A 141,085-nucleotide genomic window follows, 5' to 3' on the forward strand; every position below is an offset into this window, starting at 1 on the left:
AACGCCCACATGGTGGTGTCTAAGGCAGAAGGGACCCTTATAGGATTAGAACAGGACACGTTCTCAAGCAGCATGTTTCTTACTTTGCCCATCTGTCAATTTTGATTATTATTGATGGAAATATTTTGCCATTGGGTCGTGTGTTTCCACAGAAATTGACATTTACCAACAAACACGTAATTCTTCCAGTCCTGCCGAGTCTGCCCTTGGTGAGTTTAGAGGGACACACTCACTCTTCCCACTCCCCATGCCAGGCCTGGACTCTCCATGCTGCCCACTTCCCACACTGCTGGGATCCTTCCCTGATCTCCCCTCAGAGCTCTGCCCCCCACTCCCACTTCTGGGATCCCCGCCCAACACTGTCTAATGCCCTGTTTCCAGGATCCCTCCTCATTCCCTTCCTCCCCTCTGAGCAAAAACTCTGCATTATTCCCACACTGGGAATTAAACCCAGGCTGCCTGGGTGAAAACCAGGAATCCTGACCACTAGACCCTATGGGACTGGGCTTGTGATATTTGTCTGGTAAGACAACCCCTCAGAAGAGCAGCAGCGCCACCCAGTGGGGGTTGCACACAGGGCTGCATTAACCCTTCAGGTGCTGAGGTTTCCCTCTCTCCATTCCCAGTGCCTGTGATCAGGAAACAGACATCAGGGCTCCCAGGTGCTGCACAGACCATGACTGAGATCGGGACCCCATATTGCGCTAGGTGCTGTACAAATCCTGGCCAACACTGGGACACCCAGGGGGTTCCCCTCAATTTCTCTGAGCCTCTGCTGCCCAACTTCTTCTGACTCCCCCCCCCCTCCCAAAAACCCACCTTTCCAAACAGTCCTTCTTTCCCTGCCCCCTAATTTTGCTTTCACACCCTGGGACCATCTCCTCTCTTTGTCCCTCCCCCCTCAGGTAAAGCAGAGATGGAGGCAACTTCAGCCACTGGAGACAGCCCCAGCGAGCGCTGCAGCCCGCCCCAGGGGAGGGGGGGTGTTTGCAGACACAGGAAGGGAGCAGCTGGGAGCTGGGGGTACTGGGAAGAAGGAGGCAGGAGAACAAAGCCCAGAGATGGGACATTGGGCAGCTCCTGGGGACGGTCCAGCTCCTGGGGGGCGGGGCTCTGGCACAGCCCAGGGGCGGGGCAGCCCCTGGGGGCGGGGCTCTGGCACAGACCGGGGGCGGGGCAGCTCCTGGGGGCGGGGCTCTGGCACAGCCCGGGGGCGGGGCAGCTCCTGGGGGCGGGGCTCTGGCACAGCCCGGGGGCGGGGCAGCTCCTGGGGGCGGGGCTCTGGCACAGCCCGGGGGCGGGGCAGCTCCTGGGGGCGGGGCTCTGGCACAGCCCGGGGGCGGGGCAGCGCCGGAGGGGGGGGCTCTGGCACAGCCCGGGGGCGGGGCAGCTCCTGGGGGCGGGGCTCTGGCACAGCCCGGGGGCGGGGCAGCTCCTGGGGGCGGGGCTCTGGCACAGCCCGGGCGGTGCAGCTGGTCTCTGGTGGCCACATGCTGCCGGCAGCGCTGGAGCCGCCCGAGCTGCAGCAGGATCTGCCCCCGGCCCCGCGGGGATCCAAGTGGGGCCAGAGCCTGGGGCCCGGGGGTTCCCCGTTGTGTGGCTGGCGGGGGCGGGAGGGGAGGGAGAAGCCGGAGCTGCAGGCGGGGGTGGGGCAGTGGGGCAGGCGGGGGTTGAACGGTCTCTGGGCAGCCGGGAAAGTCCAGGGGGAGAGTGTGTGTGAGTCGGGGGGTGGAGATACCTGCATCCTTCTCCTGCCTGTGCCACTTCCCTCCCCAGTACTGGTAACAAGTCTCTGTAGTTCTCCCCTTTTTCTCTCCCGTCACCACACAGGACTGTCAAACCCAAGGAGATTCCCTCGTTTTTCCTAAAATTATTGACTCTCTAGTCTCTTATTTTTCCCAATTTTTGCCATAATTCTCAAATGTCAATTTAATTTCTCCTCATATTTGGGGGGCTTCGCCCCACCCCCCATTTCATCAGCAGCAATTCGTCTTTGTTTGGGTGGGAAATTGTTGCCCTGAGTCATTCCCCAAAAGGGATGGGGGTTCCTGGGTGCTGTTTGGGGGAGCCCTGAGACACAGCTCCCTCTGGGGTGGAGATGGGGTGGCCGTTCTCTGCCAGCCACAGGGCATGGCTGGGGCACCGGTGGGGAAGGAGGAACCAGTGTCCCCTATGGAGCCTGCCCAGCCCCTTTGGTTCTGCTCCTTTCTAGCATTTTGTTCAGAGACTTTATTACTGCAGAGGCTGAAAAACGTCTGTGGATTTACCCCTGGCAGGAGGGGTCAGGTCTACACTGTAATAAAGAGATCAAGCATTTCCCAGCATGGCAGAGTCTCGGATGTCTGTCTGCAGGGAAAGGGCCTGGGGGAATTGTGATGTGAAATGAACTAAAGCCAGTTCTGAAACATCCACAACTGCCCTTCTCATCCTGCCAGGCTGCAGAATGACGCCCACGTCTCGCCCGGTTCATCCCATCCTCCCATGGGACAGGGAAGGGAAATGGCTGCAGAGGATCCTGTTCAGGTAGGGATTATTGGGGGTTACTGGTGAGTTCCTGCTGGAGGGAGAGGGACAGCAAATACACAGGAGGTGGGAGGCTTGGGCAGTCTGGTTTGGAGGTTGGAGTGGGGCATGAAATTCACAGGGTGGAGAATGGGAGGAAGCCAGGGTGTAGCAAACCTGTTGGGATCTGGTTAATATGTGGCTTCCCTTCTAGGAACAGACCCATGAGGTTAGAAGGTGGAACTGCTCTGATTTGTGGAAGAGCAAAGAACACAGCTAGGTGGGGCTAGGTAAAGGGAGCAGAATCCCAGGGCTGGAGCCTCACCCGACTAACCAGCGGCTGCTGTGAGATGTAGAGGGGGCACCCACCAGTGAGGCCTAGTCAGGGGTTCTCAACTGTTTTCTTTCTGAGGCCCCTCGACATGTTATAAACCCCCCACTGCCCTGCATACGCCTGGTTCTCTGCACAGAAAAGCCAGGGCTGGTGTTTGGGGGTAGCAAACAGGGGTATTGCCTGGGGCCCCATGTGACAGGGCCCCCCACAGAGCTAATTGCTCCAGCTTTGGCTTCAGCCCCTGGTGGCAGGGCTCATGGCCCCAGGCAGGGAGGTTTGGGCTTTCTGCCCTGGGCCCAAGCGAGTCTAACACTGGCCCTGCTTGGAGGAGCCCCTGAAACCAGCTCGCAGCCCCCCAGAAGTCCAGGGACCCCTGCTTGAGAACCACGGCCTTAGGGGATATGCCCCTCCCCCATACCCAGCTCCAGGGCTGGCCTTAGAGAAAATGGCACCCTGGGTGAACTTGTATTTTGGTGCCCCCCATCACCCCTGGCCCTCACGGGCTCCCCACCATCACGTCCAGGCCCCGGTGCCTCCCTCTATTGCTTAATTTGTATTGAAAGAGGTGCCAGAGCTCAGCCATGGCACAAATTAAGCACTGGCAGGGCGGCCTGATAGCGGCGGCTGCTGGCCGAGCGCCAGCTCTGAAGGCAATGCCACCGCCAGCAGCAGCAGCGCAGAAGTGAGGGTGGCCTGGTGTGTGGTGTATTGTGCAGCCTTTTATTTAAAGTGCAGTTTGTAATGTGGTATTACACCGCCGCGGGGTCGGCTCTGGTGGCGACAGTTTCAAGCTTAACAGAGTGAAAGTCGCCTCTGCTACTTGCTTCAAATGTACAGTCTCTAGGAACACACACAGACCAAGGGTAGTGACCACACAGACATTCACAGGTACAAGGTCTAGTCGGGTTTACAAGTTTTATTGAAGTTACAGTTAAGGTTATGAATACCCAAGCTGCAGCATATAGACATTCTATAAAGGCCTGTGCAAAAGTTACAACTCTAGTTCTACTCACATCCTGTTCAATAGTATTAGGGTTTGAGGTGTCTCTCATGGATTGATCATCAGTAGAGGGATGGTTCCTGCTGGAATTTCCCACAGGGAGCTCAATTTTCCTGCTCTGGGCACCCCCTTTTTATAATGTGATTCTGATTATAGCTCATTAGCATTGACACACAACCTGTATCCTGTGGTTAAGGCACATTTGGAAACAGGTGCCTTTACAAAAAAATTTTTATTTAAAATTAATCTTCCTGCTAATTGTTCACCCTGTTACCACTTGGTACCTCTTTTCCCATAATCTTAATACAGCCACATATTAAATTTAAAAGTAAATTTAGAACAATCAGGAGACAATACAGCAAGATATTCCCTATCCCAAGCCTTGAGGTATCAGTTCTGGAGCTTTAATGCAGGTATCAGAAACACAAGGTTGATACTTTTTACCCCATCTTTAGTAGAGATAAATAAAAATAAATAAAATCTGCTTACTTTCTCTAACAGACATGCTCCATGTTACTGCCATTATCTCCTCTATTTTAGTCAATTGTTTTTCATTCCACTGAAAACATATTTACTTAGTTTACATAGGGGATTAAAGTTTTTTTTCTCTGTTTTATGAATGGGAATTTATTTCTCTAGTTATTTCGGCATTTGTGTTAACTAGTCACTATCATGTAGGTGACTCACTAACATTTCACTCCATCATTGCTATTAGTATCATACTTGGAACTGTATTTATTTTCATAGACATTGTAAGTTACTTTACAGACAGATTTAAAAATACAATCTGAAGATAAGTGATCTTCATCTGCACAGTGTCTAAAGTTTTGAGTTTAGCTAATTTTTTTTTAAATGAGCCCTGCTAAGGTAAGTACATGCAAAATGTAGAGTCTGTTATTTGACTGTACCATTTTAAATAATGAATGACAAAGCACAATATGGTAATAACAGTAATAATGATAATTACTCCAGCCAGGACAGGTGAGGCATTTTAGAACTCATTACTCAAAGAATTGAATTTAAGCATAAGACAGAAATAAAATTTTGAAATGCACAGACCAGTTAGAAAGCTAAAATACCAGCACTGTCATCCTGACCAAATGTGAAAGAATAAAATTACAGAGACTATGTGCACTTTGCACATTTTGACAGGAAGTAAAAAGAAGTAATAACAGTAATTGAAGTGTCTATTGTGGGGTGAGTGTGTGGGGGTGGGGGGTGAGTCACAGCCCGCTGTCGCTTCCAGCCCAGCGGCACTCACTAGTCCGAAGGCTCGTTCACACGGCAGCAGGGGCCAGCAGCTCCCACTCCTGACCCAGAGGCAGCAGCACAGAATCATGTCCCCCCCCGCTCTGCTCAGCAGAGACTGGGCACAGAGGCAGGAGGGTGGGGCCACCCTGACATCAGCAACTCCCCCCCCCGCCGCACGGCACACAGGAGGCTCCTGGGAGCAGCTTGGCAGGGGCAGCTCCCAGTGAGGGAGGGGGCAGGGCTGCAGGAAGAGCTGCAGGGGCAGACAGCTGAAGAGAAGTGGGGGGAGGAGAGACAGGACACCCCTCAGCAAGGCCCCCCTGGACCGTCATGTCGTCTGCCCCCCACTAAGTCTGGTCCTGTCCTGCTCTTCACAATGAGAACAGCGTTGGGCTCTCTGCCAGCGAGCTCTCCCTGCACCCTGCTAGGGGCTCCATCTCCTGTGCCCGTCTGCGGCTAGTTGCGGGGTGATGGATCTGCTGGGAGAGACAAGGGGCTCTCACTTCATCCCCTCCCCCTGGCGTTTCCTGGCTGCTCTGAGCAGGGTGGGGGTGGGACTCCTGACCGTGAGCCACCCAGAGTTTCCCTTTGATTGGCTCCTCTCCCCCGTGAGTGGTGGGGTTGTGACGGGGGCAGCAGGTACTGAGTGTGGGACTCTCACTCTTTCAGGGGCCGGTAACCTTCGAGGAGGTGGCTGTGTATTTCACCAGGGAAGAGGGGGCTCTGCTGGACCCCGCTCAGAGAGCCCTCTACAGGGATGTCATGCAGGAGAACTATGAGATGGTGGTCTTGCTGGGTGAGGAGTCCTGTCCCCTGGGTTATTAGAAGCTGTGGGGGCTCTAAAAAACCCGAGTAGTAATAACTTTATACCTTTATTTGTCATACAAGTTTTGACAAGTTCCCTTGCCCCACTTTTTTTGCCTTATCTCCCACCCACTAGAATAATTTTTTGGACATTTGCCTTTTTGGTGCTGTCAGTCATTTTAAAATTGCATTTAATGTATCCTTATAGGATACCTTAATAACTACATTAATAACTCAAGTATCAGAGGGGTAGCCGTGTTAGTCTGGATCTGCAAAAGCAACAAAGAATCCTGTGGCACCTTATAGACTAACAGACGTTTTGCAGCATGAGCTTTCGTGGGTGAATATCCGAAGAAGTGGGTATTCACCCACGAAAGCTCATGCTGCAAAACGTCTGTTAGTCTATAAGGTGCCACAGGATTCTTTGTTGCTTTTACATTAATAACTGTAGCTTTCATGCCGTTTCCTCATTTTAGGAGGAAAATATGCCTCCTGTAGAATTCTAAATTGAGTTAATAGGTGTATGACTCATGCATGGCTTGTGTGACAGTCAGGTGAGCTCCTCTTTTGATACGAGAGTGTATAAAGTTGCCATTCTGGAGCCCACGGGTGAAGGGAGAACAGAGCTATGGGAGAGGAGGAGAAGGGAGGAGTAGATAATTCTGGGGTGCCAGGACATGGGGACGGCGTGTGCAGGGTTAGAGCTAAGAAGCAGCAGGGAGGGAGGAGGTTGTGAGAGACGAGGAGGGAACACAGGAAGTTCCCAAGGTGGCCGGAGGTGGTGCCGGCTGAGAGTAGTGGGAAGAAGGGGAGGGGAGTGTGGAAGAAGGGCACCCGGGAAGAGGGCTGGGTGGGTCAGTGGGAGGGAGGAGAGGTTTGGGGATCCAGAGCTCTGGGGGATCCCAGACCTTTTACCCCAAATCCCTACCCAAACCTTGTTGCTTTAGAGCCTCCACTCCAGTTTTCTTTCTGTTCAGTTTCACTTCATTATACACCCCCCCCAATATTATTATTATTATAACTCTTGACCTCCCTCTCCCACTCATTACCCCCCTCCCCATATGACCTCCCCATCTCAATGCACAGTGACCCCGGCCTCCGACCCTGAGTCCTTGCTGCATCCTCCCTCCCACACCAGGGCCACTTCCCTGGCACCAATGGGCGCTTGGCTGATGATGTCACAGGGCGGTGGTGTAGCCTGGACAGTTTCTACACTTATAAGATTACAGGTTGGGGTACGACTTGCCCTTGTACAGGGCTACTCAGAGTTAATTGAGAAGATGGAATTTGGTGAAACGCAGAAACATGATTTAATCCAGACAGTTATAACTGAAATCATAGGCAAGGATCAATACACGTAACGATTAAACTAAGATAAGTACAGTAAAGAGGGTTTTGCACTGTGCATACTTACAAGATACCGACACCATTGGAAAGAATGATCGACGGGCAAAGGAGACCATCAGAAGGGAGCCCTGCTTCAGTTTACACTGTCTCAGGGACCTGACAAAATGAAAACCTGGTAACTAGGAGGTTATTTTATCCACTTCCTTATGGTAATAGGATGGCTATATACCATATCTGCTACTTTTCTCTGATTACAAGAATGTCAATAGCTGCCCCAACCCATACGTGGCCTTTGGGAAGTCCATAAGCATCAAGCATTAATACTCATGATTTACATCACTTATTAATTAATAATTCCAATCTATGAATGTGGTGCAACCTAATTGCTAAAGCCCACCCCAAACTTCCTTCTTTTCAGAAGAATTAGGGGCTGTTGCTCCTGAATTTTAGTGTTTAATTCCCCAGCCTTCTCCACACACTGGGGAGTTTAATTCTCCCTCCCATTACACCTGAGTCACTAGATTTCCTAATTCCCCAAAATGTGCTTTTGCGATGCCACAGTTCTGGGGTAGCGAAGCCTTTGACCTGCCTCCATGGTCTGCTCAAGCAATGGCCTCTCGGGTATCAGGCCTCTAGCCAGCCCCTCTGTATGGGTGGGGACCCACATGCCTCTCCTGTTTGACCAGGGTGTGAGGATTGCAGCTTGTCCTCCACTGTGTTCACTGGACTAACATCCAGTTCCCGTGCTTTGCTTTCTCTCCAAGGGCTGTGAGCAGTGTGTGTGTGTGATAGAGGCGGGAATTTTGGTGATGCCAATACACACCTCAGTTTCCCTCTGTGGTTGGTATTGCCATGATTATAAAGAGGAGGAGACATGAGGTGTTTTGTCACGGAGCTGTCATGGGGTGATATGAATGGGTCATTAAGGACAGGCTGGGACCAACCTACATCAGTGGAATACCCGACAGAGACAAGGGAATAATTGTCACCTGTCCATGGGAGGATCTCAGCTTGGCTGAGTGAAGCATACATGGACTCATGATGTGCTTGGGAGCAGGAAGAACTGGGTTTGCAGATGCAGGGAGCTCTACTGGAGCAAAGACAAATGGACACGCTCAGTGAAAGGAAACCAAACTGTTCTTTACAGCAGCCTGGCTCAAGGGCATTGGCCAGTATGGACTATATCGTCGTTTTTGCTTCTCTGTGCTAATCTAAAGATGTTCAGTGCTGTATTTCAGTTGACTAATGAACCCTGCTATGTTTTAAAAGTCTGCCCAGTGTCACAGCACAAACTTGCTCTGTGCATTGAATGAGGAACAGTCACTGAACAGGAGTGTAGTTCGGCTGGATCTGCTGGCAGAGCTCACAGGTTGAAATAGGAGTGTTGAAGCCAGAGGCTCAGTCTCAGGTGCTGAAGCTACATGGCTTGTCCTTGTGGAAGAGTGGGAGTCCTTGGGGGTGTAGTGCACTCAAGGGACACCTCCCAAGGACAGTTTAAAAGCCAGGGCATTGCACAGATCCTGTGCATCCATGACAGTGGCATTGTGCCTTATGGGGAAAAGATATAAAGCAAGAAAAGCATCAAAATGTATATTTACCATCAGTCCTCTTGGGAATCCCCGATCATTCCAAAGTGTATTAAAAACCTTCTTTAAAAGCTTACGTCTGGGTTATCAGGTCATGTCAGTTTGTAGCCCAAAAAGGCCCTTCTCAGTCAGCTCAAACTCAACTGTTTCTCTCCAAAAAGTCTGTCATATTCAGTCTCCCGAAAGAAGTAAAATCAGTCACTGCCCCTTTCTGTGCGGGGCAAAGCTTCAGAAGATGGAGTTCTGCATAACCAGCCTTGAGATCCAGCCTTAGTGACACCAGATTGCACAGGAAACCCATCCCCCCATCCCTCAGCCTCCCCGGTATCATCTGGCCCATCTCAGCACCACAGTCTGTGAAGTATTCGTGCTTTCAAGGGCTGGCTCAAAGATACAGATAACAGTCATAAGTAGGGCCAGTGTTTGTTGGCAGCGAAAACAGAGTAATTGACAAGCATGAGCAATATATAATCCTTTACAGCCGGAAAGTGCATTGGGGGGAGGGGACAGGAGCCAGCTGTGTGGGGAAGGTGGGGCCCAGACACTGGGCATTGAGAGCCTGGAGCCGGCTGTGTGCTGGGGAGACGGGACATGAACCAGCTGTGTGCAGGGGAGATGAGCAGGGGAGAGCTGCTGTGGACGCAGCCGAGAGCAGGTGCGAGGGCCATCCGCTCTGCAGCCTGATGAGGGAGCCCGACGTCCCACTGCCAAGTGCCCCATCTCCCAAGGGGAAGCTCCAGTGTTTTTTCTGAGCCCAGACTTGTATGAGGAGGGAAGAAATTGGCAGCAAGTCTCAAAAGCAGCCAGCCCCCAGCCTCTGCCCCGTGCCCTGGGGAGGAGTCAGGGGTCTCCAGGCAGAAATGTGGGGTTTGTGACCCTGCATCCCCAACCACCTTCTGTTCAGCTATTCTGGATACGAAGGGTGATTCCAGAAATGAAGAGTAATTTCAGGGGGAAATGCAGTAATAGCAGCAATTTCCGGAAAACACTGGCCCTAGTCATAACATTAAATACAATAGTCTCAAGTTCTATACCTGTGTTCATCAGATCTGTCCCTCTGCCTTCACATAGTTCACTCTACTGGCGGGTTCCACCTCTTCCCTCATCTGTGTCTGTCTTGTCTATTTAGACTGTAAATTCTTCAGGGCATGGGCCATCTTCTATTCTGGGTTTGTGCTGTGCCTAGCACAACGGGCCCACGGTTCATTGGCTCTTAGGCACTAAGGTCATGAATATGAGTTATAATAATAACTCTTCTGCCACTTTGAGCCAAGGAAGCCGGCCTTGGGGTGTTACGTCTTAAAAATGAGCTGGGGTTAAAACCATGGAATATTCCTTGTGACAAGTATCCCACAAATTCCATGGACCTTCCTTGTTTTCTTTCCCTTCCCAGGGTTTCCAGTTTCCAAACCTGATGTGATCTCGCAGCTGGAATGAGGGGAACAGCCGTGGGTCTCAGACCTCTATGGCTCTAGAAAAAAGTGCTCCCGAGAGCTGTCTGCACAGGTGAGGAATTGGGTGAACCATCTCAACAACTGTCTGTGAATACAGGAAACCTTTGGGATGCCCTACAAAGACTCTCCAAGTTGTAAGTGCTCCAAGTTCAGAACTGTTCCCTGCAGATGTGACCTCCAGACTCACAGCTCTGCTGGTGCTGCTCACTCACGACCCGCAGCCCCCTGCGCTCCCTCCAGCTCTGACGGTGCTCCTCACTCCCAACCCGCAGCCCCTGCCATCCCAGTCCTGACCTCCAGACTCACAGCTCTGCTGGTGCCCCTCACTCCCGACCCACAGCCCCCTGGACTCCCTGCTGAGTTCCTCAGTCACTGTGCTGCTGGTGCCCCTCACTGCCGACCCGCAGCCCCTGCGCTCCCTCCAGTTCTAACGGTGCCCCTCACTCCCGACCCGCAGCCCCTGCCATCCCAGTCCTGACCTCCATACTCACAGTTCTGCTGGTGCCCCTCACTCCCGACCCGCAGCCCCCTGCACTCCCTCCAGCTCTGACGGTGCCCCTCACTCCCGACCCGCAGCCCCTGCTATCCCAGTCCTGACCTCCAGACTCACAGTTCTGCTGGTGCCCCTCACTCCCGACCCGCAGCCCCTGCCATCCCAGTCCTGACCTCCAGACTCACAGCTCTGCTGGTGCCCCTCACTCCCGACCTGCAGCCCCCTGGGTTCCCCCCAGCTCTAGTGGTGCCCCTCACTCCTGACCCGCAGCCCCTGCTATCCCAGTCCTGACCTCCAGACTCACAGCTCTCCTGGTGCCCCTCACTCCCGACCCGCAGCCCCCTGCGCTCCCTCCAGCTCTGCAGGTGCCTCTCACTCCCGACCTGCAGCCCCTGCTATCCCAGTCCTGACCTCCAGACTCACAGCTCTGCTGGTGCCCCTCACTCCCGACCCGCAGCCCCCTGCGCTCCCTCCAGTTCTAACGGTGTCCCTCACTCCCGACCCGCAGCCCTTGCCATCCCAGTCCTGACCTCCAGACTCACAGCTCTGCTGGTGCCCCTCACTCCTGACCTGTAGCCCCCTGGGTTCCCCCCAGCTCTAGTGGTGCCCCTCACTCCCGACCCGCAGCCCCTGCTATCCCAGTCCTGACCTCCAGACTCACAGCTCTCCTGGTGCCCCTCACTCCCGACCCGCAGCCCCCTGCGCTCCCTCCAGCTCTGCAGGTGCCTCTCACTCCTGACCTGTAGCCCCTGCTATCCCAGTCCTGACCTCCAGACTCACAGTTCTGCTGGTGCCCCTCACTCCTGACCCGCAGCCCCTGCTATCCCAGTCCTGACCTCCAGACTCACAGTTCTGCTGGTGCCCCTCACTCCTGACCCGCAGCCCCTGCCATCCCAGCCCTGACCTCCAGACTCACAGTTCTGCTGGTGCCCCTCACTCCCGACCCACAGCCCTCTGGGCTTCCCCCAGCTCTACCAGTGCCCCTCACTCCCGACCCGCAGCCCTTGCTATCCCATTCCTGACCTCCTGTGACGTTATGAGTGTAATATATTTCATTGAAAGGTGACAGGGCCAGAAAGAGTTAATTAACTCACCTCACCCACTGACCTGACCCATGGGTGAACCTTGAGGGCTGGTTAGGAAGATCTGTAAATGAACAGAGCTTTGAAATGCAAGTCTGCATTGTTAGAGGTAGAAGGGGAGATGTTTGCTCAGGTCTTGTGATGTAAGCAAACAAGGCTTGTCTATTGCTGTAGTTTTCATTCAAAGATCAAAAAAGGAATATTAACATTTATGATGATACTTGAGTGAAATAGTATTATTGTCTCTGTGTCTCTTTGAAGGTCGTGCTAACCTGTATCTGAAGTGTTTAATGGGTAAATTACCCTCTGCTAATTGCCAAGATGTTTGGGGTAAAGAGTTAAGCCTATTGTTTTCTCAGGCTGAAAGGCTGCTGGAAATATATAAGAACCCTGGGACATGATCCTGCTTCATCTCAGATCTGCGTTCAGTTTCAAGAGAGGGAACTCTTAAGCCATAAGGATTGAGATCCCGAGTCACTGACTGGAGTCACCCTGAATATGGACATTGGACTGTAACCTCTGGACTATTTCTAAAAGGACTTTTGGCAACTACAAGCTCATCTCTGCTATGCATCTGAACCTCAAGAATTGAATTCAAATCTGTCTGTATATTGATCTTTTAACCAACACTCTCCCTCTCTCTTTTCTTATTTAATAAATTTTAGCTTAGTTAATAACAATTGGCTATAGCGTGTATTTTGGGTAAGATCTAAGTTATAATTGAACCTGGGTATGTGGCTGATCCTTTGGGATTGGAAGAACCTTTTCTTTGATGTGATGAGATCAGATTTTCAGGAATCATCATCATATCTGACGTGTGTGTCTGGACGGAGGCCTGAGGCTGGGCACTTTAAGGGAACTGCGTTGTTTGGACTTCTGAGTAACCAGTGAGGTGCTACAGAAGCTGTTTTGTGCTGGTTGGTAAATCTAAGTATTAGAATAACCACCAGCGCTTGGGGTTTGTCTGCCCCGTTCTGTTTGCAGTTCACCCTGATTGAGTGACCTCAGCTGGCTCCCACGGGCAGCACTGTCATACTGCTCCTTTCTAGTCACACTTTCTACACATCTAACATTAGTGTATAATGTAATACAGATCTATCCCAACACCTGCCGGAGGTCCTCTGGTAAGGCGGATTCGGCGGCATGCCTGTGGCAGGTCCGCCGGTCCTGTGCCTTCAGCGTACCACCACCGAATTGCTGCTGCAGCTGGGGCACTGGCAGAGCTCCCGCAGGCATGCCGCCTAATCCGCATCACCAGGGGACCTCCTGCCACCCTCACAGCGATCGGCAGGCCACCCCCCGCAGCTTGCTGCACTGGTGCCTGGAGCCGCCCCGTCCCTGGCCCAGGGCAGAGGATAGTGAAGCTGAACATCCAGAGCTTGCAAGATAAAGGAGCAGGGGGGCGAGGCCTGGCGGTGTTGGCAGAACGGGAAAGCATCAGAGGGTTCTGTGGCAACCAGGGGGATTGGTGGGAGTCGGTGAGGGAGGAGTTGGCGGTTTTGTTCTGGCAGTCGTGCAAACACCACAACATTAAAGAAACCAACAGTGCCAAGTCCTGCAGTGTCGCCTGTGGGCTTTCCACAAGAGCATCCAGGCTGGGGAGCCAGTCAGTGTGTGACTGTACGACCGGATCAAGCGACAGCTGCCTGAGTTCCAGGAGATGAGGCTGCAGCTGGCTGATATGAGCGGGAGCACCGAGTGAAGGGAGGAGCAGACTCCCCTGACATTTTTGCAGCCTGCAGGGAATGGAGACAAAGCAGGGGGATGCAGGGACTCAGGGCAGGACCCACGGATCCGGTAGTGCAGGACCACAGTCACTGGAGGAGGAGAGAGAGTCCCGCGAGAGGAAGCCGCTGGTGGGAAGCAATAAGTGCAGAGTGCAAACCAGCCAAGAGTCACAGGGGTCTAGAAAGCAAAACAGCAGCAGGTCCTATGGTGTAATGGGCAGCACTCAGGACTCTGAATCCTGGAATCTGAGTTCAAATCTCAGTGGGACCTCTGGCAGGTACAGTGGTTTGCTGCAAAGCTTTGGAGTGCCATGTGCTTTGTTACTCTCTCCCTGGCTGAACTAGAGTGGATGCTTTTTCCTCCTCCTCCTGGGTCACTGGTGCCCATTGGAGATAGGTCTCTGGTCCAGCTGGGCGGCTAGAGGGTGGGGTCCTAGAACTTAACCGTCTGGCTAGAGATTCCTGCGGGTTGACCTGATGGTTGGGTTTCTTGCTGCTTCACCTGATGTCCACAACTTTGGTCCCTGTAGCTGCAGCTCTTCCTCTTGCCCACATGGCATTTAAAGGAAGCAGGGCCAGGGCCAGGCTTCCCAGGCTGGAGCCCAGCCCCTCTCCTCCTCTGGGCACCTGGAGCAGAGGCGGCTGGTGCTGACGGCTCCAAGGGAAGGCTTAAAAGCCACAGAGCAACCAAGGGCAGGGCTAGAGGAGGGCAGGACCATGCCTATGTGTGGCCAGCAGACAGGCACAAAAACACCCAGCCAGGCTGCTCCCTGCCAGGCCAAACCCCCACTGAAGGTCACCAGCATGCAGGGCGGCTGCTGATGCTCTGTGGCCAACATCACAAGATGGTAGGAAAGCAGGGCCAGCCCCCATAGTGGGGCCTCTGACCATTCGTACTCCAGGTGCTCACTTTGGCAATGGGGCAGGAGATTTTACCCCAAGAGGCTTTTCCCCAGCTGGCGAGAAGAAGAGAAACACCCAGGCTCCATGTAGCAACCCCCTCACGCACAGGGACAGAGGGAAACTGCTCCACACTCTAGCCTGGGCAGCCGCCCATTTTCTTTGGCAAGTCAGGAAGGGCAAAGGCGAGACTGGAAGCACCTGGGGCTCATGCACCAGCCTTTGTGACACCCACCCCCCAACTCCTTCCCGGGGCTCTAGCTGAAGCCGGAGCATTGGCCTGAGCGGCCAAGAAGAGGTTCCAGCTGTGAAGGGAGCAGGACTTTCAGCCCAAAGGTAAAACTGCACAAGTACAACCACGAAGGGACTCGAACCCTCAATCTCCTGATCCGAAGTCAGGCGCCTTATCCATTAGGCCACGTGGTCACACAGAAAAAGGCCCTCCAGGCACTTCTTTGGAAAAGGCAGACACTGACGCATCCGACGAAGTGGGGATTCACCCACGAAAGCTCATGCTCCAATACGTCTGTTAGTCTATAAGGTGCCACACGACTCTTTGCTGCTTTTGCAGACACTGTGTTTCTCAGGTCAGCTACTGAGGGGGGCCAAGACTCTCTGGGCACAAGAAGTCGAGTTCCCAGTGAGATGTGAGACTTAATTATCTGGAGCCAGGTGCAGGGCTTTGGCAGGGAGGCTCAGGCATGGGGGACTGGGGTGCAGCGGACGGACCGGCTGTCTAGGTGCAGAGATTTAGTCGCACTGAGGAGGAGGAGGAGGAGGAATCCTGCTGACAGGCAGTGGCCAGGGCTGGTGCAACCACTAGGCGAACTAGTCAGCCGCCCAGGGTGCCAAGTGGTTGGGGCACCATAAAGTGCACTCAGGGGAGGCGGGGGAGTGGAGGTGAGCTGTGGCAGGGGCTGGGGGAGGTGCGGGGGGAGGGCTGCCTGCAGCAAGTAATGGGGGGCGGGAGTGTGTGTGCAGGGGAACCACTCCCTGTCCCAGCTCACCTCTGCTCTGTCTTCTCCCCTGAGCACGCCGCCCCCGCTCTAATTCTCCTCCCCTCCCAGGCTTGCTGCACTAAACAGCTGATTGGCACCGCAAGCCTGGGAGGCGGGAGAAGTGGAGCGGCGCCGGTGTGCTCAGGGGAGAAGGCGGAGCAGAGGTGAGCTGGGGTGGGGAGCTGCTGCAGGGGGGGCAGCCTGGCTCTTCCCCATGGCCCCCGCCCCTCCTCTGCCCCAGCCCCGCCCCCCCCCTCCGCCCCTGCACTCACTGCCTGGTAAGTGGAGTGACACAGCCCCAGCCTGGTCCACTCCCCTGGCTCCCAGCCACGCTGCCGGCGAGTGCTGTGGGGCGGTTCCCCCCCCCCAAGCTTGGGAGCCAGGGGAGCAGAGCAGGCTGGGGCCCCAGGCCTCCATGGGGGGAAGCAGAGGGGGGCTGGTCCCAGGCCATCGTGAGACATGGGGGGCTGGCTACTTCCTGCAGGAAGTGGAGTGACCTGGCCCCAGCCTGCTCTGCTCCTCTGGCTCCCAGGCTTGTGTTGGTGTTGGCTGGATTTGTGCGGGTGTTTGTGTATATTAGCAATTGTGTGTGTGTGGCTGGATTCATGCATGTGTTTGTGTATGTTTGCAATTGTGTGTGTGTGTGTACGTGTGTGCGAATGCTCTGCTGCCTTCTGCCGGCGCGACAACTGTTTCTCTGTATGTCACAGCCCCCATACCGTCGACCTCGATGGTGATTTCCCCATCTTACAACGGCTGGCTGGCCTAACACGTCTCCCCTCTGTGGAGTGTGGCGGGGCTGCAGCTCACCCCCTGTGGGGCAGTAGGGCCAAGGTGCGGGGTGCTGGGCTCCAATGCACCTGGAGAGCAGCTCAGGTGAGGCGGGCAGGGTGTGTGGTGTCCGTTCTGCATTGTCTGGTGCTGGGCCATTGCACAAGCCCCAGCCACGCCGCACAGCGCGCCCCGAGATGGGGCAGAGGGCCAAGAAGATGATCCAGTATGAGGGGATCATTCTCATTGGTAGCTGTCCAGTGGCAGTGAGTTCCACAGGCCTTGGCACATGCTGTGTGGGGCAGGAGGTCCTTGTGTTGGGAGCAGTGGGAGTGAACTGTGTGCAGTTGTGTCTCTGAGCACGATTGCAAATATTATGGTGTGAGGGGGTGATTGTGAGTGCGGCTGGGGATGTGATTGTTGCTCTCTTTGGGGTTGGGCTAGCATGTCCCTCTGGGTGTGTTGTGTGTGAGTGTTCTTGGGATTGTGTGAGCCCCCTTGTGCGTCAGTGTGCGTGTGCGTGTCAGTCAGTCACTCACTTGCTGCAGGATACAAAATCCTGCAAAGCCATTTCCTACTGGTTAGCCCAGCAACACACTGATACAAACAGTGTCACAGTCTCTTTCTCTCTCTCACCCCCCCCCCCAGAGCGGGGCTCAGCCACACCAGCAGGGGGCAGCAGGGACACACACGTCTCTCCTGGGCCAGCTTGGACAATTTCCCATCACGACCCAGCACAGTGCTGGTGCCCCCGCACAGGGCGGGGCTCTGGGGGCGGGCACAGCAGGGGGCGGGGCTTTGGGGGAAGGGGCGGGGCAGGGCAGGGCTCTGGGGGGGGCACAGCGGGGGGCTCGGGGAAGGCCGGGGCGGGTCTGTCTGCGGGTGTTTGGAGCCGGGCTCACCCGGGGAGGGGGACGGGGCTGGGGGCAGCGGGAGTCGGGGGGTGACACGTAGGGGCACCGGGAACACGTGGATCCAGCCCCCGGACAGAGCCAGACCCGCCCCCGCCCCCGCTGCTTTGTGCAGGGAGGGAGGGGTGAAGCGGCGCAGCACGTTCCTGCGCGGGGCAGCATCACACCCTGCACGGGGGGGGCGGGGGCGGGGCGGGGATGAGGCGTTGCGCTGGGGGGGCGGTGTCAGGTGACCCAGGGACCCGCCCTCACCTGGGCTGGAGAGGACGGAGGCGCCCCGGGGCAGGCTGGGAGTTGTAGTTCCTGGCTCGTCTCAGAGCGGAAGTGACGGGCGGTTGCTCAGGCAACGCGCCCCCTCCCGGTGCACACTGGGAAGCGTAGTTCTCTCTCTCTCTCCAACGGGCAGAAGCAGCGCGGAGTGAAAGGGCTTCACCCCTCCCCCCCCCGCTGTGACCCTCCCGCCAGCCCCGCCCCCAGCGTCCCCTCCCCCACCCTGTCCGCTCTGCCCGGCCTTTCCCTTCGCCCCCCCCGCCACCCTGCCCCCTTCCTCCTCCTCTCACCCCACCCCCCTTCCTCCTCCTCCTCCCTCTCCCCCCTCAGCGCCCCGCCCCTAATTGCCTCCAGCCCATTTCTCCATTGCTGGGCCCCACTTTCCCATCCCCCCACTGCCCCAGTCCATCCCCAGGGTGGGGGTTTCCTCATCTCCAATCTCTGCTGCCCCCCAACCTGCCGGGTTCCCCTTTTCAGCCACTGTGGGGTCCTCCAACCCGCCCCCACCCATCCACTCTGGGCTCTCTAAATCCCACATTCCCACAACCCCACCCTCCTCTATCCCTAATCCCCCTAGTCCCTTCCCTTGGGTCCTCCTGGACACCTCAACCCACAGTCCGGCCCCCACATACACCCCAGTCCCTCATTCACACGCTGAGCTAGTCCTTCAGGGGCCCCCACAGCCCCCCAAACTCCTCCATCCATGAGCCCTGTCGGCCTGTGGCCGGGAAGTGGGGGAAGCTCCCACTCTGGCTGGGCTGGGTGTGGGTGTTAATCTTTTCCTGGCTTGTGTGTGCTGTGCTCACAAAGGCTTTTTGCTTCCTCTGTCCTCCCCTTATGCAGCCCAGGTGGGGAAGGTGACCTGGAGGCAGGGAGCCCTGATGTCGCTCCTTGCTCCCCCTCACAGCCCCCTAGGGGGGCACAGAGGAACATTGGGGGGAGCAGTATCCGCTCATCACCGCTCTCTCCCCCTTCTCTTCCCCTCCCTCCCCCCATGTTCCTATGCCGGGAGGGAGCAGGGAGAAATCTGGGCACCACCCCAAGCAGCCCTCCCCTGCCAGCCGGGAGCAGTTTCTGACTTTACACCAGCAGCACACACCTCTCTGCCACCGTACAGCACCGCCCTTGACCACGGTACCCCTGGGCAATTCCCTGGTGGCCCCCACCCCTAAGGCTGGCCCTGGCTATGGGCTTCAGAGGGAGTGACCAGACCAGGCGGCCATGGAGAGCTCCAGCCCCTGTTCTCCCCTCCCAGCTTCTAGCAATCAGAGGCCAGGGACATGCTTCCATGCTGATGACAGGTACTGCTCGATAACGAGCCAAAGTACCTTCATATTCCTCATCTGAGTCAGATGCCACCCACCGAAGATTGATTGTCCTGTCTAGTGGTTCAGGTTCTGCAGTGTCTGCATCAGAGTGTTGCTCTTTGAGGACTTCTGACAACATGTTTCACATCTCATCCCTCTTGGGTTTTGGAAGGCTCTTCAGATTCTTAAACCTTGGCTCGAGCGCTGTAGCTGTCTCTAGAAATCTCACATTATACCTTCTTTGTGTTTTTGGTCAAATTTGCAGTGAAAGTGTTCTTAAAGTGAACAACATGTGCTGGGGCATCACCCAAGACTGCCATAAAACGAAATATATGGCAGAATGCGGATAAAACCATGGAGCAGGGGACATACAGTTCTTCATCAAGGTCTTCAGTCACAAATTAACACATTATTTTCGTAACGAGCGTTATCAGCATGGAAGCATGTCCTCTGGAATGGTGGTTGAAGTATGAAGGCATATGGATGTTAGCATATCTGGCACGTTAATACCTTGCAACGCTGGCTACAAAAGTGCCATGAGAGAGCCTGTTCTCACTTTTAGGTGACGTATACAAGACACGGGCAGCATTATCTCCAGTAAATGTAAATAAACTTGTTTGTCTCAGCAATTGGCTGAACAAGAAGTAGGACTGACTGGACTCTAAAGTTTTACATTGTTTTCTTTTTGAGTGCACTTATGCAACAACAACAAAAATCTACATATGCAAGTTGTACTTTAATGATAAAGAGATTGCACTACAGTACTTTATATTTTACAGTGTAAATATTTGTAATAAAACTATATATAGTGAGCACTGTACACTTCGTATTCTGTGTTGTAATTGAAATCAATATATTTGAAAATGTAGAAAAACAAAAAAAATTAAATTTCAATTGGTATTCTATTAACGGTGCGATTAAAACAGATTAATCATGATTTTTTTAAAGTTAATTGTGTAAGTTAACTGCGATTAATTGACAGCCCTAGATTTGAATGTTTCTGTCCCATGCAGGACGAGCTGGAATATCCGTGTGCAGGGAAAGAGCCTGGGGGGAATTGTGCTGGGAAATTATTTCCTGTTCTGACATGTCCCCAGTTGCCCTTTTTGCCCTAACAGGCTGCAGCGCAACATCCATGTTTTGCTCCAGCTCATTTGGTCCTCCCAGGGGCCGGGGAAGGGAAATGGCTGCAGTGGAGCCAGTTGAGGTAGGGATGATCAGGGAGTTGCTGGCGGGTTCCCTTGGCGGGGAGAAAGGGCAGTAAATACACAGGGGGTGGGAACTGGGTGGTCTGTGTGGGAGAGGGCAGGAAATCCCCAGGGTGGGGGACAGGGTGTGACAAACCTGCTGGGATTTGTTTACTGTGAGGCTCCAGCATTTCTCAAATGTGGCCACCAGGGGCTTTAATTGTGGCCACAGCGTCCTGGGCTGTAATTGAGGGAGAGTCGGGGGCAGCAAAGCAGCGGCTCTTCCCCCGGGCTGCCTGCAGGGGCTGGTCCCTACCCCCTTCTGGAGTCACAAACACTGCAGGAGCCGGCAACCGGTGGGAGTTCCCCACCTTGCCACGTGCGGTGGGGCTCAGGCTTCAGGCTTCTGCTCTGGGATGGTGGGCGGCAGGCTCAGTCAAGATACATGGAACGTAGGCTGGATGGGGAGAAGTCTGTGTAACTCATCCAGTTATTGATATACATGTGACCTCAAATATTACCAATCTGTGTTCCCCCCCACACACACAACCCCCCCCCCAACCAACCATCTCCCAAACAGACCCTCAGTCTGGAAAGCTTTCGTCCCTCATATTGTTGAAAAAACTCACAGCAAACAGAAGAATCTCAGCTTTTAAAACAATTTTCCAGCAAGACAAAGAAACACACAGCTGTAGACTCAGAAAACACTCCCAAGGAATTTTAACAATATGTTGTTATGAAGAACCTAAGTGCTAAAGAGACCTGATTTTCCAACTACTTTAAAAAAAATCTTCTCAAATCAGCATCTTTAGAGTGAATCTTATTCTGCTTTTTTAACCACACAATTCTCCTCTGAAGGAGAGGCACTGGTCCTGGAGACACTGCAATACCAGGTCAATGCATGGGGTGGACAGAGCACGCTCCTATTCCATCCCCTTGTTTCAAAAATCAATTTAACATACAGTCCTTAAATAAAGGACTTATCAGATATTAAACTGATAAGAACAGATTTAAATTTTATTAGAGAATATTTAGAATAAACGATACAAAGTGTTTAAAGCGTCAGTTATTATGTCATTGGGGCTAACACACAGGTTGTGGATGGATGTTAGCATTTTGGTGTTAGGCAGCATATACATATACACAGTCTGTCATGTCCCCAATGCAGGGTATATGGTGGGTGAATTCAAGATACAGTCAGTAAACACTGAGGGTACACCACTCATACAAACAGGTTACAGATAGTCATGGGCATGAATAAGTAGGCTGAGTAATGGGGTTGGGATGACCCTCACATGGTAGAGTGCAGTTTGGTGGGTTCAGGGCTTAGGAGATAGAGTCCAACGGGGGGGGAGCTCTAAGGAGCAGAGAAGCAATGCTGTGAGTCTCGGATGTTAGGCAGCCGCTATTCCCCCACTGCTTTCTACTTCAGCACGAGGAGCTCCCAGACAGGCACCAAACACCATTCACGAGGCTTTGATAACTAGGTAACTCAAAGTGATGATCACTTCCCCGAAATGACTCCACTGGAAGAATTCAAAGCAAGAGCCCTTAACACACAATTCTGTTCAAAGACAGAGAAGTCTTTCAGCCTCCTTCCTCTTGCTGGTTTCCCTGTACACGCCTAATTTGCATAAACCCACCCACTGACATGTGACTAACAATCTCTCACTGTTAACTCTTACAGCAAAACAGGCCAAAGAAAGCCTATGCAAGCGCTATACCGCAGCCCCAATGCTCTTTTCTGCTCCTTCTCAAACGTACAGTCATCAGGCAGACATAAGATAGTTTTGCTCCATACCAGTCCAGTTCCTTGTCTAACCCCTGCACACACATGGTATAACCCTACCCTGAGCCGATTCCTGACTTTTGCTCTCAATCCAGGAAAACGAGAATTGAGAGAAAAGCTGTTCAGGGAAGTCTTCCTCAACTTGCACTCCACTCCCCAAGGGCCTTTCGGGCTCTTCTGTGGACTTCAGGTTACATTTGATTGCCAAGGTTTATGGTCTTATTAATTAGCCATCTCCTAATGCAAGGATGCTGCATGTCAGACTAAAGATCGATTTTCCAAAAGAGCTGAGAAACAGAACTAACGCTGAGCATGAGGTGTTACATTTACATGAGCATCCAGAATCTGACTGTGCCCTGGCAAGTTCAATGCTTCCGAAAGAAATCAGAAAATAAGGAGCCCGTCAGGTCCCTCTGCTAGCACCCAGATCTAGTCAATCTGCTGGGAAATAAGGAAAAGGCCATGAATAAAGAAGTCAGGAAATAACAAGGAAATGAAGAGGTTTCTGTCCAATTTACCATCTTCTCAGCTACCAATCAAAGTTAAAGACCTAAAGTCGACCTATCGGCATAAGTACAGATGGTTGGATGGAAGTTAAAAGGAGCTGCTGTGGCAAGTGTTAGGAGCCCACAAGCAGCATGCAGACCGTTTAAAAACGCCGCAATTAGAGGCTGCGACAAAGTTCCTCCTCTACCTTGGTGGGTCCTGCACTTATTGGCAGACTTGCTCACCTCAGTGATCTTCCCCTCTGGTAGAACCCACAGTCTGGGTCAACAACTCCTGTGTCTGATCAGGAGTTGGGAGGTTTGGGGGGAACCCAGGCCTGCCCTCTACTCCGGGTTCCAGCCCAGTGCCCTGTGGATTGCAGCTGTCTATAGTGCCTCCTGTAACAGCTGCATGACAGCTACAACTCCCTGGGCTACTTCCCCCCCGGCCTCCTCCAAACACCTTCTTTATCCTCACCACAGGACCTTCCTCCTGGTGTCTGATAATGCTTGTACTCCTCAGTTCTCCAGCAGCTACACCCTCTCACTCTCAGCTCCTGGGGCCTCTTGCTCCCAGCTCCTCACACGCACACCACAAACTGAAGTGACTCCTTTTTAAACCCAGGTGCCCTGAGTAGCTCTGCCTTGATTGGCTGCAGGTGTCTAATCAGCCTGTCAGGGGTGCGGAAAGCCCCAGGGCAGGTGCAAGGAAGTTTTGGGCCCTAGGTGAAACTTCCACCTTGCACCCTCCCACCCAGCTAACCCTGTCCCCCCACGGCAGCTAACTCAGCCCCCCACCTGGGGAGCCCCCCAGCAGCAGCTACCCCCCCATTGTGACAGCTAACCCCTCTCCCCCCCATCCCATCCCGTGGCAGCTAACCCTGCCTGGGGAGACTTCCTCCCCCTCCCCCTCCCCCTCACCCATAGCAGCTAACCCTGCCTGGGGAGCCCGCCCCAGCTCACCTCGGCTCCTCCACTGAGCAGGCTGGAGGTCGCTCTAATTCTCCTCCCCCCCCGCAGGCTTGCGACGCTGACTGGAGGAGAATTAGAGCTGGGCTGTGTGCTCGGCAGAGGAGGCAGAGCGGAGGTGAGCTGGGGTGGGGAGCGGTTCCCCTGTGCACCCCCTTCCCCCATTACTGCAGGCAGCCCTCCCCGCGCGCCCCCCACCCAGCTCACCTCGGCTCCACCTCCTCGCCTGAGGGGGCTATTAGGTGCCTCCAACCACTAGGTGCCCTAGGTGGCCACCTAGTTTGCCTAAATGGTTGCACGGGCCCTGGTGTTCACAAGCATTGTGAAAACGTGCAATTCCCGCTCACACTCCACAGGGGCAGCACAGCTCCGGGGTTCTCTGGAATCACACAATAATGCTGGCTTTGTTCCCACAGCACCTGGAGCTTTGCACAGTGAGACATGGGGGTGCTGCAGCACCCGCCACAGCCCTCGGTCCCGCACCTCTGCTTCTCTGCAGGGAACTTGTTATGCCATGAGGGGGTGCAGGGAGACTGTGCAGGAGACCCAGGCCCACGCGCTGAGCACTGCAGCTCCGGTGCTGTGTGCGGGATTCATTTCTGCTCTCTGATAAACTGCCCCAGGCTCCTCTGCCCAACTAATATTCGTCCAGGCTCCCCGGCGCTGTTAGTATCTGTCCAGAGCTCTCGTCAGCTCTGCCCCAGGAGAGCTGGGCGCTCGCCCTGCTCTAGGAGAGCCAGGCAGGCCCTGAGCGGGGCGGCAAAGGGCACTAGACGGTGACCCTAGGCCAGTGGTGCCAGAACAATCTGTATAGTGGGGGGTGCTGAGCCACTGAACCAACTGTAACCCCTGGGTGTGATGGAAACCATGTCAAGCCAGGGGCTGCTGCAGCCCCCCCAGTTCCAGCCCCTCTGCCCAGGCAGCTCCCCCAGCCTGACACACACACCCAGCCCCTGCACCTGCCCACCCCAGGGCTCCTCAGCCCAGAGGGGAGCCCCCCGGCTGAGTGGGGAATCAGAACCCCCCGAAATTACCCTGGGACCAGCATGATCTGCCTCCGCCCTGCCCTGCTCTGCATGTATTCGGAGTGAGTCAGTTTCTCTGTCCCAACATGTGTCCTGCCCTGTGTCTCTTCTCCTCCCCAGTTCCTTCCAAACCAGCCCATTTCCCTGCACCCCGGGCTGGGTCTCTGCCAACCCCCCTTCTCCCCTCCTGCCCCCAATATCTCCCTGTCCCTACAGGTCTATAGGGCTGGATCCCTCCCTCCCCTCATTTCCTGCCTCTGGAGATGAGTGTCTTCTCTGCCATCCCCTCTCCTACCCCCCCCCATATCCCGCTGCCTCTAGGGGTTTATGGGGCTGGGTCTCTCCTCCCTCCCCTGCCCCCAATATCCCTCTGGGGATCTGTGGGGCTGGGGCTCTCTCCCTGCCCCTGTGCTCCCCCCTGCACACAATGTCCTGGGAGTGACTCAGTTTCCCTGGACCAACATTTCACACACCCCACCCCCACCCCCACCCGACATGTCTCCCTCCACCCCACCCCATTTCTCCTGCACCCCAGGCTGGGTCTCTGCCAATCCCCCTTCTCCCCTCCTGACCCCAAGATCCCCTGCCCCAGTCTGTCTATGGGGCTGGGTCTCTCCCTGAAGCCCCGCCCCCAGCGCGAGGCTCACAGACGATCCCCGCCCGGCGGCTGTGACGTGCGCTGGGGCTGTGACGTGTGGTGACGTCTTCACTCTCTACAGGCGACTCATTCACTGGAGACCAAAACGACAGGAGGTGTCACGTGTCCATGGGCGGGGTTATGCAGATGAGCAGTGTCTGGCGGCAGGACGGAGAGCAGCGAGAGGAACCGAAGGAGCCCGGCGGAGAGAATTCTCTGCGTGTGGACAGAATCCGGTGTGGGGAGTTCATGCTGTGGGTTCCTGCACCGGAGTCACTTTGGGGCAGTGATTGCCACTGAGCTGCGTATTGACCAAAGGCGTGTGAATGGGGTATGGTTCCTGGTGGGGAGCAGTTCATGGTGATAAGGAAAGCAGTGGGAGCAGCAGATCCTGTCCTAGCAGTGGTTTGTGGGGGTTTCTTTGCAACCATGAGTGGGATTGTTGTTGGTGTAACTAGACCCCCCCCTTCTCTGGGGGGGCGGGGCTTCTGCTGTCTGCCTTGGGGAGGGGGAGGTCCATGATGTCACAGCCCATGGTGGAGGGGGGTTGAATCATGTTTCTGAAGTGGGAGAGCAACTTCCCCGGCTCCCACTCACTCTCCACTAGGGGGCTGGGCTGGGATCTCTAGGGAGGGGAGCACAGGAAAAAACAGTCTCCCCTATGGAACCCAGGAGTCCTGGCTCCCAGTCCCCCTGCTCTAGACCCCCTCCACTCCCAGGACCAGGGATAGAACCCAGGGGTCCTGGTGCCCAGCCCCCTCCTGCTCTGACCACTCGACCCCACTCCCCTCCCAGGGTGGTGCAGGGGTCACTGGGTCTGTGTCTCAGCTCTGCTAAGGGCCTTGACTGATTTTCCCAAAGTGCTTCCTTCTGAATCCAGCACATCTGCCCCCCCCCGGCCCGGTCGCTGCCCACCCCCGTGTGGGGGCACCAGCACTGTGCCGGGTCATGATGGGAAATTGTCCAAACTGGCCCAGGAGAGACGTGTGTGTCCCTGCTGCCCCCTGCTGGTGGGGCTGAGCCCCGCTCTGTGTGTGTGGTGGCTTTGCAGGATTTTGTATCCTGCAGCAAGTGACACACACACAGACACATTGACGCACAAAGGGACTCTCAGTCCGAAGAACACTCACACACAACACACCCAGAGGGGCATGCTAGCCCAACCCCCAAAGAGAGAAACAATCACACCCCCAGCCACACTCACAATCTCACACACACACACACCAGAATATTCGCAATTGTGCTCAGAGACACAACCGCACACAGTTCACTCCCACTGCTCCCAACACAAGGACCTCCTGCCCCACACAGCCTGTGCCGAGGCCTGTGGAACTCACTGCCACTGGACAGCTACCCATGAGAATGGACCTTTCCAGGAGACCAATAGACATGACCATGGCGACAGAGGGGGCTGGGCTCCTAGGGTCTGACCCGGGCTGAGACTGGTTCTGACCTAGAGGGGGGTCTATCCAGCAGGGGGCAGCGTGACCCACACACAAACCCACCAGAAGCGCCTTTCTTAGCGGGTCTCCCAGGCCATCCCCCACCCTGCCCCAGTTGGGTAACAAAGGGGCAGTATGGGACTCTGGGCTGTGTCACAACCCGGCCCCAGCCCCTCGCTCCCACATGCTGGTGAGTTGGGTAACTGCCGAGGGATTGCACAAGAGAGTCAGAGCCAGGGAGAGAACCCAGGAGTCCTGGCTCTCCCCCCTGACACACACCCTAACCACTGGCTCCAGGGCCGGCTTTAGGCCGATTCGCCCGATTCCTGGGAATCGGGCCCCGCGCCTAAGAGGGCCCCGCACCTTTGGCGCCTTTTTAATTTTTTTTTTACTTACTCCGGCTGCCGTCTCCCTGCTCCGGGGTCTTCTGTGGCCCTGCTCCCCTGACCAAAGCGCAGGCGGGAGCGCGGCTGCCCCACAGCCTCGCTCTCCCAGCTGGAGCTCCGGCCGGAGCATGGCAAGCCCCACGGCCCCGGCTGGAGCTTCGGCTGTAGTGCGGCAAGCCCTACCCTGCAGCCCCGCTCTCCCAGTTGGCGCCCTGGGGTAGTGGGGGGCTCCGGGGACTATTTAAAGGGCTGGGGCTCCAGCTGCCTCTGCCACCCTGGTCCTTTAAATAGCCGCCAGAGCCCCGTTGCCCCTATGCATTCATCAGGGCTCCCGCGGCTATTTAAAAGGTCTGAGGCGGGGTAGAAGCAGGGGAGCCCCGGGCCCTTTAAATAGCCCCCAGAGCCCTGGGATAACGGGGGTCTTGGGGGCTATTTAAAGGGCCAGGGCTCCAGCTGCCTTTGCTGCAGCCCTTGCCTTGCCCTGCCTGCACCAGCTCTGCCCCCGCCATGCCTGCAGCCAGCTCTGCACCCCGTGCCCACAGCTAGCCCCTGCCAAACCCCCTGCCCTGTCTCCAGCCAACCCCTGCCACACACCCCTGTGGCCCTGCCCAAAGCCAGCCAGCCCTACACACACCCCTGCCCGCACCCAGCCCTGCACCCCCTGCTCTGTCTCCAGCCAACCCCTGTTGCACCCTCCCTGCCTGAAGCCAGCCAGTCCCACAATCCTCTGTCTCCAGCCCTGCCAACCCCTGCTGCACTCCCCTGCGGCCCTGCCTGAAGCCAGCCAGCCCGTCCCACACCCCCGTCTCCAGCCAGCCCCGCACCCCTTGCCTTGCCTGCAGCCAGACCCTACCTCCAGTCAGCCCCTGCCCTGCCTCCAACCAGCCCCATGTCCACTTGTGCCCTGCAATTCCCAGGGCAGTAACCCTGCACACCTGCTTCAATGAGGGAGGGCAGGGAGCAGCTGGGACCCACACATGTGCACGCCCCCAGGGATTGGCGGTGACCCACACATGTGAAACGGCGTTCATTAATAACCAATCAACAGCATATATGGATCAATGTACATAATATATAATTTTATTATTTATATAGTTATGGAAAGTAAATAATACAAGGAAGAAATGAAAGGCTTTTTTTTTTAGTCATCCCTGCCAGGGCCCCGCCAAAAATGTTCGAATTGGGCCCCGCACTTCCTAAAGCCGGCCCTGACTGACTCCCACTCCCCTCCCAGGGCTGGAGATAGAACCCAGGAATTCTGACCACCAGACCCCACACGCCCCTTTTAGATTTTAGTCCCGCTGCCTCTTCTATCCACCCACCCCACCTGTCCATCCCTTTGCTGCAGGTTTCTGGGGTGTCACCCCTGCTCTGCACTCCCCCAGTGCAGCCCAAGGCTTTTCCTCCCCCCAACCACACATCCTCACCCCCCTCGTGCTGGATCGTCTGCTTGGCCCCCTGCCCCCTCTCGGGGCGTGCTGTGCGGCGTGGCTGGGGATTGTGCAATGGCCCAGCACCAGGCAACGCAGAACGGACACCACACGCCCTGCCCTGCCTCACCTGAGCTGCTCTCCAGGTACATCGGAGCCCAGTGCCCTGCACCTTGGCACTCCTGCCCCACAGGGGGTGAGCTGCAGCCCCTGCCACACTCCACAGAGGGGAGAAGGGTCAGGCCAGCCAGCCCTTGTAACATGGGGAAATCACCACCGGGATCGACGGTATGGGGGCTGTAACATACAGAGAAACAGTTGTTGCGCCGAAAGAGGGCAGCAGAGCACACACACACACACACACACACACACACACACACACACACTTGCAAACATGCACAAACACATGCATGAATCCAGCCACACACATACACACTTGCTAATATACACAAACACCCACACAAATCCAGCTAACATCAACACAACTGCTAACAGATGCAAACACATGCACAAATCCAGCCACATGAACACACACACTTGCACAGCCACAAACACAACACCCACAGCTGTAATGACACCCCCCCCCACACAAAACCCTTACAGAAAACCACACATACACAAACACATGCAGAAATCAATCCATCCATCCTTCCACCCACACACACACACTCCATCCCCATTCTGTGCACACACCTTGGGTCACTGCAGCACTGAATACTTCGATTGGATGGGGGACCCAACACCATGACTATTCCCTGCCCCCCAGGGCTCACAGGAGGTGGATTGGGGGGGCACAGAGGGCATGATCCAGTGCCAGCCAAGGGGGGATCAGAGGTGGGGATGGGGCCGTGGTTTCTGTACCACCCGGTTCCTGACACAGGCTCCTTCCAGGATTTGCATTTCTTGGTAGTTTTCACCCCATCACCGCTTCCTGCCCAGGTGGTTCGGGGCAGCGGGGTGGGAAGAACCCAGGAGTCCTGGCTCCCAGCCCCACCTGTGCTAAGGTACGAGACTCCACTCTAACCCCAGCGCTGGGACTGGAACCTAGGAGTCCTGACACCCATCTTCCTTTCCTCTAACCACTAGACCCCACTCCTGCCCTTTTGGGGAGCCAGGACTCCTGGGTTCTGTCCCCAACTCTGGGAGCAGAGTGGGGTCTAGTGGTTAGAGCAGGAGGAGCCAGGACTCCTGGGTTCTACTCTCAGTGCTGCTGTTTGACCCTGGGCCTCAGTTTCTCCTCCCACTTTTTGGGTGTGGAGCCTGTAAACTCTCTGGGGCATGGCCTGTCTCTCGCTGTGTCTGTGCAGCCCCTGGCACAACGGGGGCCTTGATTCTGCCTTGTCAACGGCAGCGCAGAAAGCCCTAGTGCCAAAAGAAGATGTGTGTGTGGGGGGGGAAGCTTTGCAAAAATCGGTCACACCAATAGGAAACCAGCCCCAGCAGTTTGTGACTTCACTTCCCAAAATTAGATGCACACACACACGTGCATGTGCGCAGAGCCCTGCTCAAACAGCCCCCTTTGCGAATGCACCACCTCATCTCGTCCAGGGATGTCTAGGTGGGGAGCTCAGTGTGGGAGCGGCACCATCAAGGTACGTTCTGGAGATGGTCCTCCAGGTACGGGCATCTCGGCTCCAACTGGCACTGGGCTCACGCTGGGCTGTGTTCAGTTCCTCTCTCTGGTGTTCGCCCCGGCTTCACAAACGCCCCACCCCCTGCTCTTTCCTTCTGGTACAAAAAATATCCTCTTCCTTCGCCCCAGAGAGAGACACCCACGGTGCTGCTCAGCGCACGCCTTCCCCCCACCTTCCCCCCATTCCCAGGAGCATGCGGGAAGGGGGTCAGGATTGGGGAGAGCCCGTGTCCCGAGGGGAGGGTATGGGGGGCTTGCCCCTCCTCGGAGCATGGGGGTTCCAATAGGCACCTATGAATGGTCCCCCCCAAGCAGGGCCAGGATGGAAATAGGAGGCCTGTGCCCCCAACATAGAGAATCTGGGGTGCAACCTTACTTAACGGGTCAGTCTGTCCTTTCTCTGACTGTCCCATTCCAGCTTCAACTAGCGCTTGTGGTTCATTCGTTCTTTTTCATTCCTTTCCTTCTCTAGCTTGTATGTTCTTGCTTTCTTTTTTCCCCTCTACCTTTCATGCTCTTGCTTTCTTTCCTTCTTTTTCTAATGGTTTTTTCTCTCCCTTTATTTCTTTCTCTGCCTTTCACGTTCTTTTCGCTCTCTCTCTTGCTGATTATTTTTTTCACTCACTTTTTTTCCTCACTCCCTTCCGAGCCAAGTGGGTTCTCCTCGCACACAGATTTTGACAGGTTTTCCTCCTGATCAGCAATTGGATTAATGTCTTCAGTAGAGGTTTGGCATAGCAGGGAGCAGGCTGGCCGGGTGTCTTTGTGGCCGTCTGCTGGCCATGCATAGGCATGGTCCTCTCCTCCTCTGGCCCCACCCTCAGTTGCTCTGTAGCTTTTAAGCCTTCCCTTGGAGCTGTCAGCACCAGCTGCTTCTGCTCTAGGTGCCCAGAGGAGGAGAGGTGCTGGGCTCCAGCCTGGGACTCTGCCTCCCTCCTGCCTAGCCCTGACTATGAAACCTGGCCCTGGGCCTCATTCCTTCAAGTGCCATATAGACAAGAGGTAACATGTGGCTGCAAGCAAAATGGCCAAACTTGTGGGCCTCATGTGAAGCAGCAAGAATCCCAACCACCTGGTCAAACCACAGGCATCAGGGTAACAAGTTCTAGAGCCCCAACCAATTTTGGCCATCACAACCCAAGACCTGACTCCAGTGGGCAAGTCACCAAGCAGGAGGGGAAAGATTTGCTTTTGCACAGCTGGAGACAGGGAAGTTGAGCACTGGGAGCTCCAGGGCTTTACCACAAACCAACACAAGGTCCCACTGAGATTTGAACTCAGATTGCAGAATTCAGAGTCCTGAGTGCTGCCCGTTACACCATGGGACCAGTTTGTGTTGCTTTTTCTGCACAGCGGTGACCCTCACAGGGCTGGCTCATGTAAGGGACTGTTGGCCCCTTATTAAAACTTAGTGGGGGTTTTGGTTGGCTAGTTCCCAGTCCCAGTAGAAGGGGGAAGGGCCAATGGGCAATCAGGACCCTGAGACTGACAGTCCCCAGGGGCAATGGGGAGAGGCCAAAGCTCCAAGGTAGCCGCACTGACAGGCCAGGCAGTGTAATGAGGGAGTCACCAGGCCAGGGGGTCCCATCCTCCGTGGGAGCTGGAACTGCCTGGGCCAGAGTGGGGCGGAGCTAAGGAGAGAGCAGGAGCCCGAGAAGAGCCGGGGAGCAGAGCTGCACCAGCCAGGGAGAACCAGAGCAGATCTGTGCTGGGAGCTGAGCCACAGCAGCATGAGCCGTAGAAGCTGCCCAGGGAGCAGATCTGTGCTGGGAGAAGAGCTGCAGCAAGCGGAGCCAGAGGAGCAGCCCAGGGAGCTGGAGGCAGAGCCGCAGCAGCACTGGGGCTGGAGGTGGGTGCAGTGAGCAGCATGGGAGAGCGAGGGGGACCCTGGGCAGAAGGCCCAGTGCAAGGAGATGCCACCAGTCAAGAGATCTTGCAGGCCAGACTTTTGGGGGCGGGGGCATCATATCCCCTACATGGGGGCTGACACTGGGAACAAGGGGCCTGTCACCTAGAGCGTGTGGCCACCACCAGAGCAAGTGTCCAGCCCGTGGTGTCCCTGCAGCAGAGCCAGGGCCTGGGGAGGAGGCCTCGGACATGTGAGGGAGAGACTGTGACCTGCCCTGACCCCCCAGAGACGCTGGTTGTGATCTCCCTGCACCACAGAACAGGGTGACGTGTTTTCCTTTCCCATCTTTCCTTGTGTTTTACATTGATTGCTGGGTAATAAATGATGTTTCCTTGAAGCACATGCAATGAGGAGTGGGTCAGGGAAGTGCCCAGAGTGGGGACACTGTAGCCCCTGTTCAAGTGATCATGACAAGATTGGGGGTCATCAAACCCCCCAGGATTCCTGGGCCCAGCCTTGTCGGGGTTACGAGGTCTCTGCCACACAGGAGAGTAGAAAGAGCGTCCTTGGGGTCAGGCAGCCTCTGGGTAAGGGGGTGGGGACTCAGATCCTTTCTCCAGCCAATTGCACCAGGCTCATGTATAAACCAGGGAAGTTCCCCACAATAGCCAGACCTGAACCCCCTGTACACTTGTGCTCTGTCCTCATTGCTTCTCTGTCTCTCTTCCCCTCATCTCTGCTGCTCCCCCTCTGGGCTTTCTCAGCACCTGGCCCCACAGCACTTCCTGCCAGCCAGAGACTGCATGTTCTAGGCCTGCTCCTGTGGATGTGGCCTCTCTCCTGATTCCTGAGGAAAGGAACCTTTCCAGGAAATGGTCACAGCTTCTGGGAATCCGCATGTGGCTGGTGGACAGCACCAGGAATGATTTGGCTCCTGGCACACAAGGCAACTTAAAAGCTGAGCGCCCAGACAGGGGCTTGAACCCTGGACCCTCAGATTAAGAGCCTGATGTTCTACCCACTGAACTACCTGCGTTTGTTGAGAGCAGTTTCACCGTTCAGCACAAGAGCAAGCAGGCAGGCAAAAGAGAGGCAAAAAAAGTCCCAGGAACCCCTCCTCTTTTTCTGCACAGCCACTGCCTGTCAGCAGGATTCCTCCTCCTCCTCCCTCCTGTGCCTCCGTGCGACTAAATCTCCGCACCTAGACAGCCGGTCCATCCGCTGCACCCCAATCCTCCATGCCTGAGCCTCCCTGCCAAAGCCCTGCACCTGGCTCCAGAGAATTAAGTCTCACGTGTTGCTGGGAACTCGACTTCTTGTGCCCAGAGAGTCTCGGCTCCCCTCAGCAGATGACCTGAGACACACAATGTCGCCTTTTCCAAAGAAGTGCTTGGAGGGGTTTTTCTCATGTTACCATGTGGCTTAATGGATAAGGTGTCTGAGTGTGGATCAGAGGACTGAGGGATCAAGTTCCTTGGTGGTTGTGTTTCTGCAATTTTACCTTTGGGCTGAAAGTCCTGCTCCCTTCAGGGCTGGAACCTCTTCTTGGCCGCTCTGGCTTCAGCTAGAGCCCCGGGAAGGAGTTGGGGGTTGGGTGTCACAAGGGCTGGGGCATGAGCCCCAGGTGCTTCCAGTCTCGCCTTTGCCCTTCCTGACTTGCCAAAGAAAATGGGTGGCTGCCCGGGCTAGAGTGTGGAGCAGTTTCCCTCTTCCAAGTGTGCGCCTGTCCCTGTGCTGGAGGGTACTTGCTACACAGCGTCTTCGGAGCCTGGGTGTTTCTCTGCTTCTCACCAGCTGGGGAAAAGCCTCTTGGGGTAAAATCTCCTGCCCCATTGCAAAAGTGAGCATGGAGAGTGGGACCAGTCAGAGGCCCCACCACAGGGGCTGGCCCTGCTTTGCTACCATCTTGTTACCTTGGCCACAGAGCATCAGCAGCTGCCCCGCATGCTGGTGATCTTCAGTGGGTGTTTGGCATGGCAGGGAGCAGCCTGCCTGGGTGTTTTTGTGCCTGTCTGAAGGCCACACATAGGCATGGTCCTGCCCTTCTCTGGCCCTGACCTCAGTTGCTCTGTGGCTTTTAAGCCTTCCCTTGGAGCTGTCAGCACCAGCTGTCTCTGCTCTAGGTGCCCAGAGGAGGAGAGGTGTTGCTGGGTCACTTTTACAGATGCCCCTTCCCTGGTACTGCCATTGCTCAGCTGCACAGAGGAGCTTCCATCCCCAATCCCTGCCCGTCACTGCCCAGCAGCCCTCTGGCACCATTCCTGAGGGTCACCCTGCCTTGCTCTCTCCCTGCCACGTTGGGAAAGACAGCTCCCATCTCTCCTTGTTAAAGGTCAGGTGGGCCAACTAAGGGCAGAAGCCCATTCTATGTTTTCCTACTGCAGAGCCCAAGCTCAGGGACTCACCTTGGGTGCAGGCACTGCTGTGCTCCCAGAAAACAAGCCACCCCTGTACAAAAAGGATGACAGGACCTGCCAAAGCCCAGGATTGAACCAGGGACTTTTAGATCTTCAGTCGAACGCTCTCCCAACTGAGCTACTTTGGCAGATGCAGTGTAGTATTTTGGCCTGTTGCTTCTCTGTCTGGGATGTTTTTGTCAGCAGTTGCACACAAAAAGGACAGGAAAACGAACGGCTGCTCCACACCCCCACCGGAGGAACCCGACGCCCTTAGCTGTGGGGAGTAAGAAGTGGCTGTTGGCTGACAGGGCCTGTCCCCGAGGAGCTGGAACAGCAGCTGCCGCCTCCCCCTCGGCTCCAGGCTGTGGGAAATGCTCATTGCCTGGCTGCATGGGCGGATGCTGCTCCCTGCTCTGGAGAGCGTCTGTATTGCTCTGTCAACCCCCCGTCTTCACTGAGCCGGTCTGGTAAGGTCCCAAGTGCCCCCTCCGGCCTGGCAGCTGAGAGTCTGTGCAGACATCAGCCCCCCTGCCAGCCCCACAGGCAGCAGCAGCGCCAGCCCCCCAGCACCACAGGGGCACTCAATGCACTTCCTGTGGGGAAATGGCTCCTTGGCGTCCAGCTGCTAGAGTGAGAGCCAGGGGAGAGCAGTGTCTGGCTCACCGTGGGGGAGAGAAGAGACCTGGTGAGTGCGGATCTCCCTCAGCCTCCCCCGCAAGGCTGGTCAATTGTATTGTCACTGTGATAGTCAGTGCTTCCCTTCAGGGACGGCCCTAGAGGGGTCTGTGACAAAGCCCCCCCTTTCCACCCCAGGCCCTGCCCCCACCCCACCCCACCCCACCCCACCCCTTCCTCCAAGCCCCCTCCCCTGTCCCATCTCTTCCCACCCTGCACCTTCCTGCCCCATTCCTCTCCCTGCTCCTCCCCCTCCCCGCCCAGCCCCTCCTGCACCCCACTGAACAGCTGATCACTGGCAGGTGGGAGGTGCTGAAGGGGAAGAGGAGGAGCTTGTCAGCAAGGCCTGTAGTGCAGGGGGGGGTGGGGGGAGCTGGCTGCCAGTGGGCCCTGAGCACCTATTTTTCCTCTTTTGGTTCTGCAGCCCCGTAGCTCCCATGGAGTCGCTGACTTGGCTCCTTTCGCACTCTAGAGAGAGGAGCAGAACCAGGGCTATGGCTGATCTATGGGGCACCAGGTGAGTGGCAGAGGCTTCAGGTGCTGAGAGTTTGCCTGACCCCTCAGGGACACAGTGTGAGGGGGTGTCCCAGGGATCTCTATGAAAGGAGCAGAACAGGATTTACTTGGGGTGGGGAGAGAATTGAGAGTGTCTCAGGGGGTTGTACAGAGGTATTGCCCTCGTGAGAGACTAGCAAAAACACAGGCCTCGCTGTGAGCAGGATTCAAACCTGCGCAGGGGAACCCTATTGGATTTCAACGCCAACGCCTTAACCACTCGGCCATCACAGCTGCAGCACAAAATTGTCCCAATGCCAGAGAAACTGGTAAAGAATCCCAATGGCCAGGTGTGAAGTCATCTGAACTACAGAATTCCCACCGCAAACCTGGCTCCCAAAGCACAGGGGGGATTTGGGGTTTGTTCTGTTTGCTTAGCCAGGTGCCACAGGAATCTTTGCTGCTTTTACAAATCCAGACTAACACGGCTACCCCTCTGATACTCCTAGTGACGCTCTCCAATGGATCCCCGTCCTCCACCCACCTTGAGCTAGGTAGGAGCGGATCATTATTATCCCTACTTGAAAGAGGGAGAAGCCAAGGCTGAGAAAGGAGAATTGACTTGTCTTAGGTCACACAGCCAGTCAGTGGCAGAGTTGGGAATAGGACCCAAAAGCCCTGATTTTCAAACTAACCATCAGATCTTGAATTTCAGACATTGAATGACTTGAGTAAAGTGCTCTCAGATGAGCTCCAGACCAACAACAGTGCACAGGAATTATTCAGCAAGTATTTGAGGAGAACTGCAATGTTAGAGAGAATCATGAACTGCTCAGGGACAATTAATGCAGCAAAATTTGTCAACATATAACAGGTTATGACTTATTTCCTTGGTCTTAAAAGAGAACAACAAGGACCTGAATCTCCTCCCTGTCAATAACCCCCTGCACAGCCAATCAGGGTAGAGACAGGACGGGAGGCTGAGGGTTCTCACCAGAGAGCCCAAAGGGAGGCCCAGGTCACCGGTGGGGATCACTGCCCGAGCACTATTTCAGCCCCACATTTTTGGGTGGACCTCCCACAGTGGGAGCTGCCAAGCACTCCCCCGCAACACACACACACACACACACTGCTCCTGGTGTTCGGAGGGGAACTGGTGAAAGAACAAAACAAGCAAGAGACAAAGAGAAAGGAGGAAGGGATGGATGGAGGAAAAGGTGAAACAAAAAGGACAAAGCCTAATGTCCCCACTGATTCTATGGAAAAAAATCCCAGGTGTGGAAAAAATTCTGCCTCCTTAAGCTCGTGTTTTCCATGCCTAGAATTCAACTGTCACCAGATGGATCAGACTGAACAGGTGTCAAATCTCGAGGAGGCTCTTACCTTCTAAACAGGGATGGCTGTTTTCTAGTAAAATCAGGAAAAGGGAATGAGAAAACTCGAAAGAGGTTCCTCCTGGAGCTCACGTACATGAACCTGAACACTCTCTCAGTCCTGAAAGAGAGACCTCGAGAAGGACACTTGCTGAAGCAAAGCCACAGGGGTCTCTGAGGTTTCCCTGTCCGCTTACCCCTGTCCTGCCTCGCTGATGTCAGCATCTCTCCGTGAGGTCACCACCTCCCCACCACCTTTGACCAATAGTCTGAGGTCCTGCAAAAAGCCTTTGTGATGTCACTGCCACACCCCTCCCTTGCTGTGCTAATGTCCTGCCCCTGCCCAGGCACTTTGGAGGTTTGAGCTACTCCCTTGGATCACCCCACTCAAGGAGCGTTCGTTCTAGGCAGGAAGCCGGCTAGACAGGAAAACATCAGACGCTGCTCCCAATGCTACACTCAGTTTTTCAGAAATTAGTCGACTTTATTGCCAGGAGAGACCATTAGAGCATCTAATCTCACCCCCTGCATAACACAGGCCTCCTGTATGACACAATATCTACTTTTGGGGCAAACACATTCCAGAAAGGCAGCTAGTCTTCATGAAATCACATCAGGACATGGCGAATCCACCACTTTCCTTGGGAGATTGTTCCTGTGGTGAATCATCCTCGGTGTTGACTATTTGTGCCTTAGTTGTAATATGAATTTGTCTCTTTTCACCTTCCAGCCATTGGGTCTTGTTATGCCTTTCTCTGCTGGATTAAAGAGCCCTTTAATATCCAATCTTTTCTCTCCAATATGGCACTTCAACACTTCAGTGAAGTCACCTTTCAATCTTCTTTTGGTAAGCTAAACAGGTTGAGCTTGTTCAATAGCTCACTAGAAGGCATTTTATACCAGCCCTCAGAACATTTATTGGCTCTTTGGTCATCAGATTCCTGAACTGCAGCTGGATGTGGCTCTTGTTCTTCTGGTCATTTTGGGAAAGCGGCCCCATCATGCTGCATAGCTAGGCAAAGTAGGTGTGTCTGTGCAAACACGGTCTGTTCCTGAAGTCTTTCCCCCAGCTCCTCACTAGATGTGAGGGGGGAGCTCATTCAGCCTCTGCTTCCGCTTAGTGTTTAGAAACTCCTTTTTGTCCCTATCTCTGCTGGCCTTAGATTTTGCCTCCTGTCTTTTTCCTGACAGCTCAGATGAGGTGGCCAAGTGGTTAAGGTGATGGACTGCTAATCCATTGTGCTCTGCACGCATGGGTTCAAATCCCATTCTCATCGGATGCATTTAGTCATTACTCTTCCTTTGTAGACAACCATGTCCCCCTTTGGTACAATGTTGCTTCTTGCAAACAGAAACTCAGAACTCTCTTGCTTTAAATAAAATGTCTAAATTCCAGATTTCTTAAAAAAAGAAAAATTTTCTAGTCCTGTATTTCTTAATTTTTATCTCAAAAGGGAACATCCTCGTCATCTCCCCCAAACACCCTGGGACCTGCCCAAATTATTAAAATACCCTCAACCCGAGCAAGGCCAGAGCAGTGAACCAGAGCTAGTGTCTAGGCCAAGCTGTTCTGAAGGAGGCAACTCAAACATTTTCTCCCTGCTTCCCTTGGCAAGGTCTGACTGAGAAAACAAAATTCCCCAAACTGAAAAACCAATACTAATCTGTTTGGGGAGAGTTTGAAAGTATTATTGTTATTATTCTCTTCTGATTTCTGAATCAGTTCAGTTTAGTCTTTGTCCTCCAGGTGTGTTTCCAGCTAAAACCACATTGAGGGTACTGGACCACTGACCTATCAGCTCTTAACACCCAAACTTTCAGTAACTCTATTATCAGTGCCTGCGAGTGTAATTTAAACCATAGGTCCATCTAGCTCTGACTCTTGTCTTCTGACAGTAGCCAATACCAGGTGCCCCAAAAGCCACTCACCAAGGTACCACTGGGAGTTGAATCCAGGATCTCTTGTTTACAAAGCAGGTGCTTTAACCAGCCAGACCACAGTACCTGCTGTTATTTAAAGCAGTGTGTCTGCCCACACCTGACTCTCTGCCAGTCCCCACTGGGCCCTGACAAGTATTGCTTGTGTTTGGCTTCTGTAAAGCAGAGGAGCAGGTGAAGTTTTGCTCCCAAGGTGTGGGTGTGATTCTTTGGACACGTCTACACTATGAAATTAGGTTGGTGTAATTACATTACTTAGGCTGGCAACGCAGTTCTATCAACCTAATCCCGGTGTAGATAGTGGCTCAGCTGTCAGAACTTTCTGGAGCTATGAAAAGGGAGGGGCCCAGCCTCTGTAGCAGGAATGCAGGTCAGGCGAGTTCATGGCAGGCATGGTGGAATACTGGTGGAGACCAGTTATGGTGATATAATGAACAGCAGCGTCTACACTGACAATTTGTCACTTTAAGTTTGCTGCACAAAGCTCTAGGCCTCTCATCGAGGTGGTTTTATTTTGTCACCAAAACAGGGCAATTTTGTCGCCAGACGTGGTATTGCAGTGTGTGCACCAGCCAAAAGCTGATGACCGAGGGACCATTGTGTGTTTTTCACACACCTGAGCAATATAATGATACTGAAATAACTTTGTAGTGCAGACCTGGCCAAAGATTCACACACACACACAGCTTGCAAGGAAAACGTCACCTGATCCTCTGCTTTGCAGAATCCAAACACAAGCAAAGCTTTGCAGGCCACAGTGGGGATGGCAGGGAGTCAGGTGTGGGCAGACAGAGTGTTTTAGCCATAGGCAGGTACCATGGCTTAGCTGGCTAAAGCGCCTGTCCTGTAAACAGGAGATCCTGGGTTCACCTCCTAGTGGTGCCTTGTTGATTAACTTTTGGGGCACCTGGTATTGGCTACTGTTGGAGGACAAAACACAGAGCTAGATGGGCCTTTGGTCCAGCCCAGTGTGGCTGTTTAAATTACACTGATAACAGAATTACTGAAAGTTTGGGAGTTAAGAGCTGATAGGTCAGTGGTCCAGCCTGTCACACATGACACCCCCCCTCTGGGACACGGGCAGGTCTGGGCTCTCACACCGAATGGCTCATTGTGGCTGCCAGAACCTGTAGGCAGCTCATTTAGTTTGCACAGAGGGTTGAGTCCTGCTTCGTGCACGAGAATGAAAATCCTAAACCACCCTTTGAAATAACAAATGCAGCAGGCCGTGTTATTGTCCCTGCCCCAAAGCAGACAGACCAATGGAGAAATGCCATTGAGTTCATGGTAATACTCCGCTGCCATTTTAACTTTTTTGCTTGCCAACCTTGTGGGGTCCAGAGCCCGGTATTGAACCTGAACCGAGATGTCTACACTGCAAATTTACCACCCCATGCCCCAAGCCCTGGGAGCCTGAGCTGGCATGGGACAGCGCTGGGTGTTTCATTGCAGTGTGGACATAGCCTAGCATTATGTCTACACTGCCATTAACACACCCAAGTCACTATTCTCAAACCCTGGGTCAGTTGATTCAGGCTTGTGGGGCTTGTGCTGCAGGGTTATAAAATTACAGAGTAGACACTTGGGCTTGAGCCCTGCCTCCGAGTGGGTTGTGCCAATCGGGTGTCCGCACTAAGTTCGGCATCAATACGGTGATCCCGGGGAAGCTTGGGGTCCCCAGGTTGCCTAAGGAGGGGTGAACCAGCCCAGGTCGGAAACGGAGCAGGTCAAAACTCCCGTGCCGATCAGTAGTGGGGTCGCGCCTGTGAATAGCCCCTGCAGCGTAGCCTGGGCAAGACAGTGAGACACGGTCTCTTTTTATACACCCCACCCCCACCCCGCAGAGCCTGGCTTGGGGGATGGGAGCACCCACACGCTGGGGATTGTGACTTGGGGGGAGGGACGCCCCCCTGCAACAAGGATCTTGAAAAGAGGAACAGTGACACCCACACACCACAGAGCCTGGATGGTGGCAGGGGAACACGGGAGCTAGTTCATGGGGTGGGGGACACACCCATATGCTCCATTGCACCATTTTTAATGAGAAGAACGGGGGCATCCGCACAACACGAATCCTTAACGGGCAGGGGGACACCCACACACTCCACTATTAACCAGGAGGGTCAGGAGCACCAGACACCCCCAGTAGCGTGGAGAACACACACAGCCACCTGATCCCTCATGGGGGTAAGACAGAGGGGATTGTAATGGGGCCCAGCGCACCCACGCACCAGGGATTGTTAAGGGTTGAAGGGACAGGGACACACACACACACTGAGATCACGGCCTTGGAGGAACGCAAACCCTCCACAGAAGGACCTGGTCTGTTCTATGATGGCAGCCCAGCCTGGGTGAGTCAAAGTCTCTTTTTATACAGCCACGCCCCAGAGATCTTGACTAGGGGGGAGAGAGACACCCACCCACCAGAGATCCTTAATGGTCTGGGGTGCACCCACACACCAGGGATTCTTATGGGTGGGAGGAATGGAGACAGCCAGACACACTGAGATCACTTCCTCCCAGGAGCCTGGGCCAGACAGGGAGACACAGTCCCCCTTTACAGATCTGCCAGACAAACTTCCTCCCACTCCCGCCACACAATGTTCTTATTTGGAGGTGAAGCCAGGGAAATCACATGGAGGATTCTTATCTGGGGAACTGGGGGGACTAACTTACCACCAGAGATTCTTAAGGGCAGGAGGAACAGAGACTCCCACCTCTGCAGCATGGGGGTGGGTCACCTGCTGGGATCATCTGGGCATATTTCACCTCGTCAGTTCCCTGCCATTGCCTTGGGGGTCCCTTGTTCGCTGCCTCTGGTACCCAGTTTAGCCTCCGTCCTGAGGACTGAAACGCTTTGATCTATCTAAGGTCTGTGGGATCAATATGTGCCATGGTGTAATTCTGTGTTATTCGGGGGTCAGACTAGCTGAGCTAATGGCCCCTTCTGCCCTTAAATGCCATGAAAACATTTCCCTGGTTTCTCCTTGCGCCTGACAGACACCACGGTGAGGGGCCCGATAGAAGATCCCGCACAGCGCTCTGGCTCCTACTTTACTTGGTGACGTCAGCGCTTTCCTAGCAAAGCTGCTGCTAAAGCGCTGGATTTGGGGAACGGTTCGGCTCCAATTCAGAGATCTGCCTGCGGGGTGTGAACCTGCCACGAGGAGCGGGAAACGCAACCAGCACCGGGAGGCGTTGGCTGAGCTCCAGGCTGCCCCCATGTGGCCAAAGCTTAGAACTGAGCAGCGGAGTTTGAAGCTGGCGCTGGGAGGGACCTGAACACGCGGGGCACGAAGGCTCCTGTGTGTGACACTTGTTGGGTGGGCAGCTGAGTGTAGCTGATTGCCGGAGTTCAGGGCTGCACCCCGGGGTGCTGAGCAGGTGTCTGTGCTCAGGTTGGCCTCGCTATGCTGGTTTCTGGGAAGTTTGGGGACACCAGTTCCTCCTAGGGAGAGGGGAGCCAACCCAGGAAAGGAGTCCGGCAAAACTCTGGTACCAATTGTGAAGAGCCGCTGCAGCCCCGCCAGGGAGAGCCCGTCTCTCTTTATGCAGCCCCCGCCCCTCCATTCCTCAGGACGAGGGTTGTGCTCAAAGATCTGTGCCCCGTGTTTTCACCTCCATGTGAAGCGCACAGTGCAAATAACCCTCAGCGCATCAGCTCAGCGCCAGGCTCCACTTCCACCTGCTCAGAGCGCAGAGCTCCCAGGCTGAGCCTGAAGTTGGAAGCGGGAGACCCTGTAACCAGCCGGGCCCCGTGGCTGGTGCCTGTGATCCCGGTGCCTGTGATCCCAGCTCCTGGGGAGGCTGAGGCCAGCAGATCGCTTGAGCTCAGGAGTTCTGGGCTGCAGCGGGCTGTGCCGATCAGGTGTCCGCACTAAGTTCAGCATCAATATGGTGATCCCAGGGAAGTTTGGGGTCCCCAGATTGCCTAAGAAGGAGTGAACCGGCCCAGGTCAGAAACAGAGCAGGTCAAAACTCCTGTGCTGATCAGTAGTGGGACTGCACCTGTGAATAGCCCCTGCAGCATAGCCTGGGCAAGACAGTGGGACACGGTCTCTTTTTATACAGACACACCCTGCAGAGCCTGGAGGGGGGGATGGGAGCACCCACATGCTGGGGATTCTGACTTTGGGGGAGGGACGCACCCAAGCAACACAGATCTTGAAAAGGGGAACAGCAACACCCACAGATCCCGGATGGGTGCAGGCAGGGAAAACCACACATTGGAGCTAGTTCATGGGGTGGGGGACAGAGACACCCACCAGAGATCCTGGATGGAAGCACCCACATGATGGGGATCTTGAACTGGGAGGAGGGAAGCACCATGTACCAGAGGTTCTGAAGGGGCAACAGGGACACCCACACACCAGGTGTCTTGCAGCAAGAGCTGCGGTCTTGATTTACACAGGGCAGTGATGGGGAATTAACCACGTCCCTTGCGGAGCTTGTTCCACTAGATGATTAGCCTCATTGATCAACACTACGAGTTTATATCGAATTTAGCAGCGTTAAATTGCATTAACCCTGCACCCGTCCACACAATGAAGCCCTTTATATCGATATAAAGGGCTCTTAATACCGATATCTGTACTCCTCCCCGACGAGGGGAGTAGCACTGAAATCAGTATTGCCATGTCGGATTAGGGTTAGTGTGGCCGCAATTCGAAGGTATTGGCCTCCAGGCGCCTTCCCACAGTACACCATTGTGACCACTCTGGACAGCAATCTGAACTCGGATGCACTGGCCAGGTTGACAGGAAAAGCCCTGCGAACTTTTGAATTTAATTTCCTGTTTGCCCAGCATGGAGCGCCGATCAGCACAGGTGACCACGCAGTCCCAGAATCAAAAAAGAGCTCCAGCATGGACGGTATGGGAGATACTGAAGCTGATCTCTGTATGGGGATATGAATCTGTTCTATCAGAACTCCGTTCCAAAAGACGAAATGCCAAAACATTTGAAAAAATCTCCAAGGCCATGATAGACAGAGGCCACAAGAGGGACTCAACACAGTGCTGAAACTTAAGGAGCTGAAACAAGCGTACCAGAAAGCCAAAGAATGAAATGGACGCTCATGGAGGGAGGGGCGACTGACGACTGTAGCTATCCCACAGTTCCTGCACTCTCCGAAAACCATTTGAATTCTTGGCTGAGTTCCCAAAGCCTGAAGGGTCAAAAACATTGTTGCGGGTGGTTCAGGGTATATGTCGTCCCCCCCCTCCTCCTGTGAAAGCAAAGGGGAAAAAATCATTTCTCGCCTTTTTTCAATGTCACCGTATGTCTACTGAATGCTGCTGTCAGACGCGGTGCTGCAGCGCTACACAGCAGCATCCCCTTCCCTTCCCTTCCCTTCCCTTCCCGATGGCAGATGGTACAGTAGGACTGGTATCTGTCATCATCGTCCCGTGAGTGCTCCTGGCTGGCCTCGGTGAGGTCGCCTGGGGGCACTTGGGCAAACATGGGAATGACTCCCAGGTCATTCTCTTCTTTAAGCTTTGTCTAATGAAGATTCAGTCCTGCCTGGAATATTACAGCAGCTGGAGGCTGCCTTCCCCTCCCCCCCTTTGAGCTCTACTTGCAGAGGCAATAAAGTCAGTGTTGTTTCAAATTCCTGCATTCTTTATTACTTCATCACACAAATGGGCGGATAACTGCCACGGTAGCCCAGGAGGGGTGGGGGAGGAGGGAAGCAATGGGTGGTGTTGTTGCAGGGGCACCCCCTAGAATGGCATGCATCTCATCATTTCTGCAGGATTTCTGGGGCCTCAATTCTGGTATAGCCTCATTGGGCAAGCATAAGTGGTAATTTCACCAGCTGCATTGGTGGTATAGTGGTGAGCATAGCTGCCTTCTGAGCAGTTAACCTGGGTTTGATTCCCAGCCAATGCAGGGATGTGACATCTTCTCTACTGGGAACTGGTTTTATTTCAGTCACATTGTATAAGTTTATCAATGAAATGAGAGAATCAATGTCCTTCAGGTCATTGAACACACAGTGGAGGAAGAAAGGGGCAAGACTATACAATGAGCTGTTGGAGTTATCCTGGTATTACAATGTTTGGTTTATTATTAAAAAAACATTCTTTACTTCCCTCTCCCTTTTAGACTCAGAGCCTTTAAGGTCAGAAGGGACCAGTGTGATCATCTAGTCCGACCTGCTGCACCTTGCAGGCCAAAAGACCCCACCCACCCACTCCTGTAATAGACCCGGGAGAGGAGGCAGCTCTGTGCACTGCTCCTACCCCAGGCAGCACATGGAGGCCCTCTGCTCCCCTCCCCCAATGGGTGTGCAGAGATGTGCCAGCAGCACTAAGGTGGCTGCCAGCCCACTCTGCCTCTGTCCCTCCATGCCGCTCCCAGAAGTGGTTGGCACGTCCCAGCATCCCCTGGGGTGGGGGGAGTGTCTCCATTCACTGCCTCTGCCCCGAGTACCAACTTTGCAGCCCCCATTGGCCAGGAACTGCAGCCAATAGGAGCTCTGGGGGCAGGGCCTGCAGTCAATGGCACACAGAGACCCCCTGGCATGGCCCACCTAGGACCTGCTGCCGCAGGGTTGTGTGTACCAGTCACTTTGGGAGCTGCACTGGCCGGGGTAAGCGCCACCCTGCCTGTACCCCAACCCCCTCCCCCAGCGCAGAGCCCGCACCCCACACCCAAACTTCCTCCCAGAGCTTTGCTTGTCTTCCTTTCACCCAGAACTGTCCTTCTTCTCCTGGGCTGCTAGTAGCCATCCCTGGGAAGCCAAAAGGCAGGCACAGGATTCTGCCTCCCAGCAGCCAACCGCACCTCCCCAGGCTTTGCAGAATGAATGGTGACGCTCTACTAACCCCACTTAGCCACACTGAGACACTTAGCTTCTGCCCTGCCTTCCTCAGCTCGACTTTCCTCTTTTTTCCTATTCCTGCCTCACTCCCTCCTTTGGCAAGTCACACAAAGGAAGCCAGTAGGAAGAGCCGGCCGCCATAGGCCAACCTCCAAGGGCAGAGGAGACCAAGCCACAAGGCTTCAAAAGGTGCCTGGCCAAGGTCCTCTAGCTTTCCCCTGCTGATGCTAAGGCTTTTTCGCAGCTCATTTCACCACCCTCTATCCTGCAGGGGTTGAGTTTATAGCAGGTGTTACTAGCTGGCCCAATTTTGGGTAAGCGTAGGGAGGACTAAAGACCCACCAGAGTTTGCCAGAAAGCAGCACATTTATTATACTGACAGCTAAGCTCAAAAGAAGAAGCGGGGGGGGGGGGTCACAATCACACTTGCATACTCACGCTCTCAGGACAGGCACGGCACTGGAGATGTCAGGATTCTGCAAGGTAAGTGTCCCACAGCGCAGCTATGGATGGTGCGATGAAGGTAAGTCTCCCTGAGGCACAATGAAATACAACGCAGAGAACCACTGGCCAGGCGAAGGGCATTCACTGGAGGTACAAGCTTGTGAGTGCTCTCCTGAGCACAGGGGACTTTCCCTTTTAAGGACCTGCTCCTCGTGGCCTGCGACTAGAGATGACTTGGCTGCATCTGGTTGGTCACACTCCACCTTGGGCAGTGTCCATGCTCTGGGTGTGTGATCGCTGCCTAATTCGAGTCCCAGGCACCTTGTCTACCTGGAAGCTCTTCTGCTCTTCACCCAGAACATTCATCCCAGGAGCATTCCAGGAGGGCTGGGGAGGGGGAAAGCCACTTCACAGGCATTCAGAGAGGGAGAGGAGACAGAAGTGGGAGCAGGGGAAGTAAAACAGACCTTTTGAGCATAGAAATCACTGCTGCTCCTATAACAACAGGAACAAGCCAGGAAGAGCTGGGAAAATTAAGCCATCATTTTTCTGTCTGGTTTTGAACCAGGGACCTTTTGCGTGTTAGGCAAATGTGATAACCACTACACTACAGAAACTCTGTCTCAAGCCTTCTCTCCTCCCTTCATAAGAACATAAGAATGGCCATACTGGGTCAGACCAAAGGTCCATCCAACACCACATCCTATCTGCCAACAGTGGCCAATGCCAGGTGCCCCAGAGGGACTGAACCTAACAGGTAATGAGCAAGTGATCTTTCTCCTGCCATCCATCTCCACCCTCTGACAAACAGAGGCTAGGGACACCATTCCTTACACAGCCTGCCTAATAGCCATTCATGGACTTAACCTCCATTCATTTATCTGCAAAAAGAACAAGGAGTACTTGTGGCACCTTAGAAACTAACAAATTTATTTGAGCATAAGCTTTCCTGGACTAAAACCAACTTCATTGGATGCATGCAGTGGAAAATACAGCAGGAAGATAGATAGATAGATATATATACACACACACACACAGAGAACATGAAAAATTGGGTGTTGCCATACACACTATAATGAGAGTGATCAGTTGAGGTGAGCTATTATCAGAAGGAGAAAAACCCTTTTTTAGTGGCTTTCATGGCCTTTGAGAAAGCAAGACAGAGCCTTGGAAGACCCAGCAGGGTTTGTGGCCCAGGAATTGTTCTCAGATTCCACTGAGACTTCACCTCAGATTGCAGGATTCAAAGTCCTGAGTGCTGCCCTTACACCATGGGACCAGCAGAGCACCTGTTGATTACTGTAGCCTTCCAGCAGGGAGGACTCTGTGGGCAGGGGCGGCTCTAGGCATTTTGCCGCCCCAAGCGCAGCAGGCAGGTTGCCTTCGGCTGCTTGCCTGCGGGATGTCCGCCGAAGTCGCAGGACCAGCGGACCCTTCGCAGGCATGCCGCCGAAGGCAGCCTGCCTACCGCCCTCACGGTGACCGGCAGAGCACCCCCCGCGGCTTGCTGTCCCAAGCACGCGCTTAGCATGCTGGGGCCTGGAACCGCCCCTGTCTGTGGGGACAATTTTTTCTGGCAGGGAGGACTCAGTGGGAACATGCCTCTCTGGCCAGCCCTGCATTTGCTCAAAAAGTCAGCACCCAGCACTTTGCTGCAGGCCCAGAGGCCTTTCTTCCTCCAGACTGTGAGGCCAGTGGACAGGTGAGGCAGTAGCACCTTGAGTCCCAGGCAGTAAAGGGCCCTTCCTAGGAAAGGCCATGTCCTGAAAAGGAAAAACTAAAGTCAAGGAGAGTCCTTCTAAAACTCTTTGGGGGAGTTACAGGCACAGAAAGTGTTTTTTTGTCTGACCAGGGACTTGAACCCTGGACCCTCAGATTAAAAGTCTGATGCTCTGCCAACTGAGCTAGCCAGGCTCACATTTGAATAATGGCAAATTTCGTGCAGAAGAGAAACTAGTCAAGAAAAATGAGGGCAGGAAACAATATGGAAAACCTGCTACTTTCACTCTCTTAGCAGTCCTAGCCCCAGCCTGCTCCTCCATCCGGTGCCCTGAAGCCTTATTCTTTTTTTCATTAAATATCAAATCCAGGAGAAAACACAGTTATACAAAGCAAAACAAAATCACAAACAGAAATATCATTGGAAATACAGAAATAAAAAAGGAAAATGCAATTCCCATCACTTTATCGTGTCGGGGCCATTCCTGTATCGAGAGCACCCGCCAAGGTCCCTGTGTGCTTACGAGAAACCTGGACAAACTCATACCACAGCCTGAACATGAAACTCAACTGCTATCAGATGCTTCAGTAAAACCCTTTCCCTGCTGTGATGTTGCACTCCATAGGATTTTATGAAAATATGCTAATGAGTGTGAATATAAAGTGACTGGACTATGCTTCATGCAAAAGGTCTCTTGTAAGGTATCATTACACAGCTTATAATCTACTGTGTGTGTTCATCCTATTTGTATGAACCGATCATTCTTGTATCTGAAACTAGAAATATGAACTATAACTCTGAGGTCCTGTTGTAATGATGCAAAGTGTGGACCATTAATAGTGGTTTGGACTCTTGATGGCTCCTATTCACCAGGACAATTGACTGGAGATGGCTCTGTCCTGCACCATCTGTGAGTCAGGCCAGGAAGAATGAAGGCTTGGGGGGGGGTCTCACAGGACATGTGACCATGTCCCCTGGTACAGGAATCCATCTTAAATTTGAGGCTTTTCCCCAGGAGAGAGACAAAAGATTCCTGCCTTGTACCAAAGCTGTATAAGGGGGTGGAACTGAACAAACATGGCTGCAGTCATGAGACATCCCCTAGCCATCACCTGAGCTGGAACAAGGGCTATACCAGGTGAAAAGATTGGGCACAGACAAGAAATAAGTCTAGTCTTTGCAGATGGGACCTTTCCCTCCAGTGCTGGAGGATTCATCCTTCTCATCTACCCTTGTGTTGCGTCTCGGTGCCTCTCAAGCGGGCATGAACAAAGCTCTTCAGTCAGTATGATTGGCAGCTAAGTCATTTATTTCTCTCCAGCATATTTCATTTATACAATTAATGCAAGCAATCAAGCAATTGCTAATTGGTTAATAAGGTGCAGACAGGCACAGCTGTAACTTCATTGGCTATTTAACATCCTGGCCAACCCTTTAATTTATTATCCTGTTATTGCCTCCCAGCAGATAAGAACTAGCTTCATCCTTGAAACTTGCATGTCAGTTTCCCACACTCTCATGCACAACAATCCCACACTTCCCCCCTATTCTCATAATAAAAAAGGGAAGGCACAGCAAAACAATCCCAACTCACAATATCAATACTACATACACACAAGCCAAAGCAAAAGGCAGATAAAAACACCAGCTGTCTAACTAAACCGTAACAATATCTTCCGCAGTACCCTGCTCTCACCTATCACATCCCCCCTCCAGGTAATGCAAGTGGCCCAAGGGGCCAGGAGGGTCCTGCCAAGGTGCGTGCCACACAACAACAGCGGCGGGCACACACATAACAAAAATATAAAAGGCAGACAACAAAAATACACAGCATTCCTAACATTAACCCCTGTAATAAATGTGCAGCCCAGCCACGTAGCGACGACAGCCATGACCACAGCCAGAAATCTCCCTGTTGCTGGCAAATGCCCTCCGCTAGATGGCGCAAACGATCCAAATCAGCGTCAATAGCCGCACTCGCATCTGTAATATTAAAGCAGCACATACCCACAAAATCAGAACAGGGATGACCATGTCGCAGCAATAAATAATCAATGGCCAAGCGATTCTGCAAAACTCCTCGGCGAACTTCTCCCATCTCTTGAGTTAACAAGGCAAGAACAGTAGAGGTTAAATTCAAAGCCTTTGCCACAGTGCAGGCAAGATGTGCAACGGCATGGTAGTTATGCACCACCAAACCGGGGAGGCCCACCAGGGTAAAGGCAAGGGCTGCTGCCTCTTGTTCTGAAAACAAGGTAACATCTGCCTTGCAGGTAGGACTTAAGGAAATGCCCTCCCGCCGCTGGCGATGCCCCTTCACTATGGGATGGGGAAACAACAAAGGGGCCACACGGCCAATAGCACAGGGGCCACCTGAACTATTGGCTGGAATATAAGTAAAGGCTGTGCGGCCGCATAACAAAAACCACCCCAGGGGCAACTTCATATGTGCATAAGCAAAGGTCACATTCCTCTTATGGCGACAGGTAAGTTCCACATTATTATGATTAATAGCTACATGCTTAACATTAACAAAATTCAAACAAATAACGGCAACTGTCACATTAGCCAAACGAAAGGAAAACATACTGGCATCCAGCTTATATGAAAAGGCTCCAGGCCCCAAAGCATACAACTCCTCATAAGGTATATCCTTGGAAATACGAAACAGCCAGTGAAACAGCCAGGTGTGCCGCTGCAACACCTCCAATTCGGTACAAACACCCACAAAGCAGGTTTCCATAACAGCTCCCACTGCAGAAACATGGGGCAAGCAAAAGGCCGTAGTATTTATGGCACTCTGCGCCAAAATCAGCCAAGCATTTACTGGGGGTATAAGATCATACGTGGCGCCTCCCCTCACAAGGAGCGCCAAAACAAGCAACAAAGCAAAACCAGGCGAGGCTGACTCTCCGCATCCAGCAGAATAGGAGCCCAGGCCAGGGTCACGGAGGCTTGTGGGGCGCATTGGAAAGCTAACCATGCTGCACTGCCCGGAGCGCACGTCTCCAAACCTATGGGCAACAAAAAAAAATACAACACAATTAATATGCAATCACACAAAACCAAAAACAAAAGGCAGGCAAGAGTCCTGGCATGGCCAGCGAGCAATTATTCTCCAGGGGCTCCGGTTCCTCGGCGTCTGGGCGCGTCTCGTGTGGCTCTTCCGTATCTGTCTGTTGTTGCGCCCGAGGATGCAGCCAAGGTCGGACCCACTTCGCCGGAATCCACCTTGCTTACTGAATTCCCATTTCCCATGCGCCGTATCTGATCCAATTAGGCCACCTGGCCTTTGCCTCGCTCTGGCAGTTCCCTACTTTCTCATAACAACATTATCTCATCCCTCTGTTCTCGTAACCACGCAGCTGTGATTTTCCACCAAGGCAGCATAGGGAAATTCTCCCCTCTATTCCAAAAACACATAAAAAATTAACAATAACCAATTAAGCAAAACAAAACTAAAAGCCAAATAATGCTTCCTCAATATATAAGGCTTATCCATAACCATGCAATTCATAACATACAACACCAACAACATCAAACAAAACAAACATAAATACACAAAATCAAACACTTAAATAAATATAAATTCTGCAGGGTTCCCCCAATCTCTATTGCACACCAAATCGTGACAAATTTCTATTACCAATCCATCCCCCATGTGTCAGGTGATCAAACTGACACTGAGGGGGGGGGTCCTAGCAGGAAAAACACAACATAAACCACATAAACATTTTAACAAAATCACAATTCTTTCTGGCCAGAAACACATATCACAAACAAACATAAAACATAAAACATAAATTTAAACTCCATAATTAATTACATGGTACATTAAATGCTATGCAGCTAACACCAATTTTCTTTAATATCTAAAAAACAAAAACAAAACTACCCCTACTGGGCAATTAATCATTACTTAAAATATACCAAAACCCTATATAGCTAGCAGGCAAAACAAAAAAAAATTACTTCATCAAATAAATCATTTACATTAATACAATTGCTTCCTAGCTTACTCCTAAAATTCAAAATTAATCACAGCTTAAAATTTCTTACTATAGCTTCTAATTTTAAACACTAAAAAAAAATCACCACTTATATGCCCTTAGCCTAATACAATTACAATTACATAGCACAATATACAATCTTCAACTAATGCAACAAAATATTCATGGCCAAACAATTGCAAACTAATTTCTTGCCTAAATTTATTTACAAACATTTCAAAACACCAAAAACTTTTCTCTAAACATTTTTACAAAATTCAACTGCTATTCCCTCCAGCAACCACAGAGTTAAACTTTTAGTTTCGCTACGCCCTCAAGAGTTTTTCAGCCAGCTTTCCAAGCCTTATCTGTTGCCTGTCCGCTTGGGCCCGATCCTGTTTTCCCTTCCAAATACGCTGTCTATTATAATATAAACCACATCTAATATCAAGCAGTCTACAACGGCCAATAATCAGCACGTGACACAAAATTAACAAAAAGTCTAAATAGACTAACAAAGGCACTTTACATAAAAATTCTTAGGGTCACATAAATTCAAAGCCATTCTCCCAAATTACCTAAATTTATGCCTAAATAACACACAACTCCCCCCTTGAGAATACGCAACAAACCCTTTGGCTGAGTTTTCTCAAACTTGAAAAACAAAAAACAATTAAACTCTAAAAAGCTGGGGCAATTAATACCACATTTCTCAGCAGGAGTCCCAAATTTCTTCCTGCCAGTGTACAATTCTTTGTTTCTTCACCAGGGTCAGTTCTCAATGTCTTTTTAAGCAGGAATTTCTGGACTTTGGCAACATCAACAACATAAGTGGTTTTCCTTGTTTTCCACCACCGGCATGGTTCAGCTTCTACGGGGGAAATTTACCAGGACATCATCCCGTAGTAATTTTGCTTCTTTCAAAAAACAACAAAAAAAAAAATTCCAAATAACACAATGGGGGCTACCAAGGGACACCTTGTCCCTTTTTCATGCTGTCCAAAAACACAATAGGACTAAAAAATTACATAGGCCAATCATCAGTAGAAAGATTCTTCTGATGTGGAGGGGTCTTTCTGCAGTAAAAATCATGGGTCCAAGCAGTCAGTCTTTTTTGTAGCGTTTCTTTACCCATAAGAAAAGAAATCTAACACATTCCGGTAGTGCCAGGCCGAATTTTACAACTATTCCAGCGGCCTGGGCACAGTCAAGCCCCCCCCTTTCTCTTGGCCGTTCGCCAAGTCTTAGTTGCAAGCAATGTCCTTGGCTGGGCCAAAAAAAAAAGGAATGAGCTTTCTTGCCTTGTTAACTCATGCTGTTCCTTTTCCTTCCCTGCTTGGCTTCTTTTAATCTGTAAATCCTGTATCAGGACACCCAGCTGATGCAGCTCATACCGGAGAAGCACAACGGTTTTCCCGGCACTGTCCCAGGCTCAAACCAGCCAGTGTAGGACGCCTTCTCCAGGCTCCTGCCAGAACAACTTGCTTGCTTGTAGGTCCAAACGACCTCCGGGGCCACGGCACAAGCCTCTACCTGCGCCGTGCACTCCAACGTCTTCCCGTCCAGGGCTCGCTTCCAGCGGAGCACCTCCTCATCCTGTGCCCGAAGGCCAGTCGGGAGGAGCTTCCCCAACTCCCCCTCTCTTCTTAATAAGTAAGTCAGTGCAGCAGGGGAAATTCTTTCCCCCTGTCGGTTCATAATGTGCAATAAAAGCTTCTGTATTTTCTTCCTTGTTTTACTCCATACTTGACTCAGGGAGAAAGTTTCCTTATCGCCCTGAGTCACCGACTCCCAAAGCTCGGAGCCTAGCTGCTCCCAAACAGTTTTATCAAAGACTGTATTTGGTTTAACAAAAAGTCCCCTTCTGTGTCCCCACCGCAGCGGGCGGGATAACATATCAGAGGGGAGCCTTTCTCCCTGCCGCTTCATAACGTGCAATAAAGGCTTCTGTGTTATCTTTTGTTCCGCTGATGCAGCGGTTCCCATATTAGCCGCTCACCTCTGAGCTCAGATGCGCCTCTCCTTTGGACGCCCGGGGGCCGGCCCTTCTCCAGCACTCCCCGCCGCGGCTCTTCCGCCTGGAACAGGCCACCGAGACTTTCAGCATTCGATACGAATCACGTCAGATAGGCACTCCCCGCCTCTGGGCTCAGGCTCCTGGCCGTTCGCCTCTGGGCTCAGGCTCCCGACACTATCATGATTCAATACGAATCACGTCGGGGTCACCATTTGTTGCGTCTCGGTGCCTCTCAAGCGGGCATGAACAAAGCTCTTCAGTCAGTATGATTGGCAGCTAAGTCATTTATTTCTCTCCAGCATATTTCATTTATACAATTAATGCAAGCAATCAAGCAATTGCTAATTGGTTAATAAGGTGCAGACAGGCACAGCTGTAACTTCATTGGCTATTTAACATCCTGGCCAACCCTTTAATTTATTATCCTGTTATTGCCTCCCAGCAGATAAGAACTAGCTTCATCCTTGAAACTTGCATGTCAGTTTCCCACACTCTCATGCACAACAATCCCACACCCTTGTCCCAAGCAGCACAGTGAGTGGGAATCTTACATGTACAGAGGAGACTTAGGAGCAGCAAACCCCTCCAGACCTTCCATGCAATTGGCGCTTGCCCCTCACTAAGCAGGATTGACATTCTGGGCATGAACAAAGCAGCAGGGTGAAAAGAACTTGGAGATGCTAGAGATTGAACCCAGGGCCTCATACATGCAAAGCATGTGCTTTACCACTGAGCTACATGCCCAGATGGGCCATGTATGCTATAGGTTACACTCAGAGCCCTCCTGTTTCCAGAGCACCTAGTGGCCTAAAAGCAGCATGAGGGACACATTCCCTGCTCTGAGGCCAAACCTGCTGTCCTGGAGGCTGCTGGTTCTTAGGGGTCACTTTGCAACAGGGCCAGATTCAATGTGTGGGGCAGAGAGAGTGGGTGCCCTGGACTCAGGGTGCAGAGATACACTCAGCCCTCTCCCCGGCATTGGGTGGGGGGGGTGCTGCCACCTCCTGCTGGAAGGTAATGTGTCGGGCGGGGGGGCACTGTGAGTCGCTCAACACCTGACCCTGGTGGCAGCAGTGGTGTGAGGAGCTCCAGGTGTTTCTAGGATCTGCTCTTTCCACCTGCCTGTGAAGTCCAGCTTTCCCCAGCACATTCACGGTGGTGCAATTGGGTCACTGTTTCCATGGCTGAACAGCAAAGAATCACTCCCACTTTCCTTTCTATCGGCAGCAGGATTAGCCTGTGTCAGTGGTTAATGAGGTGGCTCTTGTTGTAGATTGTTATTCATTCCCCACCTTGACAATTCACACCGTCCCTTTCCCATGCAAATTCCCAGCACCTCAGTGATCCTGGTAGCAGGAGTTGGGTCCTGAGACTTTCACGGTTCTTTCCCCCTCCACCTGGAGTGAACTCAGCTTTTCCCCCATCCCAGACAATCCATGAAATAACAACAGCAGCATAAAGAAAAGGGGAGGGAACATCTCACGGCCAGGGCTGGATGTGCTCAGGCCCCCAACTCGTCCATTGTTTCCATGGAATTTGGCCCCCTGCTTTCCACAAGGGACAGAGAAAGATCTTGCTGTTCCTGTGTCTGTGCAAAGAAAATTGTGCTTCCCTAGGAAAGAGAGGTGGGAAATGGCCCCATGATGGGACAGTATCCTCAGGATTAAGAGCAAAGGACTCAGGCTGAGAACTGATTTAACCCCACTCATCTGGGATTTAACAAATTCTCTTCCATGGAGACACGGGGAACTTGTGACATTGATCCAGACTCTGGGGGTTCGGGCTGCTTTAACTCTTGGTAAAAACATGAACTTGATTCCAAGAAGGGAGAGAGTCAAAGCCTGAAGCTGACTTTAGTCCCAGGCTGGGGTCTCCTGAATGGTGGGAAACATCCTTGGCTGCTACCCAGGGACAGCAGCTACTGGCGACATACCAGGGCTGGGATGAGAGGGGAATGTTACATGGACTTTATCATACAGGCCCCATCCTGCTTCTCACAGCCCACAGGCGAGAATCTAGAGAAGGGTGAGTCATTTCTCAGCTGCATTCTCAGGAGTAGCCGGTAGCCATCCTTGACCAGAGACCCAGGAGAGCAACCACGGCAGTTCTGCGGAGAGCTCTGGCTGCCAGGGGGTCCAGCTAGGAGAGGGAGTGCTGGGGGCTCTGCAGTTTTTGCAGTGGGGCTGTCTCAGGAGTCACAGGTGGCTTTGTTGGGGGGGTGGGGAAGTAGGGACTACAGGATGTGAGGCTGGATGAAATGAAACTGCACAAAAACCCTCCCCCTTTGCTCCAGCTAAAAGCCCTACTTTGGCCTCTCCCCCTTTCATAAATATCATCATTACTACCCCAACTGTCAGAAACCCCCTCTCTCCCATGGGTATTTTCACGGTTTCTTCCTTTTTTCATGGAGAGAGAGAAGAAAAACAAACCTATTAATTTGAGCCACTGACACAGTTCACAGCATGAAATACACAATTTTGTGTTCAATGAGTTGTGATCATTTACATAACATGAAAAAATATGTTTTGGGCAATGCATGAAATCCTCACTGCATTGAACAACCCACTTGATCTAGTCAATGTACTACAGAATATTTAAAGAAGTTAAGAAAGATGTGCTTATAAATTAACGTGTTGTGCCATTTACACACGCACAAGAGACAGAAGAAACTGAATTATTTGAGCTACTAAAATTTCCACTTTCTCACAGTATTTTAGTTCTCAAAGTTGTTTTAATTTGCTTATTTTTTTTGGAACTAGAAATGGGGAAAGAGCACAATGAAGTCAGTGGAATTACCGCAGTGAGGCATTAGTCTCATTATTTGTCACTAAAAAAACCTTTGTTAACAGAGAGTTAACTTTAATTGTGAATATCTCTTAGCTTCCAGAACATCGAGTTCAGTAGAACTCAAACTCTGGAAAAACAGGGAATACAGAGTGAGGGTACATGCCAAGATAACCTTAACTCTGCCCTCTAGAAGAGAATCCCTGATAGCATATGAGAACAAGGAAGGGTTTGGGGACAAATTACAGCTACTTCCCAAGAGTTTGTTTCTTCTGTAATTAATTGATCCTGGCCCCATCCATTGATCCTGGCCTGGTGTCTGGCTGTGAAATTTACTGTTTTTATCCCAGCATATTTGTAAAGCAGTCTCTTCTTTAAAAGCTCCTTTATTCTAGGTTATACAAGCAGGACACTTCCCCAGGTATTTCAAGGAGATGGAATTTTCCTGACCCACAGGGAACTTAAACTAACATGCTCAAGATCACACATTCCTTAGGAGAAACGAAGGGGGAAAAAAAACAAAACCCACCAAACCGTTGCTGTATCTACCCAAATGATCAATGAGACCAGAAAGTGAGACTGTGCAATTAACTCTCTGGGACTACACTGACTCTGCAGTTACTTGGATGCAGACACACCCAGCTCTACGGTTGGTAAACGTACAGAGACTCTGCTGCTGCTCATGAACTAGCAGCACATGACCTGGAAACAGCTGCCATTCGAATGCATCTGAAAGTCACAAGGAACAACGGTCTGTGTTAAAGGAAGGCTGCCATTTATTAGAGCCTCAATTGATGCCGTGTGCACAAACAGAGGATTGAATGTGTAACAGGGAGTTTGGTAAATCTTGGTTATTTTAGTTTTGTAACAGGCTCCTGTCCACCCCCAGTAGAGTTTTCAGTCCCAATGGCAACTTACTTACCAAATGTAATACAGACTAGTCCATGCCTCCCAAGTGGATGTGGTTCTTGTTCTTCTGCACATTGTAGCCCATGGAGGCCAAGGACCTGCAAATGTGTCTTCATGTGCCTTTGTTTAGTTGATGAAAACAAACCTAGACACTTAGAGGATTGGAATTGATTTCAGCTGGGGGACATGTTTGCTAGGTTTTTATGCATTTGCACAGGAAAACATTGAGTGGGTGCATTCATTTCAGGGATCCCCATTTAGTGAAGCTCCTGAACATAGAATTATTTTTACTGAAGGAACAGGTTTGTGAGGGAGCACTTGGATTTGAACCAAGGACCACTTGATCTACAGTCAAACACTCTACCACTGAACTATACCCCCATGACATTTGCATAGGCAAATCAGTGATCTTAAGGATTTTGAAGGACGGGCTCTGCCTCAGAGAGCTCCTTTTCTATTCCCAGACCACAGGGGTTTTAAAAATGGGGTTTGATTAAACTTTATATACACATGTAGACACCACAGCTTGCACACCCACCAACATAGCTTCCCCCTCTGACATAGCTACCACCTCTCAGGGAGATGGGTTAACTGCGCGGATGGGACAGCGCTCTCCCCTCTGCTTAGAGCAACTTCATTATTTATGAATAGGTGGGAAATAACCTCCCTGTTTAGGTTCAAATCCTGCCAGCTATGGAGGCAGTTGTGGTTCTTTAGCTTCAATGGAGCTGGGTCTTGTCTTACTCTTAAGCTATTTCTACATGAAAGAATAACCTGGCTTTAGTTAAAGTGTTTTAATTGAACAGCTGTTGCATGTCCACCCTCTGCCCCTGTGTCACCAGAGCACATCCATGCTAGCATCTCTTGGATTGCCACAGAGAGCAGTGCACTGTGGGTAGCTATCCCACTGTGCAGCTGGCTGCAGGGTGCTTTGGGAAGGGTTTGCAATGCCTCACGGGCTGGTACAGCATCACATGATGCAGGTTTCTCTCCCATTGTTCCATGGGCATCCTACTAAATTGCCAGCTGCTTTCCAACTGCAATGTGTGTGGGGGGGGAGAGACTGTGTGTGTGGGAGGGAGAGACAGTGTGTGCATTGTGGAAGAGTGAGTGTGTCGCACACTGTCTCTAAGTTCTGACAGCTGCTGGAAGCAACCAGTCCTGAGGCAGGGGACAGCCCCGACATCAGCCCCCCTTCTCTCACTGGCTCAGCTCAGCACAGCACTCTCTGTCACACACACACACTGCTGCCTGCTTAGCTCTGAGTCAGGGGTGCTGGAACAGGGGGTTTAGAGGGCCATGGCCCCACCACTCTTTACTGGCTGTTAGGACAAATGATGGGGGGGAGGTTGCAGTCTTGGGGAAGAGGCGTCTGTGGGTGTGGCCTCGGGGGGAGAGGTGGTGTGAGTGTGGGTCCTTAGGGAAGGGGTGTCATGGGGGTGCCACAGTTCGGACAATGGTGCCACCCCCCCCCACTGTAAGGAAGCTCCTGCCGCCCCTGCTCTGTGTTGGCAGAGCGGGAGAGAGCAGCATCCATGGCAGTGATTTGCTCCCCGGGGCTCCGGCAGGGGGGCTCGGGAGGTGATTTAAAGGGCCCAGGGCTCCGGCCACTGCAGGGAGCCCTGGGCCCTTTAAATCACCAGCCTGGGGAAGCCGGGCCGGGCTGGCACAGCGTACCGGCTCTTGCCAGTACCCTATACCGGAACATACCGGCTTACTTTCACCTCTGGAAGGTCCTCACGTAGATCAATAACTGGTTAAAAGATAGAAAACAAAGTGTAGGAATAAATGGTCAGTTTTCAGGATGGAAATAGGTAACTAGTGGTGTCTGTACTGGGACCAGGACTAGTCAACATATTCATAAACAACCTGCTAAACAGTGAGCTGACAAAATGTGCAGATGATCCAAAACAACCGGCTTGCTGCCTAGAACGAACGCTCCTTGAGTGGGGTGATCCACAGGGAGTAGCTCAAACCTCCAAAGTGCCTGGCCAGGGGCAGGACATTAGCACAGCAAGGGAGGGGTGTGGCAGTGACATCACAAAGGCCTTTTGCAGGACCTCAGACTATTGGTCAAAGGTGGTGGGGAGGTGGTGACCTCACAGAGAGATGCTGACATCAGCCAGGCAGGACAGGGGCGAGGGGCCAGGGAAACCTCAGAGACCCCTGTGGCTTTGCTTCAGCAAGTCTCCTTCTCCAGGTCTCTCTTTGAGGACTGAGAGAGTATTTGGGTTCACGTACGTGAGCGCCAGGAGGAACCTCTTTCGAGTTTTCTCCTTCCCTTTTAGTGATTTTACTAGAAAACAGCCGTCCCTGTTTACAAGGTAAGAGCCTCCTCGAGGTTTGAAACCTGTTCAGTCTGATCCATCTGGTGACAGTTGAATTCTAGGCACGGAAAACACGATCTTAAGGAGGCAGAATTTAATTCCGCACCTGGGATTTTGTCCCTTAGAATCAGTGGGGACATTAGGGTTTGTCCTTTTTGTTTCACCTTTTCCTCCATCCATCCCTTCCTCCTTTCTCTTTGTCTCTTGCTCCTTTCACCTGTTCCCCTCCCAACACCAGGAGCGAGGGGTGTGTGTGTGTGTGTGTTGCGGGGGAGTGCTCGGCAGCTCCCACTCTGGGAGGTCCACCCAAAAATGTGGGGCTGAAATAGTGCTCGGGCAGTGATCCCACTGGTGACCTGGGCCATCCTTTGGGCTCTCTGATGAGAACCCTCAGCCTCCCATCCTCAGTCTCTACCTTGATTGGCTGAGCAGGGGGTTATTGACAGGGAGGAGACTCAGGTCCTTGTTGTTCTCTTTTAAGACCAAGTAAATAAGTCAGAACCACTTATATGTTTGATGAATTTTGCTGCTTTTCTGCATTAATTGTCTCTGAGCAGTTCATGATTCTTTCTAACATTGCAGTTCTCCTCAAATACTTGCTGAATAATTACTGGGCACTGTTGTTGGTGTGGAGCTCATCTGAGAGCACTTTATTCAGGTCATTCAATGGATGAAATTCAAGATCTGATGATTAGTTTGAAAATCAGGGCTCTTGGGTCCTATTCCCAACTCTGCCACTGACTGACTGTGTGACCTAAGAGAAGTCAATTCTCCTTTCTCAGCCTTAGCTTCTCCCTCTTTCAAGGAGGGATAATAATGATCCACTCCTACCTACCTAAACACACTCACTCTTCCCCAGCGCACACACTGTCCCTCCCCACACACAAACAGTCTCCGCACTGCAGTTGAAAAGCAGCCGGCAATCTAGCAGGATGCCCATGGAACATTACACCATGGGACCAGCTCATGCTGCTGTCTCTGTGCATCGGTGACCCTCATGGGGCTGGCTCGTGTAAGGGACTGTTGACCCCTTATGAAAACTTAGTGGGGGGTTTGGTTGGCTAGTTCCCAGTCCCAATAGAAGGGGGAAGGGCCAATGGGAAATCAGGACCCTGAGACTCACAGTCCCTAGGGGCAATGGGGAGAGGCCAAAGCTCCAAGTTAGCCGCACTGACAGGCCAGGCAGTGTAATGAGGGAGTCACCAGGCCAGGGGGTCCCATCCTCCCTGGGAGCTGGAACTGCCTGGGCCAGAGTGGGGCAGAGCTAAGGAGAGAGCAGGAGCCCGAGAAGAGCCGGGGAGCAGAGTTACTGAGACCTGAGCTTGTTCTTATTTGCTGACTTGTCCTAATTGGCTAAAACTTGACAGTGGTGGGGATGGAAACATAAAGGCTTCGTCCTCCAAACGACCCTGCCTGGTGTCCATCTGTATCTATTACCTCTTAACACAGGATTGTAAAAAATAGAGTGAGGTCATTTAAACATCATTTATTTTGCAGCTTCATTTACTGTGCTAACAATGTAGCAGCCTGACACCGATACTTCTGCCCACGTGACCTGTGGGTTGGATTCATTTTAGTGGGATGTGGGACATGTGGAGGATAATTTAAACTCTTAATTTTGTTACGGTTTCCCTGCAATATACTTCTCTGCTGGTGCAATTTCTGGCCATTGCACGTCTATTGTATTTATTACAATAGCACAAGTAAGTCACACAAGTGACATAGTCTAGGGGCTTGGCTACACTTGCAAGTTTGAGCGCATTAAAGCAGCCCCGGGGGCCCTAACTCCTGAGGAGTCCACACTGGCAAGGCACATGGAGCACCTGGGCTCTGCAGGTGGAGCGCTCCTGGTAATCCACCTCCACGAGAAGCATAAAGCTCGCTGAGCCCTGCTGAGACGCCCGGGCATCAGTGTGGACGATGTGTTGCATCACTGCACAGTGATTGCCCTCAGGAAATGTCCCATAATCCCCTGAAGTCAAGTGCCCACTCTGGTCATTGTTTTGAAATCGGCTGCAGGCATGCGGATATCCCTTTTCAAAGTGGGGTCTGCTGCTGTCCGAACACACAAGACAGCATGCTGACACACTCTCAGCCCCCCAAACACACTGTCGCTCCCCCCACATACACACAACACACCCCCTGTCACACACCACCCCTGTCCCCCATTTGAAAAGCACGTTGCAGCCACTTGCACACTGGGATAGCTACCACAGTGCACTGCTGTCTGTGGCATTGCCAGAGCTGCTAATGTGGCCACTCCAGTGTGCTTGCAGCTGTCAGTGTAAACACACGGCAGCGTTTTCCCTGCTGCGATCTCCAAGGGCTGGTTTAACTCCCAGTGCTCTACATCTGCAAGTGTAGCCAAGCCCTAAATTTGCCAGACCAACCGAACTCAGTAACTGCCCTCCACCACCATGTGCAGTGAGTAGGGGCACCGCGGAGCACACGCCACACTTGCTGGCTCAGCCTTGTGCATGCTGGGGTGGCCACCTCCCCATTGATGAGACCTGGTCCCACCATCTCCATGGAGCTCCAGTCTGCCCTGCTGCCATCCCTGTCTGTGTTGTCTTCTCTAGCAGTTGACTGGAAAGTGAGCATTGGCCGCATGCCATGTAGCCGTGTTGTCTCGAGGGGCGAAAACAGGAGGAATGGTGCCTTCATAGCCCACCCAATATTCCATAACATAGTTAAGGAAAATATTTCTCAATGAACTCTCAGTAAAACATCAGAAGCAGCCAGTGTCTGCATCAGTCTACGAGCATTGGTATTTTCTTGAAATTTGTCAGACCAACCTAACTAACATCTAACACACATTTGAAGTTCTTCTTTTCACACTGTTGCTCATTCTCAGGTTCTGCTTTGTCTCCAGACAGATCCATTCTCTTTCAGGACAGCCTTGCTCTTTCTGTCTGTGTCACTCACTGAGGTGTTTGGAGTAAACACTCCCCTTCCTTCTATTCTCAGACAAACACTAGTATTAACTGTTTGCTACCGATGGGTCTAGAAAGCATTTGTCAAGTGGAAGATGCCATTTCTGGGGGATTGCTCCCAAGATCCCGTACTTTGGGTTCAAACGTCTCCCAGCTTCCTTGGTGAAAATAACACCAAGGCTTCTTTGCAATTGTCATAGGTTTATTACCCACTTTGAACTTTAGCATCCAAAAGATGGGGACCTGCATGGACCCTTCTAAACTTAAATCCTAGTTTAGATCTGATAATGCTGCCACCAACCAAAAATATAGTGTTTTGGTACACTTTCTGTTCCCCCAAAACTTTCCCTGGGGAACACAGATCCAAACTCCTTGTATCTTAACACAAGGAGAAATTAACCATTCCCCCCTCCTTTCCCCTCCCTGGGTTGCCTTGAGAGGCTTCACACTGATTCAAACTCCTTGAATCTAAAACAAAGAGGGATTCACCTTCCCCCTCCTATTTTCCCCCCACCTATTCCTGGTGAGTCAGACTAATCCCCCGAGGTCTCAAACAAGGGAAAAAATCAATCAGTTTCTTAAAAAGAAAAGCTTTTAATTAAAGAAAGAAAGTAAAAACTATCTCTGTAAAATCAGGATGGAAATGCTTACAGGGCATACAGCTTATAAAAACTAGAGGGACTCCCCCCCTCTTCTAGCATAAGCACAAGTAACAGCAAACAAAAATAAAATATTTCTCCAGCAAACACACATTTTCAAATACAGAAATCAATCAAAAGACTAATCCTCCTTTTTTAATACTCACTATATTGAATAGAAGAGAATATTTCAGGAAGCTTGGAGAGCCTGGATGTACGTCTGGCCTCTCTTAATCCCAAGAGAGAACACCCCCCAAAACAAAGAACCCAAACAAGGACGTCCCTCCACCAAGATTTGAAAGCATCTTATCCCCTTATTGGTCCTCTGGTCAGGTGTCAGCCAGGTCTACTGAGCTTGTTAACCCTTTACAGGTAAAAGAGACATTAACCCTTAACTATCTGTTTATGATAGCAATATACAAGAAGAAAGGAGTTTTTCACCCCAGATGGGACTGAAACCCACAATTGCTGGCTTAGGAAGCCAATGTCTTATCCATTAGGCCACCGGGGCCCAAAATAGCACCTGCAAGAGGGATGGAATTTCCCTCTCAGGATTGCACATTCCTCACATTCACTCAGAAGCCAAATACCCATTTAATCGCCTTACAGAAATGTCTGCATTCCCTGGCAGCGAGGCAACTAGGCAGGTCCCTGACAGAGCTGAGCACCACCTTTCTGCCAGCCATCTTTAGAGAAGAACCCCACCCTAGAGTCACCCCTCCCTCCTTCAGCACCTCCACGGCTGTGGCTCTGAGTGGCAGTAGGATGATTAGGGGGCGAATCCGGGGCTGGAAGGGGGTAAGGTCGGCCTGTAAGGAGTAACCAGGTGGGGCAGACCCAGGGGGAGGCTGTGGGCTGCTGGTCGGTTGTTGGGATCCGAGCTCTAGATCAAAGCTGCACAGCGACCTGACACCCAGGGTTATAAGGCCGACACAGTGACCCCCTTACTGGCCTCAGTGAGCCCCAAACCCTTGTTACTAAGGGCATTGAGGAGTCTCTGTCCCTTAATAACTTCTGGGAGCTCCCCAGCAGGCTGCGGGCGTCAGCCGCCTTCTGACACACAGGTTAGACTCTTGGTGCTGTGCCAGCCACCCCCTCGCTTGCAGGCCCAGTGTAAGAAGCAGGAGGCCCGGTGCTGGCAGAAGAGGGTTTTGATTAATCGACCTCTGTGTTATGGGCACAGGACACTTCCACTCAGTAGCATAGCTGGGGGGGAGCAAGGGGAGCAGCTAAGGGCGTCGGGTTCCTCCGGTCGGGGTGTGGAGCAGCCGTTCGTTTTCCTGTTCACACTCCTCTGCGGTATGAAAATCGGGGAGGGGAGGCAGAAGCCCCACTTCCCTCCCCTAATGACGCCCAGTGGGGGAAGCCAGGACAACAGGGTGGGGCGGCAAGTGGTGGCCAGACTCTCACCGCCAGGGTCTAGTCTAGCTCAGAGTCCAGCTCAACCTCCTCCCCGCGCCACTGGCCCCCAGTCCCCTTCCACCACCAGGTCAACCCGGGCACTAGGGCAGGAACGGGGTGAGGCAGCAAGTCAAGCTGAGCAAGGCAGGCAAAAGCGAGTCTTGTCTTCATGGGCCACTCACAATGACGTCCTTTTTGTGTGCAACTGCTGCAAAAACATCCCGGGCAGAGAAGTAACAAGCCAAAATACTCCTATACAGCAACCAAAGTAGCTCAGTTGGGAGAGCGTTAGACTAAAGATTTAAAGGTCCCTGGTTCAATCCCAGGCTTTAGCAGATTCTTTCATCCTCTTTGTACAGAGATGGTTTGTTTCCTGGGAGAAAAGCAGCAGCACCTTTACCTGAGGCAAAAAGCTGATAGTGAGCTCCCCAGCAGGGCAACAGAGAACATGGGTTTCTTCCTCTAGTTGGCCCACCTGACCTGTAATGATGGGAGCTGTCTTTCCCACATGACTTATTTGTCAACCCAAAATGGCAGGAACAGAGTGAGGCAGGACGGCCCTTGGAGATGGGGCAGGGACTTGGGAGGAAAGCTCCTCTGCAAAGCTGAGTGATGACAGTACTGAGGAAGGGGCATCTGGCATGTGGAATGTGGCAGGGATTCAGAGGCCCAAGAGGAGACACTTGATGTTAAGGTGTGAAAGGAAAGATCCATGGTGGAAACTGGCTCCCTTCCTCTGGACTGTTTGGTGTTGAGGTGGTTTTTAATTGTGTCAGCCGGCCTGAGAACCACTGGTCCTGTTTTCTTGACTGTGAGAGGAAACGTTTTTACAATGAGCACTACCTGGGGCAGGTCTGTAGTGAGGTTGGCTTAGAGGACGTGTTTCTGCACAGTGGAACCAGTGGAGGGCGGGCGGTAGCCTCGTATTCCTCTGACCCGAGCTCACACCAGCCGCAGAGGGGATACACCTTTCTGCGGGGACAGGCCAGGAGTCGCATTGACCAGATTTCCGTGAAGGAGAGCACGTCGACAGCCCAGTGCAGGGTGGTGCCAATGGACTGTTCGTATCATGCAGCTCTCACCGTGTGCTCAGTGTGGGCAATTCCCTGACCCACAGCAGAGGATATTGGAAGCTGAACATCCAGAGCTTGCAAGATAAAGGAGCAGGGGGGCGAGGCCTGGTGGTGTTGGCAGAACAGGAAAGCATCAGAGGGTTCTATGGTAACCAGGGGGATTGGTGGGAGTCGGTGAGGGAGGAATTGGCAGCTTTGTTCCAGCGGTCGGGCAAACACCACAACATTAAAGAAACCAATGGTGCCAAGTCCTGCAGTGTCGCCTGTGGGATTTCCACAAGAGCATCCAGGCAGGGAAGCCAGTCAGCGTGTGACTGTACGACCGGGTCAAGCGACAGCTGCCCGAGTTCCAAGAGATGAGGCTGCAGCTGGCCGATATGAGCGGGAGCACCGAGTGAAGGGGTGTGTGTGGCCTCCCCTGACATTTTTGCAGCCTGCAGGGAACAAAGACAAAGTAGGGGGATGCGGAGACTCAGGGCAGGCCCCACGGACACGGTAGATCAGGATTATAGTTGATGGAGGAGGAAAGAGAGTCCTGCGAGAGGAAGCTGCTGGTGGGAAGAACATGAGGCTTTTAACTGGGGGGGGTCCAGTGTTTGAGCCCTAGTTTTAGCAGCTGGCTTTTAAGCTGTTGTGCAGGCCAGTTCAGCTGTCAGGACACTGACTAGTGCAAGCTGAGCTCAGATCTCAGGGGGACTCTGGGACCTGTTGCTTCATACCTAAGCATAGGTGGAGTTTCAAGGCTTTGTCTTGCTCTTTCAAATGATGTGGGAGCCGGAGTTTTGCCTGCTGGCTGCTGTGACTTGCGCACCAGAGGGGACGCCGGATCCAGCAGGCTGGCCTTGTCTGGAGCCCTATAGGGAAGGATGGGAGCTGGGTTTACTCTGAGTTCTGCAGCTGGGCTGCAGCCGGGCACGGGAGGCCGCCCTATTGGTTGACTTACTGGCCCAAAGTCACTTTGGCGGTGTTGGTCTTTCCCCAGGGATGCTGAAGCACAGGGCTGAGGGAGGGAGACTCAATCCCCCTCCCTATTGGTCAGGGCGGAAGAGGCGGCTGTAAGAGCGGCCAGGTTCTTGAGCTGGGCCTGCCAGCGTTTGGGGAGGGTGGAGCTGACTGGGGCATGGTGCTGGCAAAATGCCTCAGGGCGCTGGTGGGAGGAACAGGCCAGGGCTAGGGCTGGGAAGAGAGAGAGAGACCAGCAGGTTTCCTCTATTGTTTCCTGCTCTCTTTTTCTTCCTTAGTTTCTCCTCTGAATGAACTTGCTCCCTCTCTCTGTGAGCCTGGCTAGCTCAGTTGGCAGAACATCAGACTTAATGTGAGGATCCATGGTTCAAATCCCTGGTCAGGCACTCAACTATTCCGCAAGGTCTTAAAAAGCTCTGTCTCTGGAGTCCTTCTTGATGTTACTTTCGCTCTTCAGGATTTTGCCTTTCCTCAGAAGGGGTTTTGTGTGTGGGATTGAAGGGACAACTTCCTGACACCCCCTCTGTCCTCGCAGGCTGGAGGAATAAAAGCCTCTCGGCAGGGGCAGCCCTGGACTAGCTGTCAGCACCTGGCGCCCTAGGCGAACCCTGCAATCGGTGCCCCAAACCCCAAGGGCAGAGCTAGGCTGAGGTATTTTGGTAAACGGGGAAACATTTCGCCCCTTTTTTCCTTTTAATGTTTTTAAGCGTTTTTGTGGGTTTTTTTAAACAGAGGCTTAATTATCCGGTTTGTTCATCTGTCCGTCTGTCCAACCAATGTTTCTTTCTCCATCCTTCTGGTTCTGGCTGCCCCTTACTACAGCCATAACTCTGGTCTTGAATTTTATAGAGTAGTGAGGTACCTTAAGGGTTAAATGCTAAATCCCAAACCCAAACAACACTAGTTACCTGCGTCTGGCAAAAGGTGTCTGGCAGTTTTGTCACTTTGAATGATTCAAATGGCTTTTCACTGGCATTATAAAAAAACCCAACAAACCAGAACCAAACCAATTCATCTTAAACCTACAAAACAAGAGTTTTACAAACCATGAGTGTCAGTTTCGGTCCTTAAATCCTTACACCATCACACACAAAGTTCTCCTTTGCCTACCATCCCTTGCACTGCGATTACTCTTTTTAACACAACTGTACCCCGATTGCACATCCATCTTGTACAACCAGAGCCAGCCAGGGGCAGGCCAGTTAAGTGCCAACAGAAACCCCAGACATTCCTTTAGTGATTTTGCTTACATTACCCAGGAGTCAAATCATTTTGATGAGATTATCTCTCCGCCTGCTGCCTGCAGCCGTCCATTATAGACCATTTCTGTGGGCAAAGGACCCATTTCCCCTCAGAATGGCTGTAAAGGCTTCTCGGGACAAAACATAGTGGTGGTAGTAGCCACTTTATCTGACTCTCTTGTATAATTTAATTACCAAACTTCTATCAAATGTGACTGCACAGAGCTGCACATACAGTTACATTCACTGAAAGTGAGCAACTGTCCCCAGAACTCACTGCCGGGAACCTTAAAGTATCTGCCAGTGGCACAGGTACTTTTTAAGTACCGAGCCGTGCAGTGGCACATCTTTCATGAGAACTGGCCGGCGTGTGCAGAGCAATGGTTGCCCACGAGCGCTGTGTCAGGCTCTGGCACCGCGTAAGAAAATGGACCACTTTCTGGTGGCTGGTTTGTTTCCCCGGCAGGTGTGGGGACTTCTGGCTACATGATGGCGGCTGCCAGACTCGGTTGGACAGGATTCTTTTCAGCTCACCTGAGGCTTGTTCCTGGACGAACGAGGGCACCCACAGGGCACCAGCAGAACCAGCTGCAGCTGCAGCAAGGGTGCCCTGAGCAGGGGCCGCCGTATAGCGGGCGGGTGTCATGGGACACACTGCACCTGCTCAGAAATTCCTCTTCAGACTAAACCAGTTTGTTTCTCGAAATCAAAACAAGTGGGATGAAAGTTTGTTGCAAAAATATTTTGTTGCAAAACAAAAGCATCTCCTGTTTGTCAGAGTCTGTTAAATTGTCTCATCACACACAAAGAGGAGACACTTACACCACAAACATTAGATAAGATGCTTCAGTCTGAGCTAAGTAGTTGCTGCTCTTAACAATTTCAAAATAAAAAAATACAAATCAAATAGAATATTTCAGCTATTCTATTAAATCATAATCTGATCGGAGTAAACGTGATAGGACACCTCATATTACGCACTACTCCTAGTGACACTCTCCAATGGATCCCTATCTTCCACCCACCATGAGGTAGGTAGGAGCAGATCATTATTATCCCTACTTGAAAGAGGGAGAAGCTAAGGCTGAGAAAGGAGAATTGACTTGGCTTAGGTCACACAGCCAGCCAGGGGCAGAGTTGGAAATAGGACCCAAGAGCCCTGATTTTCAAACTAACCATCAGATCTTGAATTTCAAACATTGAATGACTTGAGCAAAGTCTTCTCAGATGAGCTCCAGACCAACAACAGTGCACAGTAATTATTCAGCAAGTATTTGAGGAGAACTGCAATGTTAGAGAGAATCATGAACTGCTCAGAGACCATTAATGCAGAGAAGCAGCAAAATTCATCAAGCATAGAACTGATTATGACTTATTTCCTTGGTCTTAAAAGAGAACAACAAGGACCTGAGTCTCCTCCCTGTCAATAACCCCCTGCTCAGCCAATCAGGGTAGAGACTGAGGATGGGAGGCTGAGGGTTCTCGCCCAAAGGATGGCCCAGGTTACCGGTGGGGAGCACTGCCCAAGCACTATTTCAGCCCCACATTTTTGGGTGGACCTCTCACAGTGGGAGCTGCCGAGCACTCCCCCGCAACACACACACACTCACACACACACACCTCGCTCCTGGTGTTGGGAGGGGAACAGGTGAAAGGACAAAAGAAGCAAGAGACTAAGAGAAAGGAGGGACGGATGGATGGAGGAAAAGATGAAACAAAAAGGACAAAGCCTAATGTCCCCACTGATTCTATGGAAAAAAATCCCAGGTGTGGAAAAAATTCTGCCTCCTTAAGCTCGTGTTTTCCATGCCTAGAATTCAACTGTTACCAGATGGATCAGACTGAACAGGTTTCAAACCTCGAGGAGGCTCTTACCTTCTAAACAGGGATGGCTGTTTTCTAGTAAAATCACTAAAAGGGAAGGAGAAAACTCGAAAGAGGTTCCTCCTGGCGCTCACGTACGTGAACCCGAATACTCTCTCAGTCCTCAAAGAGAGACCTGGAGAAGGAGACTTGCTGAAGCAAAGTCACAGGGGTCTCTGAGGTTTCCCTGGCCTCTCGCCCCTGTCCTGCCTGGCTGATGTCAGCATCTCTCTGTGAGGTCACCACCTCCCCACCACCTTTGACCAATAGTCTGAGGTCCTGCAAAAGGCCTTTGTGATGTCACTGCCACACCCCTGCCTTGCTGTGCTAATGTCCTGCCCCTGGCCAGGCACTTTGGAGGTTTGAGCTACTCCCTGTGGATCACCCCACTCAAGGAGCGTTCGTTCTAGGCAGCAAGCCGGCTAGACAGGAAAATCTCAGACGCTGCTCCCAATGCTACACTCAGTTTTTCAGAAATTAGTCAACTTTAGGCCAGAAGAGACCACTAGAGCATCTAATCTGACCCCCTGCATATCACAGGCCTCCTGTATGACACAATAGCTACTTTTGGAGCAAACACATTCCAGAAAGGCATCTAGTCTTCATTAAATGACATCAGGAGATGGCGAATCCACCTCTTTCCTTTGTAGCTTGTTCCTGTGGTGAATCATCCTCGCTGTTGAATATTTGTGCCTTAGTTGTAATATGAATTTGTCTCTTTTCACCTTCTAGCCATTGGGTCTTGTTATGCCTTTCTCTGCTAGATTCAAGAGCCCTTTCATACCCAACCTTTTCTCTCCATTAAGGCCTTTCAACACTTCAATGAAGTCACCTTTCAATCTTCTTTTGATAAGCTAAACAGGTTGAGCTCGTTCAATAGCTCACTAGAAGGCATTTTTCTCCAGCCCTCAGAACATTTATTGGCTCTTTGGTCATCAGATTCCTGAACTGCAGCTGGATGTGGCTCTTGTTCTTCTGCACAGCATAGCCCCTGGAGAAGAGGGATCTGCAAATGTACATTCCTATGATACCTTTGTTTACTTGATGAAAACATAAATTGACACTTTGAGGATTGCAACTGATTTCAGCTGATGGACAGCTTCGCTAGGTTTTTATGCATTTGGACAGTGAAATGTTGAGTGTTTACATTCATATCAAGCACTCCCATATAGAGGAGCCCCTGAACATAATGGAGAATGGAAATTAAAATGTTTTCCTTTTTAAAAAAAAAAAAGAAAGAAGATTATAAGAGAACACAGGAGTTTGAACTGAGGACTACTTGAATTACACTCAAGCACTCTACCACTGAGCTATACCCCCATGACAATAGATATATGGAATTGTGATCTCCAGGACTTTGAAGGGCAAACCCTGATTCATGGAGCTCCTTTGCCATTCCCAAACCACAGGTGGTTTTAAAAATGGGGTTTGATTAAACTTCTTAAATGTGGCAAACACCACAGCTTGCACACCCACCGATATAGCTTCTCCCACTGACATAGCTGCCACCTCTTGGGAAGTGGATTAACTGCACCCACAGGAAAACTCTCTCCCATCAGCATAGAGCAGTGGTTCTCAAACTGTGAGTCAGGACCCCAAAGTGGGATGTGACTCTGTTTTAATGGGGTCGCCAGGGCTGGCATTAGTCTTGTTGGGGCCTGGGGCTGAAGCCAAAAGTCTGAGCCCCACCACCCAGGGCTGAATCCCTCAAGCTCTGGTTTTGCCCTCCCCCAACTGGATAAGAGGGCACAATGTGAAATGTTTGGGGACCACTGTTTTAGGATGACGTTCTCAATCACTTCTCTGAAGTCCAATAAAAGCTATTCCTCACCCACCTACCCCTCCATCAGGACGGACTAGGTATGTTCTGCTTCCCTTCACTCATGCAGGAAGGATAATAACATTTCATTCCACTCAATCCTAAAGTGATTTGTAACCCGCCACCAGCCAAAAATGGTCATTTTGGGAAAGTGGCCCCATGATGCTGCATGTCTAGGCAGAGTAGGTGTGTCTATGCAAACACGGTCTGTTCCTTAAGTCTTTCCCCCAGCTCCTCACTAGATGTGAGGGGGGAGCTCATTCAGCCCCTGCTTCCGCTTAGTATTTAAAAATGCCTTATTGTCCCTGTCTCTGCTGGCCTTAGACTTCTCCTCCTGTCTCTTTCTTGATAACTCAGATGAGGTGGCCAAGTGGTTAAGATGATGGACTGCTAATCCATTGTGCTTTGCTTGCATGGGTTCAAATCCCATTCTTTTTAGATGTGTTTAGTCTTCACCCCTCCTTTGTAAACACCCATCTCCCCCTTTGGTACAATGACATATCAAACAATGTTGCTTCTTGCAAACAAAAACTTTCTCAGAAACTCAATCCCTTGCTTTAAATAAAATGTCTAAATCCCACATTTCTAAAAAAAAAAATTCTCTAGTGCCGTATTTCTTAGTTTTTATCTCAAAAGGGAACATCCTCATCATCTCCCCCAAACACCCTGGGACCTGCCCAAATTATTAAAATACCCTCAACCCGAGCAAGGCCAGAGCAGTGAACCAGAGCTAGTGTCTAGGCCAAGCTGCTCTGAAGGAGTCAACTCAAACATTTTCTCCCTGCTTCCCTTGGCAAGGTCTGACTGAGAAAACAAAATTCCCCAAACTGAAAATTTTCTGCCGAAAAACCAATACTAGTCTGTTTGGGGACTTTGGTTTGCAAGTATTATTGTTATTATTCTCTTCTGATTTCTGAATCAGTTCAGTTCAGTCTTTGTCCTCCAGGTGTGTTTCCAGCTGCTGAGTTGTGGGGGGAGAGAAGCCAAGTCATGATGTCTCGTCCCCTCTTTCATAGTTTCTTCCAACTTGCTAGGAAGCTCCTTTGCTACCATGTGAGTCAAGCAGTGTCCATTGTCGCTGTGCTATCTCAGAGAAGCCTGCATTGTGCATGGTTCCTGGGATAGTCCTTGGGAGTGTGGATCCCTTCAATGGGCCAGCAGCGAGTCTGGCTCCTCCATTGTCACACCTGAAAGGCTGGTGGGGGGCATTTCCCAACCTCATAACATCTCAGTAACGCACACAGAGCAAAACTTCATAACTTCCCAACCAATGCGAGCACACACAATCCAACACGATATTAATGTTCAACAGAGCAAGACTTTTGAAATGATACCTCACAAGACAGACTTTGTTCAAACCATGTCATCATTATATGAGAGTGGTGAATATGGGGCTTCCAGGTGCTGCTTTGAGCACAGCGTGCCACACCTGGGCTTACACTGCAGTGGAGACGTACCCTTAGAGTCCATCTCTCCTGGGATAAAGATGGCAGGAGGGCTGGCCTGGGTCATCTGACTCGGGCTCATGGAGCTAAAGTTGTGGGACTAAAAACTGTGGTGCAGATATTTGTGTTCACACTGAAGCCTGGGTTCAGAAACCCTCACCCCTGCTGGGGTCTCAGAGGTTGGGCTCAAGCCCATATGTCTGCACTGTAATTTTATAGTCTTGCAGCCCGAGCCCCATAACCCTGAGTCAGCTGACCCGGGCTTTGAGACAGGTGCCCTGGGTGTGTTAATCACAGTGTAGACAGGGGCAGGTCTGAGCTCTCACACCAAATGGCTCATTGTGGCTGCCAGAACCTGTGGGCAGCTCATTTAGTTTTCACCGAGGGTTGAGTCCTGCTTTGTGCACCGTGTGTGAGAATGAAAATCCTAAAGCACCCTTTGAAATAACGAATGCAGCAGGACGTGTTATTGTCCCTGTCCCAAAGCAGACAGACCAATGGAGTAATACTCCACTGACATTTTACCTTGTTTGCTTGCTAAACTCCCTCCCAACCTTGAGGGCTCCCAGAGCCCAATATTGAGCTTGAGCTGAGATGTCTACGCTGCAAATTTACCACCCCACGGCCCTAGCCTGGGAGCCTGCACTGGCACGGGACAGCCGTGGGTGTTTCATTGCAGTGTGGACATAGCCTAGCATTATGTCTACACTGCCATTAAAACACCCAAGTCACTATTCTCAAACCCTGGGTCAGTTGATTGAGCCTTGTGGGGCTTGTGCTGCAGGGTTATAAAATTACAGTGCAGACACTTGGGCTTGAGCCCAGCCTCCAAGACCCCATGAGGGGTGAGGGGCTCCGAGCCTGGGCTCCAGTCTGTGCCCCAGGAGCCCAAATCAGATCATCCAGGCCAGCCGGGCCACAGGGATTTTGTCACAGTATAGATGCCCTCTCAGGATATGTCTACACTGCAATGTAAGCCCAGGATTAGCAGAAGTCATGTCAGCAGCCCCAACACATAAACATAAACCACGAGGGAAAGTCCCACCCCCAAATAAGCTGGGCAGTGTCCTTCTCCCTACGGTTCGTAAGTCCGGCAACCAAAAGTCCTTTAACATGAGCCATCCCCTCTCTGCACCCCACTCACAGCTGTTGTCCTTAGTCAGTGCAAGCCCAGAGGTGCCTCTGTACAGTTTTCCTGCCATCCTGGGTGGAAAAGGGGGAAAATAAGAAGGCCCCGTACTCACTATGGTGTCTAGGGACTCACTCATCCCTCCACAGCCACCCTGTCCTAACGTTGATCTAACACATACATGTTAGTATTGGGACCCAGACCCTGACCCACTTGGCTTTGGAACCCCTGTCCCATGCCTAGCAAGTGCTATTGAATTGAGGGTGAGTCCCTCAATCAGGGTCTGCCAAGCACAGTTGTGCCGCTCTCGATTCACACAACAAGGATAACAACCCTTTATTTCTCCTGCCCCTATAACATGGAGACTGGGAATCCAACACCAGCCACGAGTGATCATTTCGGCAAGCAACCCAACCTACTTCCAACATGCTGTAAAATCCACATGCAGACTCATACACAAAACCTTGCAAGAAAATCTTCCTGAGGGGGACTGAAGCACCTGCTGCTGGAGGGAAGGAGGGAGCTGTGGGTTGGGATTGAGGAGCAGCGTGAGGAGGAGGGGCCTGTGGGTTGGGATTGAGGGGCACTGGGAATAGGAGGGGGCTGTGGGTTGGGACAGAGGAGAAAGGTGAAAAGGAGCAGGCTCTGGTTGGGAGTGAGGAGCAGTGAGCATAGGAGGGACTGAGGGTTGGGATTAAGGGGCACTGGGAAAAGAGGGGACATGGGTTTAGGCTGAAGAGCATCCTCGTTTGGGGATCCAGCAGGACAGGGGAAGGCAGCAGGTGATTCTAATTCCTTAGGGATATTCTGTGTGTTTGTGTGTGTGTGTGTGTGTGCAGGGGAGGAACATGCTCTATGCCCAGAGGCCTTTATTCCTCCAGGCTGCAAGGACAGAGGGGCTGTCAGGAAGTTGCCCCTTCAAACCCACACAAAAAAAAAAAAAAAAAAAAAAAAGGGCCTTCTGAGGAAAGGGAAAATCCTACAGAGAAAAAGTAACATAAAAGAGGACTCCAGAAAGACAGATTAAGCTCTTGGGGAGTAGTTTATCACCTGACCAGTGACTTGAAGCCTGGACTTTCAGATTAAAAGTCTGATGCTCTGCCAACTGAGCTAGGCAGGCTCACAAACTAAAAGAGCAAGTTGGTGCAGAGGAGAAACTAGTGAAGAAAACAAGAGTGGGAAACAATACGGGAATCCTGCTGCTCTCTCTGGCCTGGTCAGGGAGCTGTGACGATCAGGTGTCCGCACTAAGTTCAGAATCAATATGGTGATCCCGGGGAAGCTTGGGGTCCCCAGGTTGCCTAAGAAGGGGTGAACCGGCCCAGGCCGGAAACGGAGCAGGTCAAAACTCCCGTGCCGATCAGTAGTGGGATGGTGCCTGTGAATAGCCCCTGCAGTGTAGCCTGGGCAAGACAGTGAGACACGGTCTCTTTTTATACACGCCTCCCCCCCCACCCCCGCAGAGACTGTATGGGGGGATGGGAGCACCCATTGTGGGGATCCTGGACTGGTGGGAGGGAGGCACCATGTACCAGGGATCCCGAAACGCAGAGCAGGGACACCCACACACCAGGTGTCTTGCAGCAAGAGCTGCAGTCTTGATTTACAAACTGCAAGTGATGGGGAATTTACCACCTCCCTTGCGGAGCTTGTTCCATTAGATAATTAGCCTCACGGTTAAAAAATGGTCATTTCCAGTTGGGATTTTCTGACATCGACTGCAAGCCAATGGGGTCTTGTTCAATCTTTGTCTGGTGAATTAAAGAACCCTTTAAATCACATATTCCCCCCTCTGGGAATTTGTAAAACGTATTTAAACCAGTGATTAAATCGCCTCTTAACCTCCAGTCAATGAAATCAATTGAGCTTCTTCAGTCTGTCGCTGCAGACATTTCCCTTGTTTTTAAAGGCCAAAATCCTGATCTTTCCAACGGGAGCTGCTGCTTCAATGTTTAGTTTGGGGAAGGATCTGGCTGCACTCAGAGATCTGCCCGCGGGTTACAATCTGCGATCCGAAGTGTCGAACGGAAACAGCGTTTAGATGGGACCGTTAGTGCCGCCCCCGTGTGGCCAAAGATTAGAACTGACCAGCAGAGTTTAAAGCTGGAGCCTGGGACGCTCCTGAACAAACTGGGCACAAAGCCTCTCGCGTGGGATCCTCGCTGTGCAGCAGGAGGCTGAGGGAAGCTGAATGTCAGGGCTCAGGGCTGCACCCTGCCATGCTGAGCCGGTGTCTGAGCTAAGCTCGGCATCAATCAGGTGATTCTGGGCAGTTCGGGGTCCCCGGGGTCCCAAAGGGGGGGTGAAGTAGGTCACCCCTGGAGCAGGTTAAAGCTGCAGGTTGACAGTGGGGTTGCTGCCCCTGTGAACAGCTGCTGTAGCACCGCCTGGGTAGGGCAGGGAGAGCCAGTTATACCGCCCCCCCCAGCCTGTATCGGGGGATGGGAGTGCTCACACCCTGGGGACCCACCCAACAGAGATCTACTGGGTGGGGGAGAGTGGCACCCACACACCCAGGATCTTGTAGAGGGGGACAAGGGTATCCACACTCCAGGATCCTCTGCAGAGGGACGGACACCCACACATCCAGGATTCTGTATGGGGGCAGAGGTACCCGGACACCTGGGCTTCTGGATGGGGGATGGGAGGCACTGAAACATCCGGGATCTTACCTGGGAGGACAGCGGCGCCTGCAGCTCAACATGAGACGGGGGCGGGGGAAGCAGGAGCATTTCCCAGTTCCAGGCTGTCCCCGTCTGGCCAAGGCACAGATCTCACAAGCAGAGTTTAAAGCTCCAGCTGCCAGGCCACAAAACAAGCCGGGCCCCGTGGCTGGTGCCTGTGATCCCAGCTCCTTGGGAGGCTGAGGCCGGCGGATCACTTGAGCTCAGGAGTTCTGGGCTGCAGGGGGCTGTGCCGATCGGGTGTCCGCACTAAGCTTGGCATCAATATGGTGATCCTGGGGAAGCTTGGGGTCCCCAGGTTGCCTTAGGAGGGGTGAACCGGCCCAGGTCGGAAACGGAGCAGGTCAAAACTCCCATGCCAATCAGTAGTGGGATCGCACCTGTGAATAGCTCCTGCAGTGTAGCCTGGGCAAGACAGTGAGACACGGTCTCTTTTTATACAGTCAGAGCCTGCAGGGCGGGATGGGAGCACCCACACGCTGGGAATTCTGACTTGGGGGGAGGGACGCCCCCCCTGCCACACGGATCTTGAAAAGAGGAACAGAGACACCCACACACCACAGAGCCTGGATGGGGGCAGGGGAACCACACACGGGAGCTAGTTCATGGGGTGGGGGACACACCCATATGCTCCGTTGCACCATTCTTAATGAGAAGAACGGGGGCATCCGCACAACACGGATCCTTAACGGGCGGGGGGACACCCACACACTCCACTATTAACCAGAAGGGACAAGGGCAACAGGCACCCCCAGCAGTGTGGAGAACACCCACATCCACCGGATCCCTCATGGAGGGTAAGACAGAGGGGATTGTAATGGGGCCCGGCGCACCCACACACCGGGGATTGTTAAGGGTTGAAGGGACAGGGACACCCACACACACTGAGATCACGTCCTTGGAGGAACGCAAACCCTCCACAGAAGGACCTGGTCTGTTCCATGATGGCAGCGCAGCCTGGCTGAGTCAAAGTCTCTTTTTATACAGCCACGCCCCAGAGATCCTGACTAGGGGAGAGAGACACCCACCCCCCAGAGATCCTTAATGGTCTAGGGTGCACCCACACACCAGGGATTCTTATGGGTGGGAGGAATGGAGACAGCCAGACACACTGAGATCACTTCCTCCCAGGAGCCTGGGCCAGACAGGGAGACACAGTCCCCCTTTACATATCTGCCACACAACCTTCCTCCCACCCCCTCCACACAATGTTCTTATCTGGAGGTGAAGCCAGGGAAACCACATGGAGGATTCTTATCTGGGGAACTGGGGGGACCCACTTACCACCAGAGATTCTTAAGGGCAGGAGGAACAGGGACTCCCACCTCTGCAGCATGGGGGTGGGTCGCCTGCTGGGATCATCTGGGCATATTTTACCTCATCAGCTCCCTGCCATTGCCTTGGGGGCCCCTTGTTCGCTGCCTCTGGCACCCAGTTTAGCCTCCTTCCTGAGGGCTGAAACGCTTTGATCTATCTAAGGTCTGTGGGATCAATACGTGTCATGGTGTAATTCTGTGTTATTCGGGGGTCAGACTAGCTGAGATAATGGCCCCTTCTGCCCTTAAACGCCATGAAAACATTTCCCTGGTTTCTCCTTGCGTCTGACAGACACCACGGTGAGGGGCCCAATAGAAGATTCTGGACACAGCGCTCTGGCTCTTACTTTACTTGGGGACGTCAGCGCTTTCCTAGCAAAGCTGCTGCTAAAGCGCTGGATTTGGGGAACGGTTCGGCTCCGATTCAGAGATCTGCCTGCGCGGTGTGAACCTGCCACAAGGAGCGGGAAACGCAACCAGCACCGGGAGGCGTTGGCTGAGCTCCAGGCTGCCCCCGTATGGCCAAAGCTTAGAACTGAGCAGTGGAGTTTAAAGCTGGCGCTGGGAGGGAGCTGAACACGCGGGGCACGAAGGCTCCTGCATGTAACGCTTGTTGGGTGGGCAGCTGAGCGTAGCTGATTGCCGGAGTTCAGTACTGCACCCCGGGGTGCTGAGCAGGTGTCTGTGCTCAGGTTGGCCTCGCTATGATGGTTTCTGGGAAGTTTGGGGTCACCAGTTCCCCTTAGGGAGAGGGGAGCCAGCCCAGGAAAGGAGGCCGGCAAAACTCTGGTACAAATTGGCAGTGGGACTGCCCCTGTGAAGAGCCGCTGCAGCCCCGCCAGGGAGAGCCGGTCTCTCTTTATGCAGCCACCCCCCCATTCCTCAGGACGGGGGTTGTGCTCAAAGATCTGTGCCCCGTGTTTTCACCTCTATGTGAAGCGCACAGTGCAAATAACCCTCAGCGCATCAGCTCAGTTCCAGGCTCCACTTCCACCGGCTCAGGCAAGATGGTGCAGAGGAGCCCCTGGGTGGCTGTGGGCCTGGGGAGGTTGGATTTTGATTTTTCGGCCTGACCGCTACGGGCAGCCAGGCCAAAAGTCAGATGGCCGGCTCTCCCGTCCACCAGGCTCATAAGGAGCCCTTAGTTGACCGGCTCGGAGAATGCGGGCAGCGTCCCCCACTACCTCTCGCATGCAAAGCGAGCGCTCTGCCGCTTGAGCTAATTCCCCGCAGCTGGCCTGACTCTCAGGCACCGGGCAAAAAAAGGCAAGGGCTCTGTGGCCTTAAGCAGAACACAGCCAGAAATGGGGGTGGGGGGGCACTACCCAGAGCTGGGGAAGGGGGTCTGAGTCCCAGCCACGCTCCTCGGCACAAACACCAACGCTCCCTCCCTGGAGTGTGTCTGGGCTGAGAGTTAGTCCCTGAAACAAGCACCAAGCTTCAGAAGACAACGCAGGGATAGATCACTTGACGATTGCCTGCTCTGGCCATTGCCTCTGAAGCGCCTGGCATCGGTTACTGTCAGAAGACGTGATAGTGGTCTAGCTGGACCATCGGTCTCACCCAGGAGGGCCCTTCCTATCTTCACCACTTTCCTCTAACCCAAGCAAAGCCAGGAGCAGGCCCAGCTCAGCAACTCTAGCAGGCTCCCTGGCCCCTGGCCCAGCATACAGCAAAACGACCCTGCCTCCACCAGGATAGACAGCCACCGACTCCCTCTTCCAGACCAACGCAGCCCTTCCCCGCTTTGGCTGTCTCCAAGCTGCCTGCGTGCTCTGCTCTGCTCCACGGCTGCCATGCTGCCTGAGATCAGGAGGCTGCGAGGTCTCACGGTCTCAGCTGAGCTGGTATCGCGTGCCACCCCGACCATCTCTTCATTCCCTTCATTGACCCCTGGGATGTGAGTAATTCTGTATTTGAGTGGCTCTCCCTCCTGGCCAATGAGCTTGATGTGGAAAGCTACAGCCCCATCGCTACTCCTACTATGCACACTTCTTGCTACAGCTGATGAACCTCCAAGTGCTAACTCTGAACAAATGTTAGTAACTCTGACCAGTTCTCTCAACTAACTAGGGCTAACCTTATGGACGGCTTTCGACTCTGTATTCAATAGGAGGCCTGTGCAGAAAGTACCCTGTGTTGCTTAGCAGATGGATTACTGCCTATGATGAACTTTTACATTCCTCAGTATTTCTACACACCATGCCACTTTTAATCTTGTTCCTCTTTTGTCATTTTGTTCTGTCTCCCCATATTTGTGCCTGCACCAATGCCTATCACTTCCTTTCCTTTACCATGTTTCAGGGAAACAGGTAATCATCAAGTGATCCATCCCCTGTTGCCCATTCCCAGATTCTGGCAATCAGAGGCTAGGGACACCCAGAACATGGTTTTGCATCTCTGCTCATCCTGGTTAATAGCCGTTGATGGACTTATCCTACATGAACTTATCTAGTTCTTTTTTGAACCCTGTTGTAGCCTTGGCCTTCACAACATCCTCTGACAAAGAGTTCCACAGGTTCACATTGTGTGAAGAAATACTTCCTTTTGCTTTGTTTAAACTAGCAAAATAAAACCAGACACATGTAAGGAGAATTTGGATCCCTCCTCAAATCAGAACTCACCTTTGTTATTTGTCAAATTAGGCGTCTGTCCTATTATGTTGCTTCATTTTGTTGCTCAGGCAATTTTGGAGCAACCCAAAACATCATCTTGATCTTATCCAGAAAAGATCTAGGTTGGCATATGCATATGGAGTCATACAGTTTAAGGCTAGAAGGGCCCAGCAGATCATCTAGTTTGACCTGCTGTATATCACAGGCTACCCCGCCCCCCCCCCAGCACACATACATTTAAACCAACATCTAATCTGTGTTGCATTATGTATACACATCAGAGGATAGAGCTATATTTGATGCACAAACCATTGATTTTTCTGATCTTTGTGTGATTAAAATTTCAGCTTTAAAACTTGTCAGCCTTAAAATTCCAGGGCCCAATTCACTACTGTTTTCCCCTGTTATCGAGCCAATGTAACTCCATTGATTTCAGAAGACTTACACCAGTGTAAGACTGGACTAACATAGTGATGGATGAGGCCCTCACTCTTTAATATACCATTATTTGGGGAACTGGTACAGGACACACATTCTCAACAGCATCTGAACCAGGCTGACATGTATTATTATTTTTATGCATTTCTCAAAAAATAATCAGGAAAGTAAAATTGACCCAGGACATCCTTCATCAGCATCAATCAGAGAATCTTTGTAAATTTCTGAGGCAGTGCTGTGAGCATATGTAGCTGAAAGGGTTGTTGATGCCGTAGTAGCTGGACAGAACTGATGACAATCTCCAAGCATGATAATGTTTGCATGTTTTTCCAGTTCATTCATAACAACCCTTGATAACAAGGACAATGGCAACTGAATTTTTCACATTGATTGGGTTTATTGTAAAATGAATGTTAACCCTTTGATGGCGGCTAACTTACCTGAATTTGGTTGGGACATGGATGCAATATGGAGATTTCTGTTAATATCTATGGCAGATATAGACTATAGGATTATACACAGGGCATTTTTTAATGGTTCAGTCCTGAACAGGACAAACATATATATTTGAATTTGGCAAAAGAAAGCTTCAGCATCGCTGGCATGACAAGCGCAGAGCTCAGAGTCCTCACTGGAACACCACAGGGGATGACATTCTTGGCAGAAAGAATATACACATTGAATTTCTGGCAAGGAACACCCAAAAGAGTCTTGGCAGGACAAAGAGCCTAGGGTTCATTCCTGGCATGACAAGCATATGGGGATTACATTCCCCACAGGGAGTAGGACATCCCTATTTAATTGCTAGCAACACAGACATAGGGAAGAATTACCAATAGGGCAAACCTATGACATTTTTTGGCAAGAGAAATAGACAGTAGAGCGGAGGTTGTATTTCATGCTAAGTAAACTCATAAATGCTGGCAGGATTCATGTGTATCTGATTCCCAAGAGGGTGTGCACCACTCCAGACCCTGTTAGGATGCATTGCTCTGAGAGTCCTCAGGGAAAGGTAAACAAACCCATCTGATTCCTGTCAAATTATGATTTTTCTGGAGGCCTAATTAACATGTGCTTGGATTTCTGGCGCTTGTGACCTGCCCTGCATAATTTCCATCACGACACATGTAGAACTTCTAGGCAAGTATGACGCCTGTCAAAACAAAGCAGTGGATTAAGCTGCTGGCAAGATAAAAGTGTGTGATATTAATGTATCAGATGGGCAAGACGGTCAAACTAACTGTTTGTGAATAAAGATTTTGTTCCCCTTGCAAAGTGCTCACAGATTGATCTATGCAAATATGGTTTGAAATATCTGCCATATCATTTGTATGAACAATTTTCCAGCTTCCTGATTGCTCACACCTTTCAAGGTTAGAGAATGGCTGTGCCACACCCACTGAACTTGGACCAGCACAGGGTCTCAGAGTGAGGATCAATTTGTGATGCCATAGGCCAGCAGCAAATTACAACAGCCACCATGCTAGCTAAAGCTGTTAGCCAAAAGGGCCCGTTTCTCCCCGGAGCTCATCTGATTACACCAAGGAGGCACGGAAGACCAGGAAGACAAGTACCATTAGCTTTATTGATTGATCAGCTGAGCGGGTGTCCTCGTCTCGGCTAATGCCCGAGAGAGTCACACCTTACATGGCCAGAGGGGCTTACCTTTATACCCCGAAACAAACAACTTTGTTGACGTCTTATTTACGTTATTTGGCTAACCTCATGGACCCTGTAAATGCATCTATAGGGAATATTAGAGTACATAGAATACATATATCAATCAAAAAGGAACAAGATATGCATAACTGTCACGGATACATCCATCATGATAAGGGTGCAGCTGTGTGGATACATTTATCATTGTAAGGAAGACATAAGATATCTCCTTTGACCTACTATACTAACATACTAACTACTTTTGGCTTCACGCATGAGAAGGTGACCCATTAGGCTAACTGCTTTTGGCCATAAGCATGTGAAGACAGCTGCACATATGTTACGCCAAGCGTGGGTCTAACTGATGAGCATGAACTAATACAAACCAAGCATAAACTGATAATAGCTGACACAGGCTTTTTCTCTCTACTTGCACTTTAAGGCCTTGATTTCACTTATGCTAAGGGCCTAGCTTTGCTCACAGGCTTGTATTTGGCCTATTTTTCTAACAAAGCTACACTGGTTGGTGCACTGAGAGGCAGAACCAAGGCTCCACTTGCTCCCTGAATCACTGGTGGAAATCAGAGATTCAACCAAGGAGAGGAAGGTTTAGTGAGGGACAGGATGAATCAAAGAAGTAGACCTTTACATGTGAAGATCTCTTCCTTGGTTTCCATCAGAATTGTCATTTGGGCCTTAGCAAACAGCAAATGCTACATTGTAATTGTCGCTCTCTGTTTCGCCATGGGAGCTATGCCTTCTGTTTATAGAAGTGGCTGTCGCATTCCAATTGAATGTAGGGAAATGGGCACCCTAATTAGTAGAGCCCTACCAAATTCATGGCCATGAAAAACACATCACAGACCATTAAATCTGTATAGTATAGGGTAAAAGCAAACAAAACACCAGATTTCACAGGGGAGACCAGAGTTTCACAAGTTAGGGGTCCTGACCCAAAAGGGAGTTGTGGGGGTGGGTGGTAGCTAGGTTATTTTAGGGGGCTCGTACTATGTGTTCCCTTAAAGCTGCACACTGGAGCGGCACCCAGGAGTGATTGAAGTGCCACAAAGTTGATTAGTAGAGCCTTTCACATCCTACTGGTGGTGTGTATTCAGGTGCCCCTCCCCCACTGCTATGCAGACACTTCCTGCCCTCTGCCTTGAAGCCCATGCAGCTCCTGCTGGCTGTGCAGAGGGGCAGAAATGGGGTACTGATGTCAGAGTGTCCCCCTCCCTCTGCACCCCAGCAGGTGAGAGGAGAGAACCCAGAGGTTTTGAGGTCTGAACACTGTGCCAGGCGCATTGAGTATCTTAACCTTAAGGAGACAGCACATGGTCTTTCCGAGACTTTCCCAGAAGACACAATCTCCGTCTGTCTCTCTCCACTATCACATACACACTCAGTCTGTGTTTCTCTACACACACACACACGCACACACTGTCTCTACGCACATACACACAGAATCTGTGTGTGTCTCTACACACAGACATAACAGAGTATATGTGTCTCTACAAAGACAGAGAGAAAGAGAGAGTCTCTACACACACACACAGTCGGTGTATCTGTGTGTACACATAGATGTAAAGTCTTTAACAATCATATCCCAAAACACATACTTGTGTTATTTTTGTTTCCTCTTACTTCCTGGCACTTTCTGCAATGCACAAATATTTTCTGTAAATTTATTATTTCAAAGTGTGTTTTTAACTATTTTGATTGCTCTAGAAATTTTATATTTTTTATTTCACTCTCACACTTATAACAACTGAGCTAGCCAGCTTACAGGAAGCAGTTCCTTAAGTGACCCTATTGGAAGGAGTCAGTGGTGGACACAGAGATGGTGAGGCCTCTGTTATGAAATAGACGGATGAAGAGGCATGCTGCCTAGGGACGTCTCTGCACCATCTTGCCTCCATGAGTGCCACACTCTGACCAGCTGATCTAGGCAAGCCACAGGAAGCTTCTCAAGGTGTTCCCCTGGTATGGGCTTGGATGCGAAAAGCACTTGGAGGTTCATCAGCTGTAGCAAGAAGTGTGCATAGTAGGAGTAGCGATGGGGCTGTAGCTTTCCACATCAAGCTCATTGGCCGGGAGGGAGAGACATTCAAATACAGAATTAATCACATCCCAGGGATCCATGAAGGGAATGAGGAGATGGGCGCGGTGGCACGCGATACCAGCTCAGCTGAGACCGTGAGACCTCACGGGCAGCCTCCTGATCTCAGGCAGCATGGCAGCCGTGGAGCAGAGCAGAGCACGCAGACAGCTTGGAGACAGCCAAAGCAGGGAAGGGCTGCGTTGGTCTGGAAGAGGGAGTCGGTGGCTGTCTATCCTGGCGGAGGCAGGGTCGTTTTGCTGTATGCTGGGCCAGGGGCCAGGGAGCCTGCTAGAGTTGCTGAGCTGGGCCCGCTCCTGGCTTTGCTTGGGTTAGAGGAAAGTGGTGAAGATAAGAACGGCCCTCCTGGGTGAGACCGATGGTCCAGCTAGGCCACTATCCCGTCTTCTGACAGTAACCGATGCCAGGCGCTTCAGAGGCAATGGCCAGAGCAGGCAATCGTCAAGTGATCTATCCCTGCGTTGTCTTCTGAAGTTTGGTGCTTATTTCAGGGGCTAACTCTCAGCCCAGACACACTCCAGGGAGGGAGCGTTGGTGTTTGTGCCGAGGAGCGTGGCTGGGACTCGGACCCCCTTCCCCAGCTCTGGGTAGCGCCCCGCCCCCATTTCAGGCTGTGTTCTGCTTAAGGCCACAGAGCCCTTGCCTTTTTTTGCCCGGTGCCTGAGAGTCAGGCCAGCTGCGGGGAATTAGCTCAAGCGGCAGAGCGCTCGCTTTGCATGCGAGAGGTAGTGGGGGGCGCTGCCCGCATTCTCCGAGCCTGTCGACTAAGGGATCCTGATGAGCGTGGTGGACGGGAGAGCCGGCCATCTGACTTTTGGCCTTGCTGCCCATAGCGGTCAGGCCAAAAAATCAAAAGCCATCCTCCCCAGGCCCACAGCCACCCAGGGGCTCCTCTGCACCAGGGCCGGCTTTAGGAAGCGCGGGGCTTGTACTCACCGGGTGGTGCTCCGAGTCTTCGGCGGCAGGTCCTTCGCTCACTCCAGGTCTTTGGCGGCACTGAAGGACCCGCCGCCGAAGTGCCGCCGAAGACGCAGAGCGCCGCCAGGTGAGTAAAATTTAAAAAGGCGCCTCTAGGCAGGGAAGGGATTCTCACTGGACGTGGGGCCCTCTTAGGCGCGGGGCCCGATTCAGAGGAATTCGTGGAATAGGCCTAAAGCCGGCCCTGCTCTGCACCATCTTGCCTGAGCGAGTGGAAGTGGAGCCTGGAACTGAGCTGAGGCGCTGAGGGTTATTTGCTCTGCGTGCTTCACACGGAGGTAAAAGCATGGGGCACAGATCTTTGAGCACAACCCTTGTCCTGAGGAATGGAGGGGGCTGCACAAAGAGAGACCGGCTCTCCCTGGCGGGGCTGAAGCGGCTCTTCACAGGGGCAGTCCCACTGCCAATTCGTACCAGAGTTTTGAAAGCCTCCTTTTCTGGCCTGGTTCCCCTCTCTCTAGGGGGACTGGTGGCCCCAAACTTCCCAGAAACCATCATAGCGAGGCCAACCTGAGCACAGACACCTGCTCAGCACCCCAGGGTGCAGCCCTGAACTCCGGCTATCAGCTACACTCAGCTGCCCACCCAACAAGCGTTACATGCAGGAGCCTTCGTGCCCCGCGTGTTCAGGTCCCTCCCAGCGCCAGCTTTAAACTCCGCTGCTCAGTTCTAAGCTTTGGCCACATGGGGGCAGCCCGGAGCTCAGCCAACGTCTCCCGTTGCTGGTTGCGTTTCCCGCTCCTCATGGCAGGTTCACACCCCGCAGGCAGATCTCTGAACCGGAGCCGAACCATTCCCCAAATACAGCGCTTTAGCAGCAGCTTTGATAGGAAAGCGCTGACGTCCCCAAGTAAAGTAAGAGCCAGAGCGCTGTGTCCAGGATCTTCTCTTGGGCCCCTCACCGTGGTGTCTGTCAGGCGCAAGGAGAAACCAGGGAAATGTTTTCATGGCGTTTAAGGGCAGAAGGGGCCATTAGCTCAGCTAGTCTGACCCCCGAATAACATAGAATTACACCATGACACATATTGATCCCACAGACCTTAGATAGATCAAAGCGTTTCAGCCCTCAGGAAGGAGGCTAAACTGGGTACCAGAGGCAGCGAACAAGGGGCCCCCAAGGCAATGGCAGGGAACTGACGAGGTGAAATATGCCCCGATGATCCCAGCAGGCGACCCACCCCCATGCCACAGAGGTGGGAGTCCCTGTTCCTCCTGCCCTTAAGAATCTCTGGTGGTAAGTGGGTCCCCTCAGTTCCCCAGATAAGAATCCTCCATGTGGTTTCCCTGGCTTCACCTCCAAATAAGAACATTGTGTGGAGGGGGTGGGAGGAAGGTTGTATGGCAGATCTGTAAAGGGGGACTGTGTCTTCCTGTCTGGCTCAGGCTCCTGGGAGGAAGTGATCTCAGTGTGTCTGGCTGTCTCCATTCCTCCCACCCATAAGAATCCCTGGTGTGTGGGTGCACCCTAGACCATTAAGGATCTCTGGTGGGTGGGTGTCTCTCTTGCCCTAGTCAGGACATCTGGGGCGTGGCTGTATAAAAAGAGACTTTGACTCACCCAGGCTGGGCTGCCATCATGGAACAGACCAGGTCCTTCTGTGGAGGGTTTGCGTTCCTCCAAGGCCGTGATCTCAGTGTGTGTGGGTGTCCCTGTCCCTTCAACCCTTAACAATCCCTGGTGCGTGGGTGCGCTGGGCCCCATTACAATCCCCTCTGTCTTACCCATGAGGGATCCGGTGGCTGTGGGTGTTCTCCACACTACCGGGGGTGTCTGGTTCCCCTGTCCCTCCTGGTTAATAGTGGAGTGTGTGGGTGTCCCCCCGCCCGTTAAGGATCTGTGTTGTGTGGATGCCCCCGTTCTTCTCATTAAGAATGGTGCAACGGAGCATATGGGTGTGTCCCCCACCCCATGAACTAGCTCCCGTGTGTGGTTCCCCTGCCCCCATCCAGGCTCTGTGGTGTGTGGGTGTCGCTGTTCCTCTTTTCAAGAACTGTGTTGCAGGGGGGCATCCCTCCCCCCAAGTCAGAATCCCCAGCGTGTGGGTGCTCCCATCCCCCCATCCAGGCTCTGCGGGGGAGGGGGAGGTCTAAAAAGAGACCATGTCTCACCCAGGCTCTGCTGCAGGGGCTATTCACAGGTGTGATCCCACTACTGATCAGCACAGGGGTTTTGACCTGCTCTGTTTCTGATCTAGGCCAGTTCACCCCTCCTTAGGCAACCTGGGGACCCCAAGCTTCCCCAGGATCACCATATTGATGTTGAACTTAGTGTGGACATCTGATCGGCACAGCCCCCTGCAGCTCAGAACTCCTGAGCTCAAGCGATTCACTGGCCTCAGCTTCCCCAGGAGCTGGGATCACAGGCACCAGCCACAAGGCCTGGCTTCTTTTGTGGCCTGGCAGCTGGAGCTTTAAACTCTGCTTGTGAGCTCTGTGCCTTGGCCAGACGGGGACAGCCTGGAACTGGGAAATGCTCCTGCTCCCCCCGCCCCCGTCTCACGTCGAGCTGCAGGTGCCGCTGTCCTCCCAGGTAAGATCCCGGATGTTTTGGTGCCCCCTTCCCCCGCCCAGGAGCCCAGGAACCTCTGCCCCCCATACAGAATCCTGGATGTGTGGGTGTCTGCCCCTCTGCAGAGAATCCCGGAGTGTGGATGCCCTTGTCCCCCCCTACAAGATCCTGGGTGTGTGGGTGCCACTCTCCCCCCCTGTAGATCTCTGGTGGGTGGGTCCCCAGAGTGTGAGTGCTCCCATCCCCCGATACAGTCTCAGGGGGGTATAACTGGCTCTCCCTGTCCTGCCCAGGCGGTGCTACAGCAGCTGCTCCCAGGGGCAGCAACCCCACTGTCACCCTGCAGCTTTAACCTGCTCCAGGGGTGACCTGCTTCACCCTCCTGTGGGAGCCCGGGGACCCCGAACTGCCCAGAATCACCTGATCGATGCCGAGCTTAGCACAGACACCGGCTCAGCATGGCAGGGAGCTGCCCTGAGCCCTGACAATCAGCTTCCCTCTGCCTCCTGCTGCACAGCGAGGATCCCACATGAGAGGCTTCATGCCCAATTTGTTCAGGAGTGTCCCAGGCTCCAGCTGTAAACTCCGCTGGTCAGTTCTAATCTTTGGCCACACGGGGGCGGCACTAACGGTCCCATCTAAACGCTGTTTGCGTTTGACCCTTCGGATCACAGATTGTAACCCGCGGGCAGATCTCTGAGTGCAGCCAAATCCCTCCCCAAACTGAACATTGAAGCAGCAGCTCCCACTGGAAAGATCAGGATTTTTGCCTTTAAAAACAAGGGAAATGTCTCCAGCGAGAGACTGAAGAAACTCAATTGATTTCATTGACTCCATGAATGTTCCTCTGTGTCCCCCTAGGAGTCATGCCCCACATTTTGGGAACCACTGAACCCTACTGGCTAAGCAGGGGCTAGTGATGCCAAAGCCCAGGGAAAGGGAGAACAAGTGCGGGGCCCCCAGCACTGGAGCCATGTGAAGGGGCTGCAGGAGAGGAGCAATGGCTGGTGGCTCAGGGAGTTAAGGGCAAAGGGGGCACAGGAGGGGGCAGGAGTTAGGGGTGAAGGAGGTGCAAGGGTTGGGAGTGCAGGAGCTAGTGGTAAAGGGGGAGTGGGGATCGTCCAGGGGCAATGGGGAAGTGCCAAAGTACAAGCTTTGCCCAGGGCACCATTTCCCCTAATGCTGGTCTGAGCAAACAATTGGAAATGACCCTTCAGTGAGACCAGAACCATAGTGTAGAAAAGCCCCTTTGTTAAGTGGTGGTGGCTGAGGGCTTAGGTGAGAAAACAATGGGTGTCTTTCTGTGGAGATTTGATTCTTGCCTGCTAGGCAAGGCTGGTGTGTGGTGTCTCCATGGCTGCACTTTCAGTGTCTGATCTGCCACAGGGAGCCAAGTCTAGACATATTCAGAGGCTCTATGCCAGGGTTTCTCAAACTTCCTTTCACTACAACCCCTTTTTGCAGTTAGGGGAGGGCAAAACCAGAGCTTGAGGGATTCAGCCCTGGGTGGTGGGGCTCAGACTTTTGGTTTCAGCCCCAGGCACCAACAAGTCTAATGCCAGCCCTGGCGACCCCATTAAAACAGGGTTATGACCCACTTTAGGGTCCTGACACAGTTTGAGAACCACTCCTCTATACTGAGGGGAGAGAGTTTTCCTGTGGGTGCAGTTAATCCACTTCCCAAGAGGTGGCAGCTATGTCACTGGGAGAAGCTATATCGGTGGGTGCGCAAGCTGTGGTGTTTGCCACATTTAAGAAGTTTAATCAAACCCCATTTTTAAAACTACCTGTGGTCTGGGAATGGCAAAGGACCTCAATGAAGCAGGTTCTGTCCTTCAAAGTGCTGGACATCATGATTCCATAGTCCTGTTGTCATGGGGATATTGCTCAGTGTTAGAGTGCTTGACTGCAGATCAAGTGGTCCTCAGCTCAAACACCTGTGTTCTCTTATAACCCTCTTTCTTTTTTTTTAAAAAAAAGGAAAACATTTTCATTTCCATTCTCCATTATGTTCAGGGGCTCCTCTATACAGGAGTGCTTGATATCAATGTAAACACTCAACATTTCGCTGTCCAAATGCATAAAAACCTAGCAAAGCTGTCCATCAGCTGAAATCAGTTTCAATCCTCAAAGTGTCAATTTATGTTTTCATCAGTTAAACAAAGGTATCATATGAATGTACATTTGCAGATCCCTCTTCTCTAGGAGCTATGTTGTTCAGAAGAACAAGAACCACATCCAGCTGCAGTTCAGGAGTCTGATGAACAAAGAGCCACAAAGTGTTCTGAGGGCGGGAGAAAAATGCTTTTTAGTGAGCTATTGAACGAGCTCAACATGTTTAGCTTATCAAAAGAAGATTGAAAGGTGACTTCATTGAAGTGTTGAAGGGCCTTAATGGAGACAAAAGATTGGGTATTAAAGGGCTTTTTAGTCTAGTAGAGAAAGGCACAACAAGACCCAATGGCTGGAAGGTGAAAAGATACAAATTCATAATAGAAATGACACAAATATTCAACAGCGAGGATGATTCACCACAGGAACAAGCTACCAAGGAAAGTGTTGGATTTGCCATCTCCTGATGTCATTTAATGAAGACTAGATGCCTTTCTGGAATGTGTTTGCCCCAAAAGTAGCTCTGGTGTCATACAGGAGGCCTGTGATATGCCGGGGGTCAGATTAGATGCTCTAATGGTCTCTTCTGGCCATAAAGTCGACTAATTTCTGAAAAACTGAGTGTTGCATTGGGAACTGTGTCCGATGTTTTCCTGTCTAGCCGGCTTGCTTCCTAGAACGAACGCTCCTTGAGTGGGGTGATCCACAGGGAGTAGCTCAAACCTCCAAAGTGCCTGACCAGCGGCAGGACATTAGCACAGCAAGGGAGGGGTGTGGCAGTGACATCACAAAGGCTTTTTGCAGGACCTCAGACTATTGGTCAAAGGTGGTGGGGAGGTGGTGACCTCACAGAGAGATGCTGACATCAGCCAGGCAGGACAGGGGCGAGGGGTCAGGGAAACCTCAGAGACCCCTGTGGCTTTGCTTCAGCAAGTCTCCTTCTCCAGGTCTCTCTTTGAGGACTGAGAGAGTATTCGGGTTCACGGACGTGAGCGCCAGGAGGAACCTCTTTCGAGTTTTCTCCTTCCCTTTTCCTGATTTTACTAGAAAACAGCCATCCCTGTTTAGAAGGTAAGAGCCTCTTCGAGGTTTGAAACCTGTTCAGTCTGATCCATCTGGTGACAGTTGAATTCTAGGCATGGAAAACACGAGCTTAAGGAGGCAGAATTTTATTGCGCACCTGGGATTTTGTCCCTTAGAATCACTGGGGTCATTAGGGTTTGTCCTTTTGGTTTCACCTTTTCCTCCATCCATCCCTCCCTCCTTTCTCGTTGTCTCTTGCTTCTTTTGTCCTTTCTCCTGTTCCCCTCCCAACACCAGGAGGGGTGTGCGTATGTGTCTCAGGGGAATGCTCTGCAGCTCCCACTGTGGGAGGTCCACCCGAAAATGTGGGGCTGAAATAGTGCTCGGGCAGTGATCCCCACCGGTGACCTGGGCCATCCTTTGGGCTCTCTGGTGAGAACCCTCAGCCTCCCGTCCTCAGTCTCTACCCTGATTGGCTGAGCAGGGGGTTATTGACAGGGAGGAGACTCAGGTCCTTGTTGTTCTCTTTTAAGCCCAAGGAAATAAGTCAGAACCAGTCATATGTTTGATGAATTTTGCTGCTCCTCTGCATTAATTGTCTCTGAGCAGTTCATGATTCTCTCTAACATTGCAGTTCTCCTCAAATACTTGCTGAATATTTATTGTGCACTGTTGTTGGTCTGGCGCTCATTTGAGAGCACTTTATTCAGGTCATTCAGTGTCTGAAATTCAAGATCCGATGGTTAGTTTGAAAATCAGGGCTCTTGGGTCCTATTCCCAACTCTGCCACTGGCTGGCTGTGTGACTTAAGACAAGTCAATTCTCCTTTCTCAGCCTGAGCTTCTTCCTCTTTCAAGTAGGGATAATAATGATCCGCTCCTACCTACCTCACGGTGGGTGGGGATCCATTGGAGAGTGTCACTAGGAGTAGTGCATAATATGCGGTGTCCTATCACATTTACTCAGAACAGATTATGACATAATAGAATAGCTGAAATAGTCTATTTTCTTTGTATTTTTTTATTTTGAAATTGTTAAGAGCAGCAGTTACTTAGCTCAGACTGAAGCATCTTATCTAATGTTTGAGATCTAAGTGTCTCCTCTTTGTGTGCGACGAGACAATTTAACACACTGTGACAAACAGGAGATGCTTTTGTTTTGCAACAAAATCTTTTTGCAAAGAACTTTCATCTCACTTGTTTTGATTTCGAGAAAGAAACTGGTTTAGTCTGAAGGGGATTTTCTGACAGAAATGGTTTCAATGAAATTTCCCCACCATCTCGATTCCCGGGCTCTATCCGTTTCTCTGGGGGGTTTTTTTGTCCATTAGAACAGGAGTCAGGACTGTTGGCTTCTCTTTCTGGCTCTGCCACCACCTTGCTGTGTAGGCCCTTGGGTAGGTCACTTCCCTTCTCTGTACTTCAGGCTTCTCCCCATCTGTCCAATGAGAACAGGGACAGTTCTCGAACTCTGGGCAGTCATTTTCAGCCGGGCCCCGGCAGGGATAACTAAAAATTTATATATATATATATATATGTATATATAAAAAAGACTTTCATTCCTTAGGAACCAGTTCCCTATAAAAAGTTCTGATTTAAGGGATGTGCCACAGTATGTATTTTTTGTACCAATAGCGTTACCATGCGTCCGTATTTTCCCAGGAGGAATTTTTTAATTTTAAAAATTCCTCCCAGGCAGTGATTTAAGAACCAAAAAGCCTGACATGTCCAGAAAAATACGAGTGTATGTTAACCCTACCTAAAGTTCTTTTTAAAAAAGATGGGCCTGAACTAGAAATGAATTCCGTTTTACATGTGTAGGTCCTTGCCACTCCCTGGGGGTGTGCTAGTGTGACCAGATGTCCTGATTTTATAGGGACAGTCCCAATTTTTGGGACTTTTTCTTATATAGGTTCCCAATAACCCCCACCCCCTGTCCTGATTTTTCACACTTGCTGTCTGGTCACCCGAGGGTGTGCACATGTGTGGGTCCCAGCTGCTCCCTGCCCCCCTCATTGAAACAGGTGAGCAGGGTTACTGCCCTGGGAACTGCAGGCACCAGTGGACATGAGGCTGGCTGGAGGCAGGGCAGGGGCTGACTGGAGGTAGGGTCTGGCTGCAGGCAGGGCAAGGGGTGCGGGGCTGGCTGGAGACGGGGTGTGCGGGACTGGCTGGCTTCAGGCAGGGTGGTGCAGCAGGCGTTGGCTGGAGACAGGGCAGGAGGTGCGGGGCTGGCTGCAGGCAGGGCCGGAGTTGCAGGGCCGGTGGTGTAGGGCTGGTGCGGGCAGGGGGGTGTGGGGAGCTGGCTGGCTTCAGGCAGGGCCACAGGGGGTACGACGGGGTTGGCTGGAGACAGGGCACGGGGTGCAGGGCTGGCTGCAGGGGGTGCGGGGCTGGTGCAGGCAGGATGTGCAGCAGGGGCTGGCTGTGAGCAGGAGGTGCAGGGCTAGCTGGAGACAGGGGCTGGCTGTGGGCAGGGCAGGGGGTGTGGGGCTGGCTGGAGGCAGGGGCTGGTGCAGGCAGGGCAGGGGGTGCAGGGCTGGCTGGAGATGGGCTGGCTGCGGGCAGGGGGTGTGGGGCTGGCTGGAGGCAGGGGCAGGTGCAGGCAGGGCAGGGGGTGAGGGGCTGGGTGCAGGCAGGGGGTGCGGGTACAGGGGGTACAGCCCACCCTGTACGGTAAGTGCCCCCTCCTCCCTCCGTCAGCACCGGGGTAGCAGCAGCAGCCTGGGGCTTGGGGGCTATTTAAATGGCCCGGGGCTCCCCTGCTTCCACCGCCCCGGCCCTGTAAATAGCTGAGGGAGCCCTGGGGAAGCTGCGGGGCTCTGGGGGCTATTTAAAGGGCCGGGGCGGTAGAAGCAATGGGAACCCTGGACTTTTTAAATAGCCCCCAGCCCCCCACAGCCCTACCCCAGCCCCTGCTGGGAGCCCCAGGCCCTTTAAATTGCCCCCTGAGGAAGCCGGGCCACCCTGGTACAGCGCACCAGCTCTTGCCAGTACTAGGGCTTGGGCACGGGGCCCTCTTAGGGGTGGGGCCCGATTCAGGGGAATCAGGAGAATCGGCCTAAAGCCGGCCCTGTGTGGGGGTGGGGCAGGAATTATAATAACCTGCCGCCCCCGTCCAGCCCAACCTTCTGCTGACGCACCTCAGCCCACACCCCTGCAGGGTTTGAAGCTTCCATTGCTTAAACTCCAGGACACTGAGGGATTTAGGCTCCCCTTTGCCCAGAGGGAACCTTCACCCCACTCCCAGCCAGGTTCCTGTCCATGACATCACTGTAGGGGGGCTGGGTCCCGCTGGGTCTTTTCTCTCTCTGTGACAGGCCAGGGTGCAATAACTGGGGCATCGGAGCACCCAGGACCTTCTGTGGGGCTGCCCTTCCCCTTCCCCTTCTGTGCTCTCATCTGTCATTGACTCCAGCCTTTTTTCTATCCATCATCAGCATCATCCCAAGCAAACTGCACCCTGGTGGGTGTGAATCACTGACCTCTCTCCTCTCTGAGCACTGACTGCCCTTCTGTTTCCTTGCCTCTCAGTCTGTGCAGATGGGACCTTTCCCTCCAGTGCTGGAGGATTCACCCTTCTCATCTACCCTTGTCCCAAGCAGCACAGCAGGTGGGAATCTTAAATGTACAGAGGTGACTTAGGAGCAGAAACCCCCCCAGACCTTCCATGCAATTGGCACTTTCCTCTCACTGAGCAGGATTGAAATTCCTGCAGGGAGACTGCTGGGCCACATCCCCTCTGGGCATGAGCAAAGCAGCAGGGTGAAAAGAACCTGGAGATGCTGGGGATTGAATCCAGGGCCTCATACATGCAAAGCATGCGCTCTACCACTGAGCTACACCCCCAGATAGTCTTTGCTTGCTATGGGTTACACCAGGAGTAGGCAACCTATGGCACGTGTGCCAAAGGTGGCACACAAGCTGATTTTCAGTGGCACTCACACTACCCAGGTCCTGGCCACCAGACTTGGGGGCTTTGCATTTTAATTTAATTTTAAATGAAGCTTCTTAAACATTTTAAAAAACCTTATTTACTTTACATACAACAATAGTTGGTTATATATTATAGACTTATAGAAAGAGACCTTCTAAAAACATTAAAATGTATCACTGGCATGCGGAACCTTGAATTAGAGTGAATAAATGAAGACTCGGCACAGCACTTCTGAAAGGTTGCTGACCCCTGGGTTACACTCAGAGCCCTTTTGTTTCCAGAGCATCCAGTGGCCTAAGAGCAGCATGGGGGACACATTCCTTGCTCTGAGGGCCAAACCTGCTGTCCTGGAGATTGCTGGTTCTTAGGGTCACTTTGCAGCAGGGCCAGATTCTATGTGTGGGGCAGAGAGAGTGGCTGCCCTGGACTCAGGGTGCAGAGATACAATCAGGCCTCTCCCCTGCATTGGGTGGAGGGTGCTGCCACCCCCTGCTGGAAGGTAATGGGAGGGGAGGGGCGCTGTGAGTCACTCAACACTTGACCCTGGTGGCAGCAGTGCTGTGGGAAGCTCCAGGTGTTTCTAGGATCTGCTCTTTCCACCTGCCTGTAAAGTCCAGCTTTCCCCAGCACATTCACTGCGGTGCAATTGGGTCACTGTTTCCATGGCTGAACAGCAAAGAATTTCTCCCAGTTTCCCTTCTATCGGCGGCAGGATTAGCCTGTGTCAGTGGTTAATGAGGTGGATCTAGTTGTAGATTGTTATTCATTCCCCACCTTGACAATTCACACAGTCCCTTTCCCATGCAGATTCCCAGCACCTCAGTGATCCTGGTAGCAGGAGTTGGGGCCTGAGATTTTCAGGGTTCTTTCCTCCTCCACCTGGAATGAACTCAGCTTTTCCCCCATCCCAGACAATCCATGAAATAACAACAGGGGCATAAAGAAAGCGGGGAGGGAACATCTCACGGCCAGGGCTGGATGTGCCCAGGGCCCCCGGCTTGTCCATTGTTTCCCTGGAATTTGGCCCCCTGCTTTGCACAAGGGACAGAGAAAGATCTTGCTGTTCCTGTGTCTGAGCAAGGAAAATTGTGCCTCTGTATGAAAGAGAGGTGGGAAATGGCCCCATGATGGGACAATATCCTCAGGATTAAGACCTAAGGACTCAGGCTGAGAACTGATAGAACTGCACTCATCTGGGATTTAACAAATTGTCTTCCATGGAGCAGGGCCAGTTCCAGTGTTTTCGCCACCCCAAGCGGAAAAAAAAAATAAAAAAGCTGCAATCAATGGCAGCTCTACCTCTGCCACTTTTGGTGGCAAGTCCTTCCCTCTGAGAGGGACTGAGAGGGCCAAATTGCCGCTGAAGCCTCCTCTTTCCATTGGCCGCCCCAGGCACCTGCTTGCTGCGCTGCTGCCTGGAGCCAGCCCTGCCATGGAGACACTGGGAAGATGGGGAATCAGGAAAATAACATGGATTTGTTTACATTGCAAGTGAAGAATAATTGAAGCTTCTCTGGTTTAAAGTCACTTTTCCCTGACTGGGAACTGAACCCAGGCCTTGGCAGTGAGAGTGCCAAATCCTAACCACTAGACCACCAGGGAGGTGATGATATGGTTTTTCTTCTCACTTTTCTTAGGCTACTTTCTAGCCACTTTCTGAAGCTGTTCCATTGTCCACTCCCTGAGGGGCTAAGAGCAGAGAACCCCAGTGCTCAGGGTCACAACCTGAGCCCAACCCAAGTCACTGAAACAAACTCAAATGATGCTTCCTCCAGCAGGATCACAGAGACACACAAAAAAACCCCATAAGGAACAATCCTCCTCTGCCTTCATTCACCCCATCGCAACCCTCTCAGCAGCCGAATCTTGCGGGAAGGACTCTGAGCTGATAGGAGCTCTGGCACAGAGACCAAGGGAGGGGTGTTGCTCCCCCTGGGCGTGAGCTGATCACAGTCTGACTCCCTGTAACGGGGCTCTGAGCTTTGCCATCTTGTGAGTTCTGAGTGCTGAGCCCCCCGGACCCTTCTGCTGGGAACATGGGGATTGCACAACAGCTGCAAGCCCTTTTCCCGTCTCCTTGTCCTCCTCGGCTTCCCCAGACCTTCCCCATAAATGGGTCTATCAGGCGCTGGAGGGATCTAAGGACCTGCAGGTTTCCCTCACCCACCTCTTAAGGCAAACAGTGATTCCCTTCTCTGACACTCCTGGGCCTGGGCTTCTTTTGAGTTTTTCCCCAGGGGACCTGATTTCCTGTGAAAATGTGTGTGTGGCATGTGGGGAACTCAGACTCAGACTCTCCCCCACTAGATGAGTCCAACAGCACCTCCCCTTGGTGGGAGAATCCTAAATTCCACCCTCCCACCCTGGTTACTCTGACCAGCTGATGGCGGCAGCATGTAAATCAACCCCAGCTCTCTGGGCTAGAAAGCAGCATCTAACCAGCCTTGTAACAGCTCCGGTTTGCTCGCTGGAGACATAACAAACCAGGAAAAAAGGCAAATGTCAGACAGGGAACCTCAGCTCACAGATAAACACACTCAGGCTTCTTCTACACTGCGACTGGGCAGTTGACTGACTTTAAATCTAGCTAGCTCAGTTGGTAGAGCATGATGGTCTTTCAGGGTGTGAAAAACCCCCAAACCAGTATAATTAAGCTGACCTAAGCCGTGGTTAGATAGTGCTAAATGAAAGGCAAGATTGTTCTGTCAACATAGCTATTACAGGGATGGAAAACCCCTCCAGTCACTGTAGCAGCTGTCTATTCCACAGTGCTAGAGCAGTATCACAGCAGCATTTTAAGTATAGCCAGCCTCACGGTGAGACCAGATCTGGCTCTATGGACACTCAGGCACTAGCAACATACTAATGCCTCCATAGTTAGCAGGATTCAAACCTGTGTGGGGAGACCCCAATGGATTTTCAGTCTATCATCTTATCCACTCAGCCACAAGTACTTAATGTACAGTTGCTTCACTACACCATGATTCTGTTCTCACAGAATTGTCACTTCAAATTGCTCAGACCAGTTCCCCCAGCACACTCACGGCTGCATTAGTGTAAGTGTGTCCTTGGCTGAACAGCAAGAGTTCCTGCCCATTTCCCTTCCAGCTGGAGCATGATGAGAGTGTGTTTGTGGTTAATGACATTGCTATAGGTTGTTGTTCTTTCCCCACACTGACAATTCAGACAGTCCCTTTCCTATTCGAATCTCCACCATATCATTCCAACAGCCGGGGTCAGGATTTCTCTGGGGCACTGAAATGTTTCAGGGGGTTGAACTCAGCCTTGCATCCATCCCTGATGTTTCATGGACTAACAGCAGCAGCAGAAAGAGCTGAGCCAATATCTCCCTGGCAGGGATGCAGGTGCCACGTTCCCTCTGTCTGACCATCGCCATTGCAGGAGAGAAGGTTTCAATGGAATCGAATGCCCTGGCTCAGACAAGAGACACAGGGAGGTTTTGCTGTTCATGGATCCGTGCAAAGGAAATTGTGTCTCTGTGTGAAACTGAGGAGGGAAATGAAATGTTCACATGGTGGCCCAATGCCCTAACGAATGTGGGTGAAGGAGTCGGGCTGGAAAATGATTTTACAGGAGTTCGTATCAATTTATTGCCCTGATTAAAATCTATGGCTAAAAGGCAGCCACTGTTGTTAGTACTTGAACCTGTGTAGGGACACCCCAGTGGGCATCAAGTCCATTGCCTTAACCAGGGATAGTCAATTATTTTATCAAGATCTAAATTTCTTGGTCAAGATATAGTCAATGTCTAGACAGCAGAGAAAATAATACACCGATAATAATAAGAAGAATTTAGAAATAATTTGCAGTCACTATGGGCATAACTATGATGATTGTCTCGTGTTTCACTCTTTATATCTGGCACCACTGCCTTGCCCTTTAGTCTTGTAGTTTACCAAGGATAAAACTAAACATCTCTTCAGATACAAGGGAGTGTTTGTGTTCATTCCAGTTAGCTACACAGGGGTTTGATGTAGCTGCTTTCAATCCTCTGGCTCTGCCCTGATAAGTAACATTTCAGGCTGTCACTGAACTGAGGGAGGGAGATCATTTTTTGACAGATTACGCCGCCTCTTAAAGGTGTTTGTCTGGCTGGCAGCCCTGGTTCCCAGGTCTCTCCTGAGGGAAGAAAGTTTCTGTGCAAAATACTAAAACTTTTAACAGAGAGGAGGGAAAGGCGATGGCCACATGATGGGGCCGGTATGTACCACAACATGGTTCTTTTATGTGGGATGACTCTGAACACTGACTGATCTCCACTCCCTTGGATTTGAAGAGATGTTTAGCTGTACACTTGGGAACCTATAAGGCTGAAGCAATTTTATGGATGGTGACACTACGATTGAAGGGTTATTTAATGTTGTAGAAATTGTTAAAAACACTGAGCTTCAACTGGAACTGCCTGTTATTAAAGGCTGGTTTCCCCACCTCAGTTCCATAAGCTCTGCTAGAAACACCCTGGGTTCTCTCCTGCCTCGGTGGGAACTGCAGGGAATCGTCCCCTGCTGCCCTTGGCTCCAGGCTGGTTTTTCTGGGGAGAGGACGTGGAATTGGTTTGTTTGCTGTTGAGAAGGGAGCCGGGCCAGTTCTCAGAGAACGAGAACTCCCAGCATCTTCCCAGCCCAGCCCAGGCTGCTGCCCTGTCCCAGCCTCTGTTCCCCTGGGGGCCCTGCGTGTTTGACTCTAGAGCAGGCTGGGAGCAGCAGCTGAGGCAGAGGACAGCCTGGGCTGGGCAGATAAGAAGGAGTTTAGCAAGCAAAAAAGGTAAAATGGCAGGGGAGTGTTACCTTGGACTCGACGGCATTTCCCCATTGGTCTGTCTGCTTTGGGGCAGGGACAATAACACGTCCTGCTGCATTCGTTATTTCAAAGGGCAGTTTAGGATTTTTATTCTCACACACAGTGCACGAAGCAGGACTCAACCTTTGGCATAAACTAAACAAGCTGCTCACAGATTCTGGCAGCCACAATGAGCATTTGGGTGAGAGCTCAGACCTGCCCCTGTCCCAGAGGGAGGAGGTCATCGGTGTGGGGACTGGACCACTGACCTACCCGCTCCTAACTCCCAAACTTTCATTAACTCTATTATCAGTGCCTGTGAGTGTTATTTAAACCATAAGAAAAACCACACTGGGCTGGACCAAAGGCCCAGCTAGCTCTGAATCTTGTCTTCTGACAGTAGCCAATAGCAGGTGCCCCAACAACCAGTCAACAAGGCACCACTGGGAGTTGAACCCAGGATCGCCTGTTTACAAAACAGATGCTTTAGCCAGCTAAGCCATGGTACCTGTGGGTAGCTATAACACACTGTCTGCCCACACCTGACTCCCTGCCATCGCCACCAGGGCCTGAGAAGCTTTGGCTTGTGTTTGGATTCTGCAAAGCAGAGGAGCAGTTGAGGTTTTCCTTGCAAGCTGTGTGTGAGTGAATCTTTGGCCAGGTCTGCACTAAAAAGTTGTTTCAGCAGAATTATATTCCTCAGGTGTGTGAAAAACACACAACACTCCCTCGGTCGGTAGCTTGTGGCTGGTGTACACACTGCAATGCCATGTCTGGCGACAAAACTGCCCTGTTTTGCTGACAAAATTAAACGACTTCAATAAGAGGGCTAGAGCTTTTTGCAGCAAACTTAAAGTAACGGAGTAAACGCTGCTGTTCATTATATCACCATAACTGGCCTCCTCCAGTATGCCAAAATGCCCGCCGAGAACTCGCCTGCCCTGCATTCCTGCTACAGAGCCATGGGCCCCTCCCCTTTCATTGCTTTGGGAAGTTCTGACAGCTGAGCCTGCTGCTCTGCTCCAGCATCCAGGAGCAAATCACTGCCATGGACGCTGCTCTCTCCCGCACTGCGAACACAGAGCAGGGTGGTGGGAACTTCCTTACATGGGGGGGGGCACCGGCATCTGAATGTGACACCCCCATGACACCCCTTCCCTCGAGGAGGCTCTTACCTTCTAAACAGGGACGGCTGTTTTCTAGTAAAATCACTAAAAGGGAAGGAGAAAACTCAAAAGAGGTTCCTCCTGGCGCTCACGTCCATGAACCCGAATACTCTCTCAGTCTTCAAAGAGAGACCTGGAGAAGGAGACTTGCTGAAGCAAAGCCACAGGGGTCTCTGAGGTTTCCCTAGCTCCTCACCCCTGTCCTGCCTGGCTGATGTCAGCATCTCTCTGTGAGGTCACCACCTCCCCACCACCTTTGACCAATAGTCTGAGGTCCTGTAAAAGGCCTTTGTGATGTCACTGCCACACCCCTCCCTTGCTGTGCTAATGTCCTGCCCCTGGCCGGACACTTTGGAGGTTTGATCTACTCCCTGTGGATCACCCCACTCAAGGAGCATTCGTTCTAGGCAGCAAGCCGGCTAGACAGGAAAACATCAGATGCTGCTCTCAATGCTACACTCAGTTTTTCAGAAATTAGTTGACTTTATGGCCAGAAGAGACCATTAGAGCATCTAATCTGACCCCCTGCATATCACAGGCCTCCTGTATGACACAAGAGCTACTTTTGGGCAAACACATTCCAGAAAGGCATCTAGTCTTCATTAAATGATATCAAGAGATGGAGAATCCACCACTTCCCTAGAAGACATTTTTCTCCAGCCCTCAGAACATTTGGTGGCTCTTTGCTATTGAACGAGCTCAATCTGTTTAGCTTATCAAAAGAAGATTGAAAGGTGATTTCACTGAAGTGTTGAAGGGCCTTAATGGAGAGAAAATATTGGGTATGAAAGGGCTCTTTAATTGAGCAGAGAAAGGCATAACAAGACCCAATGGCTGGAAGGTGAAAAGAGACAAATTCATATTACAACTAAGGCACAAATATTCAACAGCGAGGATGATTCACCACAGGAACAAGCTCCCAAGGAAAGGGGTGGATTCTAATTCTAATTCCTTATGAATATTCTGTGTGTGTGTGTGTGCAGGGGAGGAACATGCTATATGCCCAGAGGACTTTATTCCTCCAGCCTGCAAGGACAGAGGGGATGTCAAGGAGTTGCTCCTTCATTCCCCCCCAAAGAAAGGCCCTTCTTAGGAAAGGCAAAATCCTGGAGAGAAAGAGTAAGACTGAACAAGACTCCAGAGAGACAGCTTTTTATTATCACAGTGAGAAGTTTTTCACCTGACCACAGACTTGAACCCTGGACCCTCAGATTAAAAGTCTGATGCTCTGCCAACTGAGCTAGCCAGACTCACAAATTAAAAACACAAGTTGGTGCAGAGGTGAAGCTAGTCAAGAAAAAGAGAGATGGCCACAATAGGGGAAACCTGCTGCTCTCTCTCTCTTCCCAGCCCTGGCCTGGCTGGGTATTAGTGCTGATTAAAAAGACGGGAAAGTATCGGCATCTACCAGCCATTCAAAGCTGTACAAGACTCAGGCACAATACAGAGGTGCCCATCTGCAAGTGCCGAATGGTTGGATTGGCTAATGCAGCCTGTAGACGTCCAGGGCACTCTGGGATATAGAGCCAAGTGTCCATCACCATCATTCTTTCAAAGGGATAATGATAATGGTAGCAAGGTTCACAACTGACTCAGCAGTTGCATACAAAGGTGCATGTTTGGCAGTTACGTTGGCTCAGGTTGGCCACCCCAGTCTAGATGTAGAAGTTACAACATTTAAACTTGAAAGAGGGGCCAATTTCCCCATCATTTCCCATCTTTACATCCAAACACGATGAAGGTAGCAGATAGAGCCAGAGCAGGTTGTCTATGGGACCAAGTATATGCAGAGTATCCTCGACAGAGGTTTGTTCAACCTGTTCTTAAAAACCTCTGAGGACAGAGACACCACAGATGCCTTTGGGAGCCTATTCCAGAGCTTAACTGCGCTCAGAGTCTGACATTGGTGAAGTAGGAGGCTAAGAAAAACACCACTGGCTGTCAGAAAAAAACAGTCTTCCCTGGTGCTTTAAGCAGTGGGTTCTGGTGTTTTAACAGCCATGGCCTGGGTTCAATTCCCCCTAAAAACCAGAAGTTTTTCAATGAAAATCTCCATTCATTGTGCATGTGAAATGGAAAGGCAAAGAGGGCTTCTTGTCCTTATCAACAAGGCAAAGAATGGCTTTTTGCTCACTAAATATTTTTAAAAGGTGCTGACTCGACCTGAAGATCTCATTGCATTTGTATTTACAATGGAATGATTCTCTCTAGGATAGACAGAAATTCTTCAGCTAGACTCAGATTCCACGGGAATACGAGAAGCGATTGTGTCTAACACCTGCCTTTTTTCGGACAACAGTGATGTCCAAGTTTTCCATGGACATTTCCCTTCCAGCACCTCAGGCCCCATCCAACAATACAAGAAACTGAAATGCGCAGAAAGTTTCTCACCGTAGGATTCACTGACCAGGCCGGGGGGAAAGTTTTGCCAGAACACTTGGTTATAATATCCCTCCCTGAGCTTAAATGGAAAGCAAGGGGATAACTCTCTGAGCACATAACCACCGCTTATGAGTCTCACATTCTACACTGTCCATGTACCCTTCTCCCTCCCCCTCTATATTGACCAGCCAAGCCTGCCCCCCTCAAGCCACGCCAAGACTCTTCTGGGTAAGGAGCTTGGAATTTACCCAGCTAGGGGCTCTAAATGCACCACTTCTGAAGATGTTTCAATTCCCTCCAACTTCTCTCATACAAATGCTAAATAGTTGGTGGTGTAATGTTACAGGAGAGGTTGAAATTAGGCTATTTCGTCAGATAGAAAACAGTGATTGTGTCAGGAGTGGGATGTGAATGTGCACGTACATATGGAGCCTAGAGCAACAAATGACAGTGTTAGAGGGCTTATTCAGTCACCCTCTCACTTCCCTGGTCCTTCTCGCATGAACAGAGAGCAACAATACCCGAAATCCAAAGGCGCAAACAATTCGATGTTTATTGGGGGGGAACGTCCAGCAAGCATGATTCCAGTTTCCTTCCTTAGTGCCTCCCTTCTCAGCTCTGACACCAAAGAGCCTTGTCTGTGTCCCTGTTTCTGTTCCCATCCCTGTTCCCATTTCCCCCTGTAGCAAAACAGGATCCCAATTCCCCCACCCCAGTCCCTGTTCCCATTCCCCCCCCCAACCGTCCTGATTGACTGCAGACTATATAGTAAAACCTGAGTTTTGCTTAGCTATTCCTTAACCAATCATTTTACTGAAATTTAACTAACCAATCCTAATATACTGTAACATGATTATCTAACCAATTATATTCCACCACCTTCATTGGTTTACACGCAACAAAATTAATTATACAGCAGACAGAAACAATCACAGAACCAGACAGAGACCATGCAAATAAACATACAAAACAATACAGAAGGGAGGATTTCACAACTACATCTATACAGACATAAGGGTTTTCCAGCTGTGTCTATTGATAAGTGAGTTCTTGCCAGACAGGATGCTACCAAACTAAGTTTCCCTTTCTCTGGAGGTGATAGGAATCTCAGGACAGGATTGTATTCCTAACAGCCCAATAGCACCTTATTTCAATGTGACTAGTTGGGAATGTGAGGATGTGACCATACACTTCCCACCTTATGGCTGCCTTTGCTGCTTAGCCGAAGAACCAGGCCTCAGACTGTCACAGTGAGAGAAGGCCATTACACAGACAGACAGTGATTTTTTATTCTTTCTTTTATATCTTTATAACTAGCTAAGTGATAAAAATACACCTAAATTCTTAAAGTACAGGCCTTTGCAGACTGGCCTGAATATCTCTTTCCTAACAGTCCTTGAGGTCAGGCAGCCTCTGGGTAAGGGGGTGGGGACTCAGATCCTTCCCCTGGCCAATTCCACCAGGGTCATGTATAAACCAGGCAAGTTCCCCACAATAGCCAGACTAGATGCCCCCTTTACACTTGTGCTCTGTCCTCATTGCTTCTCTGTCTCTCTTCCCCTCATCTCTGCAGCTCCCCCTCTGGGCTTTCTCAGCACCTGGCCCCAAAGCGCTTCCTGGCAGCCAGAGACTGCACCTTCTACACCTGCAGCTGTGGCCTTTCTCCTGATTGCTAAGGAAAATAACTTTTCCAGGAAGTGGCCACAGCTTCTGGGAATCCCTGTGTGACTGTGAACAGAGTTTTGCTCCTGGCACACCAGGCAACTTAAAAGCTGAGCACCCAGACACAGGCTTGAACCCTGGACCCTCAGATTAAGAGCCTGATGCTCTACCAACTGAGCTACCTAAACTTGTTAGGAAACTTCTTCACCATTCACCACAAGAGTGAGCAGGCAGGCAAAAAAGAGGCAAAAAAAGTCCCAGGAACCCCTCCTCTTTTTCTGCACAGCCACTGCCTGTCAGCAGGATTCCTCCTCCTCCTCAGGGAGACTAAATCTCTGTGCCTAGACAGCCGGTCCATCTGCTGCACCTCAATCCCCCATGCCCGAGCCTCCCTGCCAAAGCCCTGCACCTGGCCCCATACAATTAAGTCTCACGTGTTGCTGGGAACTTAACTTCTTGTGCCCAGAGCGTCTCGGCCCCCTCAGCAGATGACCTGAGAAACACAGTGTCCGGCTTTTCCAAAGAAGTGTTTAGACCCCCCTCATCATGTGGCCTAAAGGATAAGGCATCTCCCTGTGGATCGGATGATTCAGGATTTGAGTCCCCTCGTGGTTGTGCTCACTTTGTGCTGCAAGTCCTGCTTTCTTCACAGCTGGAACCTCTTCTTGGTCACTCAGGCCAATGCTCTGGCTTCAGCTAGAGCCCCGGGAAGGAGTTGGGGGTTGGGTGTCACAAAGGCTGAGGCATGAGCCCCAGGGGCTTCCAGTCTCGCCTTTGCCCTTCCTGACTTGCCAAAGAAAATGGACGGCTCCACTGCCAAAGTGAGCACCTGGAGTGGGAACCATAAGAGTCCCCACCAGGGGGCTGGTCCTGCTTTCCTACCCTCTTCTGATGTTGGCCACAGAGCATCAGCAGCCGCCCTGCATGCTGGCCTGTGGGTGGCCTTCAGTGGGGTTCAGCACAGCAGGGAGCAGGCTGGCCCTGTGGCTGTCTGCTGGCCACACATAGCCATGGTCCTCTCCTCCTCTTGCCCTGGTCTCTGTGGCTTTTAAGCCTTCCCTTGGAGCTGTCAGCACCAGCCGCCTCTGCTCTAGGTGCCCAGAGGAGGAGAGGTGCTGGGCTTCCGCCTGCCCAGCCCTGACTAGGAAGCCTGGCCCTGCTTCTTTCAAGCACCAGGTGGGCAAGAGGGAAAGCACAGTGGCAAGTGCCAGACTTGTGGGCACCAGGTGAAGCCATGAGAATCCCAACCCTCAGGTGTCAGTTCTAGAGCCCTGACCCATCCAGCAGGAGGGGAAAAAATGGCTCTTGCAGAGCTGGAGACAGGGAAGTGGAGCAGTCTGAGCTCCAGGGCTTTACCACAAGGTCCCACTGAGATTTGAACTCAGATTGCAGGATTCAGAGTCCTGAGTGCGGCCCATTACACCATGGGACCAACTCGTGTGCCCTCATCAGTGACCCTCATGGGGCCTGCTCGAGTAAGGGACTGTTGGCCCCTTACTAAAGCTTAGTGGGGGGTTTGGTTGGCTAGTTCCCAGTCCCAGTAGAAGGGGGAAGGGCCAATGGGAAATCAGGCCCCTGAGACTGAAAGTCCCCAGGGCAATGGGGAGAGGCCAAAGCTCCAAGTTAGCCGCACTGACAGGCCAGGCAGTGTAATGAGGGAGTCACCAGGCCAGGGGGTCCCATCCTCCGTGGGAGCTGGAACTGCCTGGGCCAGAGTGGGGCAGAGCTAAAGAGAGAGCAGGAGCCCGTGAAGAGCCGGGGAGCAGAGCTGCGCAGGTGTAGTGCCAGAAACTGCTCCCTGTAGGACTTTACAGCTGCCTCAGGGCCAGGCACACTGGGCTGTTAGCTGCACCCACTACCCTTGCCATGGGCCCCTGCTGAACCCTGGACGGCTGCACTGCAGTGCTGGGGTGACTGCAGGTAGAGAAGCTGCTGTGGAGCAATGTAGAGCAGGTGCAGGAAGGAGCTGGGGTCACTATTCTCATGCTGAACTGCACAGTTTTCCAAATTTGGGACTAGATTCATAGATTCATAGACTTAAGGTCAGAAGGGACCATTATGATCATCTAGTCTGACCTCCTGCACAATCCAGGCCACAGAATCTCACTCATCCACTCCTGTAACAAACCCCTAACCTATGTCTGAGGTATTGAAGTCCTCAAATTGTGGCTTAAAGACCTCAAGGTGCAGGGAATCCTCCAGCAAGTGACCCGAGCCCCACGCCGCAGAGGAAGTCGAATGTCCGAGAACAATTCTAGGGGAAGGTGAACGCAGAGCAATGACACTGGAGATGCCCAGACCTCCAATAGGGGCAATGTGGAAATTAATAATGGGAAGATCATTTGTGAAATTAGTCATCACTGACAAGATTTGTCTCTGTTCCTATTTCACGCTGTGGTGTTAGTTAGAGGAATCAGGACAGATTTTTACTATATTAATTAAACACTTAATTTTATTTAATCAAGCCAAAAACTTAGTATCACTTATTTTTTCTCTGTCCTAACAAGAGTGAATTGAATTTTGTGACTTTCTGGAAAGTGCAGCGAGATTAAATGTGGGAAATTCAGTCTCTGTGTTTGTGAGCTGATGTTTTCCTCTCACAGGTCAGTGCCTGCATTGAAATACCCAGAAGGATCTAAGGGCTGGTGTACGCTGGGCACTGAACTGGCAAAGCGACATCTCTCAGGGTGTGACCCAACCCAACCCAACCCAACCCAACCCATATAGTTAAGGTGACCTAAGGCCGGGTTAGATAGTGCTAAAGAAAAGGAAGAATTGTTCTGTCAATGCAGCTGTTACCGGGATGGGAAAATCCCTCCAGTCACTGTCTACTCCAAAGTGCTATAGCAGTGCCACAGCAGCGTTTTAAGTGTAGACAGAGTGAAACTAGATCTGGCTACAGTTCGCACCGTTGATGCTCAGGTACTAAGAGTGCAATAATAACAACAACGCAGCACTTGCGTAGTTGGCAGGATTCGAACCTGCGCAGGGAGACCCCAATGGATTTCTAGTCCATCGCCTTAACCACTCGGCCACAACTACTTGATATGTGTTAGTTTCACTACATGATGATTTTGTTCTTACTGAATTGTCACTTCAAATTGTTTGCTCAGACCATCTTCCCCAGCACACTCATGACTGCGCATCAGTGTAAGTGTGTCCTTGGCTGAACAGCGAGAATTCCTGCCCATTTCCCTTCCGGCTGGAGCAGCATGAGAGTGTGTTTGTGTGAACGACATTGCTGTAGATTGTTGTTCATTCCCCACTCTGACAATTCAGACAGTCCCTTTCCTAGTCAAATCTCCAGCACATCGTTCCAATAGCAGGGGGCAGGATTTCTCTGGGGCACTGAGGGCTGGTGCATGAACTCAGCCTTGCATTCCACCCTTGATGTTTCATGGACTAACAGCAGCAGCAGAAAGAAAGAGCCGAGCCAATATCTCCCTGCCAGGGATGCAGGTGCCACGTCCCCTCTGTCTGACCATCCTCATTGCAGGAGAAAAAGGTTCACTGGCATCGAATGCCCTGGCTCAGACCAGAGACACAGGGAGGTTTTGCTGTTCATGGATCTGTGCAAAGGAAATTTTGTCTCTGTGTGAAACTGAGGTCGGAAATGAAACGTCCACATAGTGGCCCAGTGCTCTAGGGAATGTGGGTGAAGGACTCGGGCTGAGAAATGATTTAACAGGGGTTTGTTTCAATTTATTGCCCTGATTAAAATCTATGGCTAAAAGGCAGCCACTGTTGTTAGTACTTGTACCTGTGTAGGGACACCCCAGTGGGTGTCAAGTCCATCGCCTTAACCAGGGGCAGTTGATTATTTTAGCAAAGTACAAATTTCTTGGCCAAGGCCTAGGCTCCAGAGAAAACAATACACTGCTGATAGGAAGAAGTACAAAAAAAGATTTTGCAGCCACCATGGGCATAACTATGATGTGTCGTGTTTCACTCTTTATACCTGGTGCCACCTCCTTTCCCTGTAGCCTTGTAGTTGACCAAGGGCAAAGCTAAACATCTCCTCAGATACCAGGGAGTGTTTATGTCCGTTCCTGCGAGCTACACAGGGGTTTGATGTTGCTGTTTCAATCCTCCGGCTCTGCCGGGATAAGGAACAATTCAGGCTGTCACTGAACTGAAGGAGGAAGATCAGTTTTTGACAGGGAGAGGGACGCCTCCTCTTAAAGGTGTTTGTCTGGCTGGCAGTCCTGGTTCCCAGGTCTCGCCCGTGGGGCTCCAGCAGTTTTGGAACCAGGTCACTCCCTTTGCCCCACCTGCCGGGGCCCCGTCAGTGCAGCGGAGCTGAGAAGCATCTGTCTGCTCGCTCCAGTGGCTGCCGGCCCCTCCGCATGGCAGGGCAGGGTGGGTCTGTGCCTCCGCGCGCTGCCCCCGCCCCGAGCCCCTGCAGCCAATGGGACACTGCAGGGGTGATGCCTGGGGGCAGCAGCACACGGAGGCCCCCCAGCCCACCCCGCATTGGAGCCCCAGGTAAGCGCCACACCCCTGACTCCCTCCCAGAGCCTGCACCCCCCTCCACACACGCCTGCCCCCAACTCCCTCCCACAGCCTGTGCCCTCTCCCTCCACACACCCCCTCCCACCTGCCCCAATCTCCCTCCCAGAGCCTGCACCCCCACCCCTCCTCCTGTTCCCCTACCCCCTGCCCCAGCCCAGAGCCTGCACCCAAACTCCCAGAGCCACAACAAGGAATTTTTGTGCCCGAGGCAAGGGCCGGCTCCAGGCTCTTTGGCGGCAGGTCCCTGAGTCCCTCTCGGAGAGAAGGACCCACTGCCGAATTGGTGCCGAAGAAGCAGCAGCGGTAGAGCTGCCGCCGAAGCGCCGCTGATCGGGGCAGAGCTGCGCCCCTCCACTTTGCGCACCCGAGGCAAGTGCCTCACTCGCCTCACCCTTGTTACGGTGCTGCAAACTCCATCCCAGAGCCTGCACCCCAGCACCCCTCCCCCACCCAAACTACCTCCCAGAGCCTTAGGCAGGTGATGGGCAGAATTTTGGGGGGTGGGTTCTGGGCAGTATGGAGTGACATTATTGGCCCACTGGGAGGACTGGAGGACTGGCCCTGGCCCTAAGATAAATTGAGGTTGAGACCCTGCTTTAAGGGATTGGAGCAACGCTGGAGAGACTGATGGGCAGGGAGCTGGGGAGCTGGTGACACAGAGTGGGGGTGGGGAGTTTGTAAGCTGTGGTGTTTGTATAGAGAGAAAGTTTACTAACCCCCAGGTTAAAAACTGTTCCTGCTCTGGGCTATACATGACACTCTCTGTTGTGAGGGTAGCTCAGTGGGTGAATGTTTCCCTGCAGAATAATAAGTTCCTAGTTCCAATCCAAGTGATTCCTTTGAAAAACTTTTTCGAATGAAAATCGATTTCCAGACCCATCTCCAGTATGTTCAGGAGTTCGCTGAATGGGGGCAGGGGGCTTGAAATGAATTTAAACACTCAGCTTTTTCCTGTGCAAATGAATAAAGACCTAGCAGAGCTGTCCAGCAGCTGAAATCAGTTCCAGTCCTCGGCGTCTCTAAGAGGGACACTAGGTAGCTGAGGCATGTGGGACACCTCTGTGGTGAGGACAGGTGAAAAAATGCTGGATTCAATGAAAGCTGAGCCCATAGGAGGGGAAGGTGAACGGCAGCACCACACAGGGTCATAACACTCAGACACGGGGCTTCACTGTCACTACCCCTGTGTTTTCCATCATTTCTATCCAGGGGTGAAAATAACTTACGGGACTTACCGGTACTGCCGGAGTCCCGAGGGGGCATGGCCTCATCTGGAAGGGGCGTGGCCTCTCAAGATTTAAAGGCCCTGGAGCACCAGCTGTGGCTGGGAGACCAAGGGCCTTTAAATCAACCAGGGCCTCCCAGCTGCAGAGGCCCCCAGAGCTCAGGGGCAAATTAAAGGAACTCTGAGCTTTGCGGGGCTGGGGCAGGTATTTAAAGGGCCAAGAGCTCCCCCCACTGAGGGGAGCTCCAAGCCCTTTAAATCCGGCCCCAGCCCGGCCGCCAGAGCCGCAGGCAGGGGGTTTAAAGGGCTCTGGACTGACCGCAGCAGCCCAGAGCCCTTTAAATCCGGCCCCAGCCCGGCCGCCGGAGCCGCGGGCAGGGGGGTTAAAGGGCTCTGGGCTGCCAGCTGCAGTGGGGAGCCCAGAGCCCTTTAAATCCCCACAGCAAAAGCCGGTGCAGTCCGGCACGGCGTACTGGCTCTTGCCGGTATGCCGCCCATACCAGCTTGTACCAGCTTACTTTCACCTCTGTTTATATCCTAAGGAACACACCCTCCCCCTCCTCCACGCACTGTCACACAGAACCTTCTCCCCTTGAGCCCAATCCAACCCCTACCCCTCTCCCCCACACACGCCATGGGACACAGCCTCTCGGTGACTCACCCAGATGGGGGCTTGTCTCTGCATCTCCCCAACAGGGGAGCAGAGAGCCGAAAGGGCCACAGGAGACCAATGGAGCTAGGCAGGGATAGAAAAGACTTCCCCTCCATTCTCTTCTCTTCTCTTCTCAAGAGTCCCGTTAATCTCACCCATGAGACATTCCAGCACCAGCTGGGCTCAAAGCACCAACCTTCCCCTCAGCAATGGAAGGGGGAACCAGCTCTATCACACAGAAGAAGACTCCCCACCTCTGCTGCTACCATTCTGCAGCCATTAATATGGATTTGTTTCAGCTAATGCAACCCCCTCCAACCACCCCTCTAATCCATCCATGAATCAAGGAGAAAAGACCCTCCGTTAGGTACCGGAGGTGCCATGGGTTAGTGCACAGGACTTACAATAGCAGTGTTCAATGGAGTGATGCTGAGGTTGTGAGTTCTAAACCTCTCCTGGAGCACTAGTGTTCTTTGAGCAAATGGCTTCTGCCAATCATTTTCTCCTGCAGAAAATACAATTGCAGCTCAGAAAGACACCGAGGTCCCCTTGCTTTACAGAGAGCAGGGCAGATTCCACAGATCTACCAGGCTCTGCTCTCCACCAGCTGCCTGTGTCAGGAGGGGTCAGGCAGAGCCCAGAGCACTGCCCCTGACTCCCCCTCAATCTTTGCTCCCCAAACCACCTGTGTGCTCACCCTCTTCGCTGTGGCACTCAAACCCTGCCTGGCTTTCTGTATGTTGGTGTGATTTTTGTCTGTCGTGTTTATGTGCATGTGGGTCCTGTGTGATTTTGGTGGATTCCTGGCATAGTTTTGTGTGCATGGGTGTGTGTATGATTTTTGCATGCAGATTGTTTTTTGCTTAGTATTCTTTTGGTATGTGGGTTTTGTGTTTCCTGTTGTTGGCTTTTGCTGTATTTTTGGTGTGGATTTGTTCTTTCTATATTTTGTGTGGTTTTCCTTTTTGTGTATATGGCTCTGTGTGCTGTGTGGGTTTGGTTTTTGTTTATGTCTGTGTGGGTCTGTGCAGTGTGTGATTTTCTCATTCTCTCTGTGTGGGTTTGTCTCTCTGTTTGTATCTTCATGTGTAAATTCACTGGAACTTTTCAAACTCTCCACAATTTGCCAATTTTCACCAGGAATTTTTCTCCATTAACAAATTCTCACTTGTTCCCTACCAGTTGGTGACCATTGCCCCAGGGGCCTGTCAGTCTCAGGGTCCTGATTTCCCATTGACCCTTCCCGCTTCTATTGGGACTGGGAACGAGCCAACCAAAAACCCCACTAAGTTTTAGTAAAGGGCCAACAGTCCCTTACACAAGCCAGCCCTGTGAGGGTTACCACTGTGCAGAGAAGGCAGTACAAGCTGGTCCCATGGTGTAACGGGCAGCACTCAGGGCCCTGAATCCTGCAATCTGAGTTCAAATCTCAGTGGGACCTTTGGTTTGTGGTGAAGCCCTGGAGCTCACACTGCTCCACTTCCCTGTCTCCTGTTGGACAAGAACAAGTCTTTCCCCTCCTGCTGCGTGACTCAGGTGCTGTGGGGGGTCAGGGCTCTATAGCTGGTTACTGGTGCCTGAGGGTTGGGATTCTCATTGCTTCACCTGGTGCCCACAAGTCTGGCACTTGCTGCTGTGCTTCTCCTCTTGCCCACCTGGCGCTTGAAGTAAGCAGGGTCAGGGCTGGGCAGGCGGGAGCCCAGCACTTCTCCTCCTCTGGGCACCTAGAGCAGAGGCGGCTGGTGCTGACAGCTCCAAGGGAAGGCTTAAAAGCCACAGAGCAACAGAGGGCAGGGCCAGAGGAGGGGAGGACCATGCCTATGTGTGGCCAGCAGACAGCCACAGAGACACCCAGCCAGGCTGCTCCCTGGCATGCCGAACACCCACTGAAGGCCACCCTCAGGGCAGCTGCTGATGCTCTGTGGCCAACATCAGAAGAAGGTAGGAAAGCAGGGCCAACCCTGCTGGTGGGGCCTCTGACCGTTCCCACTCCAGGTGCTCACTTTGGCAGTGGAGCCGTCCATTTTCTTTGGCAAGTCAGGAAGGGCAAAGGCGAGACTGGAAGCCCCTGGGGCTCATGCCCCAGCCTTTGTGACACCCAACCCCCAACTCCTTCCCGGGGCTCTAGCTGAAGCCAGAGCATTGGCCTGAGTGTCCAAGAAGAGGTTCCAGCCCTGAAGGGAGCAGGACTTGCAGCACAAAGTGAGCACAACCACAAGGGGACTCAAATCCTGAATCATCTGATCCACAGGGAGATGCCTTATCCTTTAGGCCACATGATGAGGGGGGTCTAAGCTCTTCTTTGGAAAAGCCGGACACTGTGTTTCTCAGGTCATCTGCTGAGGGGGCCGAGACGCTCTGGACACAAGAAGTCAAGTTCCCAGCGACACGTGAGACTTAAATGTATGGGGCCAGGTGCAGGGCTTTGGCAGGGAGGCTCGGGCATGGGGGATTGAGGTGCAGCGGACGGACCGGCTGTCTAGGTGCAGAGATTTAGTCTCCGTGAGGAGGAGGAGGAATCCTGCTGACAGGCAGTGGCTGTGCAGAAAAAGAGGAGGGGTTCCTGGGACTTTTTTTGACTCTCTTTTGCCTGCCTGCTCGCTCTTGTGGTGAACAGTAAAAAAATTCTTAATAAGCCCAGGTAGCTCAATTAGTAAAGCATCAGGCTCTTAATCTGAGGGTCCACAGTTCAAGCCCCTGTCTGGATGCTTGGCTTTTAAGTTGCCTTGTGTGCCAGGAGCCAAATTCTGTTCACAGCCACACAGGGATTCCCAGAAGCTGTGGCTGTTTCCTGGAAAGGTTCCTTTCCTCAGGAGAGAGGCCACATCCACAGAAGCAGGTGCAGATAGCGCAGAAAGTGCTGTGGGGCCAGGTGCTGAGAAAGCCCAGAGGGGGAGCAGCTGAGATGAGGGGAAGAGAGACAGAGAAGCAATGAGGACAGAGCACAAGTGTACAGGGGGCATCTGGTCTGGCTATTGTGGCAAACTTCCCTGGTTTATACACGACCCTGGTGGAATTGGCCTGTGGAAGGATCTGAGTCCCCACCCTTACCCAGAGGCTGCCTGACCTCGAGGACTGTTAGGATACAGATATTCAGGCCTGTCTGCAAAGGCCTGTACTTTAAGAATTTAGGTGTATTTTTATCACTTAGCTAGTTATAAAGGTATAAAAGAAAGAATAAAAAATCACTGTCTGTCTGTGTAATGGCCTTCTCTTACTGTGACAGTCTGAGGCCTGGTTCTTCGGCTAAGCAGCAAAGGCAGCCATAAGGTGGGAAGTGTATGGTCACATCCTCACATTCCCAACTAGTCACATTGAAATAAGGTGCTATTGGGCTGTTAGGAATACAATCCTGTCCTGATATTCCTATCACCTCCAGAGAAAGGGAAACTTAGTTTGGTAGCATCCTGTCTGGCAAGAACTCACTTATCAATAGACACAGCTGGAAAACCCTTATGTCTGTATAGATGTAGTTGTGAAATCCTCCCTTCTGTATTGTTTTGTATGTTTATTTGCATGGTCTCTGTCTGGTTCTGTGATTGTTTCTGTCTGCTGTATAATTAATTTTGTTGGGTGTAAACCAATGAAGGTGGTGGAATATAATTGGTTAAATAACCATGTTACAGTATGTTAGGATTGGTTAGTTACATTTCAGTAAAATGATTGGTTACGGAATAGCTAAGCAGAACTCAGGTTTTACTATATAGTCTGCAGTCAATCAGGAAGGCGGGGGGCGGGGGAATGGGAACAGGGACTGGGGATGAGGGAGTTGGGATCACGTTTTGCTACAGGGGGAAATGGGAACGGGAGATGGGAACAGAAACAGGGACACAGGCAAAGCTCTGTGGTGTCAGAGCTGGGAAGGGGACACTACGGAAGGAAACTGGAATCATTGCTTGCTGGACGTTCACCCCAATAAACATCGAATTGTTTGCGCCTTTGGACTTCGGGTATTGCTGCTCTCTGGTCATGCGAGAAGGACCAGGGAAGTAAGAGGGTGAAGGAATAAGCCCTCTAATACTGTCATTTGTTGCTCTAGGCTCCATATGTACGTGCATATTCACATCCCACGCCTGACACAATCACTGTCTTCTATCTGACGAAATAGCCTAATTTCAACCTCTCCTGTAACATTACACCACCAACTATTTAGCATTTGTAGGAGAGAAGTTGGAGGGAATTCAAACATCTTCAAATGGCAAAACTTTCCCCCCGGCCTGGTCAGTGAATCCTATGGTGAGAAACTTTCTGCGCATTTCAGTTTCTTGTATTGTTGGATGGGGCCTGAGGTGCTGGAAGGGAAATGTCCATGGAAACCTTGGACATCACTCTTGTCCGAAAAAAGGCAGGTGTTAGACACAATCGCTTCTCGTATTCCCGTGGAATCCGAGTCTAGCTGAAGAATTTCTGTCTGTCCTAGAGAGAATCATTCCATTGTAAATACAAATGAAATGAGATCTTCAGGTCGAGTCAGCGCCTTTTAAAAATATTTACTGAGAGAAAAGCCATTCTTTGCCTTGTTGATAAGGACAAGAAGCCCTCTTTGCCTTTCTATTTCAAATGCAAAATGAATGGAGATTTTCATTGAAAAACTTCTGTTTTTTAGAGGAATTGAACCCAGGCCATGGCTGTTAAAACACCAGAACCTACTGCTTAAAGCACCAGGGAGGGCTATTTTTATCTGACAGCCAGTGTTGTTTTTCTCAGTGTCCTACTTCACCAATGTCAGACTCTGAGTGTAGTTAAGCTCTGGAATAGGCTCCCAAAGGCGTCTGTGGTGTCTCAGTCCTCAGAGGTTTTTAAGAACAGGTTGAACAAACCTCTGTCGCGGATACTCTGCATATACTTGGTCCCATAGACAACCTGCTCTGGCTCTATTTGCTACCTTCATCGTGTTTGGATGTAAAGGTGGGAATGATGGGGAAATTGGCCCCTCTTTCAAGTTTAAATGTTGTAACTTCTACATCTAGACCGGGGTGGCCAACCTGAGCCAACGTAACTGCCAAACATGCACCTTTGTATGCAACTGCTGAGTCAGTTGTGAACCTTGCTGCCATTATCATTATCCCTTTGAAATGATGATGGTGATGGACACTTGGCTGTATATCCCAGAGTGCCCTGGACTTCTACAGGCTGCATTAGCCAATCCAACCATTCAGAACTTGCAGATGGGCACCTCTGTATTGTGCCTGAGTCTTGTACAGCTTTGAATGGCTGGTAGATGCCGATATTTTCCCATCTTTTTAACCAGCACTAATACCCAGCCAGGCCAGGGCTGGGAAGAGAGAGAGAGCAGCAGGTTTCCCCTATTGTGGCCATCTCGCTTTTTCTTGACTAGCTTCACCTCTGCACCAACTTTACTTTCCTTAGGCAAGCCTGGCTAGCTCAGTTGGCAGAGCATCAGACTTTTAATATGAGGGTCCAGGGTTCAAGTCCCTGGTCAGGTGAAAAACTTCTCACTGTGACTATAAAAATCTGTCTTTCTGGAGTCTTGTTCAGTGTTACTCTTTGTCTCCAGGATTTTGCCTTTCCTAAGAAGGGCCTTTCTGTGCGGGGGATTGAAGGAGCAACTCCTTGACATCCCCTCTGTCCTTGCAGGCTGGAGGAATAAAGGCCTCTGGGCATATAGCATGTTCCTCCCCTGCACACACAAACACACAGAATATTCATAAGGAATTAGAATTAGAATCCACCCCTTTCCTTGGGAGCTTGTTCCTGTCATGAACATCCTTGCTGTTGAATATTTGTGCCTTAGTAGTAATATGAATTTGTCTCTTTTCACCTTCCAGCCATTGGGTCCTGTTATGCCTTTCTCTGCTCGATTAAAGAGCCCTTTCATACCCAATATTTTCTCTCCATTAAGGCCCTTCAACACTTCAGTGAAATCACCTTTCAATCTTCTTTTGATAAGCTAAACAGGTTGAGCTCGTTCAATAGCAAAGAGCCACCAAATGTTCTGAGGGCTGGAGAAAAATGTCTTCTAGGGAAAGTGGTGGATTCTCCATCTCTTGATATCATTTAATGAAGACTAGACGCCTTTCTGGAATGTGTTTGCCCCAAAAGTAGCTATTGTGTCATACAGGAGGCCTGTGATATGCAGGGGGTCAAATAAAATGCTCTAGTTGTCTCTTCTGGCCATAAAGTCGACTAATTTCTGAAAAACTGAGTGTAGCATTGGGAGCAGCGTCTGATGTTTTCCTGTCTAGCCGGCTTGCTGCCTAGAACGAACGCTCCTTGAGTGGGGTGATCCACAGGGAGTAACTGAAACCTCCAAAGTGCCTGGGCAGGGGCAGGACATTAGCACAGCAAGGTAGGGGTGTGGCAGTGACATCACAAAGGCCTTTTGCAGGACCTCAGACTATTGGTCAAAGGTGGTTGGGAGGTGGTGACCTCACAGAGAGATGCTGACATCAGCCAGGCAGGACAGGGGCGAGGGGTCAGGGAAACCTCAGAGACCCCTGTGGCTTTGCTTCAGCAAGTCTCCTTCTCCAGGTCTCTCTTTGAGGACTGAGAGAGTATTCGGGTTCAGGCACGTGAGCTCCAGGAGGAACCTCTTTTGAGATTTCTCCTTCCCTTTTACTGATTTTACTAGTAAACAGAAGTCCCTGTTTAGAAGGTAAGAGCCTCCTCGAGGTTTGAAACCTGTTCAGTCTGATCCATCTGGTGACAGTTGAATTTTAGGTATGGAAAACACTAGCTTAAGAGGCAAAATTTTATTCCGCACCTGGGGAACTACTGGGGTCATTAGGTTTTGTCCTTTTTGTTTCACCTTTTCCTCCATCCATCCCTTCCTCCTTTCTCTTTGTCTCTTGCTTCTTTTGTCCTTTCACCTGTTCCCCTCCCAACACCAGGAGCAGTCTGTGAGTGTGTGTGTGTTGCAGGGGAATGCTCTGCAGCTCCCACTGTGAGAGGTCCACCCAAAATGTGGGGCTGAAATAGTACTCGGGCAGTGATCCCCACCGGTGACCTGGGCCATCCTTTGGGCTCTCTGGTGAGAACCCTCAGCCTCCCGTCCTCAGTCTCTACCCTGATTGGCTGAGCAGGGGGTTATTGACAGGGAGGAGACTCAGGTCCTTGTTCTCTTTTAAGCCCAAGTAAATAAGTCATAACCAGTTCTATGTTCGACAAATTTTGCTGCTTCGCTGCATTAATGGTCTCTGAGCAGTTCATGATTCTCTCTAACATTGCAGTTCTCAAATACTTGCTGAATAATTACTGTGCACTGTTGTTGGTCTGGAGCTCATCTGAGAGCACTTTATTCAGGTCACTCAATGTGTGAAAATCAAGATCTGATGGTTAGTTTGAAAATCAGTGTTCTTAGGTCCTATTCCCAACTCTGCCACTGGCTGGCTGTGTGACCAAAGACAAGTCAATTCTCCTTTCTCAGCCTTAGCTTCTCCCTCTTTCAAGTAGGGATAATAATGATCTGCTCCTACCTACCTCACGGTGGGTGGAGGATGGGGATCCACTGGAGAGTGTCACTAGGAGTATCAGAGGGGTAGCCGTGTTAGTCTGGATCTGTAAAAGCAGCAAAGAGTCCTGTGGCACCTTATAGACTAACAGATGTATTGGAGCATGAGCTACTGCACATGGCTAAGCAAAGAGAACAAACCCCAAATCCTCCCTGTGCTTTGGGAGCCAGGTTTGCGGTGGGAATTCTGTAGTTCAGATGACTTCACGCCTGGGCATTGGGATTCTTTACCAGTTTCTCTGGCATTGGGGTAGTTTTGTGCTCACAGCTGTGATAGCCGAGTGGTTAAGGTGTTGGAGTTGAAGTCCAATAGGGTTCCCCTGCGCAGGTTTGAATCCTGCTCACAGCGAGGCCTGTGTTTTAGCCAGTCTCTCACCCGGGCAATACCTCTGTACAGCCCCCTGAGCCACTCTCAATTCTCTCCCCACCACAAGTAAATCCTGTTCTGCTCCTTTCATCGAGATCCCTGGGACACCCCCTCACACTGTGTCCCTGAGGGGTCAGGCAAACTCTCAGCACCTGAAGCCTCTGCCACTCACCTGGTGCCCCATAGATCAGCCATAGCCCTGGTTCTGCTCCTCTCTCTAGAGTGTGAAAGGAGCTGAGTCAGCGAATCCATGGGGGCTGCAGAACCAACATAGAAAAAATAGGAGCTCAGCGCCCACTGGCAGCCACCTCTCCCCCCCCACACACTACAGGCCTTGCTGACAAGCTCCTCCTCTTCCCCTTCAGCACCTCCCACCTGCCAGTGATCAGCTGTTCAGTGGGTGCAGGAGGCGCTGGGCGGGGAGGGGGAAGAGAAGGGACAGCAGGAGGTGGGGGAGGGAGAGGAATGGGGCAGGAAGGTGCAAGCCGGGAAGAGATGGGACAGGGGTCGGGGCTTGGGGGAAGGGGGGGAGTGGGGGCAGGGCCTGGGGAGGAAAGGGGGGGCTTTGTCACAGACCCCTCTAGGGCCGGCCCTGAAGGGAAGCACCGACTATCACAGTGACAATACAACTGACCAGCATTGCGGGGGGGAGAGGGCTCAGGGAGATCCGCACTCACCAGGTCTCTTCTCTCCCCCACGGTGAGCCAGACACTGCTCTCTCCTGGCTCTCACTCTAGCAGCTGGACGCCAAGGAGCCATTTCCCCACAGGAAGTGCATTGAGTGCCCCTGTGGTGCTGGGGGGCTGGCGCTGCTGCTGCCTGTGGGGCTGGCAGGGGGGCTGATGTCTGCACAGACTCTTAGCTGTGTCAGGTTCCTCCAGTGGTGGTGTGGAGAAGCCGTTCATTTTCCTGTTCACACTCCTGTGCGGTGTGAAAATTGGGGAGGGGAGGCAGAAGCCCCACTTCCCTCCCGACATGACGCCCAGTGGGGGAAGCCAGGACAACAGGGTGGGGCGGCAGGTCGTGGCCAGACTCTCACCGCCAGGGTCTAGTCTAGCTCAGGGTCCAGCTCAACCTCCTCCCCGCGCCACTGGCCCCCAGTCTCCTTCCACCACCAGGTCAACCCGGGCACTAGGGCAGGAACGGGGTGAGGCAGCAAGTCAAGCTGAGCAAGGCAGGCAAAAGCGAGTCTTGTCTTCATGGGCCGCTCCCAATTACGTCCTTTTTGTCTGCAACTGCTGCAAAAATCTCTCGGGCAGAGAAGCAACAGGCCAAAATACTGTTTCATAGCTACCAAAGTAGCTCAGTTGGGAGAGCGTTAGACTGAAGATCTAAAGGTCCCTGGTTCAATCCCAGGCTTTGGTAGGCCCTTTGATCCCTCTTTGTGCAGGGGGTGGCTTGTTTTCTAGGAAGGCAGCAGCACCTTTATCTGAGGCAAGTACCTGATTTTGCACTCCCCAGCAGGATAACAGAGAGCGTGGGCTTCTCCCCCTAGTTGGCCCACCTGACCTATAAGGATGAGAGATGGGAGCTGTCTTTCCCACATGACTTATTTGTCAACCCAAAATGGTGGAAACAGAGTGAGGAAGGACGGCCCTCGGAGATGGTGCCAGAGGGGGCAGGGACTTGGGAGGGACGCTCCTCTGCAAAGCTGAGTGACGACAGTACTGGGGAAGGGGCATCTGGCACGTGGAATGTGGCAGGGATTCAGAGGCCCAAGAGGAGGCACTTGATGTTAAGGTGTGAAAGGAAAGATCTGTGGTGGGAACTGGCTCCCTTCCTCTGGACCACACAGTGTTTGGTGTTAGGGCTGATTTTAATTGTCAGCCGGCCTGAGAACCACTTGTGCCGTTTTCTCGACCGTGAGAGGAAACATTTTTACAATGAGCACTACCTGGCGCAGGTCTGTAGCGAGGTCGGCTTAGAGGACGTGTTTCTCCGTAATGGAACCAGTGGAGGGCGGGCGGTTGCCTCCTATTCCTCTGACCCGAGCTCACACCAGCCGCAGAGGGGATACACCTTTCTGCGGGGACAGGCCACAAGTCACACTGACCGGATTTCCGTGAAGGAGAGCACGTCAACAGCCCAGTGCAGGGTGGTGCCAATGGACTGTTCGGATCACGCAGCTCTCACCGTGTGCTCAATGTGGGCAATTCCCTGACCCACGGCAGAGGCTATTGGGAGATGAACATCCAGAGCTTGCAAGATAAAGGAGCAGGGGGGCGAGGCCTGGTGGTGTTGGCAGAACGGGAAAGTATCAGAGGGTTCTATGGTAACCAGGGGGATTGATGGGAGTCGGTGAGGGAGGAGTTGGCAGCTTTGTTCCGGCGGTCGGGCAAACACCACAACATTCAAGAAACCAACAGTGCCAAGTCCTGCAGCGTCGCCTGTGGGATTTCCACAAGAGCATCCAGGCTGGGGAGCCAGTCAGCGTGTGACTGTACAACCGGATCAAGCGACAGCTGGCTGAGTTCCAGGAGATGAGGCTGCAGCTGGCTGATATGAGTGGGAGCACTGAGTGAAGGGAGGGGGTAGCCTCCCCTGACATTTTTGCAGCCTGCAGGGAACAAAGACCAAGTAGGGGGATGCGGGGACTCGGGGCAGGTCCCACGGACGTGGTAGATCAGGATTATAGTTGATGGAGAAGAAAAGAGAGTCCTGGGAGAGGAAGCTGCTGGTGGGAAGAACATGAGGCTTTTAACCGTGGGGGGGTCCAGTGTTTGAGCCCTAGTTTTAGCAGCTGGCTTTTAAGCTGCTGTGCAGGCCAGTCACCTAACACATCCTGGGCAAGTCCAGAGCCACACACGGATTCCCAGAAGCCATAGCAATTTCCTAGAAAGGCCCCTTTCTCCTGCTGAGTCCTTAGGAAGCAGGATAGAAACCCACATCTGCAGGAGCAGGCCCAGAAAGCGCAGTCTCGGGTTGGCAGTGAGCACTGTGGGACCAGGTGCTGAGAAAGTCGAGGGGAGAAGAGAGTGGGAGCAGCTGCAGAGAAGCTGTGAGTGCAGAGTGCAAACCTGCCAGCTGAGGGTCACAGGTGTCTAGAGACTGTGACACCATCTGGTCCCATGGTGTAAAGTTCAGCTGTCAGGACACTGACTAGTGCGAGCTGAGCTCAGATCTCAGGGGGACTCTGGGACCTGTTGCTTCATACCTAAGTTGGAGTTTCAAGGCTTTGTCTTGCTGTTTCAAATGATGCGGGAGCCGGTCTTTTGCCTGCTGGCTGTTGTGACTTGCGCACCAGAAGGGACGCCGGATCCAGCAGGCTGGCCTTGCCTGGAGCCCTGTAGGGAGGGATGGGAGCTGGGTTTACTCTGAGTCCTGCAGCTGGGCTGCAGCCAGGCACGGGAGGCCGCCCTCTTGGTTGACCTAGTAGCCCAAAGTCACTTTGGCGGCATTGGTCTTTCCCCAGGAATGCTGAGGGCAGGCCTGAGGGAGGGAGACTCAATCCTCCTCCCTATTGGTCAGGGCGGAAGAGGCGGCTGTAAGAGCGGCCAGGTTCCTGAGCTGGGCTTTCCAGCGTTTGGGGAGGGTGGAGCTGACTGGGGCATGGTGCTGGCAAAATGCTTCAGGGCGCTGGTGGGAGGAGCAGGCCAGGGCCAGGGCTGGGAAGAGAGAGAGAGACCAGCAGGTTTCCTCTAGTGTTTCCTGCTCTCTTTTTCTTCCATAGTTTCTCCTCTGCATGAACTTGCTCACTTTCTCTATGAGCCTGGCTAGCTCAGTTGGCAGAACATCAGACTTTTAATCTGAGGGTCCAGGGTTCAAGTCCCTGGTCAGGCACTCAACTCTTCTCCAAGGTCTTAAAAAGCTCTGTCTCTGGAGTCCTTCTTGATGTTACTCTTTCTCTTTAGGATTTTGCCTTTCCTAAGAAGGGGTTCTGTGTGTGGGATTGAAGGGGCAACTTCCTGACACCCCCTCTCTCCTCACAGGCTGGAGAAATAAAGGCCTCTGGGCAGGGGCAGCCCTAGACTAGCTGCCAGCACCTGGCGCCCCAGGTGAACCCCGCAATCGTCACCCCCGCCCCCAAACCCCAAGGGCAGAGCTAGGCTGAGGTATTTTGGTAAACTGGGAAACATTTTGCCCCTTTTTTCCTTTTAATGTTTTTAAGCTTTTTTTTTTTAAACAGAGGCTTAATTATTCGGTTTGTCCATCCGTCCGTCTGGCCAACCAATGTTTCTTTCTCCATTCTTCTGGTTCTGGCTGCCCCTTACTACAGCCATAACTCTGGTCTTGAACTTTATAGAGTAGTGAGGTGCCTTAAGGGTTAAATGCTAAATCCCAAACCCAAACAACACTAGTTACCTGTGTCTGGCAAAAGGTGTCTGGCAGTTTTACCACTTTGAATGATTCAAATGGATTTTCAGTGGCATTATAAAAAAAACCCAACAAAGCAGAACCAAACCAATTCATCTTAAACCTTCAAAACAAGAGTTTTACAAACCATGAGTGTCAGTTTAGGTCCTTAAAAAACCTTACATCATCGCACACAAAGTTCTCCTTTGCCTAACATCCCTTGCACTGCGATTACTCTTTTTTACACAACTGAACCCCGATTGCACGTCCATCTTGTACAACCAGAGCCAGCCAGGGGCAGGCAAGTTAAGTGCCAATAGAAACCCCGGACATTCCTTTAGTGATTTTGTTTACATTACCCTGTAGTCAAATCATTTTGATGAGATTATCTCTCCGCCTGCTGCCTGCAGCCATCCCCTATCGACCATTTCTGTGGGCAAAGGGCCCATTTCCCCTCAGAATGGCTATAAAGGCTTCGCGGGACAAAACATAGAGGTGGTAGTAGCCACTGAACCTGACCCTCTTGTATAATTTAATTACCAAACTTCTATCAAATGTGACTGCACAGAGCTGCACATACAGTTACATAAACTGAAAGTGAGCAACTGTCCCCAGAACTCACTGCCAGTGGCACAGGTACTTTTTAAGTACCGAGACGTGCAGTGACACATCCTTCATGGGAACCGGCCGGCGTGTGCACGGCCGACGTATGCAGAGCAAAGGTTACCCACGGGCGCCGTGTCAGGCTCTGGCACCACGTGAGACAATGGACCACTTTCTGGTGGCTGGTTTGTTTCCACGGCAGGTGTGGGGACTTCTGGCTACATGATGGCGGCTGCCAGACTCGGTTGGACAGGATTCTTTTCAGCTCACCTGAGGCTTGTTCCTGGCCGAACGAGGGCAACCACAGGGCTCCAGCAGAACCAGCTGCAGCTGCAGCAATGGCGCCCTCTGCAGGGGCCGGCGTATAGCGGGCGGGTGTCACGGGACACACTACACCTGCTCAATGTCAGAAAATCCCCTTCAGACTAAACCAGTTTGTTTCTCGAAATCAAAACAAGTGGGATGAAAGTTCTTTGCACAAATATTTTGTTGCAAAACAAAAGCATCTCCTGTTTGTCACAGTGTGTTAAATTGTCTCGTCACACACAGAGGGGAGACACTTAGATCACAAACATTAGATAAGATGCTTCAGTCTGAGCTAAGTAGTTGCTGCTCTTAACAATTTCAAAACAAAAATCAAATAGACTATTTCAGCTATTCTAATATGTCATAATCTGCTCTGAGTAAATGTGATAGGACACCTCATATTATGCACTACTCCTAGTGACACTCTCCAATGGATCCTCATCCTCCACCCACCGTGAGGTAGGTAGGAGCAGATCATTATTATCCCTACTTGAAAGAGGGAGAAGCTAAGGCTGAGAAAGGAGAATTGACTTGTCTTAGGTCACACAGCCAGCCAGGGGCAGAGTTGGAAATAGGACCCAAGAGCCCTGATTTTCAAACTAACCATCAGATCTTGAATTTCAAACATTGAATGACTTGAGTAAAGTGCTCTCCGATGAGCTCCAGACCAACAACAGTGCCCAGTAATTATTCAGCATGTATTTTAGGAGAACTGCAATGTTAGAGAGTATTAGTAACAGGATGAAATTCAATAGTGAGAAGTGTAAGGTTATGCATTTAGGGATGACTAACAAGAATTTTAGTTATAAGCTAGGGACGCACCAGTTGGAAGTAACGGAGGAGGAGAAGGACCTGGGAGTCCTGGTTGATCGTAGGATGACTATGAGTAGGCAATGTGATGTGGCCGTTAAAAAAGCTAATGCGGTCTTGGGTTGCATTAGGCGGGGTATTTCTAGTAGGGATAAGGAAGTGCTAGTCCCGTTATATAAGGCGTTGGTGAGACCTCATTTGGAGTATTGTGTGCAGTTTTGGTCTCCCATGTTTAAGAAGGATGAGATAAAACTGGAACGGGTACAAAGAAGGGCCACTAGAATGATCCGGGGAATGGAAGGCCTGTCGTATGACAGGAGACTTGAGGAGCTCGGTTTGTTTTCCTTAACCAAAAGAAGGATAAGGGGAGATATGATTGCACTCTTTAAATATATCAGAGGGATAAATACCAGGGAAGGAGAGGAATTATTTCAGCTCAGTGCTAATGTAGACACGAGGACAAACGGATATAAATTGTCAGTCAGGAAATTTAGGCTTGAAATTAGACGAAGGTTTCTAACCATCAGGGGAGTGCAATACTGGAACAGCCTACCGAGGGAAACAGTAGGGGCGAAGGACCTCCATGACTTTAAGATCAAGCTAGATAAGTTTATGGAGGAGATGGTATAATAGGATAACGGGCTTAGTCAATAGGTCAATTAAGTGCCAAACTGGTACTTAATTGGGTCAAATTGGGTCAATGATATGATATTCTTAACCTCTTTCAGAGGGTATGGCTGGAGAGTCTTGCCCGCATGCTCGGGGTTCAGCTGACCGCCATATTTGGGGTCGGGAAGGAATTTTCCTCCAGGGCAGATTGGCAGTGTCCCTGGAGGTTTTTCGCCTTCCTCCGAAGCATGGGGCAGGGGTCGCTTGCTAAAAGAGTGGGTAGATCGGCTAATGTGGCCTGCATCTTGCAGGAGGTCAGACTAGATGATCATAATGGTCCCTTCTGATCTTGAATTCTATGATTCTATGATTCTATGATCATGAACTGCTCAGAGACCATTAATACAGCGAAGCAGCAAAATTTGTCAAACATAGAACTGGTTATGACTTATTTACTTGGTCTTAAAAGAGAACAACAAGGGCCTGAGTCTCCTCCCTGTCAATAACCCCCTGCTCAGCCAATCAGGGTAGAGACTGAGGATGGGAGGCTGAGGGTTCTCACCAGAGAGCCCAAAGGATGGCCCAGATCACTGCCCGAGCACTATTTCAGCCCCACATTTTTGGGTGGACCTCCCACAGTGGGAGCTGCCACTCCACACACACCAAACAACACACACACCCCTCCTGGTGTTGGGAGGGGAACAGGAGAAAGGACAAAAGAAGCAAGAGAAGAAGAGAAAGGAGGGGGGGAGGGATGCAGGAAAAGGTGAAAAAAAAAGGACAAACAATAATCCCCAGTGGTTCTAAGGGACAAAATCCCAGGTGCGGAATAAAATTCTGCCTCCTTAAGCTCGTGTTTTCCATGCCTAGAATTCAACTGTCACCGGATGGATCAGACCGAACAGGTTTCAAACCTCGAGGAGGCTCTTACCTTCTAAACAGGGACGTCTGTTTTCTAGTAAAATCACTAAAAGGGAAGGAGAAAACTCGAAAGAGGTTCCTCCTGGTGCTCACGTATGTGAACCCAAATACTCTCTCAGTCCTCAAAGAGAGACCTGGAGAAGGAGACTTGCTGAAGCAAAGCCACAGGGGTCTCTGAGGCTTCCCTGGCCCCTCGCCCCTGTCCTGCCTGGCTGATGTCAGCATCTTTCTGTGAGGTCACCACCTCCCCACCACCTTTAACCAATAGTCTGAGGTCCTGCAAAAGGCCTTTCTGATGTCACTGCCACACCCCTCCCTTGCTGTGCTAATGTCCTGCCCCTGGCCAGGCACTTTGGAGGTTTGAGCTACTCCCTGTGGATCACCCCACTCAAGGAGCGTTCGTTCTAGGCAGCAAGCCGGCTAGACAGGAAAACATCAGACGCTGCTCCCAATGCTACACTCATTTTTTCAGAAATTACTCAACTTTATGCCTAGAAGAGACCATTAGAGCATCGAATCTGACCCCCTGCATATCACAGGCCTCCTGTATGACACAATAGCTACTTTTGGGGCAAACACATTCCAGAAAGGCATCTAGTCTTCATTAAATGACATCAGGAGATGGCAAATCCACCACTTTCCTTGGTAGCTTGTTCCTGTGGCAAATCATCCTCGCTGTTGAATATTTGTATCTTATTTGTAATATGAATTTGTCTCTTTTCACCTTCTAGCCGTTGGGTCTTGTTATGCCTTTCTCTGCTAAATTAAAGAGCCCTTTCATACCCAATCTTTTCTGTCCATTAAGGCCCTTCAACACTTCAGTGAATTCACCTTTCAAACTTCTTTTGATAAGCTAAACAGGTTGAGCTCATTCAATAGCTCACTAGAAGGCATTTTTCTCCAGCCCTCAGAACATTTGGTGGCTCTTTGGTCATCAGATTCCTGAACTGTAGCTTTTTCTTCTGCACAGCACAGCTCCTGGAGAAGAGGGATCTGCAAATGTACATTCGTATGATCCCTTTGTTTAATTGATGAAAACATAAATTGACACTTAGAGGATTGCAACTGATTTCAGCTGATGGACAGCTTTGCTAGGTTTTTATGCATTTGGACAGTGAAATGTTGAGTGTTTACATTCATATCAAGCACCCCCATACAGTGGAGCTCCTGAACATAATGGAGAATGGAAATGAAAATGTTTTCCTTTTTTTAAAAAAAAGAAAGGGATGGTTTTAAGAGAACACGGGGGCTTGAATCAAAGAACACTTGATCTACCATCAAGCACTCTACCACTAAGCTATGCCTCCATGACCACAGGAGTATGGACTCATGATCTCCAGGACTTTGAAGGACAGACCCTGCTTTATCAAGGTACTTTGCCATTCCCAGACTACAGGTGGTTTTAAAAATGGGGTTTGATTAAACTTCTTAAATGTGGTAAACACCACAGCTTGCACACCCACCGATATAGCTTCTCCCACTGACATCGCTGCCACCTCTTGGGGAAGTGGATTAATTACACCCACAGGAAAACTCTCTCCCCTCAGCATAGAGCAGTGGTTCTCAAGCTGTGTGTCAGGACCCCCAAAGATGTGACCCTGTTTTAATGGGATTGCCAGGGCTGGCATTAGACTTCTTGGTGCCTGGGGCTGAAGCCGAAAGTCTGAGCCCCACCACTCAGGGCTGAATCCCACAAGCTCTGGTGGTTTTGCCCTCCCCTAACCAGGGCAGGCCTCAGGCTCTGTCTCCTCTGCTTGTGCTCAGTGTGGAGGGGCTTGGTGCATCTTTCCAGGACCATGTAGTAAGGTTTTTTTTGGCACAAGGGGTTTGCAGTGAAAGGAAGTTTGAGAAACCCTGGCATAGAGCCTCTGAATATGTCTAGACTTGGCTCCTTGTGGCAGATCAGACACTGAAAGTGCAGCCATGGAGACACCACACACCAGCCTCACCTAGTAGGCAAGAATCAAACCTCCACAGAAAAATGCCTATTGCTTTCTAACCCATCTCCCTAAGCCCTCAGCCACCACCACTTAACAAAGGGGCTTTTCTACACTGTGGTTCTGTTCTCACTGAAGGGTCATTTCCAATTGTTCGCTCAGACCAGCATTAGGGAAAATGGTGCCCTGGGCAAAGCTTGTACTTTGGCACTTCCCCATTGCCCCTGGACGATCCCCACTCCCCCTTTACCGCTAGTTCCTGCACTCCCAACCCTTGCACCTCCTTCACCCCTAACTCCTGCCCCCTCCTGTGCCCCCTTTGGCCTTAACTCCCTGGGCCACCAGCCATTGCCCCTCTCCTGCAGCCCCTTCACATGGCTCCAGTGCTGGGGGCCCCGCACTTGTTCTCCCTTTCCCTGGGATTTGGCATCACTAGCCCCTGCTTAGTGAGTAGGGTTCAGTGGTCCCCAAAATGTGGGGCATGACTCCTAGGGGGAGGAGGAACATTCATGGGGGCACCTCAGCGCCTGAGCCAGCCCCCATGGAGGGAGCAGCACTCAGCCCCACTCTGCCCCAGCTCTTCCCCAACCCCACCCTCAGCCTGGGGCTCTGGCTCCCAGCTCGGCCTCGACCCCCTTACCCCTGTCTGCACCCCTCTCCCCAGCAAGCAACAGCCCCACTCCCAGCCCCGGTTCTTGACTGCAGCTTCCGAGGGGCCACAGCCATGGCTAAGAGGGCACAGTGTGAAATGTTTGGGGAATCACTGGTTTAGGGTGACATTCTCAATCACTTCTACAAAGTCCAATAAAAGCAATTCCTCACCCACCCACCCACCCCTCCATCAGGACAGACTAGGTATGTTCTGCTGCCCTTCACTCATGCAGGAAGGATAATAACATTTCATTCCACTCAATCCTAAAGTGATTTGTAACCCACCACCAGCCAAAACTGGTCATTTTGGGGAAGTGGCCCCATCATGCTGCATAGCTAGGCAGAGTAGGCGTGTCTGTGCAAACACGGTCTGTTCCTGAAGTCTTTCCCCCAGCTCCTCACTAGATGTGAGGGGGGAGCTCATTCAGCCCCTGCTTCCGCTTAGTATTTTAAAACTCCTTATTGTCCCTATCTCTGCTGGCCTTAGATTTCTCCTCCTGTCTCTTTTGTGACAGCTCAGATGAGGTGGCCGAGTGGTTAAGGTGGTGGACTGCTAATCCATTGTGCTCTGTCTGCATGGATTCAGATCCCATACTTATCAGATGCATTTAGTCTTCACCGCTCCTTTGTAGACAGCCATGTCCCCCTTTGGTACAAATGACAGTTCAAACAATGTTGCTTCTTGCAAACAAAAACCTTCTCAGAAACACAAAACTCCCTTGCTTTGAATAAAATGTCTAAATCCCAGATTTCTAAAAAAAAAAAATCTCTAGTGCTGTATTTCTTAGTTTTTATCTCAAAAGGGAATATCCTCATCATCTCCCCCAAACACCCTGGGACCTGCCCAAATTATTAAAATACCCTCAACCCAAGCAAGGCCAGAGCAGTGAACCAGAGCTAGTGTCTAGGCCAAGCTGTTCTGAAGGAGGCAACTCAAACATTTTCTCCCTGCTTCCCTTGGCAAGGTCTGACTGAGAAAACAAAATTCCCCAAACTGAAAATTTTCTACCAAGAACCCAATATTAGTCTGTTTGGGGACTTTGGTTTGCAAGTACTATTGTTATTATTCTCTTCTGATTTCTGAGTCAGTTCAGTTCAGTCTTTGTCCTCCAGGTGTGTTTCCAGCTGCTGAGTTGTGGGGGAGAGAGGCCAACTCATGATGTCTCTTTCCCTCTTTCATAGTTTCTTCCAACTTGCTAGGAAGCTCCTTTGTTACGATGTGAGTCAAGCAGTGTCCGTTGTCGCTGTGCTATATCGGAGAAGCCTGCATTGTACACGGTTCCTGGGATAGTCCTTGGGAGTGTGGATACCTTCAATGGGCCAGCAGTGAGTCTGGCTGCTCCACTATTACACCTGAAAGGCTGGTGGGGGGCATTTTCCAACCTCATAACATATCTCAGTAACACACACGGAGCAAAACGTCATAACTTCCCAGCCAATGTGAGCACACACAATCCAACAAGATATTAATGTTCAACAGATCAAGACTTTTGAAATGATACCTCACCAGGCAGACTTTGTATAAACCATCTCATCGTTATATGAGAGTGGTGAATATGGGGCTTGCAGGATGCTGCTTTGAGCACAGCGTGCCACACCTGGGCTGACATTGCAATGGAGACGTACCCTTAGAGTCCATCTCTCCTGGGACAAAGATGGCAGCAGGGCTGGCCTGGGTCATCTGACTTGGGCTCATGGACGTAAAGCTGAGAGGCTAAAAACTGTGGTGCAGATATTTGTGTTCACGCTGAAGCCTGGGTTCAGAAACCATCACCCCTCATGGGGCCTCAGAGGTTGGGCTCAAGCCCATATGTCTGCACTGTAATTTTATAAAGGTTGGGAGGGAGTTTAGCAACTGGAAATGGTAAAACCTCATTGAGGGGAGTGGACCATTGACCTATCAGCTCTTAACACCCAAACTTTCAGTAACTCTATTATCAGTGCCTGCGAGTGTAATTTAAACCATAGGTCCATCCAGCTCTGAATCTTGTCTTCTGACAGTAGCCAATACCAGGTGCCCCAAAAGCCACCTCTCAAAGTACCACTGGGAGTTGAACCCAGGATCTTCTGTTTACAAAACTGGCGCTTTAACAAGCTCAGCCATGACACCGGCTGTTATTAAAAGCATTGTGTTTGTGCACACCTGACTCTCTACCAATCCCCACTGGGCCCTGACAAGTGTTGCTCGTGTTTGGATTCTGTAAAGCAGAGGAGCAGGTGAAAGTTTTGCTCCCAAGGTGTGTGTGTGATTCTTTGGACACCTCTACACTACAAAATTAGGTTGGTGTAATTACATTACTTAGGCTGACAATGCAGTTATATCAACCTAATCCTGGTGCAGATAGGGGCTCAGCTGTCAGAACTTCCCGGTGCTATGAAAGGGGAGGGGCCCAGCATCAGTAGCAGGAATGCAGGGCAGGTGAGTTCACGGCAGACAGGGTGGGATACTGGTGGAGACCAGTTATGGTGATATAATGACCAGCAGCATCTACACTGACAATTTGTCACTTTAAGTTTGCTGCACAAAGCTCTAGGCCTCTCGTCGAGGAGGTTTTATTTTGTCACCAAAACAGGGCAATTTTGGCATTGCAGTGTGTGCACCAGCCACAAGCTGCCAACCGAGGGAGTGTTGTGTGTTTGTGTGTTCTTCACACACCTGAGCAATATAATGATGCTGAAATAACTTTGTAGTGCAGACCTGGCCAAAGATTCTCTCTCTCTCTCTCTCACACACACACACACACACACACACACACACACACACACACACACACACACACACACACACACACACACACACACACACACACACACACACACACACACACACACACACACACACACACACACACACACACACAGCTTGCAAGGAAAACCTCACCTGCTCCTCTGCTTTGCAGAATTCAAACACAAGCAAAGTTTTTCAGGCTCCAGTGGGGATGGCAGGGAGTCAGGTGTGGGCAGACACTGTGTTTTGGCTACAGGCAGGCACCATGGCTTAGTTGGCTAAAGCACCTGTCTTGTAAACAGGAAATCCTGGGTTCAACTCCCAGTGGTGCCTTGTTGATTAACTTTTGGGGCACCTGGTATTGGCTTCTGTCAGAGGATAAAACACAGAGCTAGATGGGCCTTTGGCCCAGCCTAGTATGGCTGTTTAAATTATACTCACAGGTATTGATAACAGAATTACTGAAAGTTTGGGAGTTAAGAGCTGATAGGTCAGTGGTCCAGTCCCCTCACAGATGACCCCCCTCCCTCTGGGACAGGGACAGGTCTGAGCTCTCACACCAAATGCTCATTGTGGCTGCCAGAATCTGTGGGCAGCTCATTTAGTTTGCACGGAGGGTTGAGTCCAGCTGACCTCACCGAGGCTGGCTAAGAGCACCCATGACAGCAGCTGATAGTACAGTATAACTTGTAACTGTCATTGTCAATTTGCAAAGCAGCAGACAGTACAGTGCAGCTGGCAACTATCTTTGCTAATTTGCACAAGGCAAGGGGATGCTACTGTGTAGCACTGCAGTAACATGTCTGTCAGCACCATCCAGTAGACATACAGTGACAGTGAAAAAAAGGCTGAACGGGCTCCATGATTGCCGTGCTATGGCGTCTGCCCGGGCAATCCAGGGAAAAGGGTGCAAAATGATTGTCTGCCGTTGCTTTCACGGAGGGAGGATTGACTGATGACATTTACTCAGAAACACCCACGACACTGTTTTTGCCCCATCATGCACTGGTATCTCAACCCAGAATTCCAATGGGTGGGGAGACTGCAGGAAATATGGGATAGCTATGGGATAGCTACCCACAGTGCAACGCTCTGGAAATCGATACTAGCCTCAGTACATGGGCGCACACCGCCAAATTAATGTGCTTAGTGTGGCCGCGTTCACTTGACTTTATATAATCTGTTTCCAAATACCGGTTTCTGTAAAATGGGAATAATCCCATAGTGTAGACATACCCTGAGACAGCTTTAGAACCCTCTACCCACTATACGGCCAAGAGACAGCAACTCTCAGATCCTGTGTGGATTGTCTGATGGGCTTGGGGCCAAGAGCAAACTGCGTATGCCCTGCCAGAGCAGGAGAAGTAAAAAATAGGGGCTTCCTGAAAAATGGGAAGGGAAGAAGAGAGAAATGGAGAAGCAAGTGGAAAAGGAAGAGAACGTGCAGACACAGGACCCTACCTAAATTCTTAAATAGATTACAAGAAAAAAAAGAGAGAGCAGCATAAAGAAATTTAAAAAATCTTTCAGTAAGTACTGAATAGAAACATTTAAAACAACATTTTCACACTACCTTTATTTTTCTTCCAAATTCTACCAAATCAAAATAAGACTTGCTACTAAACAGAACTGCATAAAAGCTTTGCTTTAAACAAATTCAGATAACAGAAAAGAAAACCAAAACATTTATTTTTAAACTTGTTTTATAAGGACTAACCACTCAGTCTGTGTTCTCTTCCTTTCAGCTTCCCAAAAGGAAAGCAAGAACACTCATCAATAGCAAACAGCAGATGCATTAAAGCACCACTGTCTACTCACTTCATACTCAAAAAAGAACACTTTAACTCCTCATTGTGGTTAGCAAGATCAGACACTTTCAACCACACATCTCTAGTAACAAACTATAGAAATGATCTCTGAAAGTATAGTCTTAACAAAGCTGTGCTTGGCTACACACCCAGGCTAATGTGCACAAGCTTTCTTCCCACGGTGAATGTTTTCATACAACAGGTTTCACCCCCAGCGAATTAAAGACCAAAAATCTAAAACCAGGTTCCCATTTCATTAAAGCACAATTGAGACAGCTTTAGAACACTGTCCATTAGAAGACGTTTATGTCGCTATTTACAGAAACACACCCCCTGATTAGCATGTGGAGCTCCTACCGACCAATCAAACCCTCTTGCTTTGCCATACCTCTCACAGGCTCCTCCATACCACATGACAGCCTGTCAGGCACAGACAATGCAGACAGGTCAGCCCTTTCTAGCATGCTCCGCATCTGTTTCTCTCTGGCTTGCTCTCAAATTCATCTGCACTAGAAGTTTTTGCAGGGTTCTATGTTACCGGTCGTACCTGCACTAAATCAGTGGCTCTCAACCTTTAGAGACACCTGTACCCCTTTCAGGCGTCTGATTTCTTTTGCATACCCCCAAGTTTTACCTCACTTTAAAACTACTGGCTTACATAATCAGATGCAATATTTATAAAAATAAATCACTTGAATATAAGTATTGTAGTTACATTTCAGTATATAGTATAGAGAACAGTATAAACAAATCAATGTATGAATTTTAATTTGTTACGAATTTGCTAGTGCTTTCTATGTAGCCTGTTGTAAAACTAGGCAAATATCTAGATGAGTTGATGTACCCCCTGGAAGACCATTGGATACCTCTGTTTGAGAACCACAGCACTAAATCACCCTTGCTTTTAGAACTGGTGCCACTTGAACCAAGGCATTCTGAACCATTTCAGTGCTAGTAGACAGTGGCAACACAGCTGCACTAGGTCTGTTGTTCGTCCCTGCACAATTCCCACTTGGAAAGAAGATATCTTCTGGTCTGACTCTATTTACCATTATGAGCTGCATAGGCAACTTTCTCTGTGTTATTTGAGCAGAATCCACACACTATATACTACCTGTATGGCCCTGAGGATGCCACATCGGCCACAGCTGCTGATTGGGCCACAGGTTGAGAATCACTAGTCTATAATTTTACAAAGTCCATTGCCACAGGCTTTTTCCCCCCTGTCTGCTGTGAGACAAGAGCACATGAAATTCATAGCAATATAAATATGAGTGAAACCCCCCAAATATATTTACATAAAAACTAGACAGTCTCATTTTAAAACAAAGAAAAACACAGGCCACACAGGGAGTGGCACAAGAGTCTCAAATGATTTATACCCGCTCCTACCCGCCATTCAGCATAAGAATTAACCTAAATGGATCATGACTATTTACATAGAGCATCTTTCTCCTACAAAGCAGAATAAGACAAAAGGTTGAGGTTGTTCCCCTTCACATTTGGGGAGGAAGGGGGAGGAGTAGAAGGATTTAGAAGCTCAATCCACTTCAGATTATGAAAGAATCCAAGCAGACTCATGATTTACTCAAAACCCACCCCAGCAGAAAGAAAACCAGACTATCTGCACCTAAGCGCTATACAAGTTTCTAAATAAAGCTATTATATCTAACTTTCTGTAGTGAAAATATGCTGTGCTGGCAAACCACACACATGTTTATTACATTTACTCCTGGCTTAAGGTAAAGCAATGCTCAGGTTATTGATTAAGCACAGACTAGGCAATAGTGCACGTAGCCCCTCCAATAGCTTACGTAGTCCCTTCACCAATTATGATATATTGCACAAGGGGAGATGGCTATGGGTGAACCAATCAATATGTTACAAGTAACTGTGATCTCATGCTCTTTGTTCTAATTACTAATAAAAACCCAGCTCAAGAGAGCTCGGGACGCCTGCTTAACAAACCTCTTGACTCCGCGTCTCCTTGATCCCAACATCTGGTGACCCCGACGTGATACACCGGATCCCGAGGACCCCTGCTCATCCGACTGGAATAGTCTAGGTGCACCCGCTGGAAACAGCCACTCGTGAGTATGGGGAGCGATTTATCAGTGCCACAAAAGGCTCATGCTAAGGAATTATTTAAGCTCATTGAGGGGAGCGGTTGCCCAGCGGTTACGCTGCGGCATGTAGAGGATTTTGTTAAGGAAATAGAATGTCAATGCCCCTGGTATCCCGAAGAGGGGTCCCTGCAGCAAGCAGATTGGCAAAAGATAGGAACACAGCTCTTTGAGAAACCTAGAGCAGCAGTACAGCACCTGCTCATGTGGCAGCGCTGTACTGAGGCAGTGGGAAAACTGGGGCCACAGGCGTCTCTCACTGCCGCCCCGCTTCTCGCGCTGACAACACTGCCTCCGTACCCGCGGGTGCTACCACCAGCGCCTGCGGTGTCGGATACGGGGCAGCGGCCCTCGGATCCCTCCGTTAATAAAGGAACTGATCAGCCTTGTTTCCGGGGGAATCGTGGGGGCTGCGTCCGGGCGGCGGTTGCGTTGGCGCGTGAGACGGGGGAATTGAATTTGGAGGAAGAACATCAGTGGGAGGGAGAGTTGCCCATGTTAATGCCTATAGCGGCAGGAGTCGATGCACAGGGCAATGCCGCCAGAGAGTGGACGGCGCTACCGTATACAGTACTGAGGGAGGTGAGAAAAGCTATCACAGAGACAGGCATCAGGTCTAATTTCGTGGCAGGCATCTTAGAAGGAATTGGAAATGGCTACATTATGGCTCCACAAGATTGGAAAGACTTATTTCGTATGGTGCTGACCCCCGCCCAGTATATGGTGTGGGACAGTGAGTTTAGGTTAGCTGCTGTGGGATACTCAACCCCAGCTGCCACGCCTGACCAGATTTATGGAGCAGGCCAATTTAGCACTATAGAGGGACAGTTGGAGTTAGACCCAGATACATATATTCGTACTAAACTTAGTGTTATGAGAGCTTTCAGAAGGGTTCCCGTAAGTGGGAAACCGACTAGGTCTTTCACAGCCACCCGGCAGCAGCCTGCAGAGCCGTATCCGCAGTTCATAGATAGGCTCAAGGAAGCAGTACAGCGGCAGGTTGATAACGAGGAGGCACAGACAGAGCTTTTACGGCGACTGGCCTATGAGCAAGCTAATGCTGATTGCAAGAAGGTACTGCAATCTATAATACATCGCCCCTCGTACACTTTAGCGGACATGATTCAGGCTTGCGCGGATGTCGGTAGTCAAACCCATGCTATGGCTCTTTTGGCGGGGGCTATAAGACAAGGTAATAAACCCACAGGAAATTGTTTTAATTGCAAAAAACCGGGTCACTTTAAAAGCCAGTGTAGGGCACCCGGAGGGGGAGCACATAAAGGAAGACCCCAGGAAGGGGGTAGGCCCTCCAAAAAATGTCCTAAATGCAACAAGGGGTATCATTGGGCAAATCAATGTCGATCAGGACTGGGGCAGGGAAACCAATAACCGGGCCCTCCCCGGGCCCTGGAAAAACAATGGGGGCGGAAGAATTGACTACAGCGCAACCGGCAACGACCGGCAGTGCTGGAATAGATTTGTATAATCAAGAAGAAAAATCCTCATTCTTACCGGGGGAAGTTCTTTTAATGCCTACTCAATTAAAAGGGCCCCTTCCTGAAGGGACGGTGGGCATTATACTCCCTCGGTCATCAGCAAGTAAACAAGGAATTATGGTAGTTCCAGGAGTGATTGATGCTGATTATCAGGGAAAAATATATGTTCAGTATTGGAGTCACCTGCCTTTTACTTTAAGACGAGGGGACTCCTGGGCACAAATGATACTGTTGCCATATGAGCTCCCTGGAGAAAAATCACAGGTAACACGTACAGGAGGCTTTGGATCAACCCGTACTGAAGGCGACAGCGACTCTTCCTTTCACCCACAGGTGGCGGCGTTGGTACACCGAATATCCCTGCACAAACCTCAACGTAAGTATAACCTCCAAGGTAAGTGGCTAACCGGTTTGTTGGACACAGGGGCGGATGTTTCTGTCATAGCTGAAAAGGATTGGGAACCTAAATGGCCCTCTGAGATAGCCCCTGCGGTATTTGGGGTAGGAGGAAGCCAAGCATCTAAAAAGAGCTCTCAATGGTTACCGGTAAAATCCCAGGAACAAGGTCCCATAATAGCATATATTCAACCCTGCATATTGCCTTTACAGTTTAACATTTGGGGAAGAGATTTGTTAGAACAGATAGGGGCAAAACTGGTTTTGGAAGATGAGTAAGCCTCAGGCTCTTCCGTTACAGTGGAAAACTGATAAACCAGTCTGGGTAGAACAATGGCCATTACCTAAAGAAAAATTAGAAGCTTTGCAGCAATTAGTTGAGCAACAATTGAAAGATGAACACATTGAGCATACTACAAGCCCGTACAATACTCCTGTTTTTGTAATTAAGAAAAAATCAGGAAAATGGAGGCTCCTTCACGATTTGAGGGAAATTAATAAAATACTAGAACCAATGGGCCCCCTGCAGTGTGGCCTCCCCAATCCAAATTTAATCCCTTATGACTACCAGGTAGCGATAATTGATTTAAAGGATTGTTTCTTTACAATACCGTTACAGGAAAAGGATAGAAAGTATTTTGCATTCACAGTGCCAGTCCTGAACAATGCCCAACCCACAACACGTTATCATTGGAAAGTGTTACCCCAGGGCATGTTAAATAGCCCTACCATGTGTCAGTATTTTGTAAACACTGCTCTTCAACCTTTCAGAAATAAGTTCAAAAAGCTACTTGTATACCATTATATGGATGATATCTTAATAGCCGGTAGGCCCCTACCCACCACATGGAAAAGTGAGTTAACTGATATCTTAAGTCAATCGGGTCTGGTAGTAGCCCCGGAAAAAATACAGGAAGCCGAACCTTTTCAATATTTAGGTCATAAAATGCTTGCAGCATACTCCATGCCCATACTTCCAAAACTTACCTTGCCAAACAAATTAACATATGTAGTACTACAGCAAATTCTGGGATCCATAAATTGGATAAGACCGTATTACAAGATTCCCACTTCTATGCTAACTCCACTGTTTAATGCCCTAAAATTAGGAAAGCAACCGGGAGACATAATATCACTAACAAACGAACAACGGGAGGTAGTGCATAAGGTCAACGAAGCCATGGCAGAAAGGTGGGTAGATAGAGCAGTACCTGACGTGCCCCCGTCCTTAATCATTCTTGGGGACACTAAGCAATTCATGGGGGCATTACTTCAACATACAAGTGAGAGAGAATTTATCCTCGAGTGGATGTATTTACCACACACACACAAAAACACACTCGTCCCATTGTCTGGAATGTTTGCTCAATTAATCACTAAAGGACGCAATCGAGCACTAAACTTGTTTGCCATGGATTTAGTAAACATTATTATCCCCATCCCCATCGCCACCTGGGAAGTTGCATGTATGCACTCGGAGGAGGTGCAAATAGCCCTAGCCAATTATGTTGGGTCCGTAACTTACCATACTCCCAAGGATCCTCGTCTCCAAGTTGCTCAGCATATTCCACTGAAAGTATTCTACTTGGTATCTCCCGTTCCCATAACAGAAGCTCTTACCATTTTCACCGATGGTGGCCCCTCCAGAGGGGTGGTTGCTTGGAAGAAAAATGACCAGTGGAAATCCCAGTTTACCTTACTGCAACGCTCTCCTCAGCGTGCGGAGCTAGCTGCGTTAATTCTTGCCTTTAACACATTTTCTGATCAACCAGTTAACCTCATAACAGACAGTTTGTATGCTGCCAATGTTGTTAGTAATATTGCTTCTAGTTGTGTTACTGCATCTTTGGATAATAATTTGCTTGGTTTATTTCTTTCCCTACAACTGATATTACGTCACCGACGACATCTATTTTTTATCGCACATGTTAGAAGTCATCAGCCTTTCCCCGGAGAAATCTCGCAAGGCAATGCCTATGCTGATAACGCCTTAAAGGCTTTCCCCTGCTCTCCTATGGAAAGTCACTCCTTACATCACCAAAATGCTAGGGCATTGGCCAAGCAATTTTCCATACCACTATCTGATGCACAAGCGATTATTCAGCAGTGCCCTGAGTGTACTGGAAACCTCGCAGGACCCGCTATCGGGGTAAATCCTCGGGGGCTAGGTGCAAACCAATTGTGGCAAATGGACGTCACTCGGTTCCCACCATTAGCTCCCTGGTCCTATTTGCATGTAGTCATAGACACTTATTCTGGCTATATATGGGCAACGCCACAAAAAGGGGAAAAAGCCAAACACGTCTGTAATCACCTCATTCGTTCCTTTGCAGTGATGGGAAAGCCATCAGCTTTAAAAACTGACAACGGCCCAGCCTATTGCTCTTCAGCGATGGCAGCGTTCTGCACGCGATGGGGAATCACGCATACCTTTGGCATCCCATACAATTCCCAAGGACAAGCCATTGTAGAACGAGCTAATCGCACATTAAAAACTGCCCTCCTGCGGCAAAAACAAAAAGGGGGAATTGTCCCCGGCAGCCTGACAGAAAAGGAAGAATGGCTGGCTCAAGTACTGTTTACACTCAATCATTTAAATCTATTACCTTTCAATTCTCAATTTTTCACCAGGGCACAACGGCATTATCAGACGACCGAAGTTCTTCCTGCTCCAAAGGTAACCTATCGTCAGCTACCTGGCCCGGAGTGGAGCGGACCTGTGCCACTAATCACCTGGGGGCGCGGTTACGCAGCTGTATCAACACCAAGCGGCCCGCGCTGGGTACCTGCACGATACATTCGACCATACAAG

At 51.2% G+C, this 141,085-nt stretch overlaps 2 long non-coding RNA genes and 21 other non-coding genes across 24 annotated transcripts in view; 10 read left to right on the top strand and 13 right to left on the bottom strand.

Annotated features, from left to right (window-relative positions):
- The first annotated feature begins 2,465 nt into the window (after positions 1-2,465).
- Positions 2,466-12,414, top strand: LOC123360276. Of its 2 annotated transcripts, none has more exons than XR_006575989.1 (3): positions 2,466-2,523; positions 10,218-10,330; positions 12,213-12,414. It is a non-coding gene; the product is annotated as an uncharacterized LOC123360276 (long non-coding RNA). The 2 variants fall into 2 exon arrangements; XR_006575990.1 differs by lacking the exon at positions 2,466-2,523 and adding an exon at positions 5,824-5,883.
- Positions 12,415-13,779: 1,365 nt separating this feature from the next.
- On the top strand, positions 13,780-13,851 carry TRNAQ-CUG. The gene has a single exon. It is a non-coding gene; the product is annotated as a tRNA-Gln (tRNA).
- A 982-nt stretch (positions 13,852-14,833) lies between these two features.
- On the bottom strand, positions 14,834-14,906 carry TRNAR-UCG. The gene has a single exon. It is a non-coding gene; the product is annotated as a tRNA-Arg (tRNA).
- A 5,874-nt stretch (positions 14,907-20,780) lies between these two features.
- On the bottom strand, positions 20,781-20,969 carry LOC123360280. The gene has a single exon (XR_006575992.1). It is a non-coding gene; the product is annotated as a U2 spliceosomal RNA (small nuclear RNA).
- Positions 20,970-30,976: 10,007 nt separating this feature from the next.
- TRNAQ-CUG lies at positions 30,977-31,048 on the bottom strand. The gene has a single exon. It is a non-coding gene; the product is annotated as a tRNA-Gln (tRNA).
- Positions 31,049-32,532: 1,484 nt separating this feature from the next.
- On the bottom strand, positions 32,533-32,605 carry TRNAK-CUU. Its single transcript has one exon. It is a non-coding gene; the product is annotated as a tRNA-Lys (tRNA).
- Positions 32,606-35,350: 2,745 nt separating this feature from the next.
- Positions 35,351-35,432, bottom strand: TRNAS-UGA. Its single transcript has one exon. It is a non-coding gene; the product is annotated as a tRNA-Ser (tRNA).
- A 2,274-nt stretch (positions 35,433-37,706) lies between these two features.
- Positions 37,707-37,788, top strand: TRNAS-GCU. Its single transcript has one exon. It is a non-coding gene; the product is annotated as a tRNA-Ser (tRNA).
- Positions 37,789-44,268: 6,480 nt separating this feature from the next.
- Positions 44,269-44,340, top strand: TRNAR-UCU. Its single transcript has one exon. It is a non-coding gene; the product is annotated as a tRNA-Arg (tRNA).
- Positions 44,341-47,559: 3,219 nt separating this feature from the next.
- On the bottom strand, positions 47,560-47,632 carry TRNAK-UUU. The gene has a single exon. It is a non-coding gene; the product is annotated as a tRNA-Lys (tRNA).
- A 9,814-nt stretch (positions 47,633-57,446) lies between these two features.
- Positions 57,447-57,518, bottom strand: TRNAY-GUA. Its single transcript has one exon. It is a non-coding gene; the product is annotated as a tRNA-Tyr (tRNA).
- A 7,180-nt stretch (positions 57,519-64,698) lies between these two features.
- Positions 64,699-64,771, top strand: TRNAF-AAA. Its single transcript has one exon. It is a non-coding gene; the product is annotated as a tRNA-Phe (tRNA).
- Positions 64,772-95,195: 30,424 nt separating this feature from the next.
- On the bottom strand, positions 95,196-95,267 carry TRNAA-UGC. The gene has a single exon. It is a non-coding gene; the product is annotated as a tRNA-Ala (tRNA).
- Positions 95,268-96,885: 1,618 nt separating this feature from the next.
- Positions 96,886-96,957, bottom strand: TRNAE-CUC. The gene has a single exon. It is a non-coding gene; the product is annotated as a tRNA-Glu (tRNA).
- A 3,633-nt stretch (positions 96,958-100,590) lies between these two features.
- Positions 100,591-100,664, bottom strand: TRNAT-UGU. Its single transcript has one exon. It is a non-coding gene; the product is annotated as a tRNA-Thr (tRNA).
- A 6,061-nt stretch (positions 100,665-106,725) lies between these two features.
- On the bottom strand, positions 106,726-106,797 carry TRNAQ-CUG. Its single transcript has one exon. It is a non-coding gene; the product is annotated as a tRNA-Gln (tRNA).
- A 1,528-nt stretch (positions 106,798-108,325) lies between these two features.
- TRNAS-AGA lies at positions 108,326-108,407 on the bottom strand. The gene has a single exon. It is a non-coding gene; the product is annotated as a tRNA-Ser (tRNA).
- Positions 108,408-119,492: 11,085 nt separating this feature from the next.
- Positions 119,493-119,574, top strand: TRNAS-UGA. Its single transcript has one exon. It is a non-coding gene; the product is annotated as a tRNA-Ser (tRNA).
- Positions 119,575-120,884: 1,310 nt separating this feature from the next.
- On the top strand, positions 120,885-120,957 carry TRNAF-GAA. The gene has a single exon. It is a non-coding gene; the product is annotated as a tRNA-Phe (tRNA).
- Positions 120,958-123,299: 2,342 nt separating this feature from the next.
- Positions 123,300-123,372, top strand: TRNAK-UUU. The gene has a single exon. It is a non-coding gene; the product is annotated as a tRNA-Lys (tRNA).
- Positions 123,373-132,709: 9,337 nt separating this feature from the next.
- On the top strand, positions 132,710-132,783 carry TRNAT-UGU. The gene has a single exon. It is a non-coding gene; the product is annotated as a tRNA-Thr (tRNA).
- Positions 132,784-134,165: 1,382 nt separating this feature from the next.
- LOC123360281 lies at positions 134,166-134,382 on the bottom strand. The gene has a single exon (XR_006575993.1). It is a non-coding gene; the product is annotated as a small nucleolar RNA U3 (small nucleolar RNA).
- A 1,950-nt stretch (positions 134,383-136,332) lies between these two features.
- Positions 136,333-141,085, top strand: part of LOC123360274 — a 5,011-nt gene continuing 258 nt past the window's right edge. The window contains exons 1-3 of the long non-coding RNA XR_006575988.1: positions 136,333-136,348; positions 138,211-138,253; positions 140,905-141,085. The exon at positions 140,905-141,085 is cut by the window's right edge and continues 258 nt beyond it. This is a non-coding gene — a long non-coding RNA (uncharacterized LOC123360274). The remainder of the gene's footprint in view (positions 136,349-138,210; positions 138,254-140,904) is intronic.

This window comes from Mauremys mutica, unplaced genomic scaffold, assembly GCF_020497125.1.
Source record: "Mauremys mutica isolate MM-2020 ecotype Southern unplaced genomic scaffold, ASM2049712v1 Super-Scaffold_100246, whole genome shotgun sequence".
In the NCBI taxonomy this organism is placed as follows: domain Eukaryota; kingdom Metazoa; phylum Chordata; order Testudines; family Geoemydidae; genus Mauremys; species Mauremys mutica.